General features: G+C 43.3%; 5 protein-coding genes and 1 long non-coding RNA gene across 7 annotated transcripts; 2 read left to right on the top strand and 4 right to left on the bottom strand.

Moving 5' to 3' along the window:
- Window positions 1-4374: 4374 nt before the first annotated feature.
- nkx2.1 (NK2 homeobox 1) lies at window positions 4375-6627 on the bottom strand. The gene is made up of 2 exons (XM_068338957.1): window positions 5539-6627; window positions 4375-5141 (listed from the first exon to the last, which is right to left on the bottom strand). Exons 1-2 carry the CDS (start codon window positions 5903-5905, stop codon window positions 4474-4476), a joined length of 1035 nt encoding a protein of 344 aa, XP_068195058.1. The 5' UTR covers window positions 5906-6627; the 3' UTR covers window positions 4375-4473.
- Window positions 6628-6677: 50 nt separating this feature from the next.
- On the top strand, window positions 6678-14759 carry LOC137611011 (uncharacterized). 2 transcript variants are annotated; one of them, XR_011038580.1, is made up of 5 exons: window positions 6678-6763; window positions 9243-9376; window positions 9658-9802; window positions 10336-10470; window positions 14626-14759. It is a non-coding gene; the product is annotated as an uncharacterized lncRNA (long non-coding RNA). The 2 variants fall into 2 exon arrangements; XR_011038579.1 differs by having other exon boundaries at window positions 6706-6763; window positions 8934-9376.
- On the bottom strand, window positions 13364-14740 carry nkx2.9 (NK2 transcription factor related, locus 9 (Drosophila)). The gene is made up of 2 exons (XM_068338958.1): window positions 14594-14740; window positions 13364-14095 (listed from the first exon to the last, which is right to left on the bottom strand). The coding sequence occupies exons 1-2, from the start codon at window positions 14715-14717 to the stop codon at window positions 13551-13553; spliced, it is 669 nt and encodes a 222-aa protein (XP_068195059.1). The 5' UTR covers window positions 14718-14740; the 3' UTR covers window positions 13364-13550.
- An 11979-nt stretch (window positions 14760-26738) lies between the features above and the next one.
- pax9 (paired box 9) lies at window positions 26739-33017 on the top strand. Its single transcript, XM_068338855.1, has 4 exons — window positions 26739-27095; window positions 27520-28134; window positions 29217-29356; window positions 32321-33017. The coding sequence occupies exons 1-4, from the start codon at window positions 27092-27094 to the stop codon at window positions 32573-32575; spliced, it is 1014 nt and encodes a 337-aa protein (XP_068194956.1). The 5' UTR covers window positions 26739-27091; the 3' UTR covers window positions 32576-33017.
- A 4451-nt stretch (window positions 33018-37468) lies between these two features.
- Window positions 37469-123012, bottom strand: slc25a21 (solute carrier family 25 member 21). Its single transcript, XM_068338791.1, has 11 exons — window positions 122780-123012; window positions 122606-122690; window positions 64712-64760; window positions 53803-53886; window positions 47194-47260; window positions 46746-46805; window positions 43531-43638; window positions 43293-43457; window positions 41165-41346; window positions 39473-39525; window positions 37469-38862 (listed from the first exon to the last, which is right to left on the bottom strand). Exons 2-11 carry the CDS (start codon window positions 122673-122675, stop codon window positions 38801-38803), a joined length of 900 nt encoding a protein of 299 aa, XP_068194892.1. The 5' UTR covers window positions 122676-122690; window positions 122780-123012; the 3' UTR covers window positions 37469-38800.
- A 1165-nt stretch (window positions 123013-124177) lies between these two features.
- plekhh1 (pleckstrin homology domain containing, family H (with MyTH4 domain) member 1) lies at window positions 124178-143687 on the bottom strand. Its single transcript, XM_068339485.1, has 30 exons — window positions 143516-143687; window positions 139712-139891; window positions 138280-138342; window positions 138049-138198; window positions 137861-137944; window positions 137529-137610; window positions 137295-137456; window positions 136527-137224; window positions 136370-136448; window positions 135443-135534; window positions 135225-135372; window positions 135011-135147; window positions 134609-134719; window positions 134435-134521; window positions 134171-134329; window positions 133559-133639; window positions 133229-133408; window positions 133033-133144; window positions 129077-129189; window positions 128770-128946; window positions 128581-128678; window positions 128330-128507; window positions 128104-128259; window positions 127609-127706; window positions 127372-127513; window positions 127159-127301; window positions 126739-126868; window positions 126426-126509; window positions 126032-126178; window positions 124178-125900 (listed from the first exon to the last, which is right to left on the bottom strand). The coding sequence occupies exons 2-30, from the start codon at window positions 139868-139870 to the stop codon at window positions 125745-125747; spliced, it is 4206 nt and encodes a 1401-aa protein (XP_068195586.1). The 5' UTR covers window positions 139871-139891; window positions 143516-143687; the 3' UTR covers window positions 124178-125744.
- Between the last annotated feature and the right edge of the window lie 492 nt (window positions 143688-144179).

Below are 144179 nucleotides of genomic sequence, written 5' to 3'. Positions count from 1 at the left end.
GCAGATAAAGGACGAAATACAGATTTTTGTACCACTTTTTAAGAAAAATAAAATAAAATAAATAATGTGTATATATATATATATATATATATATATATATATATATATATATATTTCATTTGTCGTTTTTTTACACTTTGGCTTCAGATTTCAACCAAATAAAATTAATACGACTTAGTTGCTCCTATATGTTTGTTTTTGTGATTGTAAAAAAGACAAATCGCCATTAAATAAGCAGCTGCCACTGATAAATGATAAGACGTGGGCTGCCTGAGTGTCCTTGAGGAAGAAATCCCGCTGCCTTAACGTCTGACATGTTGAACCGATGAAAACATCTTTTTACAGGTTTTCTGACCTTCCTTTGGGGGCTAAGCATCAAGTTGATTGTTAAGAGCTGAATTGATAAATCCTGTGATTTGTGCCGTTCTCCTGCTCCATGTAGCAGTGTTATTAAAATGAAGATAAATTGCAGTGAAGCCAAATGAACACCAAAGGCGTATAAAATGTGTTTTGTTCGCCAGAGGCAGGAGAGAGAATGGACTCCACTCACTGAGCTCTGAAAGCTGCATTTCATGCCTGCAACAATTACGCTGAAAGGTCAAGTATTACAGCATCTTCTTCTCCGCTTTGCATGTAAAGTATTTCAGTTCACAAATGACCCCTCCTTTGCACTTTTTCTGAACAATGCCTTCAAGAAGCAGATAAATACAGCAAAATTAAAGATTTTTGCTGCTAGCTGGCAATAACATTTACCAAAGCATAATTGCTGTTGCCTTGTAATTGTCCTATTTGTGTATGAATGCTTGGGCCTGCTGCAGCCAAGTGTTCAGGAACTCCAACCTTGGAAAGACGAAGGCTTTAAAAGGTGAAACATTATTATATTATAATAAAGACTAAAAGAATTATTTCGAGGCTGCTTTTTAAGTTCAAGAAACTCAGGTTATTATTCTGTTAACATTCTGCTCCGCCTTTCATTTACAGTCATATTTATAGTCAAATCTTTCTTTTAAAATAACTTAAAGAACCACACAAAAGAAAAGAATGCCAATTATTATATTTCCCTCAAAAATACAATAAAATTCAATGCTAACCCTTTTCTCTGCATAAGATTTGTTGACAAGAGTTTCAATATGACTCGTTTAAGTTTAATAATTTTGTGTTCTTCTTATAGTTTTACTTATTTAAGATTGGAGGACGTCAACCATCAGCAGAATTATTTTCTTTGAAATGTTTGTTTGAAACAATAATGATGTCATCAATTATTGTTCAGTCCTGAGGAGGGATTGCAAAAGCATAATCCCAACTTCAAAAGAAAAGAAAAGAAAAGAAAAGAAAAGCTCTCAGGTGTGTTTACATTTTGTTGATGATGTTAAAATCAAAGAATGATTTAATTATATGTCAAGTGCTAAAAAATACTCCATAATGAAAGAGAACTCCAAATTTACGAAGTTAAACTGTGAATGTTTGACTGAATTCTTGGAAATAGGAATTATTTTTTTGACAATGTATTATTTCAAAATATTTTCTCAGAAACTGTTTAGTTTTACAGCAAAATAAATTTTTTACTTTCTTTAATTTATTATGTTATCATTATTATTATTACTATTATTATTGTTATTATTATTATTATTATTGTCTCATGTAAATTTCATTTGTAATTCCCATAAATTATATTTCGTTCAAGTCAAATTAATAAACATGAGTATTGATAAAGGTCTAGTTCCATTTATGTGTTAAAAGAGAGCATGACGTAATCCATTTCTGTCTTAAACGTGCTTGATTTAAAAATAAAACAAATTTTTATCTCAAAAACAAGCAAAACTTGTTGATGAATATGATCGATTGGGTTGATTGTAAATATTAATTTGACCCTTAGTGACATGATTGAGAAAAATAAACATTTGAATTTATTTTTGCTTCCTTTTTCTTCGTTTTATATAAAAATAGATTTTTAAAAATGCCCAAAACATCGATCATCAACAAAACATGACGGATAAAATGAATCAATTATTTTCTTTCACACAGTTATTTCATAATCTGTATGGAAACAAACCTATAAATTCGATTTATTTTTGTTTTAAAGATAAAAATCTTAATATAGTTAAATTGCATTTTTGTGACGTTTACCGATTAAAACTGTAATTTCATTCTTAAAATTCCGGCTTTCCTTTCCTTGGTGTGTCTAGTGGAATTCATCAGTGGATTCTAGACACATCATTTCCACATTATTCGGATTCATGAAACAGCAAATAATCAGGGAATAAATTCAGCATCCAGCCGCTGACTCCTGCGTGATTACCTGGAGATTAGGGACTAATTGGTTGGTTTGATGGAGACCAGTCCCGCATAAAGCCGGGAAGACCCCGACAAAAGGAAGCGATGAGAGCACACACGCTTCCAACAACTCATTCTCAACAGCTACAAGATGCACACAAAGACCACACACGGCGCCAAAGACATGTTAATGTAATCCCGAACTTCTCACTTCTGGCTCCACAAAACCGGCTCCGAAAAAACACCAAATAGAAGACAGAGTCGCTGGAGGAGCTGGATGGGGGTGGGGTGAGGGGTGGTGGTGGTGGTGGGGGGGGATCATGACATTTCTGCATTGTGTCAGAGCCTAAATCGAGTTTCTCCTGTAATGACTCGACCCCACAGAGACGCCAGTTCACGTGCGTAAAGGTCAAAACCTGCTGCGTCAAAGCCTCCGAAACAGCGCGCAAATTAAGACCCAAGGGTGTAAATCCGAACCGGTCCAGTGGAGACAGGTGTCCAGAGACAAAATGTGAAGTTACACAAACAGCATAACTGGTGGTTCAGACAGAAAACGATTGATAATCCTGTTTAAAGTGAAACAAACCAGCGGAGAGACGCTGACGTGTGTGTGTGTGTGTGTGTGTGTGTGTGTGTGTGTGTGTGTGTGTGTGTGTGTGTGTGTGTGTGTGTGTGTGTGTGTGTGTGTGTGTGTGTGTGTGTGTGTGTGTGTGTGTGTGTGTGTGTGTGTGTGTGTGTATGAGGGGATGATCTCTCGTTTGATGTCATTTAAGGGGGGAGAAAAAAAATGGTTAAAACATTTCATATTTTTCTGTTTTAGTCTCAAACTCGCAAATTATTGGCGACGCGATAATTATTTTTGACCGACAAAAAGCTTCAAAAGAGCGTGGATTGGAACCATTCAACCAATTTAAAACAATATAAAGCCAAATATATTCTTTTCTTTCTTTTTTTAAGTCGCAAAAAATAAGCAGCTGGGTTTTTTTTTTCTTTCTTCCAAATTTGTAATCGGGTAGATGTGATTTATCCATGTCACAGCTGCAGAACACTTTTCCTCATAAAATCACCTGTCTTCACCTCCGTCGCCTAGCAACCAGAGTGTTTACAGTTCCCACTATTAGCTGGCGGGAGAATAGTCCCTAATGATTATTACAGCTCGGATCCACAGCGCTGCGTCCGCGGAGAAATAAATTACTGTGTGTGCGTTTATAGGTGAAACAGGCCGAATGTCAAAGAAAATGTTTGTGTTGGTTTGTTATTGACACCGGACACAAACATGATCTCCTTTCAAATCGATGATTGATTACTGATAGAGCAGCCGATAGCCGTGCGCCGCCGGCAGTGATTGGAGGAGAATCCCGTTGCGCTGTTTGGTCAGGGATTCCATCGATAAGCTGTTCCAAACGCAGAGTTTTTGAAGTTCCACACCTTTGTGACTCACACAGAGTAAAGAAAAGAGCTGCGTTTACTCTGCGGGTCACTCCGAGCCGCAGCCTTCAACGATAAGAATGATATTATTAATAATCTCACAATAAAAGTCGAGAAAGTTTCCAGCCTGTCACGTTGCCAAAGCGGAAAGAGGCAACAATAAAAAAAATCATTAAATAATAATAATTATGATTATTTTAAATAATATTAATGGAGGATTTTTCTTTCCCCCCCCCCATCTTTTTAACGTCTGACATATTTCACAATAAAGCTGAACTGTCTTGTTACATAATTTATTAATAGGACTGTTTGGAGTAAGTCAAATATCTATATAAGTTACAAAGAAATCAAGCGTACAAATAACCAACGGAACGACAACAAACCGGCAAAAAACTTCTTTTTTTTTACAACAAATCGCTAAAAGTTCAAAATCTTTTTACAGAAAAGCACGACCTATAGAGATTCTACGGCTGACAACGTTAGAAAACCAGAGTCAGGTGTTCGGGTTCGACCGCAGCTTCGGCTCCTGGCCCCTCCTGGGGTGGGGGGTGGGGTGGGGGTGGGGGGGCATTCGGCTTCTTTAGTCTCAATATAATTTACATAAATAAATCCAAGACTTTCCACAGATTTTCTGCTCCAAAGAGTTTTTTTTTCCTCCTCTTTCGGCTCCGGTTCCAGCAGGTTTGTTGCGCACATTGACAGTGAGTCTGGACAGAAAAAGATTCGTTTCTTTTTCGTTTCTTTTTTTTTTGTTGTTAATTAAATCTCTTGTCACCACGTCCGGCCGTACAACAGGGCTGAACACTGCAGGGCCGAGCCGTACTCCGCGCCGGGGGAGTTGAGGTGGGACAGGCCGGCCACCTGGCTCTGGAGCGACGGGGGACTGGATGAATGCGGCGCCAGATCCGGAGAATGACCCGTACTGCCCACCTGGTGGCTCTGATGCTGCACCAGACCGGAAGTGTTGTTGGACATGATCATCCCTCCTTGCTGGTGGTGATTCTGGGATGTAGGTGTGTGACCGCTGCCCTGGCACGGCTTCCCGTCCTTCACCAGCACCGGCACGGCCACCCTCCGGGGGGACTGCTGCTGCTGCTGCTGCTGGCAGGAGCCCCCGTCCTGCTGCATCTGCTGCTGAGACACCTTATCCTTCGCCTGCCTCTTCATCTTATAACGATGGTTCTGGAACCAGATCTTCACCTGCGTCGGGGTGAGGTGGATCATGCTGGCCAGGTGCTCCCTCTCCGGCGCGGACAGGTATTTCTGCTGCTTGAAGCGCCGCTCCAGCTCGTAGACCTGCGCCTGGGAGAACAACACCCGCCGCTTCCTCCTCGGGGTGCTGGTTAGAGAACCCATACCCTTCCCCACGTCAGCCAGGGAGCTCAGGCTGCCCATGCTGCCCATGTTCATGCCGGAGGAGGAACCCATGAAGCGAGAGACTGAAGAATAGATTTAAAAAAAATAAAATAAATTATAAAATCGTCACCCGGAAAATTGTCCTTCAGCATAAATATTGTGAATTATGATGTTGATTAATAATAATTAATAATACCAAAATGAGCTGCAGGAGATGAAGATAAATATTTAAGTCGTCACATTTTAAAACTGAAGCTTTTCTTTTGCGCACAAATTGCGCATGACTGACAGATTTATTTAGATTAGAATTAAAATGCTCAACATCAAAACAAATAAGGACGCTGAACTGCATTCATGAGAATTAAATCCATGGGGAATGGGACCGAGCGCGCATTTAGCGCGCACGCAGGTGTCTGGAGCAGAAACGGCGCGTTTTTGATGGAGCGTAAAGCTCCCGCGGAGCAGGTGCGGACTACTTACTGGTGGAGAATCGCGGGTCCGGGTTGGCTCCGTACCAGCCGGTGGCCGTGGTGCTGCCCCTCATGCCATCCTGGTAAGACGACAGGTCGCCCATGTTGCCCAGATTTCCGTTACAGTAGCCCCCCATGGCCGTGTGCGACAGCTGGGAGACACCTGCGGCGGTCATGTGGTAAGCGGCGGACACTGTCCCGTTGTGACCCATGTGGTGCTGCTGCATCGCCGCCTGGGAGACCTGCGGCTGCCGGTAGGAGGTGAGAGGCGCCCCCAGGTTGTTGTTCTCCATACTTACTTTCTTATAGCTCTCCTCAAGGGGACTCAAGATATCGGAAACAGAAAAAGGAGTCGTATGTTTGGGGCTCATCGACATTGTTCTGTGGCTGGATGGAGAGGGAGAAATTAGAAGGCAAGGCAATCTCTCTCTCTTTTTTTTTTTTTTTTTTTTTTTGGTCCAAAGCTACTCTGGATCCTGTTGTCTCGATCCTGCTGGATGAACACGTAGCCTGACCTTAATTGGATCGAGTGGGAGCTCGGTGCTGGCTTTGGTTTGTTTTAGCTGGGTGCCAGGTTTAAGGCTAGCACCAGAGGCGGGGCATCCGCAACAATACAAAAAAATAAGCGTCGAGCCTCCTTTTTTTTTTTTTTTTTTCCTTCCAGCGTAATTTCACTTCCCAAGACATGCGCTCCCCTCCCTCCAACAATGACATGATGAGAAATGTTCGTCCCTTTGCAGCTGCGTGGAGTTTTTGACTTGTTGCTGCGTGATAAACACACGGCTGCTGACCACAATACACTTTATTAACTGTAGCGATGTTTACGAGGGCCTCTTGATGAAAGGAGGCCTGTGTGGACTTGAGAGTTGGAGAACCACTCCTCAGTTGAACTAGTGACTTTTAATGGCCGTGAGGGGCCTGTAGTCTGTGATTGCGCGATTGTTTGTGTTATGCCTTATCGTACTCAGACATGCAAAAGTGCACTTGCGGGGAGGGAAATTGACTGATACTGATAAGTAAATAAATACACATCCGCGTGCTAAGTGGCTGCGTAAATGATTAACCCCCCTCTCGTTCTTTTTTTTTTTTTTTCCTCTTTTTGATATCATTGGACGGAAGCAGCGTGTTACCTAAATTCAGATGCACACACTCGTCTAAAAACCAGAGTCTGGATTAAGAGAGGCTCTCGTGTGGAGTTAACGGCGTTCAAGGACTCTCCTGCAGCACAACGCCAGGTAGCCCTCAGTAACGTCGTGCCTTAATGCTCAAGGAGCCGCAGCAGTTTAACCCAATCATGTCTCATTTCTGAATTTCACACAGGAGCAGTTGTGGCTTCATTCAGCCCCTCTTTTGAAGTTATGAAATGGGTTTCTGTGCCTCCTTTTGGGAGCCAAAAAAAAATCACCTTTTTTACGCGCGTGTTTCACTGGATTTTTGACGCGTTCTGACGCGTTTTTTTCCACACTCACTCTCGAAAATATTTTAGGTTCATTCAAAAGCAGCTCCAGGCAAGTAAATGGATTCTTGTTACTCGATTTAATAGCAAAGGTCGACTTTATAGGTGACCTTTTTATCCACGTTTGCGCGCTGAGACTGAAAGTTACACCAGGAATCTTTTCAGTTTATTCAAACCGGGTTCGAGTATTTTTTTTACTAGTTGGAGTTTTAGGATGGAAATTAATAAATCTATCTTCAAAAGAGTTTTTTCTTAAACCGAACCGCCTTTGAAGCGCTCGGCTTTTTGTGCGTCTTTATGACCCAAATTCCACTTTTACGCACTACGATGAGGAGACGTTTGATCTGAGGACTGCTTTTGTATTTTCCCACCAGCTTTGAAGTGAAAAATGGTTATTCTTAGGGTAAAAATTTTCGAGTTATACCACAAGATATTGAATGAATTCTAAAATGGTTTTAAATCCACGATGTGGAATGAAAGCCCAATTTTACGCACAGCTTTTAGGATACCTTTTATGCATTTTTAACGTGTTTAAAGCCAATATTTAGTAAATCATGCATTTGTGTTTTAATTTTTGTTACTCATATTAGTGGAAGTGTTTTAATATTGTATTCATGTTATCATACAGCTGGATGCTATAAAAGGTTATCACTGATTTGACCAAAGGAAAAAAAATAATATATAATAAAAAGTAATTATATTTTAAGAACCAGAAATGTTATTTTATTTTAGTTCGACTTTACCAATATTAAAGCAAACCAGCAACAAATGAATATATATAATATTACAGTGCAACTAATTATCGATCATTCCCCTGCTGTTTTTCAAGCACAAATTAATGCATCCAACATAAAAAATACTATTTAAAATGAACAAAATTACATCAAGCGTTAAGGGGATGTCAGGACCACAACTAAGAGATAATAATAATAATAATAATAATAATAATAATAATAATAATATTAATAATAATGTTGATCGATCTTCTACAAGAATCACAGCATCTTCTGATGGCATGGAATCTTTTTATCTGAACCTGTGAGGTTTTTTTTTAATATATATATGTATATTTTATTTTTTAGTTGATTTTAGTGTTGCTCCTGATGCTTCTTGAGCCGCAACACGCGTTAGCGGCATCCTGACGCGGAGCGCAGAAGCGTCACCGCCGGTCACCGACGGTTCGTCCCTGCGCTCATCAGCCTCACATCAGCCTCCGGCTCCCGCATCGGAGCAGGATAATCTGCGCGGGAACTGCGTTGGAGGTCTGCGCCACAATTATCTATAATGACGCAAGATCGTCGTAAAGTTCCAGCCTAAATATTACAGCGCGAACAAATTGTTTGGATGGAGCCATATAATCGCTGCAATTAAAATTACAGCATGTTCCTGCACCAAAGGTAAGTCTGGATGCCTTGATTAAGGAAATCCGCAAGACATTCTTAATAATCTAAATCAGCATCTTTTTACTGTTGTGGCGCACGACTGTTAGCGCTAATTAGCGGCAATTAGTTGAACGTTCCGACTAATTCTTCACAATAATGAAGACACTTTAAAGTGGAGGCTATGAGACGACCCAGACTTCAGGTGGCTGATGGTGAACTGATTAGTGAGACGATATAGACGCCAAAACAGAAGCATTTTTGTTTCAGTGGCCGCAAAAGAAGAAAGTTGGTTTAATTCATAAAGAAGCTCAGCGTCACCTTTAACAAATAATAAAAATTAAAATTAAAATAAAATACTGAAAAACTACATTAAAAATATTTAGATTTAATCATGGACCCGGAAGTTGTCCCCGAATAAATTTTCATTATAAAACATGTTATTATTCAAATTTCCTCACAAACTGACTCTTTGAAGTTGTGATAAAATACTTATAAAATATTTAAATATAAAGCCTGCTAATCGAAGCTATTGATAGATACCAGTTCTTTAAATCCATCCCTGCGCAGGTGAGTGGGCGGGGCTTAGAGGCACCTGATCACCAGGAGCCAAAAGCTGTGAACGTCGTCAAGTCGCCAGGGGATGGTGACGTCATCACAGGTCGGGTAATGGTCCCTGAGTCACTGAATGAAGTGATCCTGATGAACCCCCTCCCTACGTGACGCACGGTGGGACTTCAGACCCCCCCTGGGGCAGGAGACGTAGATCTTTAGGGATCAGGAAATCTGAATCATGGACGTCATGATGACCTCAGAGTCCACCAACGGATCATCTAGAAGGTTTTTTTTTTTTACCCCCATGACCCCCCCCCCCCACAGAAAACCTCTGGTGGGATCTGAAGCAGGAAGCTGGACCCGGAAAACCAAGAATATCCAGAGGGATGGGATAAGACTCCTCAGGAACCCGAAGCTGGAGTCTGGATCAGGTTTATCTAGAGCCGCTGCTCATGAAGGTCTGAACCATCAGAACCTGCAGGAGGCTTCACCTGCTGCATTGATCTGCTTGTTACTGATCATTAACATCTGATCAATAATAGATATTACCATGAATAACTTTGCTAACAAATTCACACTTCTAAAACTTCTCCACTTTCTTCATGACAAACTTAGTGTATGAATGACAACCCCCCCCCCCCCTTTACTATGAGTAAACAACCCCAAACGGACACTATTGATTGAACCATCTATATTATATTCTATAAAGTTAATCATTATCTCTGTTATTTTCTTCCAGGAGGAGAAGAAAGAGAAGCTTCCCACAATATTTCCTTCTGTCCTTTGAAAGAGGAGAAAGGACTCCGTCCAGCTAACACGCGCCAAGCAGGAACACGTGACAGCTGCCATCAGCCAATCAGAAACATGGTCCAGAGTAGATGAAGGTGTGTGAGTGTGTGTGCGTGTGTGTGTGTGTGTGTGTCCAGCACCTCTGAGCGTCAGGTGAGCGTCACGCTGTCTCACTGCGCCCTCTGGTGGACACTTTAATGACACCAGGCGCAACAAGTCCACACAGTACTACTGTACTGCATACATACTTGTACTTTATGGTGGACACACACACACACACACACACACACACACACACACACACACACACACACACAGCACCAAACCGGAGAGTAAATTATTAAATTAACTGTATTTATGAAGCGAAATTATTTAAAGACGCGTCATGTATTTTGGGGGGGGGGGGGCTCAATCAATCAAATTTAATGATCTGCAATCGGTGAATTTAATTAGTAACTAGTAACAAGTTATGAGATTTTGGATGGGATTGAATGACACTGATGTGGTGACCCCAGTAAAAACGTCACAGCTGGCTGGATTCAGTTAATAATAAATAATAAATAATAAATACAGGTAGTCCTGATTCGATCACATCCAACTAACATCCTGCAATTCCTCTTTCTACCAGAACCTCCACCGACAGACTTCTGATGACCAGGAAGTGACGTCAGCGCGTCATTCACGTCAGTGTGGTGGAAAATCTCAGCGGATTGAAGTTTGGATTAACCTCTGCGCCCCCCAGGAGAAAATTCATTCAGCACAGGTAGAGATGTTAAAGTTGTATCTTAGGATTTTATTTATTCTGTGTTGTTTTAATGTCCTGTGATTGTTTCTGGTCTGTCTGAGGGAATAGAAATTTAGTATTTATAGTGATGACATTTAAATGACCATAAATGGAGATTAGAGATCGGAATTTACGAACAACCTCTAGGAACTACTTATGTTGGTATGTTGAGGACTAGCTGCAGTACTCACTAGTACCAGCAGTCATACTCAGCTGTAGAATTTACAGTAGCAGCTGTTCGTCTGTAAACTGGGCTAACAGCTAAAGTTCAACAGGGGAAAACAACCTGGTTGGACTCGACGGCTCCACAGCGCCCCCTATGTATCACCCTGCAGCTTCTTGGGACGACAGAAGCTGCACATTTGCACATTAACGCTCACATTTGCTTGGCAAAGTTTTTTACTCTGGATGCCCTCCCTGCCACATCCCTCTGCTTTTCCCCGGGTTGGGACTCCTGTCCAGACTTGTGTACCTGGACAGGAGTGGTCCAACTTTGGGTAGTGAACCAGTGCCCAGTTAACCAGGTGCCCTCTGGCCCCTCCTAGTGGACACTGGACAAAATCACATGTTTCCGTTCCCAGATTTTATTAATCCATATAAAAATATTTGTGATGAAAACCATGACGGGAAATTAAGATGAGATTAGATAAATGAGGTTTTTAAGGACTCTTACTTTAGGTTTGAGTCTCTTTATTTCTGAGTGTTGACATTTCTCACTCTTTGTGTACATTTCCTAATCCTCTTGTGAATCACACACTGAATAGTTTGAAAAGTGGTATTTAAATAAAATTGGGTAACCTTTATATAAGAGCCTTTAACCTGAGGACATATTCTCTTTAAATATCCTTTGAGGATATTTAAAGAGAATAGTTTAGCTTAAGCTATATCTTAACTGACGGGTGACACATAATCATATTGATGACATGATAAATAGACAAACACACAGTGTGAACACGAAGACGTGTTTGACATCTTTTGAGGACAGATAATGATCTCCGTTCCAAAAGGGAACACAAACCGTCTCTTATTGTTTCCAGGCAAAAATGAGTTTAATGCTCCAAAAATGGATGTTTGTTCTAGGTTTTAGGGATATAGATCCAAACTCAATGAAATATTCTTCCCTGTAAACCTGATACCTGATCACTAGGAGCGAATTTAAGGCCAGTTTTGTTTTTTTTAACGTTTGAGCTCCAAGACGAAAAAGATTGTTGGACTCAAAACATGAAAGTCTGAATTTTAAAATTCTTTAAACATTCTGTTTATTCCTGAGGAACTAATATTTCTGTCCTTAAGTAGTCTGAAGTTATGTTATATATTATATATATAATAAATATAATATTAGAATAAAGCAGAATACATCTGTTATGATGAAATACTGCAAATTAATCTGAGGTTGTTTTTTTTAAATTACAATTAAACTCCACAAAGTAAGACACATGAGGAGGAAGAGGAGGAAGACGAGGGGCATGTTGAGCGCTCTTCTTCACTCCTTTCATGATGATGAGGAAGACGAGGGTCTGCAGACAACATTTTAACCACATTTCACACAAAACCTTCACCTAGATAGACGTGGAAAAACCGAAACTCTGACGCCACTAATAAACATTTGAAGTTATTCTCCTGTGACCTGGTTTTCTCTGGAGCTCCTAACTCTCCAACTGCCCCCACCACCCCCCCTCCAAGGGGCCGACCAGTCACTAAAACTATAAGATGGGGCGGCTAATACAGGCCCGTCCTTTCAGACAATTCCTCCGACCAACTTAAAAAACCAATGGCAACCTCTAAAAGCCTGTCTTTGTCACCCGTAAAGCCAGAGATGCTCTAAAACTCCATTGTGCAGTTAAACCTCATAAATTTGTCGCTGGGACTGATTAAACATCGCTGGAATTGAAACACTAAAGATTTTGTCTCGGTCCCTTTGGGTGGTGGGACAATGGTGCATTCACAGGAGACGTGGAGACAAAAAGGGTGTTTAGGGGGAGATGCTGCGGGTTGAGGGGTCCGGACAGTCCCCTCCATATGTGAGGCAAGGTGGCCCCAGCGAGGGGGACAAAGGGCCAGGTGACAGGGACGATGGGCTGCGGGGTCACAGGACGAGCAAACAACATTACAGGGGGCGTGAAAAGCAGAAGAACCCCTCCCCTCCCCTCCCCTCCCTCGTCACGGATGAAATAGTGACATGACTTTAAACACGGGCTCATTTTTTTTTAATGATACTTAAATTAGAAGTGAAATATTTCACCTTCAGAGCGACATAAAGGCCAAAACACAGAAAATTCTGCTAAATTTTTTCCTATTTTCTTGCGTCTTTCTGGCTTTAGAAGCTTTTTTTTCTCCTGTTTTGCTTCAGATTTAAAATATTCTGGAGCTGCAGATGCATGTGAGGAATATTTCCTTTATTTTCCTCTTCTTCTAGGGTCACTATGGGTTGGAAGTCTTGTCTGACAGCAGGGAGCTGCCGCCTCAGAGCCTCCATGATTACCAGCTATTCTCATGCTGAACCACAGCCAGGCCTCTGTTTGCTCAGCTCCTGCTGCATAATTAGCTTTTAAATGAGGAAAAACCTCCAGGCCCTTGTAGGACCTGCTAGATTATACAAGTTAAATATACTTTACATTACATATGATGATTTTTTAAAATTTATTTACTGGAGATAAACTTCTTTTGTAAACTTTTAGGAACAACTTTTCGCTGAGAAACTAAAATATTTGATTTAGGAGGGCGCCTCCCTTGTGGGGGGTGGTGGGGGTGGTGGTGGTGAAGAAATCACAATACAGCTTTTAATTTATCATAGAAAAACATGAGAAACTTTTATTAATAATTTTGTTCACTAAAATCCATGAAAGACAACAAATGACTTCACTTTCCTCCATCTCTGGCTGAAGCTTATTTATTTACACAAATATACATTTTAAAGAGCTTGATTATTACAGCAGAGGTTCCTGCGTGAGAAAAATATCATCAGCATTTTAAAAATAGTCACAAATAAAACACCCAAATGTGCAAAAGAGTCCAAATGTTTAAGTTGCTTGAGGAATTGCGTGCGCTGCGTCTTTGCGTCACTTGAAGGGGATGAAGTCGCTCCAAAAGTCCCTCCAGGCCAGGCTGGAGGGGGGAAAGTGCTGCTGGTACCGCGGGGGGAGAGGACCGGGGAACGGGTGCTGGAGGGGCGGGTAGGCCACCGGGAGCCCGACCGGAGACGGGCCCAAACAGCCCCCTTTCTCCGGGTCAAGTAAGCAGGTGGGGAAAGGTTTCCCGTCCCGCACCAGGATCGGAACCACGACCCGGCGCAGCACCGGGGGGGCCGGCGGGACGACCTCCAGGTCCTGCAACACCCCGTCCACCCGGCCGCGCTTCATCTTGTACCGGTGGTTCTGGAACCAGATCTTCACCTGGGTGGGGGTCAGGCTGAGGAGCCGGGCCAGCTGCTCCCTCTCGGGCCCCGACAGGTAGCGCTGCTGCCGGAAGCGCCGCTCCAGCTCCAGAGTCTGCGCCTTGGAGAACAACACCCGGCGCTTCTTGCTCTTCTTCGGTTCCGAGTCCAGAGACGCGTCGTCCGGCTTGGTGGAGTCCGGAGAGGCCCCCAGGCTGGCTTCATCCGAGGCTGGGGGGGGGGGGGCAGGAATTAATAAGAATTAAATAAAATCTATCTATCTATCTATCTATCTATCTATCTATCTATCTATCTATCTATCTATCTATCTATCTATCAATCTATCTATCTATCTATCTATCTATCTATCTATCTATCTATCTATCTATCTATCTATCTATCTATCTATCTATCTATCTATCTATCTATCTATCTATCTATCTATCTATCTATCTATTAGGTTGCAAAACTTAAAATTACACAGTAGAAATAAATTCTTTAAGTTTAAATGAGTTTAAATGTCTACAGGAATAATCCGATATTTATACTCATTTTTTACAGTTTTTATTTATTTACAGTCTTTTCATCCAACGCGCTGCGAGGAAATTATTTTTAAAAATAAAATCCGATGGTTTACTGACTTTTTAATTTCTAAATAAAATCACACGTTGGTACATTTACAGTGAATTTATATTTTAATAAATGTTTTCCTCCCCATCTTGGACTCACATGTGCTGGGGCTCCTCTCGCACTCCATCCAGGAGGTGTAGGGGGAGCTGGACGAGTCCGCGTCCCGGTCCGGGAGGTCCAGGATGCTCCGGACGGAGAAGCTGAACTTCGTCGGTGTCGCCATCGTGGAAAAGAAAAAATCCGTCCGAGTCCCCACGGAGGAGCAGGTCGTGGTGTGAGTGCGGCTCCGCTCCGTGTTTACACAGAGGCCCTTATAAAGGCTCCTCCTCCGCGCCGCACCTGATGGAGGGAGGATGGAGGTGTGGAGCGGCGGACCGGGGGCAGATAATGGGGATTGTTGGGGCTGAATCACGTCTTGGGTGGCAACTGACAACAGAGGCCGTCCCCATCAACCCCCCCCCCCCCCACACACACACAAGACACCCCCCACCCCAAGACAACACCCCCCCCCCACGGCCCAAACAGCGTGGCCGACATTTACATCCAAAGTGAGCAATTAGTCCGCAGATTGGTTTAACATGAGGCCATTAGAGGCGCGTTAATGAGGCCGTGAGAAACGAGGACGTTTATGACGCGGAGAGTTGGGGTTAAAACGCTATAAACGCAGTTATAAGCGGTCTTATCAAACAACTGTAAGCGGTCATTTATTCGTTATAAAGCAGCCGAAACACATTGAAATATAAAGAGATTATCTGTGGAGGTTATAATGAACCTACGAGTTTATGAGGCGTTATAAACACACAAATATTTATATATATGATAAATTAAATACATTAATTGAAGATTTATGACAGCAGCAAGAACGGCTTTATTAACAAATAATTATATAGAAATGAGTATAAAAACAACATTACAATAAGACTTCCGGAAGTACATGACGCTGACAAACTAATAATAGAAGTTTTACAGCTTCTGATAACAAATACCGTAAATAAAGTAAATAAAAATTAAATAAACAGAATAAATAAATCAAGGAAACTCGTTCTGCTTCTTCCTGACAATCTGGTTCAGAGTTTTCTGATTTATCGATCGCTAATCAGTTAAATCAATGATTCTGCTTCAGGACACGTGGGGGGAGGGGTGGGTGTGTGATTCTGCTCTATCTCTTCCCCCCCCCCCCTCGTATACAAAACGCATTAAATTCATTATTCCCGCTCGGTGCGGACGTTTATTTGATATTGATATCGTCCACTTGAGCGGGGCGGGCCGCGGAGCCCCCTCTTCCTGGGTGGTCGGACGAGGGGGAACACAAATACATGCCAACCAGAGGAGGGGAACAAAGGGGGGAGATGTAGCCCCGCGTCCGAGACCCGTTGGAAGCATTTGTTCCAGTCAAGATTTTGCATTTGTTCAGTTCCGCAATAATGGCTGATTGACGCGCCGGCACAATGTCCTTTAGCTCAGCAGGATAAATCCGAGCTTGTTCCGTGTTGTCATGGTTCTGAATGGAGCTGAATGGGACGCGGACAACATCTCCAGCTCCGTGTCTGATGCCGCCAGCTCCACGGAGCGGAGCGGGACGATTCCACCCGCGTCACCCCGCCGGTGCGCCTCCGGGGAGCGGAGGAGGCGCTGAAGCGACGGGAGCGCGTCGATCCATTTTACGCGTATTACGCACAGCTTTACGCATTTTTTTAAAAGATGAAATATTAAAGAGTGACTTCTCCTGACACCTCCTATTGGACCTGACCCCCCCCCCCTACACACACACACACACACACACACACACTTCCCTGCAGGATGACTCGCTGCGGATTACAGTAGCGCAGGTCGGCTGGAGGGTCTGGTTTACTGAGGACACTCCACTGGAGAGCAAAACACGCGAAAGCAAAGAGAAGTCATGTCCAAAGAGCGGGAATTTCTGAGTCCTCAAAGAGCCAACAGACACTTAATCTATTTAACACCCGCAGGCTTCAGCCCGAGAGGGCCCTCCCGGCCCCCAAGAGCCCTCCACTGCCAAATATTTACTCTGTTGTTCAGCTCTCCATCCTCAGTCCTCAGCTGAATCCCACGGACTCTGAGTGGGTTTAGTTTAACAGAGTAAACAGGTCGGAGGGAGACTCAGTGAACAGCAACTGGTCACTGCAGACAAGAAATAAAATGATCAACAAAATTAAAGCATCTCCTGATCAAATGTGAATGAATGAATGAATGAATGAATGAATGAATCAGCCTCCACTAGTACATTCAGGGAGTTGGAGATACTCTGGCACTGTCTGCGGCTAGCACCGTGCTAACATGCTAAATTATGACGTCACACCTGGGGGGGGGGGTAAACAGAGACCGATAGTCTGACAGCCGAAAGCTCACCTGTTCAGGGCTCCTTGCTCTTAGTCTTGTGTTACTGGTGTATTTGTCTTTAAGCTATTTTTATTTTTATTTTTATTTTTATTTTTATTTTTATTTTTATTTTTATTTTTATTTTTATTTTTATTTTTTATTTTATTTTATTTTATTTTATTTTATTTTATTTTTTTATTTATTTTATTTTTAACTTTTACTTTTACTTTTATTTTTATTTTTATTTTTATTTTTATTTTTATTTTTATTTTTATTTTTATTACACAAATACATCTTCAAGAATAATAAAATAAAACCTAATAACTGCCTGACAATTGAGACGCTAATTTGTAATTTGAGTTTTCTGTGTATATTTAAGAACCGTGTGTGTGTGTGTGTGTGTGTGTGTGTGTGTGTGTGTGTGTGTGTGTGTGTGTGTGTGTGTGTGTGTGTTTATATATATCGAGTGTAACAAACAGTATCCCAACGTGTTGAATAAATTTTGTGAAATTATTGAATAAATAATCAATTGTTGTCTGAAAATAATTTTCCGATTAATTGTTCATAACTTTACAGATTTGTTTGAAATAAAACAAAAGTATTATCTTATTTATTTGAGCCATGATTGGTGAATTTTAACGGAAGCCTGGAGCCGGTCTGACGTCATACTGAAGCTTTTTATTGATCACATATACCCGGAAATAAAACCTGACTGGATGAGGGGCGATGTGATTTCATAAAATAAAGTGTTGCAGGACATAAAAACAACATTTAGATGACTTTAGTGTGAAAACTGAGCTTTTTAAAAGCGATTTTAAATAAAATAAAATAAAATAAATGGTGATTTAATGGTTAAATGTTTTAAAGCGTGTTTTCAGAGAAAGAGATGATCCATCATCTCACAAAGACTCCTCTGTCGCTCCCCAGTGATGCTCCTGCTGCACCTGCTGCTCCTGGATAAACACCATTATATAGGGCGGGGGGCAGTAAGGGGGGTGGGGGTAAGAGGGGGGGGGGCAGCCGAGTGAAAGTGTGTCGGGTTTGTGTGTCCGCGGCTTCAACGCGGTGTGTACCGATGGGATTTAAACCAACGTCGTGACTTCATGTATATGTTCAAGAGCCCAGATCGACCCCTCCCTCAGAGACACGACCCCTCCCTCAAAGAGACGAGTCCATAGATAATCATCAGGATTGATATTTGGAGGAGGATTAGGAAATTAAAAATGACCCAAAGTTCATTAAATCACTTTAAATCGTTTAAAACTGATTTTAGTTGTAATTTCTGATCAGGTAAAAAATCATGATTGAAATATTTAAACGTGAACTACTGATGTTTTATCTGAATGATTAGAAATAGAAAACCTTTTCAGAACCAAACAAATGTTCCTCTGGTTCTACATTAAACTGTTTGATCTCAATTTACCAAAAAGATTACTCCATTACAGAATATTATTTATTTATGAAGTAAATGATTAATTAATTAAATTGTTAAATAAGTAAATTTTATAGCACTAAAAAAAAAAAAAAAAGTTTGGCTATTGCTAAAAAGCTATGCAAAAGCCACAGATAAAACATTTTTAATTTCTCAAAATTCGTTTTTAAATTTACCAGTTTGGGATCAATAAAGTGTTATTTTATCTGAACATCAGGTAAAACATGTTAGCAGAATGCCAACAGAAGATCAGATTATGTTTAGCCTCGGGATTACAGCCTCAGATTACATAGGTGTATTACACGGGGAGGAAAAATATTAGATTTTGAAATTCCACGTGTTTTTATATTGAAAGCGCAACACAGCGTTCTGTCATTGGCCCCGCCCCCTTCCTCACCTGTTCTGAGAGCGATGGGGGGGGGGGGGGGGGCAGCAGCAGACGAACCAATCAGAAACCGTCTTGAACGAGTCGGAACTGTCGGGAGGGGACGTTACCATATGGTTTGTTTATAACGTGTCGTTTCAGTTTATATTCATGTTTAGAAACTATATCAGTTGACTTAAGTCATGTCAAGTCGTCCATTATTTAACTTTTAACTCTATCAGTGCTGAGTCAGCTGTGCGTCGAGTGAAATCCGAGTTTGTGGCGTTTTTACGCAAATCTGCCCCAAAAGCGGAGCCGCCGGCTCCGACTGACGCACAACCAGAACCAGCTGCGTCTTCTCAAAGTAGGCAAACAATAGAATTTATCTGAGTAGGTTTATTTGTATTCATCCATTTTCCAGCTACATTTTCTATTATGTTTGATTTTCAGTCATCGACCTGTGGAGGCTGTTGGACAGGAATGCGGAAGAGGAGGGAGCCTCCAGAAAAGCCAAATAAAAATGCATAAGAACCCCCAGATGACCCAAGTGTATGAAAACGTAAACGTTTACAAGGCAAATGTATAAAAATATAAACATACGCAAACGCATAACGACGGCAAATAAATCAGATTAAAGTCAGATTTCCGACTTTAATCTCACAATATAAACTGTGTTTTCTCCAGTGCTCCTAATCCTCCTGAGTAACTCACGCACACAAACACATATGTTTGTATTTATATTACACAGACATGCATGAACATGTAATCTATATCTCTTATTGGTTTATTGAACCCTGTAAGGATCAAGGATCAGAAATCAATTTCCTATATGTGTAACCACCCTGCTCTGCCGGTTGGATAAGGGATGGTTTAGGGTTAGGGTTAGGGTTAAGATTAGGGTTAGGGGTTAGGGTAGTGTTAGGGTTAGGGTAGGGTTTAGGGGTTAGGGTAGTGTTAGGGTCAGCATTAGGGTTAGGGTTAGGGTTATGGCTCAGGAGTCGAGGTGGATCACTTGTGTATTTATTCAACCACACACAAGAATAAACTGAGTGTTGGTCGGGACACAGGCTCCAACAACACCACAGCATAACAGCTCCTCTCTGCAGGACACTCACAGTGATCGTATAGTGGTTTGTGTGTAATTACAATAACATTATTCGCACACAATAATCACGTTCAACACTCACATTCAGCCTCATGTATCGGTTAATCTCATCCAGCTCAACCTAACTCCGTACTGTGGTGCTCTGCTGCCACCCTCTGGCGGTTATAGAACATAGCAGGTACCCTCTAACACACATGATGAACTAACAACACATCCGATCACAATGACTGACGTTCTAGGATATATTCTACATTCAAGATGAGCTGAAATATATGAAATATAAAATCATGAAATCATCATGAACTATCAAGATGATATGTTTCGACATGGGGGGGGGGCAAACACGTTTTTTCCGTTGATAAATATTATTTTGTTTGTAATAACCGGAAGCTGTTGACAATCTAACAACGTCTGACTTTGTCTCAATGTTGTTGTAGTTACCCACTGTGTCCACCAGAGGGCTTCACGATTACAGATCCTTCAACAACGTAGAATAATATTATCGACACGTCTCCCTAAATTACTTTGTTGTGTAGTTTTCCACGGAGTAGTTTTACACATATAAAGCTAGGAAATTCAACTTCAATATTATATGTGTCTTTAGGCTTTTAGTGATGTTGTACTTAAAGCACATCAGTACTTGTGTTAGATTAATTGCCTACAGCTGTTGTAGTTCCTCACTTTGACCACAAGAGGGTATCAAACGCATTTTAACGTCAAGAGCCTTCTGAATATTTTACCAGCAATTGAGTTTAACATGTCTTACTATTTGAAGTGTTTTCAATCGCAAACCTGCTTGAAATGCTAACTAGCATTAGCCCCCTCTCCCTTCTCGTTAGAGTTTCCTAAAGGTAAAGTAGATGATTGTTCTTCTGGGTTCGGACACGTAGAATGAGTAAAGCTAAAATGTGTAATACGGCCATTGACCACAGGAGGGCGGTGTCACCAAAATGTATTCATTTCCGGTGGTGGTCGATGAAAATAAAAGCATCAAACGAACAGGAAATTTATTTGATTCAATTTCAGTTTTTAATGTTTTTACATCGTTTTACACAATGGTTACCGTCCAGATGAAGACGATAGGGAGGATTAAGGGAGGGGATTCTTTTATAAAAACTTGTGTGTTAAATCTTAGGTCAAGACCAGGAAGAATGTTCAAACATTTTCAAATAAAGCAGAAGTTAGTACAGTCACTTGGTTCTAAACCTAAACATTATGGTCATGTTTCCTCCACCTGTGGTAACTTTAGGACGTGTTCCATTTCTTCCTGAAGATGAAGGAGAGTCTTGTTCTCATGATGTTCTGGTTCCCCCTCAGGGCTGTGAACCCCATAAATACAAGTTCCAAGCCAGGTAACAGTAGCTGAAGGTTTAGCTCAGAGAGATGAGAGGAGGAGGTTATGGGATCAAATCCCACCGTCGGATTTTAGATTTTCTCCAGAGTGTTGTGAATAATAAATACAACATCCAACCACTTTTCTGCATGTGTAGTCCGTTTCCTGAAACTCATGGTGGTGGGAGGAGCTTCTGTGGCGAAGGGGGCGGGGCGCAGGCGTGGGAGGAGCTTCTGTAGCCGCAGCATCTTGTTCCGGTTGGGAAGCTGAGCTGGCTCATCTCCATTGTGGCGGTCAGGCTGCAAGAAACATGACCATCGATCAGTGAATCGATCAGTGAATAATTCAGTGAAGTAATCAGTGGGGCTGTGTTTTCTGGCTCCTGTGGGCAGGACTGGGGTTTCAGTAAGTGATGAAAAGCTAATCAGTAGATTATTGATTTCATATTCGAGACGACAGTAATGATCCGAGCTGATCTGAGACCCGATCGGAACTGAAACTAATCGATCTAAGAGTCACGTGCTGAACATTAGGAATTAAATAGTTCCATTGTAAAGAAAATAAACTTATAATTCACAAAATATTTAGGTTTCAGTTCGCTTCTGCAGAATCACGAGATGCTGTTATTGGTTCAAATGTCCACTAGATGGCGCCACTGTATTTAGGATTAAAACTGGTGGAGCATCAGGGGCCATCTGAGGATGTGTGTTTAATGGACGAATATTTTTAATAAATTAAATAAGTTGGACCTTTTGCTTCATGTAGAACTTAATTTTACGGTTTTATTCACCGGAACCCCTTTTTTAAACTGAGATCAAATCCAAAGAGCTATGGCTATAGCTCGATAATGCTAAACTAATCTGAAGACTTGTTTAACTGTTTACTTTGTAATAAAACAAAATAAAATGCTGTGACATCACAATCCTTTCCTGCGGCCCTCAGGGGCCCCACAGAGCACTTTAATTATATTTTAATCCACTGGAGTTTCCTATGATTGATTCCAACTCTGTTGTTGTTTATTCTCTGTGATAAAAGAAAGTTGTTTACTTGGACTCGGTATTTATTCAACCTTTTATTTACACAATGGTGATTTTTTTAAATTTTTTATTCAAAGGGAATTAAAATGGTAATTAAAGTGTTTTCAGCTGTTTAAAGTAAATATCTGCTGGCTCTTCAGCTTAACTCTGAATATTAAAAGCATAAACTAACATCAAAGATTTTTAACCACGGAAATGCAAACATTACACGTCATAAGGTAAACAAGACAGACATAAATACAAACATGTTTACAGGACCGGAGGAGGCCCCAGACCAGGCCCCGCTTCGGGCCCCTTGTCAGGTTTGAACCTGATCTGGAACCGGTTCTATTAAAACACACATTAGATCATTTTCTCTTAAATTTATTTATGAATTCAAATTTAAATAGTTTATATGGTTCATAATTTGACTTTATTTATCGGTGACGTCACGCATTCGCGTTAAACGGCTTCACCTGCGTCCGGATAATAAATCGCTCTCACGTTCTGCTGCGCGTAAATCTCTCGTCTTCGTCTCTGACGTGATCCGTCTGACCGGCCCTGTTTATTTATGAACGCTCATGACGTCATGCTGTGTAAAAAAAAAAAAAAAAAACTCAAAAAAAACTTGAGCTCGTATTCCCAAAAACTAATTACAAGAATGTTGTTTTTTTTTTTTCTTCTTTTCCTCTCAGATGAGGAAATTTAAAATAAATCCAGTCCAGGTATGACTCACCCATCGGTCCTTTTGGCGCACAACGCGGCGGTGTGGTCTGCATCAACACCCCATTTGCACTTTTCTGCGCAACAAAAACGGTGCGCAAAGGCGCACTAAAGGTGCGTTCCCCCCCAGAGTCCTCGGGTCGGGACACTCCATATTATGGCAGAATGAAATATTTATTACTAATGGAGCCCAGGTGCCAGACGAACAGATGTCAAAGTGATGAATGCGTAAAAGTGTCGTAAATATTGTTGCTTTTGTCCCTCCGCTCGAACCGAGCCTGATGGCCTCCGCGGCGCACGTCGTTAACCCGCGTTCGTCCTCATTAAGGCCGCGCTAAAGTTACCCCGAGAAGCGCGAACCCGCCCCGAGACTTTACTGGTGTCACCCCCGCTCGGGCCGCGAAGGTCAGAGGCGCGTTAAAGGCGGGTTCCGCACAAAAACCGGAGGAACCTCCCGGGAAACGTTCATCAGGTCGACCCGGATCTCTGTCTGTGACACACACACACACACACACACACACACACACACACACACACACACACACACACACACACACACACACACACACACACACACACACACACACACGTGTGTATCTGATTGCACGTGTCAGTCAGCATTGAGGACAGTTAGCTCAGGATGACAGACCTCCAGCCCCTCCGTGAAACGAGGACTCACCCCCCCCCCCACCCCCATTACAGCCGATTAGTGGTGACTTGGATTTCCCACAGGATCTTACTGGGAGCAGAAACTCGGGGACTGGGAGCGTTCTCCCCACAGCTCCTCTGAGCAGCAGATTGGAAAATCCGTTCCACAGATATTTATTTTCGGACCACAAAGAAGTTCCAGTTGACGGATTTCTGTGAACGCGTCTCAGCTCATCTCCCTCCATGGAGATGCGTTCAAGTGTCGCCAAAAGTCACGTTTGATGTCAAATCAATCCGCGTTATTGTAAGAAAACCGGGCTATGACGACAAAGCAGTGCCTGGAAAAAAGACCCTAATAATAATAAATATAATAGTAATATTATTACTAATAATAATATTAATAATAATAATTTCCAGCTGATTTATGTTCAATGATTTAATATCCAATAAAATTGCATCTGATTAAATATTTAATCTATTCAATTTAAACAAAATTCCATGTTAAAATTTTTAATTTTAACACCTGAAATTTCATTTCTAATAATCCTTCTAAACTTCTGACGCGTTCCATGTGTTACAGTAAGTTAAATCTGTGAGATCAGCAGATAATAGTGTAGTGTAGTAACCTGTGATCTGTAGTTTGTACGTCGTTAATAATGAACATGAAAATGCAGAATCATCAATATCAACATCATTATCAATGGATTTTACAGAGAAATAATCGTTTTTTTCCAGATCGACCTGAAACTCGAAACGCTGAACGTTCATGTTTGAGGAGCTAAGAGCCGTTTTATGATGCTCTTCTCCTAGCCTTGGGTCACTTCATCACCTGGGAGCTGAAGGTCGTTTATCATTTGTTTTTCTATTGATCATCGTTCCATCTCGGCTAGAACGGTTTTCCTAGATGGGAGTGGATGGGGTGGGGGGGCTGGATGCTTCAGGTTCCACTGGATCCACCGGTTCAGGTTCTCGTTAATCCGGTTCTTACTATTATTACTACTAATATTAAATTTATTAATTAATAATATTATTACTTTTATTACTACTATCATTATTACTATTATTATTATCATTATTATTATTAATATTGTAGACGTCATCAAACTAGATCCACAGATCACATTAAACTGCTGGCTTTTAAGTTTTTATTCTACGTTTAATTAAGTAGAAAATATTTGTAATTTAATTTATTTTTCTCATTTGAGACAACCCCCCCCATAAAACAGCAAAAAACCAAACGCATCTCTGAATTTTAATTCCGTCTATGTTTTCCTTTGTAATAAAAAGGAGAACATAAATCAGCCAGAACCTTCACTACAAAACGGGCCGCGATCACATCCGGATAGGATGAACAAACAAAGGAGAGAACAAACAAACAAACAAACAAACAAACAAACAAACCTACAAACTTACAAACAAACGAGATATAAATCAAACCAAAGTCCAATAATCACAAAATACATACATGCATGTTTTTTATTTCCTTCTTGGAAGGGGGGGGGTCATTAATATTATTATTTACTAATTATTTACTAATAATAATACTGATCATACTGTAAAACGCATAAACTCTGAAACACGCAGCACCGATATGTGCGTTTACTTACATTATGAGTGTGTGTGTGTGTGTGTGTGTGTGTGTGTGTGTGTGTGTGTGTGTGTGTGTGTGTGTGTGTGTGTGTGTGTGTGTGTGTGTGTGTATGTGTGTGTCTTGAATGTGTCAAGTTGATGCTCCAAGTCTGACGTTAAAAACCGTAAATGCAGAGGAGATGTTTGTCCGTTTGGTAACAGCAAGACACACCTAAAACAGAAACAAACAAACAAACAAACAAACAAACAATAAAGAAGAACTCGGGTGTTTGTTTATTTGCTTGTTTTGGCGCAGATCAAACCCACATTGCGCAGGTGATGTCCAGGAGCGGAAACCTCCTGACAGGTGAGGAAGACCTCGGCCTGTCAGGCGGACTGATGAAGAGTCACCCAGTGCTGCCTTCAGGGCCGGTCTGAACAAATTCGATTTGGAGTCAAATGTCAGATCCCGGAATAATTCCTGAAAACCCGCGCGTCATGACGAACAAAAACAACAACAACAACAACAACAATAACAAGAGTCAAAATCTGTGTCAGAACAGACTTCTAACAATAATTCTTTTCGCCCTGTCGGGATTATTTCCCGCGACCCGGGTTTGACCGCCGGGACGCGCATCTTCATCTCCTCCCGTCAGTGGAGGAACCGACGGAGACCCGTCACCGCTGACCCGGAGGAACCCCAGTGGAAACACGTCCCCCCCCCCCCTCACCGTAAACATTATCCTTGACACATTAGCGGCCTGCGCCGAGCCGGGTGGGCGCAGAACGAGAAGGAGTCCAGGTTTAAGGACGGAACCGTGTCAACAAAGACCCATTCACCCCCCCACCCCCCAGATGGGTTCGAATCAAAGAACCGGAACCCGAGAATCCCCGAAAAACCTAAATTAAACCCGAGATTTTTTAAACCTAAACACGCGCGTTCACGTCAGCAGACACACATCATCACGTCACGGGTCAGCGGAGATGGGGGGTCAGTCACGCGCCGCGGCCTTTTTTTATTTTTTATTTTATTTTTTTTTAAATATGACAGCACGTGTCAGTCCGGAGAGAAGGCGCGCGGCCGCGAAAGACGCGGGTTTGAAGCTCGAGCCTGACGTGACAGCGAGAAATTAAAAATCAACAAGTCTGAATCAATCCCGACTTACTTAATATAAACTAGAGATGAAAGGAGCGGATGTTTGTTTGTTCTGGCGGAATGTTGACAAACACTAAAACGTTTCATGTGTTTTTTTTTTGATGCGCAAAATGAAAAGAGAATTAAAAAATAAAAACAAACGTGTGAAAATCCTCCAGAGGCACGAGACGCGTTTGTAGTCCAAGATGAAAGCCGCCATTCAATTTCCTGATTGGATGTCATCTGAAGGCTGGAAGCGAGGCTCGTGCGGTTGGCGCGTAAAAGCCAAAAGAATCCAAGTACTGTCCTGTCACCGGACTTCATTTTAGGTTGAAAACTTCAATATTTGTAGTGAATTTTTAAAAAAAAAAAAAAGTTAAAAGTAGAATTCCTGAACTGTAATATTTTAAGCAGGAATCTGATTTCACAGATTTTTTTTTTTTTTTTTTTTTGCGCATCTTTTTATTTATTTAACCCACATCCGATCCCAAACTGTTGAAACTCACATCTGTCCCGATAACAGCCGTGGTGGTGTATCCCCAGCTCTCTGATGGGAGAGACCGGGAGGGGGGGGGGTGAGCGAGCTGGGGGTGGAAAGAGCAGAAGTGGGGTGGAGGGGGTGGGGGAAACTTTTCGGACTTGTCATGTCAAACTTTTAGGACCAATAGGAAGGCACCTCCGAGCGACTCAACGCGAGTGGAACCAATGGGAGCAGCGGACGCGCCGCCGGTCCAGCCTCCCGATTCCAGCAGATTGAAATGTAAGCCTGTCTCCGCGCCGTCAGGAAACACACCGACTATTTTGTCCCCCTCGTTCCTCTCAGCTTCAAGGACGCGATTGTTTCTGGACAAGTGGACACGCTGGACGCGGAGCAGGATCCACGCAGGAGGCACAACGCGGACACCGTAGTCTTCATTTGCGGCTTCAACACGATGGGTGAGTGGAAGAGAGTCGGTCTCCTCAGGGGAGCAGCGGAGTGGATCCGGTCTGGGTGGGAGGTTTGAGCCCCAACTAATCCACAGACCAGGAGGATGAATTATTCCATTTACGCGTGAGTTTTGGCACCGGGGGGGGGGGAGGCTGACGCGGAGCCTCCACCGGGACCCGGTCCGATGACAGCCCGGTGCTCCACGGTCACGGTGGATCTTTTTTCGGGACCAAACTTCTAGAGATGACTTCACTGTGACTGGTTTTCTGATTGATAACTGATCGAATGAATCGATTATAGATGCTCCATAATGAAGTGTGGGTCACATATATCAGGCCTCCAGTGTGTGTGTGTGTGTGTGTGTGTGTGTGTGTGTGTCGGGCCTCGGTTCCGTCACTTCTCACCGCTGTGCCCGTTTGTTCCCCCCACCAGAGCCAGCCTTCGGGGAGGTGAACCAACTCGGCGGGGTTTTCGTCAACGGCAGGCCGCTCCCCAACGCCATCCGGCTCCGGATCGTGGAGCTGGCCCAGCTCGGGATTCGACCCTGTGACATCAGCCGGCAGCTGCGCGTCTCCCACGGCTGCGTCAGCAAGATCCTGGCGCGCTACAACGAGACGGGCTCCATCCTCCCGGGGGCCATCGGAGGCAGCAAGCCGCGCGTCACCACACCCACCGTGGTCAAACACATACGGACGTACAAGCAGAGGGACCCGGGGATTTTTGCGTGGGAGATACGGGACAGGCTTCTCGCCGACGGGGTTTGCGACAAATTCAACCTGCCGTCCGTGAGCTCCATCAGCCGGATCCTGCGCAACAAGATCGGGAATCTGTCCCAGCAGAGCCCCTACGAGTCGGGCAAGCAGGCGCCTCACCCGCCGCCGCAGCCCACGTTACCCTACAACCACTTATACTCTTACCCGACGTCCAAAGTGCCCACTCCCCCCGGCATGCCCACCCTCCCCGGACACATGGCCATGCACAGGATATGGCCTTCATCCCACTCGGTCACAGATATTCTGGGGATCCGGTCGATCACGGAGCAACAAAGTAAGAACGGATGCATGGAGGTGTGTGTGTGTGTGTGTGTGTGTGTGTGTGTGTGAGAGAGAGACAGAGAGTGAAAGTTTGGCTCAAGGCCTCCACGGAGAGGAGTGTATGCACGGTAGAATCTCAGCGCGCTCACACACACACACACACACACACACACACACACACACACACACACCAGGTCGGTTTAACCGGTAGTCAGAGCCGCTCCTGCGGCATGCTTTTCCCGGTCGCCCGGAGCCGCTCGCCCGGTCTGGGGAACCGGATCCTGGGCAAGAATCACAGCTTATGGTCGCTGTTTGTTCCGGAAGCTGACGCGCTGTCAGGATTCATGATAGAAAACGAATCCGAAACACTTCCTTTTCTGCGCTCCAGAAAATTATTAGCAGATGTTGGTGGAGCTCATTTAAAGCAGTTTGTTCAAGAAATGAATTGTTAAAAAAAATAAATAAAAAATAACCAGGAGCGATCTAAGGCTTCAGTCACAAAATCAGAGATTTCAGTGGAGGTGATTTGACGCACATGGAGACAGAAAACGACACAACAGCAGGCGGTTCCATCAGCTGATGTTTGAACTAGGATGTCAGAAGAAATAGCTGCTCCAGAAAAAAATAATTAAAAAACAAAAACTGTTCCTGAATGAGAGAAATACGACCCCCCTCCCAAACAGGAGGACGTTTAGTTCAGGCTAAAATGACCTCTGACCCCCAGGAGTCGTCTCATATCTCACAAGTAAAAACAGATTTAAAAAAAAACAACTTTATTCCTTTAGGCTTTAAATATCTTCATCTGATGTTTAAAAGTTTTAATAAAAGTTGGGGGGGGGGGAATTTCGATTTATGGTTGAAGAAAATATCAAAAACACGATAAACTCTTTATTTTAAATTAAGTCACACTTACAGAAATTTTTTTTTAAATTTCAAATTGTGATTTGGTGAATTTTACACGTCAAATGAAGTGAGATTGGACTCTTTACGCACCACGGATGGACTGGTGCTATTTGTGCGTCACATTCAGCGGTCATTGTTTCTGCAGCGGCCTTTCCTGAAAGCTCTTCTCCTCTCTTTCTCTTCTGCCTCCAGTTAGTGACTCTCCATCCTTTCCCAGCGCCAAACTGGAAGAATGGAGCGCCATTAGCAGGACTAGTTTCCCCGCAGCGAGCTCTCCGCTAGTCAATGGTGTGGATAAACCGCATTTAGAAGCTGAAGCAAAATACACACAGGTAACAAACGGACTCATCACACCTCTGCAACCCAGACAGCTCCACCGGCTCTCAGGGGTCACCTTGTATTGATCAAACATAGATTATCTATTTACAGTCACCTCCTCTGCGTCAGCGCGCTGCCTTTTAACTTGATCTCTGTTGGGATTTTGGTCGGACCAAAGAGCGCGTCCTGCGCGGCCGCTGACAGTCCGCGCACCAGTCAAATCACCCGCTATTCACCGGACGGTCAGTCGTGATCCTCACTTCCGCTGGAGTCTAAAAAAAAAATATGGAAAAAAAATGATCGGCCGATAAATTAATTCACTGATCTGTCTGAGGAGCTCAACTCTGTTTTAATATGAAGAAACGCAGAAGCGGATTTTAATCTGAGAGAAATTAAAATTAAAATTTATACGGAAAAATCCTTCATTTAATATAAACGCTTGAAATTAAAAATATTCCCTTAATCAGAAATAATTCAAAGTTGTCTCAGCTGGATTTACTTTAATTTTATAATTTACATCGTAATTCTTTTTTTTTCTATTAAATTATTAAATTACACATTAAATTACTGCAATATGTATTTTGATGCAGTTATTTTTTTATTGACCAATGGAGGGATGGCGCGTCACCGCGTTTGTGCGCGTGCACGCTCTGATTTTGATTTATTTTTTAAAATCAGCCGCTTTAATCAGAAAAATGATGCGTTCAAGGGTGTCAGGAGAACGAGGACGAGAACAGAAGAGAGGTGAAACACTGACAATTTTAAATCTGGAGGTGAAACATAAAAACACTGGAGGCCAAATTAAAACTAGGATTTTAAAAAAATCTATGAGAGAAAATGTAGTTAAATTAAAATCAAGCCTTTAAATCATTTATGTTCATGTGCCGATTTTAATTTTTTTTCTTCCAGATTAAAATCGAATTTAATTCTCAATTTTTTAAAAAAATTTATCCTGTAGAACTTGTTTAAAGACGCGTCAATATTTGTAAGTCAGGACTCAGAGCTCCAACGGCTTCATGAAACTCTAAACAAAAGAAAAATGCTGGAAATATATTTTTTCGCGATTTATCTAGAAACGAAACAAAAGCATCAGCGCGTCACGCAAAACCATTTCAACGAATGACGTCAATAATCCCATCATTCATCTGAGTGTTCGAGATGATAACAGATATGATAAAACCATAGATGTCAGTTATGACGCAATTATTAATTTTCTTTTTATTTTAGGTTTATATTGTTTATAAAAATTAAATGAAAAAAAAAACACACATCCAAATTCTAAAATATATTATAAACTACATATTAAACTACACATGTAGTTCATGCATATATGTAGTTTTACACACACGCATACATTATACATATATATATATACACACACACACACATGCATTATATACATGACATACATATGCATACATGCAGTATACATGTACACTTGTGCACACATATATTATATACACATATATACATATATATAGACATATACACACATATATATCACCAACGTGATATAATCTGACATAAGAACACATTTTAGAAAACTGAATTAACTTTATTAGTCTGCACTCAGTGGTTTTCTAAATGTACTGCATGCCTGTACATGTATGTGTGTAAATGTGTACATGTACTGCATGCATGTCCATCTTTGTGTATATATGTATGCATGTGTACATCACGTATATACTGCACGCGTGTACATGTACTCCATGTATGCGTCATGTATATACTGCACATGCGTACATATACTGCCTACATGCACATCTATGTGTCTGTACATGTACTGTATGTACACGCGTGTGAGTGTGTGTTTGTGGTTCTTTTCACGAGCAGAAGACGTGAGAATCTTTGTGAAAATGTTTGGACTCTTGGATTTAAACATAAAAATTTACAGTCATTTTATGTTACAAGCTAGTTTATGATTTCAACCAGCTCAAAGCCAACAAACACCCCCACACACCCACAGCGTGAGCACACGCAAAACCAGTTTCTCCTTTTAAAAATCACCACAGTCACCGGTTGGAGCCCGGCTCCTCCGGCCCGCCGTCGTGAACGCCGTGAAGACGTGACGGCGGCGGAAAGCGTAGGTTCAGAGTTTCCCTCCGACCACCCAGGGAGAAACTCGGCCTCGCCGTCGAAACGCTTTGGTGAATTCCTCCAGTTAAGTCCTGTCGCCGTGCCAGAACGCCGAGGCCATTCAGGCTTCTCTATCATATTTCTCTCTTCCTGCCCTTTCACTCGCAATCTCTCCTGACATCTGCTGTGTGGCGCCCGACCAGCGTCACCGTCTGACGTCCCACCAAAGAAAGAAAGAAAAAAAAAATCACTCGTTTCACTCACAAGCAGAAAAAAACTCATTAATAGTGAACAAAATGGTGAAAACGGGTTTGAATGTGACTGGAATTTAAAGTTCTGAAGTCTTTGAACGCATCTTTTGACATAAAAATGTTTTTGTTGACTTCTTTTCTCTGTCAAAAAGTAACGTTTGAAGACAAACTTGTGTCACAACACAACTATTAGACCGATGTCTTCTGTTGCTCCCACGGATCGGAGCCTCGTCTTGAGATTATTCTGTAAATCCTGGTTTTAAATATTCATTCAGGTTTAATTTAAAACATTTTCTAAACATGGATTCACGTCTGCGGCGTCTTGAGGTTGAATCGGTGGAAAAATTGGAAGAAAAATTGGAGATAGATGAAGAATAAAATGTTTTTTCCCGATGTCTGTTGGACACGAACTGGATGGAGATGAAGCTTTGATTGTAAAATGAAAAACAAAATCAAACATTATTCTACAATAATAATGTGCCGGTCGGGGTCAGAGGTCGTCCTGACTCTCTCCTCCAAGGTTTGATTTTGTAAGGAGTGAGGATGAGGAAGAGGAGGGTCAGTTTCTGCTGGATTATTCCAGATTTAATCTGTTGTGGGACTCGATCCCGTCCCCTGGTGCTCTAACGCTCTTCTCCCCCCCCCCTGCAGACGCCGAGTGGATTGCCCACAGTGAGCAGCTATGTCACGGCGCCCAGCATCCCTCCCTACCACCCTCCCACCCAAGTGTCACCCTACATGGGGTACAGCGCCACCACCTCGGCCTATGTGACCGGACCCACGTGGCAGCCGGCCAATGGCAGTGCTCTCTCTCACCACAGCTGTGACATCGCCGCCCCGCTGGCCTTCAAAAGCATGACGGCCAACCGGGACGCCGTCCACCCGGTCGCCGCCTCGGCACTGTGAGGCCCCCCCCCCACACACACACCAACCGGTCAGGACTGACCCCCCCCCCACTCTCAGGACCCACATTTGTGTCAACACTCAGACCAAAGAAGGAATAAACAGTTTTCAACCAAAACTTGCGGGACAGGTGTACCGAAGGAATCCGCACACAAATGTCTCTGGGCAAAAACGGGGTAACGTATAAGTTCACCAATCAAAGAGGGAGAAACACGGAGGGAGCTTATCCATGTTTTTATATGTTTGTACTCTTTTGTGTCTCTTCTCTGCAGCGTTAGCGTCTAAAAGCTCCGGAGAAGTTTATTTATTAGATTTAAGGTACGTTGAATGAAGTGCAATCGGCATCTCCAGGCACGTTGACGCAGAATTGGCTTTTTGCTGTTGGAGCATCTAACAAATGACAAATGTTGCACAATGAAATTGAATGTATCTTATTAAATTGTTTTGGCTGTTAAATCGTCGGATCCTCAGCGGGTTTATTTATGTCGCACCACACCTTCCCACACCACTGAAGCCTGTTTTCCATGAAGCTGGAAGCTGCTTCCCATAAAAGAAACGGAGACGTTTCGAGGCTCGGAGCGGGTCGGCGTTCCCCACGACTGATCTTCACACCTCGTTTGAGGAAGCTGATCAGGAGAGCTGTCAGCGAGAATGTGATTGGTTTGTCTCCGCGCGAAGCAATTGGGTTCAATAGTCGACGTTAAGGCAGGCAGAGGTCGAGGAAGAGGAGGAAAAATCTGATGATGGAGACGCACCAAACTGACTTTAACAATCGGAATCAGATTTTAATTCTTTTTATCTTTCTGGTTGTGATGATTCCTCCATCCTTCTTAGAGGCTAATCTCTGTTTACACACAACATAAAACCAAAGTGTTAAAACTCACAGCTTCCTGAACAAAGATGTTCTCGTTTAGAGGAAGGTGGAGGCAGATTCCAGGCTTCAGTTCTAGCTTCCTATGGTTTGAAAATTTGAAGCTGAAGCAGCGGATTGTTAGAATAAAAGAGTTAGAGAATAGATGTCTAAAATGACATTTATATTTCGTTTTCAAATAATTCTGTTTTCAACAGATTCTAAAGATAAATCTGACTTTATGCTCCAGATGAAGAGCATAGGTCCCAAACAAAACACTGGTCCTTTTTGTGCAAAATCAAATATTCTAAATAAAAACCCACGTTAAGAGATGCTATTCAGCGTTCTGTCTGTCAGAGTCACGTTCAGCCTGAGAGTGAGGAAGAGGAAGAGGAGGGTCCACGGCAACTTAACACCATCTGCGCCAAAATCATTAAAATAAATAAATCAGGCTTTAGAGGAAAATCCAATCTGATAATCTGTGATCAATACGTAGTTACGGCAGAGATATTTTTTAACCTGTTACAGTTTTGGATTTTCATTCAAGTCTGAGATATTTTTTAGCGACCATATATTGATCTTTTTAACACGATGTGTTATTAAAGGCGTAAATTTTATTTTATTAATAGTAGCCCTTACTGATATCATTCTGATTACTCATCAATATCAGCTCACAGTCAGGAGGTCGTGGGTTTGATTTGAGTGAAAAAGAGGAATCAGCACGTTTTCAGATTAAATTCAGATCAATCTGATTATTCTACAGGATAACTCAGAAATTTAAAGACGCTTCCAAATCGCTGAGTATTTTATTCTGAATATTTATTCAGAGTGAACATTTCTCCAAATTTATCTTTAAGTCCAAAGCAAAAAAAAAAAAAGAATTCTACTGTTTGTTTTAATATATTTATGAGAGCCTGTAGTCTGTTAGGATAAAAAAATGGATTTCTGCTGATTTCAAAAAGAAAGAAATTAGTTTTGTATGTGTGTGTGTGTGTGTGTGTGTGCGTGTGTGTGTGTGTGTCCCAACACTTGTATTTATTTTAGTTGCAGGAATGGTTGGACTCTTTTCCAATGTTTCTCTATAAAAAATTCTAAAGATTTTTCTCATTAGAAATTCAATTTAAGAGACATCTGTAGTGTGTGTGTGTGTGTGTGTGTGTGTGTGTGTGTTGGGGCTTCTATTGCTGGACCCCATAGACCCTCCTCTCCCTCATCATACCTCACTCTGACACCAATGATGACAGGACGGGAAAGAAATCAGAATTTTGTTCCACATTCATGTTTTTTTGCTGAACCCCGGCTCACAGGAGGAAGTTGTGTTTTCACACAAAATCATAAAAACAACTTTTCAACAAAAAACTTTTCAGATTATATCTAAATAAAAATGAAAAAATGTGGTTTTATATGTTTCTGTCAGTGGATTACAGTGACTTCTACACGCTAGTAGGATGCAGACCGAGGACAAACATGTGACCATCAACCCATGATTGGTTTCACTGGTCTCACAAATATGACGTCATCATCTATGGCGTTCATTAGAAGAGTTTGCTTGAAAACAAGCGTCAACAGGCTAGCAGGTTAGCATTTAGCTGCTTTGAAAACACACACACACACACACACACACACACACACACCTCTAGAGTTCCTGAAGTCACGTGATCAGACGACCATTAAAACGAGCGTCAGGCTGGATTTGCACAAATGTCCCCTCAGAGGGTGGGGGTCAGCTGTTAGCACGTAGCGTCAGCCTGCCTGGGCCCCTGGGCGGCACTGGGGGCCCACTCTGGCCCCTGGCCCGTGGCAGATGTGGGCGTGTGGCTGCAGCTCCTCACCTGCTCCTTTACATACAATCACCTGCCGTGTCGCAGTCCAAACAGCCCCCCCCGCGGACAGAGTCAACAGAGCCTCATTTGACTTGGAAAGCGCGCCTCCCCGCATCCAGTGGTCACGGACCGTTGCTCAGGGATCTTTGACCGTACCTGAACCACATCACAGGGACGTGACGACACGCCGGCTGCACCCCCAGCATCCATCTCTCTCACACTCACACACACACACACACACACACACACACACACGCACGTCATTCTCCTCTGACGCATGCGTCATGACGCACGCTGGCCTCCACCGGCACCGGGAGGAGCGGCTCCTCCAGCCCGACAACGTGATCGGCGTGACGGCGGCTCTGGTTCATCAACAGACGCAGACACGTGTTCGTAATTAGCGCGTCTGACTCCGTGTCGTGTGGTTTATCTTCACGTCTCCACGCGCAATCAGAAACACGCCGGCCGTCTGCGGGGTAACGCAGAGCAGAGCGGCCGGGCGGCGCGTCGTGTGCGCCGGGAGGCGCTGACGACGGCCAGAGTGTTTTCCTAACGTCTGAAGCGGCAGGTGAGGAAAAGCCCTGCGGAAAATCCACACGTGGACCGCGGGTCGGAACACTTTCAATCCTGCGTGGATTCCGTTTAATCAAGAAACAGCAACTCAAAAAAAAAAAAAAAAAAAAAAAAAAAAGGGCACAGAAATGTTTTGGTTCAAACATGAAACTATCCAGAAGCAGGAAGGGAGCTATAATAATATAACACCCCATTATTATTATTATTATTATTATTATTAATAGATCAAATTCATTTTTCTCTGTGGAGACCACCAGATCAATTTTTTCACGTTTTTCAGAATGTTTTAACATTAAATAAATAAAAGGAAGAAATATAAGAACTACAGTATTTTCCTGTTCTGACTTTTAGAGACGTCAACGAGAATAAAACCAGCTTTCTTTTCCTTTTCCAAGTGTTTCTCTTCACACATTAATACCAGAACTGGTCTGGTTTGATCCAGAATCTGATCACCTAAAACCAATAATCTGACTGTGACCAGACATGCTAGACCTCTTGGGTAAGGTCTGCAACGATTGGGCGAAAATGACCCGATGACATCATCTGATCCAGATCCTTCTCTAGATCTGATGATTGATGTCCGATCATCTTCGTCACACACCTGATTTATTTTCCTTGTTACCTAAGATTTTGGATCAATGTAAAAACGGCATTTATTTTTTATTCTAATGTATCACTGGAAGCTAGATTGCTTTCCTGTGATTGGTTAGCAGTACGGCTTCACAAGGGGGGAAAGGTTGTGGGTTTGAACCCTTCTGAGTGTCTCAGACCGATCAGTGACGGCTCTCCTCTTCTTCATCCGACAAGAAGAGATTTAAAATCTGCCTTTAACCTTTGGTGAAAGTGAGGACAAAAACAATCACATCAATAAATGTCATTTTAGACACTATTTGTTCTCATATTCCACTGATTCAACCAGAATTATTGAAGGTTAAATGGATTAGACAGAATTTGCACAATCAGAGTTTTAAATTTAGGTCATGTGGTTTCCTTCTATCGTGCCTGAGGACACAGACTGTGATGTAAATGTCTGCGTTGCATGCAAATAAAAAAAAAGGTCAATTTAACAATATTCAAAAATGGAGAAAACACCTAAGGGTTAAGATCATCATCGTGTTCGGTCCACTTTTTCAGCTGGTTTGGATTTTATTTGACTATAAATTAATATTTGCAGTTGGAGGCTTGTCAGAGAGGAATTGAGACGTTTTCAGGAGAGGATGAAGAACGTGTCAGAAAAAGATTTATGTCGCTGTGAGGAATCCAGCTGAAGGCTGTCCGTGAGACGGATTGAGCGCTCCGTTAGCGAAGACGCTAACGATTCCATCAGTCTGAGCCATTCATCCGTCACCACCACCACCACACACACCCACTCCCACAGTAATGATGAGTGTCGGGTGGCGGCGTGGAGCCACCAGGTGAGAACCGCCGACCCCAAGGCGGAGCGACAGGTGTGTGTGTGTGTGTGTGTGTGTGTGTGTACGTGTAGCAGCATTTGCATTTCGTGAGCCTGTTGGTTTAGCTTCTACTAGAGAAAAGAGACTCGATCAAACAACAACATGCTCTGACAGGAGGAAGAGGAGGAGGAGGAAGAACTAAAGGTGAACCAACACTGAGCTCCAAGAAACAAACACCCAACTCTCAGAGTGAGGAAGTAAATTCTTTTTTTATTTGTTAGTACGCTTCCATAAATGCTAACGTTTAAAAGTGAGATTATACAATAGTGAATTTAGTACAAATTAAATGAGGAACATTTAAATGTTGGTCATGCAAAAAGTAATAATTCTAAAAATAGTTTTTTTCATCGATGCTGAGGCTCAGAGTGGAGCTTTGATCACATGTTCGTGGCGTCTGAATGAAGAAGGAGCGCTGCTCCTCATCATCAGCTGCTCCTCAAGAAACAGCTGAGATTAGAAGAAGAGATGATAGACATGTAATGGTCATGAACACATGACTTCCTTCCAGTCTGGTGTCACTTCCTGTCAAACGCTACGTTCAAGCCTCTGAGCAAACATGAAGTTTCTCTCCATTACAAAAAAAGAAAAGAAAAGAAGTTAAAGATTTATTGAAGCTGATTAAAAGTTTCTGGAGCTTCAGAGAAAAGCAGCTGTTTCACTTTGAACACCTGAAGGAGGAAACTAAAAAACAAATATTACAAGACTCCATGAGATCCATTCAATCTAAGACTGCAAACCAATTTTTAAAAAACAACTTTATTTACACCCTTGTTAAGGTAAAATAAAATAGAGATGCAGCTGAACTAGAAATGTTAGCATGTAGCATGTCTGCTCATAAGCAGCTGCAACAGGAACACTTTCAGGCTAATACTGTTAGCTTAGCAGCTCCATCGGACAGTTGAGTCAGTCAGAAGATGGAGCCTTTTTAAGGTTCCACCTTCATCTTCAGGTGTTCGGCACAAAGTTTTAACGCTGTTTTATCGAAGCTCCAGGAACGTTTAAGGACAAAGAAACTTTGAGGTAACAAGTTAAAGAATTCATTGTATTTTCTGGTGAAATGTTCCTTTAAAGCTCTTTCAGTAAAAACCTTTTTTACTTCCTGTTCCTTCTAAAACATAAAAATTCACATTTTGGTGCCCGTGACGTTGTGGGCAGGGTTTTGGTTCGTCAGACTTAAGTGAGTTCACAATCACATGTTCATTATTTTGTTTCTTCTCTACTAATTAGATAAATCACTGAATAACAAAGTACACTAATACAGATTGTGTTAGTTTTGATTTCAATCCTGTTAAAGTGGAGTTATTTCATAAAACATCTCAGATGTTCACAATCAGACAAACAGATAAAAACCTGTTTTTGGATGTTTTTTTTAGTTCCTGAGAAACAAACTTGTTTTTCTACTGATGGTTTGGTTTTTGCAGTTTTGTTCTTTAAGAACTCTTTGGTCTGACGTGTTGGGTTCTACTACCGGTTCCACTCTGAGGACGGTCCAGAAGGCAAACTGGTGGGGTTTTCTTTCTGGCTGTTTCTACCAGTTCCTCTGCAGCCACTTGGAAACGTATTCATAGACCAGCAGCATCACTGCTCCACCTGCAACCAACCACAGACAGCCGCCGTCAACCGACCAATAGGAACAAACTAAAACACTGATGTAACGCTGTCCAGGATAGAAAGAAATGTGAATTTTACTTTTAAGAATCTTTCATCCAAGGATGATTTAAAAACACAGAATCTATCTTAAAAAAAGTAAAATTACATGGGATTAAAAACAGTAGAAATAAAACCATAAAAGATAAAAATCAGAAGCCAATTAAAGAAACCAGGGTTTAAAAAAATTAAAGGGGAAACAAGGCTGTGTGTTTACTCCAAACGAAACACCAGAAGAAAAAGACATCTATCATTTAGTTTTAAAAATATCCAGAGTTTATTCTAATAGCCATGAAAAGAGAAGAGTTTATGGAAGTAATTTATGGAATAAATAAAAACGCTTAGGAGGAGTTAGCATCAGTCTGGAACATCAAATTACAATAATCTAATCTAGGTCATTAAATGGTTCAAACACAAGCAGAAAACCTTTAAAAGACTTTGTGGACATTTATTTTAAAGTTTGAATAAGGACTCATTTCATTCATGTATAGTTAAGATGGGGCTAAATGCTACACTTTTCAAAACCTAATATTAAAACATTTTTTTTCCTCACCTGGTCCGAGCCTCATGATCTTTGGCACCAAGCCTTTATAGAGCGCCAGGTACCTGTAGAAGCAATAAGATGTTAATGATGAACAGACATAATTAAAGGAAATAAATCTTATTCAGGAATGTTAAAAAAAAGAGTAAAAGTATCTTGGACAACAGCTCCGTTCTGAGGCAGATCTTTATGGTAAATCCAGGGAGCAAATAAGAATTTTTTCCTCCACCGATGACACATTTTTATTATCCATTGTTTTTGAGTTAGAAGATATGGATCCGGATCAAGAAGTGGATCCAGAAAAATTTTCTCTTAACGCTTTGAGATTTCATGACGGAATTAGTTTTTGAAACAATAGCAAGAATGAAAAAAGTAAATAATTTCGGCCCTCTGAACGACATTTCATTCTATTTATTTTATATCTTATTACAGGTTGATATTAAATATGTTTTAACCAACAGAAACACAGCACACAGTGTTTGTCAGGAGGATCAAAGTTTTTCACTAAAATATTGGTGACACATCAGGAAATTCTTGGAACGACCTGCAAATGGTTGTAATAATTTTCCTTGAAATTTTGAAATAAATCTTTTCTGATTTGTCAGGAAATAACCCATAAATTATTTATGCTGTTGTGAGCTATGAGCTTGTATGTTGTGAGGCAGATCCAGATAATCCAGACTCGCTTTAACAAAATAAATATCTGTTTAAGAAAAACATCCAGATTATTAAACTTGTTGACATCTTTGAGGGGATTTAGATCTGATGGATTTACCTGTAAGACGACGAGTTGGGAAAGAAAGCAAAAACAAAAGAACCTTCAGAGACGTTTATCAGGTTCTCCTGTCAATCTAGGCCTTTACGTGTGTGTGTGTGTGTGTGTGTGTGTGTGTGTGTGTGTGTGTGTGTGTGTGTGTGTGTGTGTGTGTGTGTGCGTGTGTGTGTGTGTGTCTGTCTCGTGGGTTGAGGTCTACCGGCCGGCGGAGGCGAGGGTCTGCCCCTTAATGCGTTCAAGGTGATCGGTGGCTGGCTGCCGCCGCTGAACGCTGCCGTCCTGCCCCCTCTGCCCCCCCCCCCTCAGCACTGATGGCGTTAATAAGGCTCGACCCACTTCCTCCCCGGCCCTCTGTCTGATTGGATTGACCCGTGGAGCGCCGCGCGGCTCGTTAGGGTCTGCTTAACAACGTCTCCCATCGGGACCACTAATTAGCTGGGACTGTGTTGTGTTAGAGTTTGGGGGGGGGGGGGGGGCGACTGGATGTGGCGGAGGGGGCGCCCTCCACGCACCCCTGTGACGATGGTGCTGCAGTGAGTCCCCCCCCCCCCCCGAGGGCCCCTGCGTCCTCTAACTACTAACATGTCGCTCTGGCCCTGTGTGGGGAAAGTGTCGGGGGCCTGCGGCGGCTGCTGACATGTCAGCCATCTTTACCCCCCCCCCAAACCCCCCCCCCCCCTCCAATCAGAGCTGTCATCCTCGTCTCCAAAATATGTTAACATTTACAGTCCGACTCCAACTGACAGCCTGCAGGAATGTGTGATCACACGGGGGGGGAATCCGGCCCGGAACGTCTCTATCTGCCCGCCCCCCCCCCGATCAAAACCACTGCAGCTGGAATAATTTGTCTTTTCTGACAGCTGGTTTGGCAGATGACCAACTATCAGCTGCTAACAAAGCAGACGAAGCGCCTCATTAATTCTTCTCACCCCTCCTCCCGGTACACCAGCGCCATGGTCTGGAAGCAGGAGCGGTACTTGATCTCCCCGGCGACGGGCTGGGGGCCCTGGATGCGGCTCTTGGCCACGTCGAAGGGGATGTTGACGCAGGAGGAGATCGTCCCGGAGACCAGGCCGATGGTGAACTTCCTCAGGAACTCCAAGGTGGGGTCCTGGTGAGGAAGAGGAGAGGGGTGAGCGGCGGGTCGTCAAGGAGACCGACCAGAAAAAATGTGGATTCCTGGAGCTTGACGCTAAAACAGCTGCAGGATTCGTCGGAGACGGAGCGAGCGTGAACACTTTTAGCTTAAAATGCTTCTAAAGAATGTTTTTTCAGATCAATCTGGGAGTTTAGACTCAGTTTCAGTCTTCGTCTTCCTCAGATTGTGGATGTAGTGAGGAAGGACACGCAGGCTGGAGTGACAAACAAAGATAACGATGGATCATCTGCCAACGGTGGAGAAAAAACATGGTCGCCTCGTTCTTCTTCAGATGTTTGGGTGAACGTTTGTGTCTCTAGAGTTTTCTGCGGACTCAGGAAACTTCAGCTGATGTTTCCATCGACGTGTTGGTGAGAAGATAATCGAATTTTTTCATGTTCGGATGAGAAGAAAAACCTAAAACCTGACGGCGGAGGAGAGAAAAGCGGTTTTGATGGAGTCGGTTAAAGAAATGACGAGACGAAAACTAAAGTGAAGGAGAACACGACTGGGGTGCGGGTGGGGGGCGGGGGGGGGTGGTTTGTGCGTATGACTGCAAAGCTGGCATGAAAGCCCTGATCATTTTATGGTAGCGGGGGGCAGATTAGTGCTTCCTGACTGCGATGCCGTCTTCTGATTGGCTGAACAGAAGCACATGTTCTTCAGGGAGCCAAAGACGAGAGGATTTATAAACAGGGGGGGCATGAAGGCAGACTGCGGAGGCATATGGGGACAATTTGGGTAATTGGGCTGTGACTCGGCACAGGGGTATTACTGTACCAAAGACGGCCAGACTCAGAGAGCTCTGACAGCTAATTGGCCGGGATATTTTTACAAATGACAGCAGCCTCTCCGGTCCGGGCCTTTCTCAAGCGGCTGGACACCCCGAGAGCCGAGGTAAATCAACAGCTAATCCTGCTTCTTCGGGGGGTTTTTTTCAAATGAGGAAGGCAGGCGGGGCTGGGGGGGTTACCTATGGCCTAAGTACACCCATCAACCCACTTCCTAACAGCCTTAAGCAAACATCCCCTCACACATTCGCTACCTGCCTCCTCCACGCCGCCGTCCGGCTGGAAGGTCGTCGCTAAAGTTTGCCCCAGAGAATTGATGTTTACCCTCTCTGGTTCAACAATAGCACCCCCCCCCCTAAACGTTAGCCCGTCACAAACAAAATTGTTCCCAAAAAAAATGAAAGAGCTATTTGGGTCATCCAGACACATAATTATCCTCGTTGGAGGATGACCGCTCCTCTGCTCCGTGCGTCCCTGGAAAAAACAATCCTGAATATTATATAAAAGAGAAACGCTCCTGTTGAAAATAGCATCCTTGTCTGCTTCCAATTAGTCCACTGGACTTAATCTAATGCTCCCAGTTTGTACATGTGGAAGCGGCGTATGGTAACGTTTCCATTAAACAGAATTAACTTTTGTTTGGGCCGTCAGGGCTGCCGGATGTGTAACGTGAAACGTGGAGGATGTTATGAGGAGCAAACAGATGAGGTATTAGCGGGGCTGATCTTACCGGGTCCGCTCTGATTTTTGCTTCCTCCTTGCTGTGGTGGCTAAGAAGGGGTGGGGGGGTGGGGTGACTAAACGCACTGTCAAACGATGAGGTGGGCAGTCTGAGCTATCGTGAAGCCTGAAGGCAGCACAAACTGGGTTACAGAGTTCTAGGAGCAAAGAATGCTGGGAGAAATGAATGATTTTGTAAATGCCTTTGGCGAAGGACCGCTGGACGCGCCGTGTCAGATTTTAGGGAGGTCAGATAAAGGTCGGGATGTTTCGAAAACTAAATAATATCCCAACTTTACAAGCAAAACATGAATGTGATCAGAAATGTAAAATTCAACAGAAAATACAGATTGAAAACATTTTTTTCCCAGAATAAACCGGATTAGGATGATGTCTCCGTCTCCTTACCGGACTGGTGGGAATCGCATCCTTGACATTGAAGTAGAAGCCGAAGTAGATCATATTGAAGACGCCATGGCGACCCAGGGTGGAGGTCAAACCTTTATTCAGGCCCCTCCCTCCGAAGCCGTCCGTCTTGATGATGCGTCTGGCTTGAGCGAATGAGGACGGTTGCTGTTGGGGGGTGAATTAAACATTAAACGCTGCGGACACGCGTCGCGGTCGCGTCAACGTTCGCTCCAGTCACCTCTTTGAAGGCGTCTCTGTTGGCCTGCAGGCTGACCTTCACCACCTCGAACGGGTTGACAACCACGGCCTCGGTCAAACCAGCACCGAGTCCCGCAACAGACAGCGCCTGGGGGTGGGGTGGGGGGGATACAGTCAAGTTTAAAGTGGAGCAGCAGCACACAAACTCAGCTAGACGACACCCAAAAGGCTGAAGTTGAGTTTCTTTAAGGAACTCGTTCCTCGAGTCTTTTCCTGCGTCTGAAGTGAAATTTGTTTCTGTCACGTCTGTCAGTTTGACAAATGTTTGAGGACACCTGTGTTTGCTATCGTTTGACAAAATGTTGGCTGACAGATGGAGGAAGGAGGAATGCGAGCCGTTCAGAAGGTTAAATATGAGATTCTCAGCGTGAATATAGCAGCAAACAATGAGCTCCTTCTTTGTGACGCACAATAAGCAACTGTTCAGTTTGACACCTTTTTACACAGGTGACAGGAAATGCGCTCACATTAGACATTAGAAATTAGTTGAAAATAGCAGTAAAAATAAACTAAATATGGATGAAAACATGGATAAAATGCATCATGTGAAATTATAGGATGGTACAGCAAAGTTTTGTGCAACTGAGGTGTAATGTTTAATAATTCTTGTGTACTCAAAACATGTCTCAATTCTCCTTAAAAAAAGACTGTTTCTAAAAGTTAGACGTGTAATTTAATATAAAAAATGACCACTGATCACAGCAGTGATCACTTCCATGAGATAACTTACTGTACAAGCAAGGATCTGGGACCCTGGAGGGGCTACCTGAGGCTACCTGAGGCTGACTAGTCTGAGTGGAGGGGGGCAGACAAGTCGATTTGAAGACCCCAGATGAATCAGACGGAGGTGTTGTAGCATCTGGATCTGGACCAGAGAGGGAAGCTGATTGGCTCGCGTCTGATGGGCGGGCCTTGAACTGGCAGGTTCAGCTGGGACAAAACTATGAGGGGCTGTAGCCCCCCCAGGTGAAGGTAATAGTGTGTCCTGCATCCTAGACTGGCTCTACAAACGTAGAACATCACCTCATTCAAAGACCAGGAAAAGTGGTGGGCGTCTCCTGATTTCTCTTGTTGATAAAATAATAAATGGAAAATCTGTTCCTAAGATTTTCCCAAAGTTAATATTTTTATACTTGTTGAAATCAGACCTGTTAAGTTTCAGGCGCCCTGGTGTGACCAATAAAAATGTTTAGTCACACCTGACATATTTCTTTGGAAACCTATGTGATGGAAACCATCGCACCCTGCAGGTCTGCCTGCAGACGTACGTGTGTGTGTGTGTGTGTGTGTGTGTGTGTGTCCTCTCAGGGAAACGTAATGGGAACATGTCGAGATCGTGTCTCTAGCTCATTACTCTTCCTGCCTCTTTATCCTGCTGTCAGCGGCCGGGTCCATCCTCTCAGACTCGCCTCACCATGTTTGCACAGCCAACCAGCCACGACTGCGATCCCTGTGTGTGTGTTATTACTGTATTATTACTGTTTGTGTTATTACTGTGTGTGTCCTCATTAATCAGACTGACGGCATTCAGCTGAGCCCCCGCTGAACGGGACACACTAATAATCACACGTCTAATGATCTGATGTGATTAGTCCTCGATAGGCCAAAGCCTCAGGGGGAAACGGGGTTAGAGGAAGAGGAAGATGAAGAGATGAAGTTGCGTTGGTGGGGGGTGGGGTGGGGGGGTGCAAGGTTGTGATGGATGGGGCAGGTAAACCTTTCTCCACCGATGGCTGTAAAAACACGTCTGCCTTCGCATTGCATTACAGGTGAATCATCCATCATGGCTGACACTTGGCTGCCACCTGAATAGGTGGTGTGTGCTGGCCCCGCCCCCCCGGGGCCAATCCGTCTTCCTCAAACTCCAGAGAGCAGAAGAGTCCGAAAAGAGGATGAGATCAGCAGGAGAACTCAAAACAAACAGACGGGTCGTTTTGTTGGTGCAGGTTTAAAACCAACAAGACAGAAACGCGTTTGGAGGCGGAGTCACAACTTTATTTAGTCATTAAAAGGTTTTAATTTTACGTAGTTCAACCCTTGGAGGTCAGGACTGTTTTTATTACATCTCTGTGATAGAAATGCGGTTTAAATGTCGACTCTCCACTTCCTCACTCTGATGACATCACACATGACTGTCATCAACCAATAGGACGCTGAGAAGAGAGCGCAAAATCTTTATTTTAAATATTTTAAATATTATTTTTTCCTAAGGACAGCGGTTTTTTGTACAGAGTTTGTATGTTCTCCAGCTTCCTCTTACTTTGTGTGGCTCTGCCGTGAACTGGCGACTCATCCGGGGTATACCACAGCTCTCACCTGTAGTCACCTGGGATAGGCTTCAGCATAACCCGTGACTGAATGTCGGATCGGCAGCTGGAGGCGAGACGATTGCGGTCGTTTCATCTTCAAGACGATGAATTAATAAATTTTTGCTAATGCAGAATTTGCACACACACTTCCTGTGTAGCGTGATGTCACAATCAGTTCATCTGTGGCGTATAGTGACAGCAGAGTGAGAACCGACGCGACAGCATTCCTCTGCTTGTGTCGCCTCAAAACATTTCAAACATCCAAAGTATTTATTCGCATGAATAAAGACGAGTTTTCAGAATTCTTATTTTCAGATTTCATTCCGTTTGATCAGCAGGAATCTGGTAATAACCTGAAGCCTTAATGTGTTTATTGACTGACATCACCGCTGGCGTGTGACTGATGGTGTCATCACCGACATTCTCCTGTTTCAGTCTCTTGTTTACTGAAACGCCACAGACCGTAATTGAATAGTGATTACAAGAACAACAGAAGCTCAGATGAACCTCCTGAGGTTTATTTGATCAAATGCGCTTCATGTTTTATAAAACTATCCACTGCTGGCCTGATATTTGTCTCAGGATGCACCTCTGCTGTTAATTCACACTTGAGAACGTTTTATCCCGCACAAACTGAACGTTTCATAGTCTAGTTTTAGCAGAAAATGTGTCTGAAGGTTCCGGTGACCCGAAGAGCTAAGAAACACTCTCAGCTCTACGTCGACAGGGACGCTTCGTGAACCGATTCGGCTGCTAGGATTATTCTTGGCATCCGTTTTCAGCAGCGTCTGAGGGCCAAGGTGTTTTTCTTGCACTGGGTGTGTGTGTGTGTGTTTGTTTTTCAGGTGAGAGTGTATTCAGGTGTTTCTGTGTGTGTCAGACTCACCACACCAGGAGACAAAGGGGTCAGACCCAACAGCTTCTTGTATTGCTCAAAGGTGAAAAACTGCAGAGGAAAGATTGGATGAATGAGCTGTTTGAATCAGTGCATCATCTGCTTTATTAAGTCTTCGCTCCACATTTTTCTTACCATCTGAACGATGATCTCACGTCTTTCTAAAGTTCCTCAACATCTCGTTCCAGTTCCCCTCCCCCTCTAACGTTAGCGTGAGATGCTAACACGTAAATATGAAAAGATGAGGCTCTGGGGACGCCTAGTTTAAATGCTTGTAAGTCAATATTTGGCCGGGCGACAGAACAAACAGGAGCGTTTGAGCAGGGAAAGGAGACGGAGGGCGTCTTGTGTTTAATCAACATGTGCGTGCCACGTTAGCGCCACAGTGGTTGGAATGTTTTCATACGCCGGCGAAGCCAGAAGTCAGGGATGTTTTTACCTTCACTGCTCTCTTTGGCGTCTCGGCCACGATGGGAGGAAGGATTCCCTTGTAGAAGCCGAAGATTCTGCAGAGGCAGAAAATATAAAAGTTACGTAAACTTGGTTTTAGAACAGAGGAACGGATGAGGAAACAAACCAAGCCCCGTTTTTCTACAGGTTTTTGGATCTGGACGTCTAATAACAAGTTTGAAAAATGGAAAAAGAAAGTGTCCTGCTTCTGTTTGGCAAAACGACATCGTAGATAAACTCTGAAACCACAAAGAAGTCCTCCAGGAGTATGAAGAGGAAATGATTTCAGAGTTTATTTCTGCATCTGATGCTCTGGATAGTTTTTAGTTTGCTCAGTCAAACTAATTTAACAAACGTTAGTTATGTATGAAGGGATGAAGGACTACATTTTAATCTGATGATGTTTTAGAAGTAATTCGTCTTCAGATGTATATTTATAGAGTAAATGGAGTGTCTGGTTTTGACTGTTAGCTTTATGCTAATTCCCTTTAAACACACTTGTTTCCAGAAATCCTGGCAGTCACAACCTCAGCTGCAAATGATCCTCAACTCATTCCATCCCATTCCTTCACCCAACATGGACACACCTTACCACATTTTACAACATAATTCACACCTACAGTGACTTTGAGATGTTTTATTAGCTCCACAATGGAAGGTGACATGTTAGTTCTCTCTCCTATTTAAACATTTAGACCTGTCCTACCTGTTTTTGGGGCAGTCTCCTTAAAATAACACCAAAGAATGAGAGCCAGATTAACGGGAGGAGGAGGTTCCAGTGGGTATCTTCATTCACACCAGGGAAAGTGTGAAGATGGATGAGTTCAATTTATTCTACGAGGTTTGAGAGAAGAATTTGTGACAGTCAAACCCTCCAAGAATGTTTTTACTACGATGGAAGGAAAAGTACAAGAAACATCTTCTATGTATGCACCAGAGGCTGGTGAGACTTAGGAGGATATTTCTGTAAAGATGAGGTCTCCCTGTCCCCATGGAAACATGCCTCTGTTTAAAGAGGGAATGGGATGTAGAGAGAGGAAGGAAAGGACTCAATGACAGCTAGCGCAGTCGTAGCTAACACCGACCGCTCCTTGAACATGAGAAGAATTCCACAGTTTAATAAATCACAGAACTTCGTCGACCTTGGCTTAGCCGATGAGTCAGTTGGTTGGCCAATCAATCAATCAATCAATCAATCAATCGGCTTTTATTTGTGAAGCACTTAAATCACATCAGCAGACATTTGAAGCGCTTTACAGGCAGAGAAACCCAACAGAACCCTCGACAGAAAGCACAAGTGACAGCGGCGGGGAAAAACTCTTATCATTGACGAAGAAACTCCAGGCAGGACCAAGACTCTGCAGGGCGGTCATCCGCCTTGACCGAATGGGTGGAAAAGAAATACAATGGAGATGTGGACAGATTAGAGAGAGAGAGAGAGAGAGAATGGCAGATAGGCCAGATAGAGTCAACATTGATTGGTTGATAAACTGCTTGGTTGGTTGATTATCTGACTGACTGGTCAGCAGGACTACTTGAATATTCGATTTATCACCATTTAAGGGCCAAGAAAATACCACATTTTTCTTTAGAATTTTTCATTTCTTCAACATGAAAAGTACTCTTCCAACCATAATGAACATTTTTGGTTTAGGGAGCCTCTTATTGGCTGCAACCATGTGCATGTTAAAACTGTGTAGGAGTGTTTAATGTTCTGGTTCAGGATGCATTCCAGAACTCAGGACCCAATGATTGGTCACCAGAGACTCCTGGTGAACCTTTGTCCATTCATTCATCTGTTAGCTTCCTGTTAGCTGCTAGCTGGCTCCACCAGAGGAGAGTGTATTGATAGTGAACACACGTCTGTGGACAAAGAGGACGACGTGGCGTGTCCGACTACATCCTGTGAACGACGGCACCAGTTCTGTTGTCACAACACTCTCCACAAAACGATGTGGCCTGATTGGGTGTAAAAACGTAAATATTTTGGCTGCAGGCCCCCTAAGAGAACCTGAGACAGAACCCGCAGCAGCCGGGACGTCCAGAAGCAGCCGCGTCCAAACACATCACAACACCTGTAGGTGTACCGGCTGTGCCTCGGGGGGTAGGAGCCACGATAGAGGGATTAATCCCTGCATGAATCCGGGGATTAATCCCTGGCATCACCCGAGTCAACAAGTTATTTCTGTCAGACGGAAGACCCCTCCCTCGGCTCTCTTTGTCCATGCAAATGCCGGCCACAGATTTCCCGGGTGTGGTCAGCCTGGGGAGCCACCAGGTGATGAAGAAGGAGTCAAATTTGTTACAGAACAAATATGGCCTCTGATGAGTGGCTCTAATTTGAATCCTCATTTGATTCTCAATGTAAAATACACACCAAGTCCTTTTTTGGCTTTCCTAAACAAATGGTGTCCCGACACAGAGCGAGTGAGGGGGGGGATGTGATTTGGCTTTCATTTTCATAAACCTTTCCTTTTTTTAACAGCCTACATCCATCTGGAGAGCAGCGCTGACACACACACACACACACACACACACACACACTGACATTAAACAAACAGTACACAAATTAATTTCTTCTTAACAGTAGAAATGTGGGTTGGTGAAAACAATCAGCGGATAGAGGCGCTTCACAGCTCTGCTCAGAGGAAATACGATCCGCCTCCGGGAGCATCTTAACGTGTCAACAACCGCCGTGCTTTATCTGCAAATATTTTCACTTTCCCAGTGACGACTGTCACCCTGATGCTGTCAGCAACACCCCCACCTGATGCAGCGACCCGTGGCAGAAGTTCTTCCATTTACCTTTAAACCAACAATTCCTGATTTTACCCGGTCATGGATTTGTTTTTAATCATAGGAAGAACCTCATAAACGGAGGACAGTCCATCAGACTAAAGGATGAAAACTGTCTTATGTCTCCCTTTAACATTAGGGTTATTAAACCTCACAAAAAATAAGAAGAATGTGTAGAACTTACTTTATAATTTATTAATTTATTGAAAAGGTGAGAGAAACAAGCAAACAACAATGGAAAGAATCCATGAATTGCTAATAATCAATAATTTACTGTATAAAAATAGTGACATATACTAGTACTTGTGTTTTAGGCAAGTTCCCCATCAAGGGATTAATAATGGATTCTAATAAAGGGTTCTGATTATCTATGAGGAAGGTCATTCAGACCTAGTGAATTGAAAACATTTTTAATGTAATAGTTATAAAGACATTCAAGTCTAACAAATAAGTGATTTAAGATTCTGTCACAGTGTGTTAGCTTAGTTTAGCACCAATACTGGTAACAATTGAAACAGCTAACCCTTCAAAAGTAAAGCTGGAAAACTGGAAACTATTAAACTTTTCTTTGTGATGTATAATGTGATCAGAAAAAAGTACAAACACTGTCACTGAATCAATGCAGGGTTTTAAAGTCTGCCCTTTTTCAACAAACACTCTCCCCCTGGTTATGCCCCCCCCCCAGTCATATGTCAGAGTCAGTTTGTGACTCTGACATAACACGGACTGGAGGGAAGCCTGCAGGACATGTTTTCTAATTTCATCAATGCTCTTGTGAGTCACAGTCGTTGTGTTACCGCATGAGATCGACGCTGTGATGCTGAGGCTAAAAGGATGCTGTGGAGAAACGGAATCAAAACGTCAAAACTTCTCTAAAACTCATAGGTGGAGTGAAGAGAAGCTAAGCTGTGTTTTATATTCCCTGTGGGGAAATCTTTCCTGAGTCTGACCAATCCCCGAGGAGCAGTGGGCGGTCCTAACAGCCTCCAGGGAGCCTCTTCCTGAAGGATCCAGAGACACTTAAGACGTGGGAATAAAGGTGGGAATAAGAGGACGACACAACCTGAACTACCACCAATCTAAATACAGTGAAATAATTCACATTAAAATAGAACTGAAACTTCCCAAATAAAAGATAACAATCCATGAAAAACGTTGTCTTTGGTTTGAAACTTCAACGCAACTGTTGCTCCGTTAAAGCAGCCCAACATGTACATCCTCAATTCTTCACATCTGCATGAATGACATTATTTTTTGTGTGGGTGGTCCCAGCTGGAGTCCACCCCCCCCCCCAACTCCTTCCGTAATCCTTGGACCCTTTTAATATTTCTGTGGCCGTGTTTCGGTCCCGGCCCAGAGTGTGGATACCACACCGGTAAAGAATGCTGAAGAATAGCCTTTTTGTTCCCAGCAGACGGAAACACTTAACACATGCTTATGCTGCTGGACCCTCATGAGGAGGAGAGGGAGCCTGAGAGCAGCGCTGCAACATTTCACGCTCCCTCCTCCAGATTTAAGTTATTAATGGGAATAATCTTCATCGTACATTAAAGCATAACTACGAGTGTTCAAAACAGATCCCGCTGCTTCATAACGAGACATGCCAAGGGTTTCTAGATGCATCCAGGATTCAGGCTGCGCCCCCTCTGAGATCACACCTGTTTGATGTTTCTGTCAGGGATCAACATAAAAAAAATTAAAAAAAAGAAGCTTCAAGTTTTGCTGTAATCGTTAGATTCTACTCTTCTTACTCTCACAAGATCCTATCCGACTCACAGCGACAAATAAGACACAAGAAGAGCGCTTGTGATCCGCCTCCTTGTGCACCGACTGCCGGACTGATGCTTTTCTGATTCTTACAAATATTTCAGCAGCAAAACTACAAATAACTTTTTCATTTCCTGACATCTTTGTTTTGTTCATTGCTATTGAAAATTTCTTAAAAGTAACAAACAATACTTCTAAAAATTATAAATAACAAAACATCATTTCAGACAATTATTCTATTTAATATCCAATTTATTAATATCTATTAATTCTTCTAATATCCAAATGCTTCAACCTTTGGTGAAACATGTTTAAGAACCAGAACTGTATTCACACTTCTGGAAGCTGCTCTGCTCTTGATCCACAACACTATTATTTTACATATTACATGTCATTATTTATATTGATATTAGGTTACATGTAAGCACCTTAAACATGCAGAAGACGTGTAAAACACTTGGGAGGATTAGCGACGACATGTCCTGTTTGTTTTTTAGTCTTTCCTGGGTTTAGTGACGGTGTAGTGAGCTCAGGTTTCCTCCCTCCGCACCTCAGAGAGAGAAAGCGCTCCGTCCTGTTTATTTTTAATAATAATTCTAACAGTGGGCCTTGACACTGTATACGCTGCTGCTAAGTGGTTTGGCCTGGAGACAGTCTGCGACGTGCTACTGGGGGAGCGATTACAGCCTCAGCAAAAATACACTGTTAGTGATAATTGGTTGACATGGAAGTGGATCTTCTGTCTGCGGGGACAGCAGGGCTTTGTTATGTGAGCCTGCAGTCAAATAGCTGTCATAGCTGACAGAGTCATTTGGCAACCATTAAAGAGTTCTGTGGAAAGTCATGTGGAACTAGTCCCTGAGGACACACCCGAAGAGCATACAGACACAAAGGCATTGGGTTTCAGCCGGTGTGTGTGTGTGTGTGTGTCGGGGGGGTGGGGTGGGGTGGGGGGGGTGAAGAGGGCACAGCTACTGTAGCAGGATGCCTGTTGATCTGCTTCCAACTGTCGCCGGCCGGCCTCTCGCTCACACCTCGCTGCAGATCGACTTTATATCCGCTGTAAAGCTGTCGACTCGCCGTAAACAGAGCGAGTGGCGACCACCTCCTCTGCACCTGCACTGTCTCACAGTCCTGTCAGAGTGGGGGGGGGGGGTGTAGAACTGTCCCGAGTCAGACGTGAGGATTTTAGAATTAGGTTTCAGGCTGAGGTCAAGGTCGGCATTTGTTTAAGCATTCGGTGGTTAATCGTTTTTGTAACTACATCTAACAGGGAGGTTTAGTTTGTTTCACTCTTTGGTTTTCTGTTTGCAGGATATTTGAAAAAATTCTCCACAGATTTTGGTAAAATCATGAGAAGTGGACCTTGGAATGGAGACAAGGTGAAAAGATTTTGAGTCGGATCCAAAACACTTTTTGCAGCTTTGAGGGAAGTCAGGCAGAATCACTGATTTCTGTTCTCACGCAGAACAAGAAGGCACTTTGGATCTCAGAAACATGGATTGAGTGTGTGTATGTGTGTGTGTCCAACTAGTTCATCATTGCATCAACATCATCATCATCATCATTGTCATCCCTCTGTCAGATCACAGATCATTCATAACCTTAATCCTAACCAGAAACATGTTAAACAAAAAACATTTATGATGCCAGACTGGAATAAAACGATGGAAACTAGTTTGTTTTCTACCAAAATGATTTTTGTATTTCCGTATTGTTTGATTTTCATATTTCATATTTTGTTTACTATATTATGTTTCATATTCCTAAAGAGTGCTGAGACTCTAAAATACACTGATTGTCAATCAGTAGATCTGAAGCTGTACGACTGGATCTGAAAACACCTCAAACTACCAGATAATCTGGACTCGATGTCATGTTCTCGGGTAGATTTCTCCTCCTCCATCAAAAGGGATGAATGGTGGGATCTCACATTTTTAACTTCACCAGCTTTAGTCCACAGAACATTTACAGAACTTCTAAACAAAAGTGCATGCGACTCTGGTAGCTGGAACTAGCTTCATGGATAACCTACCCCTCTCTGCGGAAGATGGTCCGGAAGCAGTCGCCCAGGCTCTTGTAGCTGTTGGGATCGCTGGTGCCCCTCTGGATCTGGAATCTGCAACAACACAGTTCTCATTAAATATCAGCAGCTCTGCATCCAGACTGGTTCCTGTTAGGCCTTAATGATGTACACAGCGACACATGTGCACAAAATACTCAGAGAGCAAATCTGATCTTATCATAAATGAGCTCATTTTCCTCCTCATTTTCCTTCCTTCTCCCTTTCATCTGCTATTTATTCCTGCTCCGCTAACACGAGGGGCTCCTGCCACCACGTCCCCCCGGTGCAACTCAAACATTTATTTAACCCAACCGATCCAATTAGCCACCCGACTCCCCAGGACCAGGCCCTTTGCAGCGAGCATTTTGACTACTAACATGCTAGTAAGCCGATTCTAACAGCTCTTCAGTTACGTGTAAATTTTTAATACGATGGAGCCGGTTGAAGGACTTTTAGTTGTACAGCAAAGCACTGGTACCTCCCTATTAAAGGCTGGTGAGCTGCATGTAAATCTTTTACCAGTCTGGGGCAAAAGAATGAATATAAATGGGGCCTGTTGGAGATAAAGAGTTTCATGTATTGCAATGATAAGAAGGGATCTCATTATGGGTCGCCATGTGGTTGAGAAACACCAACAAAAAGTTGTGTTAAACTGAAAGGTCTGGTGGAACTACAGCAACTTCAGTCATTAATTTAAGCAATTTACAAAATACAAGAAATTAATATTTGGTCAAAGCACAATAAAAAACGTAAAGAATCGTTCTCCTGTAAAGAGTCAAGAACTTGAAGGATTACGAGGGTCTTAACAGAGGAGGAGGCAACAGGACAAGAGAAAGATTCCTCCTCATATGGCTTCAACTGCCGGGTCAGAAGGTCAGCAGTAAGTCGTCCATGCGGGTGCCTGATGGGGCCATAAAGGGACGCTAGGTTCCAGTGGAGGGGGGAGTTTAGAGAGGTGAGCGGCCTTTCATATCGCTAACAGATTAACATCTTTGAGGGGTGTCCCTCAAACCCTATTTGGTGGATTCCCAAATAGCTTGTAACCCGTTCCTGAAAACCAGTTAAAACAGCGTAATAAATAGATGTCTGACACCATATTAAAGGGCAGAAGAAAAAGACGGGCTGGAGGTATGAGGGAACGGTGGTGGGGAGTGGGGAGAGGGGGGAGACCCGGAAGATTTAAGACCACTGGGGCTTGTAAACATATTCAAATCTGTCTTAATTAAAGGCACATGATGCTCGGGTCAAGGATGGAGGAGACCCTATCCCAAGTCTCCCCTGGTTCAACACAAGCCAGCCCTGAGAGGAGTGGGGTTGGGCAGGGCCACGGTACGGACCCAGGCCCCTGACTCCACTGGTGACCCTGGGGTCACCTCATTTCCTCATGGCCCTCTCCTACCCCGCCATAAAAGCCAAGGACCAAACAGCAAGGCCCAGGGAGTGGGAGATAATAGGGAGGACCAGAAGAACTCGAGGCAGCAGGGGAACCGTCAGGCCCCTGGCTAGTAAGCTGCTAATGTTGTTTTCATAGCGACCATTGGTGGAAAATAAGACTGGAAACAAGGCCTGAGCAAAGATATGCTGAGGAAGAAGAGATGGTCTTGACCTTGGAGTCAGTCGTGTGGATCATAAACTCTGCAGACAGAAAACTCAAGGAAAGACCCCCGCGGGCTTCCCAAAGATGCGCTTCTCCGAGAATCTCTTTCAATCATCTGTAAAAACTAAAGGAGGTCCTGGGAGGTGATGAGATCTGTGAGTTCATCATCCTTTCATTTGCCTTTCCAATCTTCTTCTGTGGTTGTGTTTTACAACTCCAGAGCTGCCCAGGTGAGGGTGAATGCAAGGGCAGGTAGCTGCTTCTGTCAATGGGACATCGAGGTAAATAAACCCCAAGGCCCCGTCCACCTGACCTCCACCGCCTATAAAAGTGCAAAACCGTCATTCGCGCAGGAGTCAAAAAGGTAAATGAAGGTGGAGTCACACCTTAGAGACCCTTTCTTTGTATTTTTATAGAAAGGACAGGGTCATGTCCGCTTCCAGACCCTGGTGATAATGGCCTCAAACCAGGGACCAACAAGACAGGCTGTCACCTCAGAGTGGACGGCGAGGTGAGGCTCATTAATGACGGTGTTTAAAAAACGCCGATGGGGGGGAGGAAGGGGGCTTATTGGGTTGATCAAAAGGCAGAAGCTTGATGGTCGTTTCTTTAAAAAGGGGCATGCGGTACTCCTTTGGTGATCTCTTAAAAATATGCCATATAAAACGAAGGGTATTCCCTCAGTGGCACCAGTCTGGATGACCCGCTTTAAAGTTCATGGTTACACAAGACTGCTCGGAGATCATATTTACAGCTTCTCAGACAGATTGGTATAAATTAACACTCGATATTGACAAGTAACGACCGCATTTGCAGCCAGTATGCTGAAATATATTCAGTTTGAACATCGTGATTTATGTTTTTTGTTGTAGGCCTGGTTTCAACTTGTGCTTTTTTCTCTAGGAATGTCACACGTTTTGAGATAAAATATAAATTAAAGAGAAAAACCTGATTTGCAACCATGATAGGAGTCAAACAATTTCACTGGACAAGGAGGCATCTCTAGATTAATGTCATTTAAACAGGATTATTAGACGTAGAAATCCACTCTATGGGTACATGAAGCCGTTCCTTGACCTCAATACGCAGACATGACTCAAGTAGCCAATCAGGTTTCAGGTTAAGAGTGTATTAGAAACAAATGTGTGTTTTTAACAACTGAAAGAGTTGATAAATAAATGTTTTATTCTCTGTTGACTTGGCATGCTCTTCCAGTGTTTCACTTGGTTACAAGCTATATGGAGAGATTGGATCTATATTAAAGTTTTGGAACGTAGCCGGAGGAGGCCAGTAAAGACAGACCTCTGGAGACACGAGTGGGAAAATAAAGATGAGGGGAAGAAGATGCTGCTTGGGAGCAGAGGGGAAGTGATAAACCTTTGGCGCTTGTGACACGGCAGGCTGCCGGAGTTTGATCTGAACCCGTCCAGGTTGGGTTTCACCAGTGTCGCAAACCCACTGGAGCTGCCACGGCCCCGGTTATGGATAGAAGAGTCTCCTTTCTCACTCCGATAAAACTGACTCCTCTCATTCCCCATGGTGACATTGGGACCGGTTTGCCGGCCCAGATGTCTGCTCATATACCGTGACCTCTGTGACCTCAGATCGGGCTGCAGGAGCAGGAAAAGGCCTGCATAAAACAGCACGAGGAGAGGTGAGGCAATGCAAGGCAAGACTCAGATGTTTTGAACATTACTGACGTCTCATTGCCTGTTGGATCTCTCAGTATGTTAGAGTGGACTGGAGGAAATTCAAAAAGCTATTAATACTGCAATGGAGCAGATACATGAAAAAAAACAAGCAGACTTCCTGACATTAGCAGTCAGTGGCTGCAAAACAGAAAAGATTTCTTGGGTGATTAAACTGGGCTCTGACCCTCTGCCAAAAGCTGTTAACTGAAATTATGGTGCTAATGTTGAGCAATAATTTTAATTGCAGCACATATATGATGTATGACATTACAGTAAAAGGAATAAAAATATAATTTTCAGTAGTTTGGTCGTTAAAAAGAAACCAATCTACATTACGCTTGTGCCTCTCATTGGCCGGCAAGTCTGGAATCTCCTCGGATTGGCTGACAAACTCTCAGATCTGTTCCAATGAACAAGTGTAAAACCAGCCTGTCAAGTGAAAAACTACTAGTAAGACCTGCTGAAAAAGTAGAAAAGAAAGCTTACTTTAGATTTGCAGTAACTGCTTCAACGAAGAAATAAAAAGTTTATGAAAAACAATACATAAAAATAAGAAATGCAGAAAACCATTATGAGATGCACACCGTCAGGGGTTCAACAAAGCATTTGCAGAATTCCGTCCAGCGGCGTTGGACGAGACATGGACTATAAAACTTTAAAAATAGTGAATTTACAACCTGGAGAGAACATTGGTTTAAATGTATAGTCAGAGTTTAAAGCCGGACAAAGTGAGTCGATCCAACTGGGCAGACGTGAAGAAAGAGCACATGCTGTAATTAAAAGATGAAATGAAAGCATACAATGCCTCCGCTCTGTAATTAGTGTCCAGGAATGTGAAGCCCTTTGCTGATAATGATTACAGGTGCTTTAACATACAAACATCTGCTCTGTATGTGGGCCTCAATCTCTAATCCGATGAGACCTAACATCTGTCACCGCATTAAACGTCACAGCAGAAGCTTTAACTGTTTCTGTGTATGGATTCTGCTCTTATCAACTGATCAACTTCAACTTTTCGTGTTATATCTCATACAGAACCACCAGAACCAATCCTCATATTATTTATGAGAATGGAAGGTGAACCCTGATTGGTTGGCTTCATGATAAATGGGACAAATAATTGAAAGAATAATTATCAGACCACAATACGACCTGAATGGGTTTGCATCCTGGATTTTGAGTTCTAGATGAATGCCAAGAGTCTTTTCATGTTACTTCCTTATTTTTTTTTCTCTATTTGATTTTGTGATTTTGTATTGATTTGTGTTTTATATTAAAAACGCCACGGATAGCCTGTTTCACACTCAATGATTCATCTGCACACAAAGACAGGGTTCAGTGTAGGTGCAGAGGATGGACAAATAAAATATGGTTATCACCGTTATGCCACGAAGTAGATCTCATATCACTGCCAAAGCTGAATGACAATCCAACACGCCTTGATCCTCGCAAAAAAATAATAATGAAATAATCATCCTCATCTGGACACGTTTCGAAAACTGTAGGACATTTACTTGGTTTCTGTGAAGTCAGAATCACAGACCAACGTGATATTTTTAATTTGTCTTTTTGCAGACTTGTGTGACGGAAACTGACGTTGGTTTTTCCTCCACGTGTTTGGCGTTGCGCTGCGAGTAAAGTCTGGCCCTGCGGTCTCGGAGCGCCGGAGGGATTAGGATCTGGCTTGACCTGCCTGCTCCTTTACAAGGAAAGATCATCCATGGAGCTGCTGCTGCTTTGTGCCCTGCTGTTTGAGGGTTGTGTCAGGGATTCCTTCAGAGGTGCGCCGGGGTTCATCGAGCAGTTGGGGGGCAAAGCGGAGATGGAGTGTGGAGGGAAGCCTTTGGGCCATCCCAGGCGCTGGAGCACATCTTCCAAAAAAGACTGGACGTCATCTGTCAAAACCCTCATCAAAGATCACTTTCAAACCCCACCCCACCACCACCACCATCACCCCCGGCGGGATGCGCTTTTATGCGTGCTGTGACCAAATGGAAGTGGTGTTGCTATGGATACCCCCGCGAGCAAAGGCAGGGACCAGGTTTTTCTAATCAGGCTTGAAACAGGCTACTGGAAGGTTTAGCGGTTTCCAGCGACTCTGACAGCCGTGTCATTCTGCACAACCACTGGATTCAGCTCAGATCCTCTGAAACACATGTTCAACACGGAAAAGTTATGTAATCGCTCAACACACGACAAAGTCAAGAGATTCAACAACGCATTCAACATGTTGTCAATGGTGTCCTATGATATGGTTTATGTCAACTATAATCAGTAGATGATTCCACATAAGGTGGGACATTTGCTGAAAACTACAACTACAGACTAAAAAACCATCAGTCCCCTGATAGGCTGACAGTCATCATGTGACCCTGGACCATGAAAACCTGCCCATTGAATCTGGATCACTGATTTCTATGATTGTGTATATTTCAACATTCTGGATCACCAGTAGTGAGAACATTTTCTCTTGTTCTACATTCGCTTGTGTTTATTCTGATATTCCTGTTCGTGTGTTAACCTCAGACTTTAACTCATTTAAGAATGTTGAATGAGTTTTCAACTGTTCAGGCTGCGGTCAAATTATTCTTCACACACTGCTGTGGGACACATGGCAGTCTCGACATACAGAAAGCTGAGATTTAATTAGAAACTTGGGTGTGATGCATGAAATGCCTTTCAAAGAAGACGTGCAAAATAACGTATAGAATGTCCTCAGACGTGCGAGGGTTAAAAAATGTCGGGTGAGAATGAGAAAAAAAGACAGCGAGCGAACGAGGGAGGAAGTGTGGGTGCGGGGGGGGGGGGGCAGAGGAAGAGGAGTGGGGGCTCTTCATGGCGAACACATCAGAACGCGGCAGGAAGTTTGGAACAGGAAGGTCGACGTGAAGGCGTGGCGTCACTCTTCTGGGCGGAAGCTGTTTTCGAATGCACGTGTACGGGGGCGGGGCTCCGTGAAACAGGATCTGAACATGAAGGGGAACACAGCTCAGTCCGGCTCTCTAATGAGAAGGAGAACCTGATCAGAGTCAGATGGGGCGCCCCCGGCTCATAGCCCCCCGCAGACGCAGCCGCCCGACACCCTTTGTTACCTCCAAGTGAGCTGAGACCAGCCCATGAACCATGTAACTAGGGGGGTTTCCAGGTTAATCAAAAGCTGTAACTCTGGTCCCACTGTCTCTCTGAACCCCCCCCTCCATCGTCACCTCCACATTTCAACCAATGGAGGGGGAGGGGCTTAAAGGTCAGGAGCAATTAATGCTTCACTTTGGGTGAAGAGCACTACAATTATATTTGGGATTATGGTGATGCAAAGAAGAACACAAAGAATAAATTTATTCAACTGTATGTAAGCTGTAACTGGAGTGACTTTCTCTGTATTACTGCTATAATAATAATAATAATTATAATAATAATAATAATAATAATACAACAATAATAATTTAAAAATTTCAGCTTTCAGGATGACAAACTTTTAATTGATGAAAAATTGTCATACAATTAGGATCAGTCTAATCAAACTGATGAATCATCTTCTCATGAAGTTATTTATATGTCTGTGGATAAAAATAACAGATCAGCTGAAGAACCTGCAGCTGTGACTTCCAATTGGTTGCTGGTTGAATACACTTCGTAAAAAATTAAATAATTAAAAAAAAAAAAATTAAAGATAAAACCATGGAACATTTTTACACTTGGTCTTATTCAATCCTGATGTATTACTAATTACCGTACTAATGTTGTAGATATTTGCACTGGAAGCATTCATGTGGGTTTATGCAAAGTCAAGTGAAGCAGATTGACTGGAAAATGTCATGTGATTCTCTGTTTATTTTTTATGGATGTGGTTGGAGGAAGAGGAGGATGATGAGGAGGAGGAGAAGGGGGAAGAATGTGAGGAGAAGTAACTTTTAATAAATCAGAAATAAGGAATCTACAGCAGCCAATGGCTGAGCTGGATTCACTGGCACCGAGGTCAAAATATAGCTCTGAAAAAAGTTAAAGTCCCTCCTACATTGATTAATCTGATTGGTTCCAGACTGATTTGTTAGTAAGAGTGTTTTTTGTGTTGTTGTTGTTTTTGTCTTTTAGGGGTCAGGATCACGGAGATAAAGGGGGTGTACACGGTGAAGTAGTTTTTTTCTGTTCTAAAATGTCTTCATTTCATCGACCTCTGACAAACAATCAGTTGCCCTCCAACGTGTACACAATAACAACCCGCAGGAATACGCTGAAATGACCTGTATTCTCAAATATAGCATGAAAAGTTAGTTTACTTTTGACATACGCTGCATCATTCAGATTATCTAAGCAAGCTAATATTTACTTAATTTGGCCCCCATGGGCATAAATATAATTAGGAGCACATGGATATTTACTACCCTGAGCTTGACGTTTCATGATTTATTATTCTGCTGAGGAGGTTGTGTTTTCATCAGGATTGTTAGCCTGGCTGCCTGCTGGAGGAATTACTGAAGTATGAATTTTCCTGAAATGTGAAGGGAGGGTTGGAAATTCAGATAAAGGGGTGGAGACATTTAATTTCATATCTTTATTTATGTATTGATTGATTTCATGAAGGAAATTGAATTATTCAACTTGACCTGATTTGTTTTGTTGAATTTTGAGTTAAAGGTTAAGATAGAGAGGCTGTGATGTCCCAGGGATTAATTTATTATCCAAGGTTAATAATCATAGTTTCAATAAATAAGTTATGCTCACTACTGAGTGTCACTCTATGCAGTTGTTACTGTATGTAAAATATTCCCTTCTCCAGTTTGTAATTGAACTTAATTTGAGTTTACAACAGCCAGATTAAATGAATCCAAACCATCATTATGTTATCAGGACACGTGAGCATCGTTCATTCTCTTTTAGTGACAGTGACAGCCGCAGTAAGTCTCTGATGGGAGGTGGGGGCTCTGCAGGAGCCCCTCAGATGTAAGATGGATGTACTTGTTAGCAAAGGTGAGTGAAGGAGGTCACGGCTCGACTGGTCAGCGAGCGAAGCAGCAGGGAGTAAGGGCGCAACAACAAAGGAACGGAAAGGAAAGCGTTCGCTTTTACGGAGCGTAGCTAAGGCGACGCGAGTGTGCTCCAGTCAAACGCTTAAATCAGTCCCACGACGTGTTTTCCCAAATATCCTGGCCTAATAATTTTGTCATAATGGGCTTTCCTTCCTGCTCTGCTTTGCAAAAATCTTATAAGTAGTCCAAATTTTGTGCCATCAATCACGTTGATTAAATCTCTGAAATGAGCCTATTCATTAATCTGCCAGTGGAGTCGTTTCAGAGGATGAATTAGTATTTCTAGAAGCATTACTTTGGCTACTGGTGAAGTTTCTGCCGCGACTAATCCCACTCCTCCACCCCCCTGGAGAAAGAGGAAAGATGAAGCCTCATTTGGCAAATAGGTAAACATCGCCCAAAGGCAGGTAGGAATATACCTTACAGGATAAAAAAAAAAAAGAGGGAGAAAGAAAGGGGGAGAAATCCTTTGATTCTGAGTTGGAGGAAAAAAATAAATTTACTCCAGTTGCCGTTGACTTTGGACCGGTGAACATTAAAGCAGGAGCCGGGGCTAATAAGAGCCAGCCTGGGCGACAGGGAGACCCGGTGGAGGTGTGTCTGACTCCCAGCTCCAAGGCTAATAGATTTCAGCTCCCTCAGTGTCCCAATTAGCTGGTATGTAAGCTAGGTTCATGTATTCATGTGTGGCTTTAAGTGTGTGAACACGTGTTTACAGTACATCTGTACATGCATGTTTTTTTGTAAGCAATGTAGGAGTAAAAAATAAGCATCCATGTTTTTGTCAGACATTTCCGTTTGTTAAAATCCAGAGTTTAGCCTGATCCAAGACCAAAAGGAACCAATTTACTCAGCACCGATCAACAGTAACACATGGCGACACAAATGCACAACAAACAGATAAAGCTGTCCACTTTTATAGCAGCTTTTAGCACTTTTTAAGGAAGAGCATTACAAAGAAAATAGAGAGTGCACTTTTAACCCTGACCCTGAGTGAGGACGAACAGGCAGAGACTTACCTGTAATAAACCCCCCCCACAGCTCCTCCACGTGACCATAAATCACGCTGCACGCCTTCAAAGTATCAGATATCGACTCATACGGCAGAACTCTCCCCCAAATTTCCTTCACCCTGTTCTGGTGGTGGCGCGGCCTCCAGAGTGCAACCAGCTCACGTTTTAAACGGCACGCCTCGCAATTTATTTACCAAGAAACTGCCGCCGTAAATGACAGAAGAGGCAGTAGAATTTACTGACAAGCATTGGGCAGGGGGTCTCAGTATGAAGTCAGAGGTCTCGGCTGGGCCTGTGAAGGACTATAAAGCTTTAGTGGAAGCCCACGACCTGTTTATGGCCGGCTGGGATGCTGGGGTGTGAGGCTTCTGATCAGCAAAGGACTGCTGCCGCCGACAGGTAACGCACAACAGGAGAGACGCACAATGCAGCAAAGTGGTGGAAGCTTTGTTCTTAGGTAGAGTAGTAAATTACAAATATAAAAACATGGAGCTGCTCCTTTTACTAGTTGTTACACAAACTGGTTGTTTGATGTAAAGGTAAGTATTTAATAAAATACAGTAATCCCTCGCCTTTTCGCGCTTCAAGATGCACGACTTCACTGCATCGCGGATTTTTAGTAGGTCGTCACATGATACCGTACGCGCATACTATTGGCTGACAGCATCTGGAAGTGCGCTGCGTTCCAAAGACTCATGGAACGCAGCGTACTTCCGTGAAACACAAAAGTGCTTTAAATAGTCGAAGGTAATACAGATCGAAGGTGGTTTAATATCAGTATGGGGAGGATTCATGAACTTTTAAATTACAGTAGATAATAAAATAAATAGTTGTCGCTACATTGCAAAATTTTGTTTTTTGTGGGTGGTCCTGGAACGCATTAACAACAAGTAAAGAGGGATTACTTTAAATAAATATGTAAATCCTTTAATAATCCCTGTAGAGAAATGCATTTATCGATGTTTTCTATCTGTTCTTGACCAATCGCAAGATAGAAAACATCTATCTTGTGATAGGTGTCAGCTCCACCACAGCCCCACCCATTTAAAAAACGTAATTGACGTCTATGGACTTAAATAGCAACTAGTGACATAAAAAGCAGTTTCAATCCTGCAGCAGTGACACCTGAGCTGTTTTTTGTTGGTCAACGGTTCCATCACTTCTCCGCAGCTCCAGATAGCGATGCCAACAATGCTGGCCACGCCCCCTTAACACCAACAGATGAACAGATTAAAACAAGATCATCTGATACTTAAACAACGTTGGCGCTGGATATCACAGTGTCAACCGCTTTGGTTTGAGAAGTACAAGTGACTCACTGCTTTTTGCTGCAGGAATCTGTTAGCATTGTAATGGGATGAGGAATTCATTTCCCAACCCATGTAGACTCGGTCTGACCTGCTGACTTGGTAGAAAAATAGCTGGTATGTGAGAAGAACCCAAGAACCCACCAAGAACATTCCAGGCAGATGTGGACTCTTTCCCGTAAGAATCCAAACTGTAAGAGAAACCTGAATTGTGACTTTTTTTGGGGTCAAACGGGCGACTTACCTCGTCTTCACGACATCGAGGGGGTGCATCAAGCAGATCTCCACCAGACCTAGAAAGTAAAAACAGTCAGCGTGAGTCACAGGCATAACAATCAGGCACAAAGCAGAGGCAGTAAACAGTCACCGGGTCCAGCGTCTCTGATTCTGATTCACTGATTGTTTCTGATTAACATCGTCAGTAAGAGAATATCTTTGTATTTGAAACTGCTGGATGAGTAAAAACAAAAGTGTTCTTTAGGAAATCTGAAGACCAACAACTGATGCTCATTTTACCAACTGTGAAAAGACTGACAATGCTCCTAAATACAGGTCAAAACCACAGTTCACACCCATGAACTTTAACATATTTTTTAAAATACCTGTGGACCAGACAGCGATGTAAATCTTTTTGTCTGTTGTGGCAGCTCACCTTCAAATAATCTGATAGGAAACCTGCCAGACGTCTAACAAGGGCAAAAGTCATCAGATGTCTCTTCACTGGTTTTTCTTCCTTCTGTTTTTCCAGGGTTGAACCAACTGAACTCAAGTCAAGCGACAGGCACTTCAGTCCTCCACCAGAACCTTATCATCACTCCGATTATCACCCCATCTAATTAAAACGCCGACTACACCAGGAGTTGTATGTGTTTTGTGGTTTGTGAATGAGTGACTGTAACACAAGTGCAAACCCAGCATTATCGACAGCTGAAGCATCAATGTAGTAGAGTGTGTTGGTTTCACACACACACGTTAACTATGTGCATCTGTGCTGGAAAGCCGCTGCTTTTGGCTGCGAGGCCTCCTGACTCAGTCTGGATTTTAACTCGTACTACATCCCTCTGCTTCCCTTGCAGACTGTGTACACAGCTGCTGTGCTGCACAGACTCGTTCTAATTTGCTCAATTAAACATATTGTCTATGAATGAATGCATCTTCTGGGGTTTTTTTCGGGGTAAGTAGTTAATAAGGGAAATACCACAGGAAAAATGTCTTTGCATATGAATTCCAGGAGCTAGAGTCCCACAATGGAGGTGACTGCGAAGTTAATGATGCAGCGCTAGAAGGTAAATAGAAACGAGCATTGGATGCATCGTTTTGTGGCCCAGCTATTAATGTGCATGGAAGTGCATGGGATCTTTCAGCAGGTAATCAGATTACAGGATGAAACCAAACCTGCTTGATCAGCCTGTGCAAACACGAAGATGCAGGGAAGTGACCGAACATGCTCCAACAGGATATGAAGTGGTGAGAGAGCAGAGAAATAACACTAACTCCTCCAAACAGAGGCCATCATCGGACACAGAAAGAAAAAACAGGGCATTGACTGATTTAAAAAGGCATAATCCAGTAAACCCGACTGGTGATTAATCTCCCAAAGTGTCCACACTTCCCCATAAACTATATTAGAACCTGAAAATTCAAGGTAGATGAATAAACTTCAGGTTGATTGAGCAGCAAAAAAACAAAAGCAGCTGAATCGGGACAGCGCCAGAAGATCATTAAATGTCATCACCTGGATCTAATCAGCTAAATCTAGATTATGATCCAGATCTGGATCCATGACATGTCATCAGATATAATGTCAAAAATGTCCCATCATAACACACATCCAGATACCAGAACCACCTGGAATTTTATCAACCTTGTTTCTGGGCCAAAAATCTATCAGACAAATAAACAAACACAGATGAGACTCTGACAGCGATCAGTTCAGTTCTCAGGCTGTCAGTTTTGCAGGGCATATGGTATCTCCAAGACGGCAGTTGCAGAAGGATTACATGATGACAAGTGTGAATGCAAAACCTTGTGGTGTTTGTTTAACGCCCTGCACACAAGAAACCACAAGAACAGCTGCTGATAGACGAGACAAGAGGCCGTTCAAGGAAGAATGAATCCTAAACTGACCTCGCTGTGTCTAGCAGGACAGCTCACTTCACAGTAAAGCTCCAAGGTTTTTACACGTTAAATCTTTGCACACTGTAATATAGATGAAATTTTGTTTTCACATCATTCCATCCTTTATATATGCCAGAATTCCTTTTGAAAATTTCCAATCACAAAAGGTCCTTTGTGCAAGATTTTCCGGTCCAGAGAGAATAAATGTGTCTCCTTTCAATCCAGGCGCCCCCCCCCCCCCTAAATAAAAAGCTGCAGAGGAGGGTGGAGCTGCTGACAGACCCACAAAAGGTTCAACCCGCCGCAGCAAAATGTTCTGATGTGCAGCAGGATAATCTGATCCATGTAATTCATTGGAGATAGTTTAGGATTTGCCTTCTGCAGAGGCCGGCAGCCACACACACATTTAACCTCCTCAGCAGCTCCCAGAGCATCACGCTCCTCTGCTCCAGCTGTCAGCACCTACTACTGTTTAATCACAGAGTGAGGCAGTGGTGAACCCACACTCACAGCGTTTCACACCATCGTGATGCACGACCAGAGAGAAGAGTGAATGTGAGCTACTGAGCCTGCAGACACCAGATGGGGTCGGACTGAGACAGAGAATTAGAGGATAAATGATCACTAACAGTTTACAAAGTTCTTAAAAACACAGGAAGTCTCTATCATGCAGCATTCGAAGGTATTTTACTGCGGTTAATCTTAGCTTAGCTTTGTCAAATAAGAGTCAGTACCTAAGAATTACCAAAAGCAAAATTATTCACAGGTCCCCTCCCATCCATACCAAACAGATCTAGTAGTTAAGACTAGTATAAGCTGAATAAATCAGTTAAATATTTAAAATTAATGTGTTTGTGGTGGATGCAAGACATCAAGAGGTTTAAACCGACATTGTTTTGTATTGATGTGGTGCAAGTAAACCCATTAGGATGTACGAATGCTAGCTAAGCATGCAGGATGTGTCTAAGATGCTAGGTAACATATTAGAGTGTGTAGCTGACATGCAGTCAACAAAGAAAATCCATCATCAGTGCCCAGATCATTATCAACAAGTTTCACTGTCGACAGAGTCATCAACAAAACGCCGTGGTCCATTGTGAGGAGGTGGGGTGATGTCACAGCGAGCTGTTGGGATAATGGCTGCATTCCATCACCTGGAGGTTCTTTGTTAATGAGACACAATCGTAGTGACAGAGGTTGTCATTCATCAGACTCACACTGCATCAGACACAAGTGCTAATGGCAGTCTGGAGCTCAGCCATTAAGACCAACAGCAACACCTCCACACTGCTTCAGACTCACATTGCACGACTGGATTGACTTACATGTTCTAATTTTAAACTTTTGTTTTTTACTGCACAATCCTCTCATTATTTAGGTTTAATTTGGTGTCTTTGCTGCAGATGCAATGAGTTTAGTGTTAAAAGCTGCTGAATCAGCCGGTTTGTTTCGAGGATGCGTCTCACTGGCTGTTTAAGCGATTCCACCACTCTGATGGTGAGACATTCCAGCTTGTCGATGAAGGAGAGTAAACGCCTCTCAGATTAGTATCTGAGTTGGTTTTGGCTTGAGTACGCACAAGGTACACTCCCACGCAAAAAAACCAACAAAAAAAAAGGTAGAGAAACAATAGTGCACCAGGAAGCAATTGCACAACGGGTGCAGGTGTCATCCATCATGCCGAGACTCATACTGACTGACTGACTGTAATTCCCAGCAGCCACAGGGAGAAGGTCGCCACCACAGGAAGCGCATTTAAACGGACTAATACATAAGAGACACGGCAACCGCTTGTTTCACACGCTTCCTTGACCCGCTAAATTATTGCTACACGCTACCTTCCTAAAGGAGTATTTCACCCAGAAATGACCAGCCATTATCTACTCCCCCCGCAAAAGTGAAGAATAATATGAAGATGGGAACTCGACTTCCAAAAATCAAAAAAATGCCATCCCAGACTAATTTTAAAAGATGTTATTAATACCATTTTAAAGATGAACTTTTCTCAGTAAGCTCAAAAGTAGAAAAAATTAGCAAACGCCACATCTATGGAGGGGAAGTTGTGCACAAGCTTGAACACATGCTGCTACACAACACCAATGAAAGCGCACAACTTCTCCATACATCACCGTTTAATTGGTAGCTAGCACAGAAAGCACTGCTGAAGCCAAATCCCTTCTAGCGGGACATGTGCTTGTGTAAGACTGTAAAAATGGTGTAAATAACATCTTTCTAAGGCTAAATGAGATCTCGGGGTTTGGGGAAACTGTGATTCTGACAGTCTTTATTATAGATGCATATGAACTTGCAGACAAGGTCAATGAGGTCTCTGCATATTTCAGTGTTTACTGATAGTCATGCACTTCCCTGAGACGGGATAGGGGCTGCTGGCGTTAGCGAAGAACAGTGATGTCCAACTCATTTTTGCCTGCAATAAAAGGGCCAGATGTAACTTACAAATGTAACTAAATGTAACTTAATGTAATGTAAAATAAATGTAACTACTTGATGTTAAATAGCTTTGAATTTCACTCTGACCTTTTATGCTCTCACGGGCCACGTAAAATGATTTGGAGGGCCACATTTGGCGCCCGGGCCTTGAGTTTGACACATGTGGCTTAGAGGCCACAAGAGGGATTCAAACTTTAAAAAGATTGTAAGTCGTTTTCCTAAAATTCAACTCGTCTGGAGACTGTGGTTGCACTGTGCGAGGTGCATGAATGTATATTTTACTGTAAAGCTAAACAAATGTTTGCTGAACTCACCTGATTTTTTTTAAACACGAGTGTCTGGAATAAATGAAAGAGATTGATTACACATGTTTCATCCTCAACAGAAAACTTTTGTGAAGAATGTGTTCCACAAATGAGCATACCACTAACTGTTTTAAAAACATGTTTCTACACACTACTTCTCTCGCTTCACTGGGAGCCAAGGCAGAAAATCGCGGCTCGTTTCGAGGTGTGTGACGAGACATAATGACAGAGCTTCACCTCTGGTTGTGACTTGAGCTCCTCCTGACTGAGCCTGCAATCTCATGCCTCCACGTCTTCCATTAATACTTTTCAAAACACATCAGATGTGGAATGCCAAACAGCCCTTGCCAGCGACCAGCAATATGTCATCGACGTAACGACGTTGACATGATATCCATCAGCAGACTGGCCCTGGCGCTCCGATACCGAGAGTCTGACTAATCTCAAGATCTTTTAACACGCAAAAAATTCAGGTGAAAAGGTGAACACAATGTCAGCCAGAGGCTGAGATTATTGAACCGTACAAACAACCCACAAATATACATTTTCATTGGACTGCCAAGTCCTGTGTCGGTTTCATTCAAAGCCTACGTGCCACTCCTCAAACATTAGCCTGCGTTGATTTAAGACACATTCAACCTCCATGCAAAACAATCAGAGCCTGCCTGACTGCATTTTTTATATAATACGTATTCTGTTAGTTTACTATAACACAAACCTAGAATGACAGATGACAGTAAATTCACGTTGTACCTGTTAGAAAACACTTGTGATTGGTCTAAACAAGACATGTCAGGGAAGTGAAGGGTGAAATAACATGAAGGAAGACGAGTAGCATACCGCCCGTCTGCAAAGGTGAGGCCAATAAACTACAGTTATTACCAGAGGAGACTAACTGTAGCACTGAAATACTGCCTTAGAGTAAAACGTGTTTTTAAAGCACAGATGGGGTAACAATTCAAACTGATCACATTAAAAGTGAAACCAATAGTAAAACATTTTCATACAGGAACATATAATCACCTCAAAGGGGTCTCATATATTACTGCTGAAGCTCAACCTCCCCAATGTGTTCTCAGCAAATACAAGAAAAAAGTATCTCCGAAAACAAACCGGAGGAGCTGATTATGTAGAAATTTACATATTTAACATATTGTCTCCAAACATCTGGAGCCAGAGAGCTATTAATCACAGATATCACCCATCAGGCTTCCTGTTAACTCCCCAAACGCTCCCTAATTCTGCACCAGAAAATCTCAAAGGGTGTTTAGAAAAACAAGTGGGGGTCATCTCCAATGACAGCGGGGGAGGAAGCATCCCAAAATGCAATCGGTGCAGCGGCTACTGCTACATCGGTTCATTTCACCCCAGAGGAGGCTGATTACTTACAAACATCATGTCTCCAGTGAGTTCTGGTCCAACCAAGAGTCTGTTTTTTAACACACACTGTTCTGTTACAATCCTAGATTAAATTTTTACTTCTTGGCTCTCAATAAATTTTTCCAGGAATTTATTTTTTGGATAATCCTGCTGATATGCTTGCTGCCTAACCAACAGGGACCAGGGAACATCACCTCCATGTCTGATCAATCATCAGATATAATCATCTACAAACAGGAAATAATCATCTACAACACATAAGTAAAAGTCTCCAAGAGACCTTTGGATGGAGACTGAACCCAAACTATTCCTGATGCTCTGTTGCATCATTTTATGGAGGTATCTTGTTCTGATGGTTTTTATTGGATATATTCTTTCCAAAACATGTTCCGAGCTGGTTCCTTATAATGAGGATGTACATCCTGTTGACAGGTCAGCGGTTGAGTTGGAATGAATCAAGGAAGAAAAAGAGCGAAGGAGGAGCAGAGTCATTCTTCACCTGATGCTTTTACCTTTTTTTTCCACAGTTGGTCGACACCCTCTGAAATCAAATAGGGCTTTATTTATTTATCTGATTCTCTTCATAACAGAAGACAAAGCTGCATTAATCCTACCATGACTAAATATCCCTGTTGTAAATATTTGATGTGCTACTTCTAGTTTAGATTTATAGCAGAAGTCATGAGTCATGGTGTATTTTTCCTCTGTATCAAGTCCGTCACCGTCTGTCAAACTTCAGATGAACTCGGAGATACTGGCGGTATGTGTGTGTGTGAGGTGAGCATGGTGTGTGTGTGTGTGTGTGTGTGTGTGTGTGTGTGTGTGTGTGTGTGTGTGTGTGTGTGTGTGTGCGCGCGCGCCAGGTGCTGAACTGATAATGACTCCAACAGTATCAATGTCTTCTTGTCACCTGTGGTCACATTTTTCCTCCATCCCGATGCAAATAAACGATTCGCTGCAGCGGAAGCTGGCGACACGAGGAGAAGAAACGAGGACTGAATGGATGCAAAGCCGGGTGTAACTGATATCAGAGGGGAAGTGCTTCATCCCAGCCCGGGAATCGGATTCTAAACAAATGGTATTCTGCGGGGGCTCCTGCCACCGTCTGAGTAAACTGTGATCCTGTAACAGCTGACGGAGACGAACGAGCCGACATGCAGCTACAAACCCTCCAGGACGTTTTAATAAGAGGCTAAGTTGCTTATAAACCACTGGTTTCCAAACTTGGGGCGCATAACTCTAAGAGGCCACAAGAAGAAAATTTGCTGTGTAATTTTCTTTCAGCTTTAAAATCTTCTTCTTCTTCTCCTCCTTTATAAATGTCTTGAAGTGACCTGGTGAGATACATGTTCTCACTTGTCAAATGTAGCTGTAGGTCAGCGGTTCAATGTGCGACTCTTCCTTAGCATTGTGTTAAAAAAACCTGATTATATTAAGTCATTCCAACCTTTCCTAATGCATTAAGCCTATTCTGTGAGAAGTCAAAAGTCACAAACTAAGAGCAGCTCTGCACTAAAGCGGCAGCACTCCAACAAACACAAAAGAACCTAACTGACTATTAAAGGCTTTTGTTATCTGCATTAGTGTACTCATGATACTGTCATTATATTGGGTGTGTGTCTGACAGGACAATAAAACTAATAAACTGACCATAAATCACATAAATCCATTATTCGGCAGCTGAATTTCATTTAATTTCATTTAGTTTAATTAAGAAAATTCTAATAAAAATAAAACAGCAGATGAACTTCCTGTCAGTTGACACCAAAACCCTAATCTGATGAAGATAATAAAGTAAAATATTAATTACTTTTGTTTAAACAGGAGCCTCAGCTTTGGTATCCTCCACAGAGAATTTAGAGAGGAAACACAAACAAAACTGAACTCTTCACCTTTATAATCGCAGATTAAACAGCTTTAAAGTCTTGTTTGCTTTTCTCCACACTTCATTAAAAAATTTATCAAACAGGAGGTGAAAATATGACAAGTCATAAACACTCTATTCATCAAGACAACAATTACATATGGGCTGGGCTGGTGTGTGTGTGTGTGTGTGTGTGTGTGTGTGTGTGTGTGTGTGTGTGTGTGTGTGTGTGTGTGTGTGTGTGTGTGTGTGTGTGTGTGTGTGTGTGTGTGTGTGTGTGTGTGTGTGTGTGTGTGTGTGTGTAAAAGCTATTTCGGTCATAAATATCATCTTGTGGTTATTGTTGGTCCTGTCCCCACACGTTCAGTAATTCCACCACTGTCTGGAATCATCTCCACACTGGAGGCCACAACTTCTGACCTTCTGTTGTTTAAAGTTCACGTAAACTTTAAAAGTATTTGTTTTGATTTCAAATCTATTGTGTAACTGCTGTCTAAATGATCAATGAACTTTCAGCTAAAAGAAGAACACAGATCCTGAAGGCAGGCGGTGACACAAAAAAAGCAAACAGGAGTAGCGAGCTACGGCATTGACGTGTAGCTTGGTAACCATGGTAACAGCTAACAGGCGTCAACATCTGATCCAAGCAGAACTTTATTGTAAATTATCCAGAAGATCCCAAATTTGTATGAAAAAAAATATTATGTCCTGATGTTCCTGTTGGCACAACGCAGCTAACGCTAAGTCGAGTGCACGCTAACACTTTTAGCACCATTGTGCGTCACTGCTGAGTGATATGAAGCAGAATAGTAACTGGGCACTGAGTGGACGTCCCACCACCATCATCACCCTCACCACCATGTCTCCACATCACTAAACCACCACCACCATCCTGACACGCCCACCCGGTCTCCAACCAATGCACCTTGTGCAAACAGAGATTCCCCCCCCTGTCATCCCCACCCCCAGAGGGCAGCGCCGTGTCGTTACTGTCACCTAGTGGACGCAAACAGAGATTGATTAATGCGCTGAGGTGAGGGCGCGATGGAAAGCACATGTGGTAACCACACCGAGGGAGAAGGAAAGCAGCTGCAGCGTTCCATTCAGCACAGCAGAGAAAATGCAAATGAGTCAAGTCAAACAGAAAGAGTCTGAATCAGAGCTGACCACTGAGTCACAGCTCTCTGTGGAAGCTCACCTGAGCCCATAAAAGCTGATAATAGAGCCAATAATTGAGAGGGAACAGCAATAATGGAGCTTTAGTGAGGCAGTAAATTCTTTAATTAGTTGTTAACACCCTGTGTCTATAGCTGGAGCTTCACCCGCTGCTTGGTGCTGTCTAACGGCTGGATGGACATCCAGACTTAAAAAAAAAGAGAAGAGATCACCTTCACTGTTCAGCACCTGCATGTCGTAACAGAGAACCGCTGGGAGGCATTTAGATAAGTCTGCAGTCCCGGGGTTAAAAATACATACAGTCGAGACCTTCTGGAAAGCAATTCCTTTTTGTTGGCTGACATTCGGGGTAGGGATGGTCTCCAAACACACAAGCTCTGCAGCGCTGCAAGGTAGATAAACACAAATGATGCACGGTCTGAAAAACCAGTGGACATTCCTGAGGAGTGAAATCTTCCAGTGGTGGGAATGATGCAGCAGAGGAGAGAGTGAATAATCTGACAGGGTGGTCCGGGGGGGTGGTGGATGACAGGCTGGTGAGCAGCAGCGAGAAGAAAAAGTGCTCTCATGGTTCAGTCCTGTCCTATAAGCCAGGAGGGTTAAAGGCAGGAAGCCATTACCAAATGTGAAAATACACTCAGCCAGCATTGCTTTAACACCAAAAAGTGTTCATACGCCCGAAAAAGTAGGACGAGTGGATGCAAACATAACTCCATCGTCCCCTTTAAGTGAAAGACGGGGGACAAGTTAAGACGTTACGCAGCTTCATGTGTTATTAGGCTGCAGCTCCAGACATTGCATAACACTCGCTCCAAATGCACGGCGGCGGTTTGAGCCTGATGAGCAGCCATGATTACTGGTTGCGTACGACGGCAGTTTGATGTAGTAATTATCCAATCAGCAGCGGAGCTTTGTGTTATGAAGATGATTTATTAGTATGATTTGAATCCTGGTGAATAATCGCAGCAGACAGCTGTCTGTGTTCTCTCACGTCTGCCAAAACAAACATATATCACAATAAATCATAACGTGGCCTCATCTTCCTTCTTCCTGTAATGTCTCTGAAATCTCTAATAAACAAACACTTCAACAAGTGCTGGGATGTCATTCGTACCTCTGCTCCACTGGTTGGATGGAGCCCCACCAGAACAAAATCACTTTCATCTGGAGATGCTTCTAAAACCATTGGAGATGACGCTAAACTCCATTATCTCAGTGGGTAGCGGCATGTTTTCGTCTGCACAGCAACTAAATAATGATTTTGATCTTGCAGATCTGGATTATTATCTGGATCTGCACCACACAGGCATCAACATCAAGAACATATGGGATTAAAACTTCCTACGTATAGATTATTTCAGAAGAACTATTTAGACAATTGGAAAATAACTTTAAGGAATTAACTTGTTAACATCATTAGTTGTTACAGATAAATCTCAGGCTATCAAACTCTACAACTTTTCGGTATATTTAGTCTTTGATCAGGCGTTTCCTCAGGTGAGACATATTTCTAGTCATCTGTGGTTGGTTTTCAAATGAAGTCTCTCTTTCTCTTTTACTGATATTTGCCATAATGAGAAGTTAAAATGGTGAAATGCTGTGGTTGTTGGTCACCATTGATGGTTGGGTTGAGCCTCAAGGAGACCCTTAAAATGATAATGTAAAGACTGAGTGGCCGATGACTAGAATTCACTCCCAACTCTATGGTTTACTAGTTTATAAAGTAATTAAACGGCTTTAAACTCCCCAAAACCCACTCTTTTCATTTACTCATCAGGTGTTTCCAAATGATGTAATGTTGGGGTTTTTGAGCTTTTGCTTTAGGGATGACTTTTCATCTTTTTTCTCTAACTGTAATCCTGTGATGACAGTTTGGAGCCGTTTCAGCTCTTCTGACCGGCAGCAGGATGAAAGCGACCACCGCATCAGCTCACGGTTCACTTGGAGTTTGTCCAGCGAGGAGATCTTGACCCCCTCAATTACAGGATAATGGAGCTGTTTCTTTTGCGTGTCGCTGAATTTCATTAACAATTTTGCATCCCCCACATGTGAAAAGGAATCGTCGTAGCTTTGAATTCCTTTGTGTTCCAGAGCTTCTTATGCATTCAGAGTTCACCTCCTAAGTGCAGATGAGTGTGTCTGTATTTGAAGTTTGCTTCCTTCCGCGCCACAAAAAAGCAAGAAACTGGAGAAGCAAGGCCATAATCTGACGCCATCAGGAGACAAAACGTGGATCCGCTCCATTGACGGTGAATCGAAGACTTATGGACGCAAAGAATGCTTGCTTGACCTTTCATTGGAAACTGAGTCAGACCAGAAAGTCGGCCTGTCTTTCAGCCTCAGTGGAGCATCTCCAGGGTTTGTCTCCTAAATGACGGCAGTGAGAGAGACTTTCTTTCATTTCCAGCCAGAGACACATGTGGTCATGTGTCTAAACTGTCTAAAACTGCAAGAAAAACAACGTATTTACTCCTGGACTTCCTTCCTTCTTTACCACATTTGTGTCTAGTCTTTAATACTAAGAATTAACATCCACAAATGAGGACAGCGCTCCAGCCAATACCTCAATTATTCACATCAACCGTTAAGAATGTGGGAACAAATCAAATCACGACAAAATAGAAGAAACAATGAGAAAACAAATCAATGCAGCTCATACCCTCATTTCAACCAACACTTTTCAACTTAGTTGGAACCCAACCGTACAGCAGATGGTAAAGGAGGCCCTCGTTTCTCTAAACTCTATTTTTGTTTGAGTTTTGGATGAAAATGCATCTTATTTAAAAGGGAACCAACAGAGAACAAAACATTACAAAGAGAACAGAAACTTATAAGTCAGACCAAATGATGTCGTTTTTCACTTTTCAACAGGAATTATTTTCAGTCCAGTTCTATGTTGCTCGTTCTATAAATCTGATACAAACAAATATGCTTTCTGTGGTCAACTTCATCTGTCAATTCAGCTGACATCACCAGATTCTTGTGGAAAGGTGTTGAAATGTTGAGTCATAAATTTAAAGGAACATTTCTACATTCACATCAAATGGAAATCAAGTATTTTCATTTGGATTTTGTTAGGTAAAGGTTCATAAAAATAACAGATGACACCCTGGCTGCGAATGAGCGCCACGTGTGAGGGCTTGGGACGGGTTCTAACGGGTTCTGAAAGGACTTGTCGGTCTGCTTACGTTGGGCGTCGGAACGGGAGCGAGGCGCTGAGCTTTGCTATGACAGATGCAGACGTTGAACTCTTGACATCGGCTCGACCAAGGCTATGTTATGTTCAACATGTGTGTGTCCGTTACCATCTCTGGTTTCCAGGGCCGGACCGAGCCATGTGTGTGTGTGTGTGTGTGTGTGAGATGAGAGGAGCAGCAGGATCTGCAGCTATCTGGGAGGTTGAACGTAACAACACACTGGGGACGCATTAGCTTCCTGTCCGTCAGGAAGACTCTGATTTACAGCCGTGCTGACCAGCGAGCCAACCTCCACCCAAAGCAAACACGCAGGAAAACACCACCATCTCTGTGTGGCGGCAGCTGGCAGCTAACGCACACACACACACACACACACACACACACACACACACACACACACACACACACACATACAAAACCTCCGTTTTACCTCACGAAGGAAGCATGGAGAGACAAGCTTGAAATTACGATTAAGTCCGTTTTGGTGGGACTTGTTTCGGGCCACCGACCCAGAGTCCAGGACAGAAGCCTGAAACAAGATGTCACCCCCAAACACAACAACGATTAATCACACTGCAAATTATAAGCACCTGTATGAACGCTGAGGCAGCGTCTGATTCATCCAGACAGCCCCCCCACTCCACCCTCATCGCCACCCCCCAAAAGAAAGAAATAACTCCGACACAAAAGGCTGTTTTGACTTAGACCTCTCACCAAATGATCGATTGAGTAGTTCTGCAGGAGACGTGACACAGATCAATTATAAACCTGGTGATTCATCCACTCAGGTGAGATGTCTATATTTATGGAAAAACAAAAATGTGTTTTTCCTCATCCGTCATCAGACCATGAAGGATGAGTAGGAAGTGAAAGATTTAAATTATTCTACATTTATCAGATAATTTATCTGGTTAATTCAGATATAGGTATAATATTACCGTGATGAAATATTCAACCTCATTGAGAGACCAGAACATTTTATCCACATGAGGAATGAAGTGAATTAAAAGTTTAAAGGTCAAATCATCCAGATTAACTCCTCATGTGTTGCTTTAGTCATAAGAGGCTTTTTCGATTAGAAGGTTGTAAACGACTAAAATACACAATCTGATTGAACACAGCCAGTGTGTGTGTCTGTGTGTGTGTCTGTTGGGTCACACTCTTTTGCAGAGTCTGTAAATGTGACATTATTAAATCATTTTAACTGCATGTTTTTTTGTTTTTGTTGTTTATTTTATTTCAGCTATCTGACTGGTTGCTACAGAGCTGTGTTGTGTTCTGTTGTGGGCGGGGCTTGAGGTTTCCCACTCTATATATATATATATACACACACACACACACACACACACTGTATACTGTATATATACATGAAACTTTAAAAACCGTCTGGCTTTAAAGGGTTTAATGTAAATGCAGTTTTCAAACTAAATATAACAGCATAAAGTCAAGTTCTTGTTTCACTCATCTCCAGCCTGAAGTGACTTTTGGGGTGGGGGACTGTGGCCCCTCTGTGGAAAATCACCTGAATTCATTATGCTAACGAGCTAGCCCTGCTGATAGGCACGCAGGCTGATGTGAGGAAATGTGAGTTTGATTAATGTGGGCAAAATTGAGCTGTGCAGACCGCTCCCCAGCCCCAGTTAAAGGAGTCGCCTGCCATCAGGCTCAAACGGCTGCAGAGCGACTTCTCCAACCCGCCGACACCTCACAGCAACCCCACTGCAGACAGAACCGGAGCGGCCCCCGCCTGGAACTGCATAAATATTGCTGGCACACACACGGCAAATGAAAACCATATTCCTGATAGCTCAAACAAAGAGGGGAGATGTGCTTTGTGTTTGTGCATAAACTCCAAATAGGCCTGGTCGCTGTCTGCGAGTTCCTTTAAAGCAGCCAGACCACAGCAGGACCAGCTGGGCCTCTCGCTCCAGCGCCGGCCCCCGGGAGACGGGACATCCCACGCTTCCATCCAAAAGAAGCAAAACCGCCCAAACCCAGGGGAGTGTGGCCCACCGGTGCACATGAAGAAGGCATAGAGGTAACAGGGGAGAGGTAACAGGGGAGGAAGCGGAGAGCTAACAGAACCCCCCCCAGGTACCTGCCTTACAGTCGCCTCTCTCCAAATGTTTACTTTGGACCAGACTGGCAGCCAACTGGTTGCAATTGACCCTCGAGCAGGACGAGTTAGAGAGCGAACATGAGACTTTTCCTTCTGGGAAAAAAGATGGAGGGAAGCCACACACACACACACACACACACACACACACACACACACACACACACACGGAAAACAAACACAAAGACACTCAAATAAAAATAGACGCACTTAGAGAAGAATCTGTCGTGTTTTTGGACTGAAGTGAAAATCTGACCGACTCTGGAGACAAGCCAGAAGTCAAACCTCCACCAGCACACCTGCTGCAGGTGGGACGACTCAGACACGCCCACTCCCTCCTACCTGGACTCGGAACTTTCATCTGCCATCCTGAGAGGCTGCTCATCTTCCCCACTGTGAGTTCTGCCATCCTTTAGCCAACAAATATTACCTCCTGCATCTTTTTCTTTTTCGTCAAACCTCAATGGAAAATTTACATCATGGAAAGATGTAAAGGAGAATTCATGAAAAGACAAAAGTATCCTGATGCACTGAGATGACTGCTGTAAGAAATGCTGAGATGGCATTATCTCCTTGCTCAAAGATCAAGGTTGCTTTGGATTTGGATGCGCTGGAGGATGGGGGGGCAGGCAAGACACCCGCTGGCCTCACAGACTAAATAAAACCTCTTAATCCTCATAAACTGCTCCATGTGAGTGTTGCGTCCCTAACTCACCAAAGGGAATGGAACTCATTTTGAGGGTAAAACATTACCAGGATTCTGCTCCCATAATGGGCCCCGTGTTCTGCTGAGGCCCCCGCTCCGAAGCGAACCCTCAATCTCCTCAAAAATATTGATGACAGAATGATGAAAAATGCTCCGGAAAATGCAAATGAAGATGGAGGAGGGGAGGGGGTGGCTGGATGAAATGATGGCAGTGTGTGGGTGAGTGTGTGTGTGTGTGTGTGTGTGTGTGTGTGTGTGTGTGTGGGTGAGTGTGTGTGTGTGTGTGTGTGTGTTTGGAGAGGGGACGATGAAAAGAGTGTGTAAAAATACAGCACAGCTGATGTGATTCGTCGATACACACCTCCCGTCAGCGGCTGTGTTGCTGCTCTCACCTGAGCGGTGTTAGCGGTGTTAGCTTAGCGCCAGGAAACAAGGAGGGGGAGGGGAGGGAGAAGTTTTCACTCCAGGCCACTCATTTGTCACAATTGCCACAGAATGCACAAACACAAATTACTGAATTAGAACTGCGGATGTGTGTGTGTGCTGCCTCGGCTGCGCTGGGACCTGTCATAACAGCGGCGGGTGTCTGGTGGTGGTCTGACTGGGACCCCTGTGTGAGCCCTCAGAGGTGTGTGTGTTTCTGTCGACACGCCCAGCAGAAACGGACTTCATGTGGTGATTCTATAACCATCGAAAGCTGTCGACGTCTCGATGCAAATGAAAGAAGCTGATTTAACATGATTTAAATACTTCATTGTCGGCTAAATGTGACCAAAGAAACGTCTGTAGTGGTAAAAATGATACACATCCTGCAGGTCTACAGCTGAAAACAGCATTATTTCAGCATTGATAGATGAAATTGATCCGTTCCACATTTGTTAATTCCTCTAAGTTTCATTTAATTATTTTAATATTACAGTAAAGATCTTCCTTTTTTGTGTCTGAACCTCACCAGAATTAAAGAACGGTATTCTCATTCAAGCGTGGCTTCCTTTTGAGTGTGCAGTACATGTGTAATGGTTTTAGTGTAGAATACAGCTTATAAAGCCTGTAAATAATTCATTTTCAAATTTATATCAATTTGGGAAATGAGCTTTTGGAGACTTGATAAAATCAAACGAGCTGTTAGAAGATTTTTTTAATGGCTAATAATAACTTTAGTCGTTCAGTTGACTCCAACAGGAGGTGAAAATATTGAGTGACTGATCATATTTAGATTTATTGATGGTAAGGTGAGGTGCAGCAGTAATTTCAGTATCACTAAAATTTATTTCTGACAGCAATCGTCTCCATAGCAGCCACATTAAGGCCTGGCATCCTAAAGACTAATGCTGACTTACGCTACTCAGGACAAATGGCATCTGCAATCGAGCACAAACATGCTCACAGCTGTGTGTGTGTGTGTGTGTGTGTGTGTGTGTGTGTGTGTGTGTGTGTGTGTGTGTGTGTGTGCGTGTGTTTGTCTGACTCACTCTGTGTGTGTTGAGGTGAACCACACAGGTACGGTGGGCCAGACATAGGAAACGTATTAACCTGGACCGCCGTTTACTCTCCTGACCACACTGCATCCCACAGGGACAGGAGAAAAAGCTCCAGCCACACACATACTCACACACAGACACACACACAGACACACACACAGACCCGCCAGCATATGCACACACATAAAAATCAGATATATCATAAACTGGAAGTATGCACAACAGGCTCACAAAATGTTGACAGTCACATTCAGACATGTCGTTCTCTCTCTCTCTCTCTCTCTCTCTCTCTCACAGACACACACACACGCACGCACATACAGACACTCTCACAGACACAGAGGAATCGGTGTGTGTGTGCGACTACACACTATCCATTAACACCTACATAAAACACCTACAGGCACCCGTACTCCATTAGAGGTCAGCACCCGCTCCTCAATTTCATGGCCCATGTATGAGGGCAGCAAAGGTGAGTGTGATGACAGGATATATACACACACACACACACACACACACACACACACACACACACACACACACACACACACACACACACACACACACACACACACACACACACACACACACACACTGGATCAAGAATATTAAAAAAATCACAGAAAAAAAGAATATATTTTAATTGTGACAATGATAAGCAACAACATAAATTATATAAATACGTATATATATTTATATATTTATTTATAAAAATAACATTTTATATTATGGGTATATAAGATGTGTTACAATACAAATAGTTTATAATTGGCATCTATATTTTGGCATCATAATTAATAATTCATAATATATATATTACATTTATAATCTATAACACATATTATACATGAATTACAATATATTATACATTAATTACACAACACACATAAAATGTATCATATCAATTTAAAAATCATCTTAAGATATCTGATATTTAAAACTGTCATTCAATTTTTACAAAATATTATTTTCCACTTTCAAATAGTATGAATTTCATAACTTTCCATAAATATTAAAAATTATTTTAATGTTAACCCTTTAGATGCCTATTTAATTAAAATCCTTTTTATGAATAAAACCTATTTACTGTATTAAATACATGCAGTAAATAACAAATGAATATTTTTTTTATCAACACTCTAAGATGAGTTTTACAACAGTTTTATAGATATTGTGCTTTATAAATAAAGTGGACTGAATGTTTACAGATTTTAGATAAAAATAGGATGAGTTGTGAATTTAATTCTATGTTAATGATGCACGTCGTTCTAAATGTACTGATTGTTATTCTATTCTTTTCCACTCTGCTCTGTATTTTCTCCTTTCAATCCAGCCCCTCTCAGAGGTATTGAGTTATTCTGGTCTATCAGACCCCCCCGCCCCCCCCGTCGCCTCTCCGACAGGAACTACGTCTCTTCCATGGCTGGGAGGTTGTAATTTGTTACAGGCGGAGGGAAAGCAGAGAGGTCTCCCTCTTATCTGGACTGGGGATCGCCAGCACAATCATATCAGAGGGAAGGCAACGTGTTTAAATATAGCCGTAATTACAGCAATCATTTCTTGCTGTCTCTTCGACCCCCCCCACCCCACCAGCCCCACTCCAGCTTCAGCCCCACCCTGGCTTCCCCCTAACTTTCCCTGGACACCCACTCCCCCCCCCCGGCTTTTGGGAACGGCCTCCCTCTTCCCTGCGTTTCCTCCTGCAGTATCCAGTTAATCCGGGCTGGGGGGGTGGGCTCGGGGGCTGACAGTTGCATGACAAGGAATGTTTCCCTTTGTAAGAGCCTACTTCCCCCTCGCTCAGTTTTAGTCTAATTGAAATGTTTCCTATTGAGCTCAATCAAGGGGCCAATTACCTAATTATTCGCTTATGCCTGACTCGACCCGGTGGGGAGACGGAGACCAGGAGGAGGAGGAGGAGGAGAAGAAGGAACACTGAGGTGAGGAGGAAGGAGAGTTTATGCTGCAACAAAACAATCATAAAAATATAACAAATAGAAATAAAAGTTCTGCTTTCTCAGGGTAGAAACTTCTGCTTGTGTATGGATTTTAGAGCTTTTGTTGTTCATTAGATTTAGTTGAACTTTTGTGGCCAAACACACAACATTACAAGGTTTTATTGCATTTAAATATTAATTGCATTTCATGATTGTAGAATTTTATTTATTTTGGCTTTATTTCATCTGATGACCTTTTTCATATGTTGTAATGTTGTAATGTAATGCTATAATGTTAAATTACAGCAAAGAAATGCCAATAATCCAGTTTCACTTACCAAAAATATGATTTTTGGTAAATCAAAACACACACACGCATGAATGCACACGCACACACACATAAAATCTTGAGTTCAGAGGTTTCCTGATTTAAAATGACGTTATTTTGATATATTGCTGCCTATATGAGAAACTACTCGGGCTAATTTGGACCAGAGACAAGTAAAACTTCATGAAAAATTTGATTTTTAGACTGAATAAGTTCATTTTTGCAGCTGACAGAGGAACCAACTGGTTCTCTGAGAAAGCACCAGGTTTTATGAGCTCATATTATCAAAGAGAGGAGCGAGAGAGGGGGTAGAGGTGGTGGTGGTGGGGGGGACGAGAGGGAGACATTAAAGGAGCTGGAATGTTTTGTCCCGGCTCAGCCGGCCTCCAACACATTTAATAATGAGACAGGTAATAAAACACACTGGCCCACGCACACACACACACACACACACACACACACACACACACACACACACACACACACACACACACACACACACACACACAAACACACACACACACACTCATACACACACATGTACAGTATATATCTACGTTATAAATATATATCACAGCTAATGGGAGGACATGTTTTCATACATTTTCTTCCAGGCCTTCCTGACATTAAAACAGATTGCCTATGTCACGTCCTGGACCATAATAAACAACATTTTATAGCTCATTTGAAAATGGAGTAGGTTAAAAAGCAATCAGTACATCGTTAAAAGAATCCATCTTCTGCAAAGCAAAGCTTTGCTCCTGAATCATTTACTTCAGCTCTGTGAATGATGGCGTAAATATCACTACCTGCGTGCCCTCTCTGTCCTCCTCCTCTCTCATCTCTGGAGGCCCGCCTCCGTCCGCGGGTTCAACAAGTGTTGGCCGGGCGCGCTCTTAAATCAATCATTTAAATATATGGATAAATCAGCGAGCCGTCTGGGTTTAAGCACACATGCCGTAGCTTAATTCACCCGAGCAAACCGGCGCTGCGGCCATATTTCAGCCAACATGTGCAGCGCTGTTGTCTAAACAAGCGCTGCGAGGCCGGCCGCAGAGGAGGGTCCTGGCTGCAGGTCGTGGAAAGCAGCTAGAATACACACACACGCACACACACACACAAACACACACACACAAACACATGTAGGAGCGAAGGCCCCGGTTTGAGGTCATGGAAAGCCGTTATAATGCCGCCTTTCACCAGGAGAAAATGAGAGGAGCAGCGGATCAGACAGAAGCTGCTTCCCTCTGACATATGAGCACAAGTTAAAACCTGGAGCGCAGATCTCGTAATGAGCCGGGGTGGGGTGGAGGGGGTAACCCTATACACTGAGAGTTGGGGGTGTCAACGATCAGCAGAATGGTTATATAGAAAAATTAAGAGTGTCCTCAGGAGCCTCACATTTTAATGTGTATCCAGATAAAGAGAGACAGGACTGCGTTCACCGTTTCCATCTATTAAGGAAGGATTATCTCATGGATGCTGATCAAACCATGTGGAAGTGTTTATAAGACGTACGGTAATACATTTAGATTTAATACAGAAGGACTGCTGGGTTCTGGCGGAGGTATGAATTCACTTTCCTTCTCATTAAACAATTTTAATCCTAACCCCAATTCCAAGGAAAAGAAATCATTCCACATCCCTTTATCAAGAGCTATTCCAGGATTGGACGTTACCTCTTTGGCACAAGCCCCACCCCTCAACCCAGTTCCAGACCAATCAGTGAAGTAGTTCATGTGTAATTAACTACTATGGTTAAAAATCATTCCTTTAGTCTAGATGCAATCCAGAATTTTTTATACGCCACTGCAAAAAAACAAACCAACAGCTGTTGACCTGTGATGATGTCATCAACGTTTACATTTGTGTCTGTGATGTCATCGCTTCTTCTTCTCTTTTTATTGTTTGGTCATGAAGAAAATCTAAGTGGTGACGAAACGTTTAGATCCCGAAGAATTACACACACACACACACACACACACACACACACACACACACACACACACACACATACACACACACACTGGCCTTGAAGACACATGACGTCCTGAAGCTCACATACACACACGCACACACAGTTACGTTGACCTGCAACTCAAGAGAAGAAAAATGGAAGCCCCCCTCCTCCCTCCCCAGCTGGGTGGGCTGGTCAGCTGGACGTATAGCGGGGGCAGCGCATCTGGGAATTCTGCTAAAACGCTTTACACACACAAAAACACACACTTCACTGTTTTCACAATTTCACAGAAACTGGTTTCCACTCGTTCTGCGCTGAAAAGCAAAGCGCCGAGCATCGACGGCGTCTTCAAGCAGGAAAGAGTCTGATCGTCCAGGTGGTCCAACCCCCGGAGCCTGCACAAAACTCACTTAAAGGGCAAAAACCTGAAACCCATGCAAATGTGATCAGCCTTGATTGGACCGGCCGCATATGATTAAATATAATTGCAAAGAGGCTTTTCCAAAGTGCCTCGGTGGTTTGGAGAAAGTCGGAAGGAAGGATTTAAAACCAGATTGTTCAGAAGAACGACAGAAAGAGGAGGTGTGGAGAATGATAACTCCTTTCAGAGCGGGGCTGGTTTTTACATGCATATAAGTGGGCGTGGGGGGGGGGGCAGATAGAGCAGTCTAGGGGCAGAGCTGTCACACTTGGATGATTGATGGCTCTGTCTGAATGCTTATGTCAACAGAGCGTGAGCACGTCTCAGCAGCGCGGCCGAGCCCTCCACTCAGCACCTATTTAAGGGTCAGGTGCTTCAGAACACACTCGCCGTGCAACACACTCACCGTGCAAACGCGCCCATTATCGTCTGAAAGCTTCCAGTGAGACATCAACAAGACCTGGAAATCAGCTCAGGTTTAAAATACAGCGTGAGACAGACGTTTCTCCGCAATATGTAGAAATAAAAACAGACAAAACCTGATAATGTTTCCTTCAACTCGTTTAATTTGAAGTTCACTTTCTAAATATTGTACTAGTATGTTTGGTTACGCCTGCAGGCCACGGATATTTTCAGTTTCGGTTGATATGTCAACAACTAATTCAACAAATTTGGTTTTCCTGTTGTCAAAGCTCTTATTTTAGCTCAAAAACTGAAAAAGCGGAAGAGAAAGAAATCATTCTGCATGATAACTAACAAATTATTTGTTAATTACTTCCTTGCTGTCCAGAGTTTGTTTTGTTTATTTTAAAAGGTCAATAAAACAGGATAATATTTCCAGCCAATATTGGAACAGTCTGACTCCTTCCAGCTGAGAATGTGTGTGTTTGTGGCTGTGATGTCACACATCTCTGCACCAATGACGGCTCAGCAATGTTTGAAATACAATGTGATGACAGTTGTGTTTTAGTTGCTGTGACACCTTGTCACCAACCCCCCCCCCAAAAAAAAAGCCTCCTCCTAACCCTCAACCCTCCTTCCACTCCAGGTAGAAAGCGTTTTCCTGTGGATTTAACACTTCAACTCCCACTTCAGCTCCCCCCCAGACAGACGAGGAAAGGTTTTGGAGTTTCAGTCACCTTCATCACACTCACAACTTATTTCTTCACTCCTTTCGTCATGACAACAGGTGACCTAATGACAAACATGGTCAACCTGGAATAAAATAACCAACTACTTTGAGTTTGGGTCTCCTCTAGGTCTGAATCTGTTGCTCCGCTGTCATCTTCTCTCGGAGATCGATGAGTTTGATCGTTGTTGGATTAATAAAATAATGGAAGTACACAACTCAACAAATCATATGAGAAAAAGTGGATTCATTCAATCATTTGATAGCAGACATGCTACGTCATCGTCTACCTCTAGAAACCTGGGGACGGGAGGGGATTTCTACCAAACCTGGTTAAATACCACATTAGATCTGCATAAAGAGATTAATCCAGTCACTTTGCTCTATGTGGGATATTTTACATTTCCCCCAGATTATGTAAAAGTTACTGGTATATTTTATGGAGGGGTTGATGATGGGACTGAAAGCTAAACGGCGTGGGATTGCTCTGCCTCGGCTGCGTCCCGTTCTGGTTGCATCTTGAACCATCGGCCCACCCTGTGGGAAGCGCAGCGTGCCAAATACATATCGAACATTTTTCAACAACAAATGAGTTCTGGAAAGCCACCGATAAATGTCTCAAAGTCGCATTATATGATCTCTACCCCTTAAGTCTCCAAAGCAGCACAATCAAACACAGATGGACTACAAACACACTCTGCCTTCAGTGGGATCGACATCACCCAGGCGGCACAAAGAGTGTATTTAAACAAAGTAAAATTCAATTGTGGAGATGTAGCTGGGGTTTGAAATTTACTCCATGTGCTCAGCAAACACATGTTTAAAAATGCTGCAGATATGGACATATACAAAAGACTGGAAATGCATGTTTGCTACTCTTGAAACCCCCCCCCCCTCTCTGAGAAAGAGCTGGAGCAGGAGAAGAAGAAATAGAGTCCGGATGTAAAGAGACAGGAATTATTCTGTGGTCTGAGTCATTTTAATCAGTGTTTGTCTTCCACTCCAAATGAATGACAGATGCTACAAGGTGGGCTACCGCTACGACAGCTAGCATACGTCTATCTGCGATACGGCGTGGCGGCGATCTCCGTCTGATTGGGCGTAGATGAGCTCCGAGGGCGGAAGCCCAACAAACAGCCTGGAGTTCAGGCTCTGTCATGGTTCCACTCGGCTCTGCCTGTGTGTGTGTCTGTATGTGTGTGTGTGTGGGGCCAGCAGCTGTGACGGGACCTACATCACAACACAAACAGCTCACAACACAATCACTGGATCACACAGGATCAGATTCGGTGACTCAGCAGGGGCCTGGGGAGCACTAACCAAACAATCACATGTGGACAGAACACAGGAAAATCATTTAACCTTCACTCGGTGGGGTGTGTGGGGGGGGTGGGACTCATCTCTGATTTCCCCCCATCGTTTCTCTCCCTGCTGGAGCCGGATGAGCGTGGCACAACAAAGGCTGCCGCTCTTCATCTTCCTCCTGGTCATCAGTGTCCACACAGTCATTCCCAACCAACCACCCACTACCACCGCCGCCACACCCCCATCCGCTGCCACCCCTCGCCCCACGGGGTGGGTGCCTCCCAGCTGCGGCCCGGCTTGTCCTGATTGCGTCTGATTTAGGTTAAGTGATTATTACCCTGCTGCGGTTTGGGTAGGGACTCGCCCACAGGCTGGGAACAAGGAAGGAGGGAGACGGGTCTGCAACACACATACACACACACACACACACACACACACACACACACACACACAGTTTGTTTAGGTGTGTATCTAAGGACGCACACAAAGAGGGAGGCTGTGTGAGGAGAAAAGATGACTGCAAGCACGAACAATAAAAAGAGGAAGTGAAAAAGTGAATCAATCACTAAAAGAATCCAGAAAAACAGGTAAAGAGACAACAAATATAAGTATTTAAGTTAAACAGGCCCCGAACAAGCAGCAGTCTACACTATTGACCCCACCTGTCAATCAACATGTCCACTATGTGGCGCTACTGAACACTGACAGGCTCCTCTGACACCTGGAAAACATTTTTGAGTTATTTGTAATGTTCAGCCTCTTAAAAATGTGATGCATTTACAGTTTTACACTAAAACTAAATCTAAAACTGAAGTTGATCTGTGGGAATTTATAAAGTTACAATAAAAAAAAAACCCTGTAAAAAGCTGCCTGTGAATTATAAGAAAGGTTTAAAAAAACAAACACTATGTTTTCTATGTTAAGATTTGTGTGCTTAACAAAATTTGTCAGTGAAATATACAGAGAGACTACATTCAAAGATTGGAGATATTAATCAATAGATGATCAATGGATGATGAAAGCTCAAATGAGAAGTTGGCTGGATGCAAGGAGTTGAAAAAAAAGTACAATCAGCAGAATTGTCAGAACATATCTTTCAAAAGAACAAACAGCTGCCGGTGTGAACGGTCCAGCTATCAAAACCCACAGATCCAAACATTACAAATCATGAGGAAACGTGTAATGTGAGACCTTTCTGTCCATGATGAACACAAGGCAATGATGACTTGGAACTGACACTACTAAACAATGAGAAAAAATCTTTGATAAGAAACAACAGGACTACGATGTAGTTCATAAAATATCCCAAAATCTCTGCTTTCAATCAAATTTTCTAATCATTGAAGCTCTGGTAGCCGTTTCCCTCCTAATGGAACCATCTAGTAGTTGATTGTCTCCTAGTGGAACCATCTAGTAGTTGATTGTCTCCTAATGGAACCATCTAGTATCTGGTTCTTCTGAAAGTTCCTCAGGATCGCTGCGCCCAGAGTCTCAGTTGTTTCTGGGGAACCAATAATCAGAGGTCTTGGGGCTGAAAACGTCTCAACCTATCCTCAACCTATCCTCAAACGTTTAATGGATCCGAACTGGGATCACTGATTGGTCCAACATCAACCAGCCAATCAGATTGTGTTCCATGTCCAGATGAGTTCCTTCTGCCAAGTTGCATCATCAATGATTCAACCTATTTTTATCAGATAACGATCAGATCAGTGTTACGCGGAATCAGTAACATTAAATATTGATCGAAATGTTAATAATAACCTGATGTCTGTAATCTAATTACACTTTTAATAAAAGTCCAGATTGAGTTAAAAAAATTAATGATTTCTTTGATACAATAAGAACAAAATGTTCAGACTTTTAAGTCTAAAAACTGGACTAAAAACAGGATCATGTCACAAAATGATAGATTTTAGATAGAGTTGTCTTCATACAGTTTTATCAATAAAGTTAGGACACACAGCATGACACACACAGATAAACGCCGTTTCTAAGTGGGCGGCAATAACAAAACACGTAGCAACCCCCCCTTAGAGAGAGACAGAGACAAACTGACTCAGTGGTAAACATGCATATTAGACAAACACACTAAAGGCACGCAGCCGTTCTATGGAGGGATGTTTCAGGAGGGAGGAAGAAAAGGGAAAATGTTCCAAACACGTATTTACGAGCCGGAGTTAAACTGTCTCTCACTCTGTAATTCTCAGAGCGTTTTTACTGCAGGCTGGGGGTGAACAAAGTGCACGTTGTGTTATTCTACCATCCGTCTCGTCTTACATCCTCCCATCATATTCTGGGCCTTTGGCTGCTATGGGGAAACCCTGAGAGTTGACTCCAGGATGAGTTTTCATCCTCCTCCCCTTGGATTCACTGCGCTACGCCTGTGCTGCAGCTAAAATCCTATTTTCTTGTTGAAATTACAGATTTAAATTTGCAACCCTTGTGAGAATAAAGGACGTTTTTTTGGCCGACTGATTTCCCTTTTTTTTTTACTTTTACAGGCAAATCAAAGTCTTGAATGAAACCCACTGAGCCAGTAGGATAACAGGACAACTGGATGCTTTGATCCAACATTTCTGTCCAGCAGCATGAAGCATATCCCTTTCTGATGCCGTGATTTCTGACTCATTTCCTGCTTTGAATCCACAGCAGAATATTTTGCAGATTTGTCTATCGCATGTTCCCATCATTATGAATTCAACTTGTCCTGAGTTCACGTTGAAGATAACGAATGAACAGCTGCAGTCCAGGTCCGGCATCCACGAACATGACCGACCGGCTCCCTGCAACTCGGCCCAGAAGGAAAAAGGAAACAGCAGCTCCAAACGAATCCACACAGAACGGCGTGCAGCCAAAAAACACAGCGTAATCTAAAACACGCCAATTTAATCACGGTGGGAAACATTCAACAAGCCGCGCACACCTGTTCAACCGAGCACGTCCACACGGGAGTGATGTTTCACAAGTCCGACAACAAATTCCAATCATGTGGCCAGAATGCAAAGTAACTGTCAGAGCCAAAAACAGCTTGATGTATGGAAAAACTAAATATGAAAATTATCTCAAACAGCAGCAGAGCAGATGGTTTATTTCAGTAAAGACCTGCAGAACTAAACTCTGTATGTTCAGGTTTGTTGCTACAGTCTGCCGCAAGCAGGAGGTTTGCATGAAGGCAACACAAACGTACGGATGACAGTGAACGTGACAGGGAACAGGCTCATTAAGGCAGTGCCTAATAAAGGGGCCACTTCTGCTGCACGGATGTAGTTTGATTGTGTTTGACACTGAACAGAAAAAACATGAGAATTACGCTACAGACCAGAACAGACTCCAGCACCGCTAACCTTTAGCAAGAATCACTGCAATCATGTTAAAAAGTCCAGAAACCATCAGCTACAGAGTATAATATTAAACATATTATATATTTATAGCTTCATTGAATGTATAAATAAATTTGCTAACGCAAAGATATTATGTAACCCAGCAGAACTAGAAAAAAACCACACAATAGAGTTGTTTTAAATAAAAATAAAGGGATTTTTCGCAACCTTGTCAGGCAGTCTCTCATTTCTCCTGTTGGAAGTAATCTGCTATATTATGGGGATTTTAAACATGATAGAGAAGAATTGTAATTTTGGTGCAGATCTGGATCAAAGGTCAAAATCCTGATTTTTTTTTACCCCCACTTTTTATTTCTTCACTGTTCCACAATGAAAAATGTTAAACTCAAGAAACCTCTTCTGGATGCAGATCATCCAGATAACTGGGTCTGACTAAAAGAAGTTTAAATGTAATTTTGAAGATCACTCTATTGAAAATTCAAAACATATTTAAATTTCAATTATTATTCTAGTAGTAGTAGTAGTAGTAGTAGTAATAGTATTTGTCTTCTAGTCATTATCCTTCCAGTTTTACTTCAATGGTGCTTTTTCATAATTTCTAATAAATTATTTAGATGTTTACATCACAGAGGAAACAATTTCGATTATTTGGATCATGTATAAATTTAAAAGACATTTAACAGAACAAATTCAGTATGTTGTCACTAAATTGAAAGATGTTTGCAAGACTCAAACACTCATTTTTATTGGTGTCATGCAGGTAACTGATCCTCCTGATCAGATCGTCATCCTCATCATCACTGCTCCACCTTCAGCAGCTTGAAGCCACACAGTCCAGGTGGGAGACCATGTCACTCGTGGAAATCGATTTGAACGGCTTTGCTAATTATCAAATGAGACACATCAATACACCAACAGATGAGAAGAGAAGCTGCTTAATGAAATACCTGTGATTAGCACTAATGAGCAGGATGGGGATGATTCTCATGGCTCATGAATCTCGGCGTGGATCCGAGACCTAATTACACTAATCTGTCTGCTTTTAATTAAAGCCGTCGGTCATTAAGGCTGGAATGCAGATTCTCCAGCAGCAACTAATTTCAGATGTTCTCCACGCATGAGAGGGCTTTAAAAGGAGAGAAACGGTGGAAAACATGACGACCAAGATTATCTTTCATACAGGAGAGAAGACAGAAAGGATTTCTGTTTGATCCAATGTGTTGATGTGTGACTCATCTGTCTCAGGGAGGATCTCTGATCACAGACCTGTGACAGTCAGACTTCATAGTCGACTCTCATTCACATCAAACTGAGGAAACACCACACACTGTCCAAACAGGGCCGGGGGCGAGAGAAAACGTCAGCTGAGGAGGGGGGAGCCCAGACCACCAGGGTTACCCCCCCAACACACACACACACACACACACAACCACACATTATTTATTTAAACTTTCATGGTTTGGCTCGTGTCCTACAAGGCCATCTTTCACCCCATGTTTTCCCCTCCTTCACACCCAAAAACAGCATGCAGGCACACACACACACACACACACACACACACACACACACACACACACACACACACACACACACACACACACACACACACACACACAGTTCCACTTTTTTACTGATAATCTGACTGAATAAAAGTTTTACACTTCAACACAACACTAATATGACATAAACTATGTGGAGGAAAAATAAGGACCACCACCTCCACACAGTCTAATCCATTAGATCAGGATTATTATTCTAATCTGAACCATATTCCCATTTTTAATGTCACAGGTAATGAATTATAATGAAAATCAGGCAGTTCTTGACCAACCAATGCTGTGTGTCCAGTAGTATAGCATGCCCCTCCCAGGTGACATGAGACCAGGACCGCAGTTTGTTTTTCTAGAGCCCTCCCCCCTGCACCGAAACAACCAAAATCACTGACGAATATTCAGATGGCATCACGTCACCAGCAGGCTGTGTGTGGTTGAAGCGCACATCTTCTCTCTCTCACACACACACACACACACACACACACACACACACACACACACACACACACACACACACACACACACACACACACACACACACACACACACACACACACACACCTCCCCACAGGTCTTCTGCTTTGACAGGGAAGGGTGAGGGTGGTGTTTGGGGGGGGGGGGATTTTTTTTCTAGTTGTGGAAAATGGAGGTGAGTTTTATGACCCATGTTCCCTGTCCTCCTGTAAAAATCGCACCAGTCGTTTTGCAGCGTTTGCAGCATCATCGGCCCGGCAGCCAATGAAAACACAGGAGAATGTGGAGAAGAACAAGGCAAACAAAGAGTGGAAAAAAAAGGATTGTTGGATGGAAATACCTGCAGGTTTACTCTATACATATACTGTACATCATCCTTTCCCTCTGAGGTAGACCCCTTCACCTACTCAAAGAAATCTTCAGGACTCGCAGCCATGGAAAAGTTCTCATGGTTTTTCAGGGTGTAATCCAACCTGGCAATCTTCCAAAGGCACTTTGTTTTGAGGGGGGGGGGTCGAGCCCATCAAGGATGCATCACGGACCCACCACATGTGGGTGGATAACTGGGCACAGATTTGTAATTCCATATTACAAGAGGGAAAGCTGCCAGGCTGCCTTCGCACTAATTTGGATTGTCAAACTTTCTATTGAATTATGCAAAGAGACGGAGGGATCATGTCACTGCTAAGCCTTGAAGATGAGAGAGCAGAGAGTGGATGTCCTGTGAGGTCGGATGAAGACACGCATTGTGTGCACGATTCATGTGCCACACTGCATTAGTGCACAACAAGGGCTGAGAGGAGGCAGATTGGCTCCAGCGCTAGAGGAGAGGGACAAGGCATTTGTATTCTCCTGTGCTGCTAATACATGCTAACAAGGGTGATTTGCACAGCCAAATCAAAACCAAGTGATGGTGACATTGAAGTCTAAAGCATCTCGGAGACGATGAAGCTCCTCGGTTCTTCATTTAGACCGACTGTGATCCGTTTGCTTCTCGGGAGACTCAGTCACTCGAGGTAACATGAAGAGCCGGTTAACCTGTGGGAGCGTGCTACGACGCTAATGCGACGCAGATGTAGGCATCTCACAACTCACACGTTTTATTAAAAACTCCTTGCACCGCTGCGTCTCTGTGCCCTTAAAGGGAATGTTCCAAGTTAATTCATTTGCCAAAACTTAAAACATGTTTGACAAACGGGCTTTAGCATCGCTCACAAAATACAAAAACACTGTAATGCATTTTGTTCCACAAATCAAAACACAAACATTTTCTAAAATATGATTTAAAATCACACTTATGAAGCAAAACTCCCACTAAGACATAAATAAATAATCACCTGATTTTTGGCACAAAAATAATCTGTCAATAATTTCTCATGTACATCCCGAGTACGTCACCCTCCGTACATCAGGGGGTGCTGTGAGTCAAAATAAACTATTTTACTGCTCCTTTGTTGGATTTCAATGATCACTGACGAAAAAAAAGTAATAATTTAATTAAAATATTTAATTAATATATTTAATTATTCACATAAGGGGTGTCTTTTCTTAATGAGATTTTTACATTTTGGTTTTTCTAAGTCTGAGGAAAAATATGTAACTTTTTTAAAATATTAAACTATTTAAAATATTAATTAAATATTGATCCTTTTATATAATCATTATTATTATATTATTAAGCTGTACATAACTCTCAAGCATATGCTTCTAGAAATTACGTTTTTTATTATTTTAATAACTTCTACCTAGAATCCAGCATAGATTTTTATTTGAAATGAAAACTGTAATCCGTAACTTTCTCTACAGGAAGGCCCTCCTTCATTCATCTCATTTTATGATGGTTTAATCCTCCTGTGCAGGACGGCTGGGCTCAGGTCGGGTGAATGGAGAACTAATACATCTCCCACTAAAACATCAGCAGCAGCTTGACCTCATGCCGTTCACTCACGTCTAAAAACGAGTCATTAAAAACCTTCGCAGTGTTTCGGCCAGCGGCTCAGACGTCTTGCCTCTTTTTCCTGACGTTACATCACAGCCTCTGAGGCAAATAAATGGTAATCAATTCATTATCGATGTTTTCTCCCCATAACTCCTCATAACTCATAACATTATAGGGTCCTAATGTGGGCCCCTGGGGGTCCTGCCTGCTTGCGGTGAGGATATCTAACAGAGGGGTTTATCTGCTGTTATGATCAGACCCTCAGCAGACCTGCCCAAACACATCTAATCTCTCCTCGGTCCTGGGTCGTATCCAGCCTGGCTTTTAAGGCTGATGTGCGAAGTCCCAGTCAGACAATTCATCCTGAAATCACAGGAGAACCCAAACCTGACAGCCAACGCTCCATCAAACCCTCACCCGCCGCTTTGAGGCTCCTCCTCATCCCCCCCTACCTCGGTCAGACCGCCCACCACCACCGCCGCCACCACCTCCCTGGCTCCATTGCTCCAGGAGATCCTATCATTTCTCCCGCAGACTAGATTTCTTGGGTGACTTCAAAGCTTGTTCGCTAAGTGTTTAGAAGAATGCAATGGAAACAGGAAAATAATGTTCTGATTTCTGTAAACTTTATAACATCTGCTTTTGCTTAGTGCCGGTGCTTAGTGTGAAGCAGGGGCTCCATACTTTTTCTTCCCACAGTTTAAATCTCGCACACTGTGCACAGAGAGCGTCTTTAAGCCCGAGGAACGTATCATTACCGCTAACAAAAAATGACATCAATGACGGTTTGGTGAGAGCTGCTTTTTAAGGAGGCCAGCTTGATTCCTCGCTGTGTCACACACCATTTGTAAAGCAGGTGAGGATGAATCCCACAAGAAAGGTAATAGTTTAACCCTCTAAGACCTAATTTCCATCGCTGTTTATATAACCTCCATCTTCTGAGAATTGGGAGGATGCAGTGAGTATGTTTCCACTGAGAGGGAAAGGAACCAGGCGAGGCTTTGCTTGTGTCCCAGAAGGCCGGTGAGTAATGTTACTGGCACCGTGCAAGCGTACACACAGACTAACGCTACCTCTCTGTGTATACACAAGATGACAAGTCGTTTTTAGGGCCAGGCCAGATAACTCCATCACAATCTCCCCCCATGCTAACAGGGCAGCATGACGAGAGCGCCGTTTACACACACACACACACACACACACACACACACACACACACACACACACACACACACACACACACACACACACACACAGCATCCAACCGGCAGCCTCGGGGCTCCTGTCTCCTTTCCCATAACTCAATCATGCTCAGGTTTCACTCTCGCCCATCCGAGGCTAACTGGCTTCCTCTCTCATACCCCCAATCCTTAAAATCCTCAGCCCACATCCCACCCATAAAGCATCGCTCCAATATAAATGTACAGCCGCCGCCATTTTCATCGCTGATTCATCTTAAAGTTGTTTTTACGATTAATATATTAGTCTAAAACACCAAAATGTTCAAATTCTGGAGCTCAAATTAAAATCTGAAAACCCAAAGACTCTTCAACTGTCAAGAAAAAGCATCAAATGCTCCAGTTAAGAAGCTGGAAGCAGAACATATTTGACATTTTTTGAATGAAAAACTGGAACGGCTCCCGGCTGAGGGTTTACCTCCACCAACACATCTGTTTGGAGGATATAATAAAGATCTCAATAAAAACAGACCTCTGTGAATATTTATTTTGGTCAGACAGACTTGGATTATTATCCGAACACACTCACATACATAAACACCATAAATATGTAATTTATCATGTGTTTTCTGGATTATTTCCTGAGAAATTATAGGATTATTATGCAAAAAGCACACAGGCTGCTGGTTAATGATGGATTATTTTATTACCTGAATCTATTTTTATAGTTTCACATATTTATTACGTCATTACACATAGCTGCTTATATCTGTTTACTGTTTGTGTTGGATTTTTACTTTTTTTGTGTACTGTATATTAAATCTGTTTCTTTTTGCTCTTTGCACTCTGCCTTACATTTTTGTGCACCAATCCTGTCTTTTGCACCAACACTGCTGCTTTATGTGATATCAGTTGCCCCCTGGGGACAAATAAAGTTTTTTGAATTGAATTGAATCAACTGCTAACCAGAATCATCATTTTCCTGATGGAACAGACTTTGATTGGCTCACTGGTGGACCACAGGCATGTACAGCAGCCCGGCTCCTCTTCCTCCTCCTCATCACCTCAAACAGTTAAATTAGTTCATTATAATTGTCTCAAACTTTCACAGTGATTTCACTTGGTTCATATTTTGGGGACAAAGAGCCGGTGATTATTCTTTTTCCTCTAACAGAGGAATTCTTTTTGGCAGGATGACACCAGGACACGGCTTCGGAGACACCAAATTCTCCATGATCACATTTTAAGGAAAAAAATCCACCTTAAATCATTCTGACACCGTCGAAGAAAAACAAGAAGCACACTGGAAGCACACCTTGCTCTTCTCTATTTCATCATCTAATGTGTACTATTTGTAATATTCCATTCAATGCGCCAAAACACCACAAACATGAAGTCATATGAAGCCATTTCCTGTGTGGCTAAACATCTGTTTGCCAAGTTTGAAAGGATAAACCACAATGCATTGCAGCCAGTGGTTTCTGATGAATTGTCCTCTTGGTGAACGTTCATCAAATTCGCTGGACATTTATTGAATCATAATATTCAATGACAAAATAAATGATGTCTACAAGTTATTTCTGTTTCATCAGGAGGACATTTCAGGTGCGCGGGTGAATTGCAAACTGAAAGGTTCTTTTTTATGCTTCCTCACCCAGAACCAGCCCAAGTGGCGGCTGATACTGGTCCTTCCAGTCCGGACTGCTGGAGGTACTCAGCGGCTAACTCAAGCTGAACTAGGCTACATGCAGGGGAGCCCAAATCCATGTCAGGCCCCCATGTGAGGCTGAACATGCACCGCTCCGCCCGGCTCTGGTCTCTGTTAGCGAAGGCTTCACACGTTCGCTGGGAGAAACGGTGACAATGCCATTTTTGTTTACAGCATTGTCGTAATACACATGTTTCGGGGGTTAATGATTTGCAGCTGCGGCGTCAGGTTTGTTTCCAGGATGAGGAACTAACAGGGTGTTCAGCGCCGGACACGTTTCTGAGGGTCGAATCAGGACCAGGAGTTTACGTGTTCACATGTTTCTGATGGAGAAGTAATCTGGTTTTCTTCCTGGTCGTCATGTAAACTGTCAGTGTGTGCAGTGGTAATACTGGGAGGCCCTACGGACCCTACTGGCTTTTTAGTTTCAGCAATTTTTCAGGCCTTAAAGTCAAATACTTGCTTCGTCCAAGTCCTAAAAGGTAAACATTTGTTGCTTTCCTTTGTCGTGGATGTGATGGTAAATAACAATGTTTGGTTTCTGGAGGCGTGGTTGTACAACTGAGAATGAAAAAAGAAAAAGTCATTTTGGACATTTACCTCCAGTTTTGTTATATTTTAAGCTGTGTCCTCTGTCTCACCTACATTCAATTGAACAAAGAGAAAGAATTAGTGAAACTATAATATATGAATACATTTTTTTCTCTATACGTATGTTTGTGTGATATTTGATTCTTCAATTAAGAGTTTTCTACTTTAACATTTAAAAAAAAAATTATATAAAATTTAAGACAGCACAGTCTAGTATCTTCGTTTATATATATACACACACACACACACACACACACACACACACACACACACACACACACACACACACCATATATGTTTATATGTACTGTACAGTATATTAGTGTGTAAAGGTCCCTGTAATACACACAAACACACACAAGGGGGCCTGTAAGCATGCAACGGGAGGTAGAGTGGCAGGCAGCCCCTTTGTGGAGCGCCCCAAATTTGAAGGAATAAATTATTTCTTATGAAACTAATGTTCAAATTAACAAAAAATGAAAATAAAAATCTGATCCACTGTTTTGCATAATGACATACTGTATATATTAAATACTGAAGTTTTATTTTGGCACATAAATGGAGTCAATCCAGGACATCATGTCTCACCTGAGGAAACATCTGACCACACATTAAATTCATGAAGATGAAGAGTGTTTGATAGCCTCTATTGCAGCTGCAGCTAATGCTAACACCTCTGCAGCTAATACTGAGATTGTTCATGTTAATCTTAATCTGCCATGAAAATTTGAAATGACATCTTGGTGACCACGAGGTGGTTTCTAGAGGTAATCACACCTCGTTCACAGATGACCATGTCGGTCAGGATGGAGGAGCCACTAATCTTCCTGGTCAGGTCTCACTGGGTAAACTGCATTTCATGGCCAGTTGGACTCCTGGTCTGGTGTCATCTTTCCTCTCCCCCCATGTCACCATTAGCCCTTCAGTGTCCGGCCCTGGACGCCCACCGCTATGATGAATGAGCCCAAGCTCCATTCGATTACGCCCAAAGTGCGAAGACGCAGGGCCAATGGAACCTGGCCTCGGCGGTGTGGTGCAGACCCTCAGAATTCTTCTGAACAATTTGGTCTAATTAGCATCAACTCTGCCCCATCCATCATACTCCTCAAGAAACACAAACAAACTGTCAGCTCTAGCGTAACAAACAGATCGCCCAGCTACTTAGCACAAATTATTCTTACATGAAACGCAGCTTCTCAAGCAACCCCCCCTCCCCACCCTCCTCTAGGCCATCTGGGGGAGTGGAGAGGGATTAAAATTGAAGACATATGTTGGAGTCAAGTTCAGCTCTCCAGAGTGCTGCAGTGGACACAGTGACAGTTCCCTCTGTTGGGACCGAATGTGAGTGTGTAGAGGAGTGTGTCGAGACTCAAAGGACCAGGTTGGTCTTTATCTACCGATGTCAGCATCCAGGTTGAACTCAGAGGTTCTCCATCTTCTTTATTTTTGTGCACACAGCTTGATCTTGAACATCTTTCTTAAATTTACCTGCAAACAAAATGCTCACCACCGCCATGCTATCTCAAGGTACGCATGGGAGCAGCGCTATGCTAACAAATGTTTGTTCAGTAATCCCTCGCTTATTTGCGCTTCAAGATGCACTACATCGCGGATTTTTAGTAGGTAGTCTGTACGCGCATGCTATTGGCTGACAGTATCCAAAAGAAACACTTTTCTTTAATACAAAAGTGCTTTAAACAGTCTATAAGAGTGTAGGAAAAGGTAATACAGATAGAAGGTGGTTTAATATCAGTATGGGGAGGGTTCATAACATTTAAATTACCTTAAATAATAAAATAGTTTGTTGCTATATCGCAGAATTTCATTTTTTGCGGGTGGTCCTGGAACGCGTTAACCGCAAGTAACGTGGGATTACTGTATCAATAAAAATAGATTTACGATCATTTTTAAGGACAAATCCAGTGAGATCAATCACTGATGATGGTTATGTTGGTTAATTAATTTGTGCTGAGCAACAGCAAACACTTGGGGTTACATTTAAGACGAGTTTGATCTTGTTGAACTGAGTCACGATAATCAAATTTTAAACGTCTTTGTAAACAGTCCAATCCTGCATCCAATCAGTCGAGAGACGTCTATGATAAATAAATTACCTAATCAATTTCGGCTGAAGATGTTTCCTGTAGGAATGACAACAGGGCTTTAAAAACCCATCACGCTGCTGATTGGTGTAAACTGGACAGCTGGCTTTTTTGGGTGACCATATGTTGTGTTGGACAACAAACCAGCCTCAATCTGCTTCCTCTCTGATGTTTTCCAGAGTGTGAAACGCTTCACTAATTATCTGGGATGTTTGGCAGGCCGTGCTTGTTGTTAGCCTCGCTCATCCCTGAGAGGGAAGAACTGTGCAAACTCACAAATAAACCAGACCCCCTGCTCTGTGAGCGAAAAAATCAACTCAACACAACCTGAGCAGCAGCATTTCCTCCTCCACATGAAACACACCACAGCGAGAGGAAAGTCTCCAGAGGAGCCGGGGGAGGCTTTGACAGGCCGACTCTCTGCGCCAAGGTGAGAGTGGAGGCTTATTCTAATCAAGCTAATTCCCTCCAAACCTCAGGATGATGTCATCCAGTGTTTGCTCATTAGAGATTCTTGTCAGCAGGCCAAGACTAATTCTCACTCAGTCGTGAATGCAAATACTCCTCCTCCTTCTTCTTCTCTCTTTTCACAAGACTAATTTAAACATCGTACATCGTATGAAATTATAAAAAGGGAGGGGAGGTTTCACTGGAAGGTCCATCGAAAGAATTACATTTGTCATATCATCAGCCCACACTCAAAAACGCCCGGTTTTCCTTCTCGCTTTCCCACAAAGCTCAACTTTTTCACATGGAGTTTCTGCCCCGTTTCCTTCCTGATGGGCGTCACTCATGATGCGTTAAGCTTCTGACCCGATCATCCACCAATCAGCTCAGGGATTCGATGAACACACACGTCAGTCCAGAACCGCTCTACCCTTCGCTCATCTCTTACAGCGTTGACAGGCAAAGAAACCTCATCCTGACGTTCTTTAAATCCAGCCTGCGTTCATGTTTGTGAGCTCAGTGACGTCTTAACAACGCCAGCTAGGATACAACAACAGATTACTTTCATCATTGTTTAGTCTGCAGTGATTTTTTTTTATTCAATGTTTGTTTAGAAAGAACGAATGGTTAATTTTGCGATCATTGAGGTCATATTTCACTGCTGGAAAGATGGTCCTGTCATTAAAGTGGGGCTACAGAAAGATGCACTCACAGCACCACTAATGAAGATTCAAACAAAAGACCTTCTATTCATGATGTAAAATATGCTCAAAAACAATTAATCGTGATTCATATTTTTACAGTTTTACAGTTTGATCGTTTCACAAACAGCAGACAAAATATCAGAAAATTAGGAATTTCTGCAATTTTTAAAGCTAAATTGCTCAGATGTAATTCTGAAAACACTTCAAGTGGTCCAGTAACAGAAGGGCAGTGAATATCTAATCAGCGCTGCTTCGCTCCAGTCTGAACCATCTCTAAATCTGACCTCTGACCTCTAGGCTGAGGTAGACATGCAACACCCAGTCCTAGAGGATGACCTGGATTTGTGGTTGCAGGCAATCTAGAGTGATTAATATTATATATTCATACAACCAATGCTGCAAGGATATAAACTGGCTGAAAATTTCCCATCTTTCCATTAAATCCAGTCACCATCAGATTAATCCCTTGATTGATTCGGCTTTAATCCCATTAATTAGAGCAGAAAAATCCTCTACCCACAAAGAAATGGGTCTCGGTTCCAATTTGACAAATACAATATGTTTATGGTTAGCACTGAGTTCTGTTTTTATTTCGTATATGGTCCTGAACCATTATTTTCATTAGATATGAATTATTTTTCAGTTAGCATGACTGAACATTTGGTTTACAAAAATATTCATAATTTTATAGAACTTCTTTTTATAGAATTCCTAACAGATGTGTTTCCTAAAAAAAAGTCAAAAACAAATAAAAACAGCTCTTTCTTTACTCATAAGGAAAGAAATGTTTCATGTATTTGATGGAAAAATGATTGAACATTAGAATGTTTATTAATTTACTGTTGGATGAGTACAGAACTCTTTTTGTATGTCTGCACTGGGAGCTACTTTTACTGGTAGGGATTCAATGTGCTGCTAATTTAGCATTTGACGTTTTCACCTCATGGACTCATTAGAGATGAAATATATTCATCCGCCAGCTGAACTGAAGTTTTTCCTTTCTCTCTGAGCCTGGCGCTGCATACTTCCTCGTGTATTTAAACTGATAGAACTTTAGCGGTAGCTCTATGCAGCTTTAAGTCTCTTATACATTATTTTTCATGTTAACGATTCAGTGAAATAAAATCAACCGCAGGAACCACGTTTGTGTTTCACATTCACGTCCTCATTAGGCTGCTTTTCTTTCTGCAGTGAGTAACGAGCTGCAGCGTTACGACGTCGTCTGAAGGAGTCTGCAGGAGAACAACAAACTCCCTCCTTCCTGATTTGCTGCAGAGCTTCCAGCGTGATGAAACCCCGACTGCAGGATTTCATGCAAAGCAGGCACGCCTAAGTGAGGATGGTGGATCATCCCTCCCTCTGCTGACAGAGGCTGCAGAGCTTTTTTCAGGTGCTGCTCATCTGGCAGAAGTTTCAGAGTCCTGCCTCCAGAGAGGGGAAAAAAAATATGCTTCCCCGACATTGGCTCCCCACGAGCCAGCCAGCGGCCTCCGGGAGGCCGTCCAGCCGCTCCGGCCCCTCGGACCAGGATGTTTGGGTTAGAAAATGACTTTCCTACTCCCCTCAACCCCTTTCTCTAATTGCCCAAAGGGTAATTACCTTGTCTCCTTTCCACTTAGGAAAAACCAAGAGCTACGGTGTTATTGTATAGAAAGCAAAGTTGGCTAAAAATTAGCACAAGTCATATTTTCATAGCGATTATTCCAGTTATAATAATAAATGCAGTAAGACAAATAGAGAAGGTGATATGAATATCAAGGAATGGTTAAAATAAGGTGGAGTGGCTGCTTCATAACGTGCGTTCTGTGTTTATCCAGCCGTTCACAAGAATTAAATAATCCTTAATTTCACTAACAAAACATTTCCTCAAGTAATCACAATAAAAACAACATCTGCAAAACCGCAAAGGTCTGCGTATGATCACTCAGGACGGTTCCTTCATGGGGAAAACACACACCATCAATTTAACATGAATTCGAACTATGCTGGGGGGCTGAGTGTGTCGCGCTGCCTTCCTCTTCCTCCCCCGGCCGGGGACTGATAGATTGGTGCAGAGTGTATGATCTCCCATGGGTGCGATACATCAGGCTGCAACGCTCCAAGTACCATTATGAAACACACCCGAGAGGAAGAAGCAGAACACCAATGTAGACCGCTTCTTGTGCGGTACAGGAAACTTTTTGCTCCACGAGTTAAAAAAAAGAAAAAGAAACTAAAAAAGATGTGCTTCCAAAAAATCTTCCACAGCTTCTGATGGCAAAAGCATCAGTCAGGCCTCCTGATTGGCCACTGATAACCTCCCTCCTCCATCTACCTGCTGCAGAGCCGCTGGGCCGCCGCCATGTGTGGTCTACGTCCCACTAAAACCATCTCAGTGTGAACTAAACTCACACACGCCATAGAAAATACAGTCGCAGCTGAGTCATGATTTGGACCCGAACGTCAAAGATTCAAAGAGCTGAAGGAAAGCTGGACACCGTTCAGAATAAATAAAAAGGGATGGACTGATACAGTTTAACAGCCAATAGCAAATCAAACAAAAAAAAAAATCCTCTCAGTGTCAAAATTTAGAACAAAGTGGAAAAGCATATAGATGTAGTCCTCAACCTACAAACACAATTGGTTCCGAGTCATTGTTTGAATTGTTCATAAATTATTATTTATTTTTCAATCTAAAATCACCATTTGAGGTCATTTAAATGTCATTGCTGCTCTAAATGCTGAAGCACTATTCCCTAAAACTTACCAGAAACAATTACAGGACATAAAAACAACACATAATAATATAATATACAGGTGCAGGTTTGTTTTGAGTTAAGTCGTTCTGGATTATATGTTGTTTTTCACAAAATACATGGAAAAATAAAAATCAAGTTTATGTCTTGACTGTCGGCCACAAATATTGGAAACATTAAATCACTAGAAAACCATTAAAAGCATACAGTGTAATGCAATGTTAATTTATAATAAGAATAAAAACATAATGTCATTTGAAAATGCGTATGGATAGTTCCAATATCTACTGTTAAGCGTCACACGTGATCGTTTTGAATTCACATTATTTTAAGGTACGTTTTTGCTCCTTATAATTTAATCCTTGAAGAGAAGAATAAAACACTTCAAGGAACTCTCGACCAGTTTTATACACTCATCCAACAACAACAGCCAGAGTCAGCTGTTGACGATCCACTCTACGGTACTCTAGCATATAGGATGTAGCATGTAGAGTTATTGGCGGTGAGCGCAGCGTTGTCATCAGAGAGATGACAACAGACAACAACAAGAGGGGGAGTTGAGTGTTGGAGGTGCGCGAATGCAGTAATGCTGCTCGGCAGGAGTTGTGGCCGAAAGGGGGAACTGCAGTAGTCAGATATGGAAGCGAGCATTTGTAAGTAGAATGTTGTTATCTTAAGGACCACCTGTAATTAATAATTTCACACTCCTATAGATTTGTGTACCATAAAGACTCCGGTCATAGAAAACACACCACAGTGTACGGTTATGTTTTCGATATACAGCGATATTTTTTCTAATTGAAGGAAATTTTTATATATAGCCATAATATAGGATCAGCTTCGTATTTGTCATTATTCAGCACGACTGTCAGTGAATTTCACGTCTCCTTAAAGAAGCAAGAGATGTCCGGGAAGGGGAGTTTCCTTCCTCTACTAGAGTCCATTTAAATTACATTACACCAGAAATCAAATCACAACCAGACATGGACGCCATCAAATGGCTGCCGGTAGCGTTTTGTTCAAGTAGGTGAAAAATAAAATCATGGATCCACCTTTTCATCCAGATCAACTCCAGAGTTCAGCTACTCCGTTTGTGGCCCACGCTCCGCTCTTTCACCACAGTAATCACTGCGTTGACAAAAAGGTTCAGCATGTTACCATTTCCTCTCAATGAGATGCATAAAATACTAGTTTGTGCACATTTGTGCTACTTTGTGAGGCTGTATGAGTGTTATCTATTAAAGCTAACGTTCGCACTTAATGCAGTACCTCTAGCATGATAAATAATATTAATGAAGCAGGTGTGTTGTAATAAAAAAGGGGTGTCCCCTGATCAAATGCAGCCTTTCTGCACTCTGAGGGGTGAAAACGGAGTTAGTGATGAATGACAGGTTGTTTCTTTCATGGAAAATACGAACTAATTATTCAATAATTCTCCTTCATGTTTCATGAGGAATAAATTACTGGCTGCAGGGTGTTCAGCCAGTAATCAAAGTAACCCCTCATTTAATATGGAAAAAATACACTAACATTCCTTCAATAAAAGATTTATAATCTCTGTCAAATAATTACAATCCTCTGCAAGAAATTAGCTAAATGTGAACATGCATGAAGTCTACTGGCAGTCGGTTTAATGCACTACAATCTCTGGCATCCCGAAATAGACTGTAGGAATCCAAAACTAGCAGTGACCAATAGCGGACTTACAAAGGTCAATAAAACAAGGATAGCTTGGAGCAGGAAGACGCTGATAAATCATCTGAAACCGCCTCCCTGCTCATGTGGAGTAAAGTCCACACTGTTGGACATTAACAAGACTCTCATCAAAAGCTAACGTCTGAGTCACAGCAGTAAAAGGTTGGATAAACAAACACTTCTAATAAATACGACCAATCAAACTGATCGTTAAAATATAGGAAAGAGATGCGTTGGTTTCTCCAAAAGTCAGGAATTCCAGCTGAGAGATGAACGCTGCACAGTGATTCGGAAGTGATCAATCAGTGCCGACTGATCGGCTGAACCAGTGGGAATCAACCAGTAGCCTGTCCTGGATTATCAATACTTCTAATCAATCAGAGGAGTGAATACCTCCAGTTCAGCCAGATGACAAGGGTGCAAACGTTCCCATTGCTGTTAAAGAGATAACAGCTTTATGTCTATGTGGACTGAATATTATTTTTTCTTTTTTTTTATTGAGTATTATTGAATATTTCTCTAAACTCCATGAGAACAGTAAAACTCTTCAGTCACTACTTTCCTGGCCCTCTCCTGCCCTCTAGTCTCAGTCGTCTAAGGCTCGGCTCAGATTCTTCTATACGAGAACGGTTAATTCTTTATAAAGAGCTGTGCGGAAAATTCATGACAGCTTTTGAGAAACCTGGATTTTTTTCCTCCTATTTTAAAAGAAAAGGAAACCAGGTAAACTAACAAGCCGTCTTCATCACATGACTGCCTCATTCTAATGTCAAACAGACAAACAGACTGACAACCAGCTAGAAGCTCTTCTTGCTCCTCAGAACTTCTTTCCAGCCCGTGACATTTACGTCCACTTTGATTTCAAAAAAAGATAATGAAACTGTAAACAAATTCCATCACTTCCTCATTAGAGATTTTTTCCTGGTTGTCCTGCCAGTGACCGTCTTTGAGCGTGTCACCCTCTGACCGCTCTGGATCAGGAATAATATAAAGTGTCTATAAATCTGAGCGTCCCTAATTAAAGCCTTGCTCTGAGACACGGCCACCAGGCACGGGAAGTTTCCTCTATCCGACGACACAAATTGGCTCATGAGCACAACAAATTACATTATGATTACCGCACCGGCCCAAACGTCGTTCATCTTGATAGAGCTAACCCGGGGAGGGCGGGCCCGTCGTCTCCAGAGCTAAAAAGGGGAGAAAGAATTACAGTTTTTGGCTGGGTCTTACTGCGAGAACCTGTGTTATAAATTTCCAGCTCATCCAGAGAATCACAGGCCAGACGCACACAATGCACACACATGCATGCACACAGCCATGTAATTCAGGGTTTTAATTTGCCTGCTTTTTTGTTTTTTCACAGTACTTATTATGTTTATTTATATTTCGGCGCTTACGGCAGGAGCACGCAGGGGTTTGTAATTACTGTATCTGAATCGTGTATCAAGTTCGGTTGGAATAACATGAGGTTTGTTTTGGCCTCGGCTTCTTCTTCCTGAAACAAAACAAAAACTATTAAACAAGAGATCGAGAAGCGGTGAGCCTGAAAAATAAGCATTAGGATTCGCACAGGCCGCCGTGTAGCGGCCCACATGTCCGCCCCATGAGGCTGCGAGCTACAGGGCACCAGGTTAAACGCAAAATTCACCACTTTTCAACACACGTGTCAGAGCTCATGAGGAACACGATGGTAGAGGATAAACAGAGGGCATGCTGGGAGCAGGAGGAGCGTTTTAAGTCAATCTTTGCCTTTCTCTGCTATGGGTACGGACTGGTGCATAAATAAAAACAGAAAATGCAACATTCTGTCAAAGATTAAAATCAGAGACAGTTTGCTGCTGTCATCACTAATCTAATCCAAAGGATTAAAAACAACCTGCTTTCACTTAAACCCCTAACTAAAGTGATGCAATTACATTTTTTAGACTCCAATTTCTTTTTTTGGAGTGAGGAAACAAACTGTGATGTGAAAATTTGTGTTCATTTTTTAGAGGTCAGAGATTTGTTTAATCAGGAAACAGTCTCCATTAATGCGCTGTCATGTTTGTTTTCTCTACTAGATTAGAGGTTTATCAGTGTTACCTCCATCAGTGACGGGTGGAGGTGATGTCAGGTGAACCGCTCTGTAGTTTGTGTTTGAGAATATCCTGGGAAAATTGTAAAGATCTGAGGTGGATCCCTGTACGTATGTAGTCTGGATGTCGTTCAACATTTTAAGAAAGAGCTATGTTGAATCCGATTATATTATAACAGCCAATAATGTAATAACAGCCTATACTATAATAAATTTGCAATTTTTGAAATGTACTAAGCCAATAAAGTAATAACTGGCCAATAACGTAATAAAAGTCCTGAACCGATAACGTAATAATTTTTGGCTGAGGGTTAGGTTTTTTTTTGCAAGGCCAAAAACCGGCCAGAAATTATTACATTATCAGGTCAGGAGATTTATTAGTGGCCAGTTATTACGTTATTGGTTTATTACATTTCAAAACAGGACATCAGCTTTTATTACATTATTGGCTTCAACAAGCCCTAATGTCACCAAAAATAATAAAACAAACAAAAACAAAAAACATTGCGAATGAATAAGTGTAAAATCTAGGCGTGAATAAATCCTGATGTTCCACCACCAGATCTCCCTCTTTCATATATAGGAACGTGTCTTAAATAATAAAGGTGTAAAAATTAAAACACTGCCCCCTACAGGTAGCAGTGATAAAGCAGGCTCAGAGTTCTAAAAGGATTAATGTATCTGAAGGTAAGAAGTTCTGTCTAGACTGGAAACAGATCCAAATCCAGATCGAGATCCTCCGTTGTGGAAAATCTGATCTATATTGATGATTAATAAACAACTGATGACAAACACATGAGTACAGATCTAAGCGGAGTTTTACAGGGTCAAACAATCAGGTAGTGCCACTTCATTTAGTATGAATGCACATCATTGAAGGGAATCAATAATGTGTTCAAAGCAGAAATTTATTCTTGATCCCTGTTCATGAAACTACTGAATATTAGTCTTCTCCCATTCTATGAAGAATTAATCCAGGCATAATGTTGATAAAAAATAATGAACAACAAAATAGTCAAAAACTAAAGGTGAAGAAAAAATAAAACCTCTTATTACAGTAGAACAGGAGGTCTGGGAGTATGCACTGCACGGATACAGATGTGGAGTGTACAGTATTTGTTTCACCGTCAATCACTAGTGCACATATTCTCAATGTCTTACTGTGTGTTTGTGGTTTTCATGGTGTGTACATGATTTTGTAACTGCCCCTCAGACGACATTTCCACCCTGGTGGCGTGCGGCCCACATGGAAATAAAAAACAAGTATTTCACTTCTTCTAAAGTTTGGGTCGCTTTTGGAAAAAGTCATAAAATTTCAAGTTGAAACAGATTGTCATAGGTTTCCTCTGTTGTTAAACATAGTGGAGGGTCATTTTTTGACCCTTAAGGCAAGACAAGGGTTAATTAGAAGGTTCAGGGCAGAACCAGGATCAGAAATAGACAAAAAATATTGCACGACACACACACTTTCATTTATTTCCTTGCATGCATGTCCCGCACAAACAAACGCAATTATGTCCAATTTCCTGACATATATTTCTTGCTTGGATGCGTACAAACAAACAAACACTTTACCATTTTGTGGTACGAAAGTGAAGCACGCACAGGAGACCATTTTCTGTTACACAACTACACAACGAAAATGAATTCAAAAATTACGAGGTTGACCAGTACAAGATTTTAAAATCAAAAAAGGACAGTTTGGAGCATCTGGGGTAGAGAAACACACACCAGCTATCCAACGGCTGAAGAATAAACCTGGTTTGCATGAACGCAAAGACTTATGTCGCTCAACCATTGGCCGCCATTCGAGCTGGACTCATATTAATAATCAGTGCCAATTAAAATATTAAAACCTTTGACAGGGTCCAGTCCCACAACTGTACACTTGCATTCTCTTCAGGGTCACTCTCTCTTTGCCCCTTGACTACTTAGTCTAAGTGCTCCATTAAGCCAAGCTTTTTTAGCTGATTTCCCTCCTGGTCTGGTTATTGCTGCCATGTGCTGGACGATGCATGCCTTCACTTTCCACTTTTGCGGCTACGTTTGGATTTGAGTGACCTCAGGTGTACTGTACATCTGTCCTTTTTCCTCTTTCGCGTACTATTTTGCGTTAAATACACCCCTTGGTGCACGAGGAATAATGACTTGTGCTATTGCAATGTTTCCTGGTGAAGTGTCATGTGGTGAAAAGTGTTTGCTGTATAAAATCATGCGATGTGATGAAATATTTTGTGCTTCCTGCAGTGCTGCGTTCCTGCTTTTAATAATCGGTGCCTTTAAATAAGAGGCAATGATGCAGAGCGAGCCTCCCATACTGAGCAATCATAATTATCTGACTGAATCCACTCTTACCATAACAGCATAATTATTATTACTATTCTAGGAACACGCACATATGATAAATGTCCCGTGTGTTGCCGTGCCTGACGCTAATATTCCTGTACCGCTAAGCTCCGTTAGCACACCATAGCATCATCAACTCATCATTCTAACTGGATAAAACTGGACAGAAATCACCCGATGAAAGCAGAACCTTCTACTTCATTACAGCACCATTTTTGTTGGTAATTATTTAACTCAATTGGGTTTAAATCATCATTCTTATATGATGTGTCATTTTGTGACATCACTCCAGGAGAAAATTACATTCACTACTCATTTTAAACCCATTACGCTCTTTCTCTCCATCAGCAGGGAGTGTCCAGGATGGGGTGGCACTGGTTTATTCCCTACTGCTGGATATTTATTGTGTGTTTATGTTATGTACTCAAGGTAAAAAAGGAATACTTATGTATACTTCTTATGAGTGTCCCCACAACCAGCGTATTTAAAAAAGCAGCCAGTATCACTTAACAGCTAACTCTAAGAAAAAGCAACTCACTGAGAATGCAGGCGATAAAACCCAGGAGTTCTTTCCTCCTGAGATAAAACTCACCACACATAACCATGTTATATCATAGACTGATATGTGTAAAAAAAAGTCACACATACAGGTCTACACCAGTAATTACATTTTCAAAGGTGACTGACTGAGGCTACGTAGCCATCGAATACTAACCCACCTGAAACCCATTCATGGGTCCTCATCTACAGACCACACAACAGCAGTGCGGGATTTTTTTTCACTGTTTCCGATTACATTGGATTCTGTGGCTTCCTCCCGCCACCAAAAACATCTAATATTTGAATCTTAATTACACCGAAATATGAATGCGAGTGTGATTGGTTTTTTGTCTTTCATGTAGTTCTGTGACAAACTGCCAACTTGTGCAGGATGCACCGTTCCCCATGCTCAATGTCAGCTGGGAGATTCTCACATGACCTGAGAGAATTAGCTTTAAATATGTTACCAATAATGTATAATGAGGTCATGTGAATAATGATGTCACCCAAAACCCATTGGACCCCCTCACTGTAGAAGAGCTGACTCAGAGCCTCCAGTGGGTTCAGTGGCTACCAGGTGAGACAGTGCATTTAAAGATTTAATTTACTGTCATTAATGTTGGAGCCACTTCATACGTCCTCATCTTCACATGTGAAACTTTTTCATAAATCACATCATATAAATTAGGGTGGGGGGGCTCACACGACACATAAGACACTAAACTTGAACACGTCTGTAACTCTGTCAATTTATGAGACAAATCACACATTTACATAAAATATCAGTACGGAACTACAAACAGGCGTTAATGATGAGCACAAGCTACATTTTTCCTCTACATCCTGGAAAATAATCAAATGCATCTCAGTCCACGCTCAGAAAACTACTAGTAGTGATGCTAATGCAGACTAGAGGCTTTCAGGCCCCACCTGACTGACTGGAGGTGAGTCACATGAAGAGTGTCATACATATTCTTGATTCTTACAGACATTTACAGAAAACTAGATTTAATGGATAAATCAAGGCAGTCATGACATAATACAGAGTCTTGGTGTTTGCTGTAATGTTTTTAATAAAGAAAATCGCCCAGATTTCTTTAGCGTAGGCCTGGAGTAGTGTTCTCAGCCAGAGGCTGTTGGTTTAACAGTCATTAGGAAGCCACAGTCGGCCATTAGAGACTTCTTGTTTGACTCTATCCGACCTGGATGACTGAGAATCTTCGCCGGTGCGTTTCTGTCAAACGCGGTCATTAGCTACGCTGACTGGAGCGCAGGAAGTCGGCCAAATGGCACGATCGCTAGTCTTTAAGGGAGAAAGCATGAGCTGAGGTTAGTAACTTCACTCCCCAACAAAGAAATAACAGAGAGTCCTGTCCTTGGTGTTAATGTGTGTTTATTAGCAGTGACCAGCGGCTGGTGGGGATTTATTTTAGGAAGAATTTTAGACCGACTGAGAAAATAAATGGTTGAAAGAATACAAATGCTACGTGGAAGATTTTTTTTTACAGTTAATCTGATCAGTTCCAGATTTTTTAGTAAATTATTTCCACGTTAGATACTCAGTTCCCTATATTTATATATAAATTATACATAAATACAAGATTTTTGTGATAAAAAAGGTTTCTTTACGATTAGGAACAGCCGGCAGATTTTTTTTCACTAACATAAGAGAACAAATAATGAGAGAGACAGAACTGATATGAACTGATATTGTGATTTTAACTCTATTAAATTACATTTAAATGTCTTGCACAAGTGATGTTGAAAAGTTTTTGGTATATTAGTGCAAATCACGCAAAAATGCACGCTGAAAATTTAAGGTCAGTTACCTGAATGATACAGTAGTTTTCTTGTCTCTAAGGATGATGTTCTCCTTACTTTTTTTTAAAGGCCACTAAAAATTTGGATTTAGCACATTTGAAAAGATTTAATAATCAATGAGACCTTAAAGCAACCAGAGATCAATCTGCTCTTTCAGTCTCTGATAAATGAGATTTTTTTTTTTATCTCCCACACTTTCCATCTCATTCTTATATGAAATTCTACTATCAGCCCAGCTACTCCATGGAAACCCTGATTCTGGAGGAAGCATCAAGAACAAAAGACAGATGTCTGTTTCAGTAGCCATCCATCAGCACCCTCATGGCTCATTTTATCCGAGCCATCCAGGACCCCTGAGCTGGACGCCCGTCTGTCAGGGATGAACACAAAGAAAAGCGAGCGCATGCAGCCAAAGCACACACTAAATATGAAGGACGTGAGGCTGATCAAGGCCTCCTATAGCCAGAGACTCAGGAGATGGAAAGGAGGAGGGAGAGGCTGAATTACTTCAAACATGAGGTCATCTAAACATCTGTCTACAACATGTCCTCTGGGACTTCAATCAAAACCCCACAGAAACAGACAATTGTTTCTGGAAATAAATATTAGGCCTAATTCGGCTGTGATTTGCTGCAGTCTCTGTCATTGGATAACATGCCCAAACGCGCGCACACTTTATTTATTTAATTTCCTCCACTCCGCCTTTCTTCCTCTCCTCACTTGTTCTTTCCCGACTGGTTTGAAACCAGTTAAATCAAGCTCCAGGTCTGTGCCGGTCTAAAGGGAGAGCAGCACTAATCACACGTCCGTCTCATGTCGTCACAGTCCATTTGCTGGAGACGGATCGATTTACTCACAGAGTTTAAAGAAGGCTTCGACGGAGGAAATAACAAAGATCTGAGAGGAAACTTTTCAGCAGTGGGAACATAACTAGACAGATTTACGTTTTAATCTGGTTATTTAATCATAATGAAATTATTTTAATGACTCTGCTCAGCCACATCATCTATTAGTGGAGGTTCTTACTGAAGGTGAATTTATTTTTTTTGTGAGCTGACCTGCAGGGCAGCCATGCATCACCTCTGTCTCCATGCATCCAAATGTTAGTTTTAATGCACGACCACTACATGTTGGAACGCCCCTTTACAGAGAGAGCGATTCCGTGTGCAGCTACTGCCCCCTGGTGGACAAGTATTATAGCACACCATCGCCACAAGCAGCTTAATACAAGATCTAAAGAAGATTAAAATTATCAAACAGCAAAACTATTTGTCAAGGTCAATATGTACATTTTGTGAGGCTGTTATGTTTAGTTTGTGAAGTACAAATGGAAATACTGTTGACTTCAACCTTTATTATTTTGTCATTTTTAAGTTTATGAACAACACGTTGTTGACTCCCCAAACTGACAAGACAAATCATCATCAGGGCAAATACTATGTATTATAACTTAAATAATACGTACAAGACTATAGTATTTTCTTATAAGCCATAAATAGAGGTAGACATAATAGATCCACTGCAGTAAGGATATAAAAAGTATTGATAAACCGACATTCAAGGATGCACGGATATTTAAATTATTAGTTTTTTGCTGTTTTATTTATTTATCTTTACATTAAATAATGGAGGCCTTTTTGAAGGCCGGTTGCTATGACAATGGAGGGGAGGCGGAGCTTGTGCCAAAGGAAAAGATCACATTTTGTAGTAGATTCTGATAAAGGGGTGAATTTAGGACTTTATTAGTAAAATAACCGAAACTTTAGTAAGTATTTAGGCCCTGGTGATGGTACAGTATGAGTTCTGCTGAAAACTCATCTATATTTAAACATACCAAACTGTGTTCAGTGTTTATCCTTACTGTTGTAAGCTTGTTAATAAAAGAAAGGTTAAATATTCCTTGCTTTTTTTTTCTTTGACTATGTTATCAAAAGAGATTCATGACAACCTTCCACTGCAGGACGTCAAACTGAGCTTAGGTTTCTTTACAGAGGAATAAACAGATTTTTCTGTGGTTAATTCACGTTTAACTTCGACTCAGTGACCTTCCTACACATAAATTCACACCGGTCTGCCTCCATCCTCGTGAACGCTTACCCAGACGGGAACAAAGAGCTGGAGATGAAACTCTGAAGTCATTCTGCTCACAAGTTAATGCCGCCTCATCTCCCCTGGTGAAGACAGATGGATGTCCCTCAGCCTCCGGATGGAGGAGGAGGACAGGTTGTTTCATAAGCCCGGGGGGCTTATGAGACGTGAACAGGGAAGGAAACAAACAACACCAGAGTACATGTGGTACCCCATTTCTCATCAAGACATCCCAGAGTTAGCATTAAAACACATGTTCACATTACAATTTAAAGTTAACTCAAGTTCACAGAACCAAGATAACGTTCTATAGCTGACTGGAGACTTCACTGTTTACCACTCCTGGTGAGGCAGCTATGCATTGAAGTTAACACCAGTAAAAATATTAAAGCCCTCTAACAACAACATGTTAAAACACTTCATAAATTGTATGATGGTGTGGGGAAGTTGTTGACGCCTCCGTTCAAGTTTTCATGGAGTGCTGAACTTGATGATCAAGAGCGGAGCTGGCTACAGACACGGTAACATCAGCTGCAGAGCTGGTTGCAAAAGCGCTCAAGTCAGCTGTGGTTCTAGCCGTTAGCTGCTGCAGGACGAGTCATTTGAAATTTAATATCATCACTAATCTGTCTGGATCCACTCCAAACATTCATTCAGTGAAAATAATCTCCTCCTCAGGGCACCAATAACAATTTGGGTAGTCTGATTTTGTTACACCACAGACAACAACAACAAAATCTTTAAAAATATGTCAATAGCATCTTATTTCATCAGTTTAGGAATTTTTGGAGATGTGGATTGCAATATATGAGCTTTAAGTTGTCATTTTATGTGTTTAAAATATAACGTAATATTTGCTAGTGGAAAAATATTCAAATAACTTTTACTATTTATGGTGAAATACAAATACTTAATCCAAATGAAACTATACCACTAAGAGAACCCTTATGACATAGAGGCCAGGATGAACACTGTGTTCTCAGGCAGATAAAAGCAGCATCGACACACAGACATAAGGAAATAGTCTGTTTTACTGTTTGCAGCTGTGGATTTGTTCAGCTGACAAAAACAAATTTTCATGAAGAGAACCCCCCCCCCCACTATTCAACAATCTGCATGTTGCACAACTACACAGTAAGTCAAGTATTTGTTCAAGGAGCAGAAAGAAACATCACATTTTCTTCTCTGCACTTTTATTGCTTCACTGGAAAACAAGAAGAAACAAAAGAAGTTAAACGTCGATGAATGAAGAGGATGAATGAAGAGATCTTATGAATTTTTTTTTACTATTTAACTCAAATATTCCATTGCTTCTGTCAATCTAAGACCGTCATCAACCCATGTCGGCTAAATACTGGTGTGTGTCTTCATCTTCATCCTTCATTCTCCAGAACGAAAAAAGAAACACTCCAGAAACCAGGCGTTAAATTATAAGTTGATTTGAACACATGCACGTACTTTAAAAAGGGTTGATTTAATAAGATATGTAAGAATAAAAAGAAATTTAAAAGGAAAGCTCACACACTACATGTCATTTGGCAATCAGCCTGTTATTACATCAACTTTGAGACTGGTGACGCTCATGTCTAAAAAGAAACAAGAGGCAGCAGAACTGCTGTCATCAGTTAAACACACAGATCCACAGTCATGACCTCCAGAGCAACACCCGACTGTAAATGTTTTACAGTAACAGTGGAGGGTAAATCATTACACAGCGGTTCTTTTAAAGGACTACCTGCTGGAGGATTTCACCAGGTTCCTGAATGTCTCCAGTCCCACCAAAGCAAAAAGAGTAGATTTTTCTCAGCCACATTCTTCGGAGTTAAATGACATGATTAACTGCCTGCTTTCACCTCCACATATGGTGCACAGCGAGCTTCTATCTGTTATACAATCATGGAAAAACCCTCCTCTCCTCGTCTTAATCAAATACCTCTATAATAAGGGACTGACAAGGAGAAGACTAAATAAAGCACTCTCAAGGCTATTTACCTTCAACACTTCACAAAATGACCTGGGTGTGAATTGCTCACCAACAATTTTTTGGTTTTTCAAAAAGACCTGGGGGTATCCTCTAGAGCGAGTTGGACTGACATTCTTTCTTAGGGTGGGCTGATTTTATTAAACCGGTTTGAGACAATGAATATAACAATGACATGGTTGTTTTAACTTTCTTTGCTTCAGGAGTTCCTTAAAAGCTGAAAGTCATCCTTCATTTAAGAGAAACATTCAATCGCAATGCAAAGCTGTCAAAAAATTAGAAGAATTACTATAAATACAGAATATTGACCTGCAAGAAACACACAGCAATCATGGGACTCAGAATCATTCATTCCACTTCATTTTAGATAGATAGATAGATAGATAGATAGATAGATAGATAGATAGATAGATAGATAGATAGATAGATAGATAGATAGATAGATAGATAGATAGATAGATAGATAGATAGATAGATAGATACTTTAATGATCCCAAGGGAAATTCAGGAAAAAACTTAGATTAAGACAAAGAAAAACAATAGAAAAAGAAGACATACAACGGAGCAGATGAAAACCTGCGGCTAGCTCGCGCATGCGCAGTTCAGGTAATTTTTGCGTTGACCTTGGCAGGAACTTATCGAGCAGCAGACAAGATGAGGAGAATGGTCCTTCACCATAATCTGCTGATATCTCTATTAACCCCAAACCAGTACTGCTGGTGCGCCACCATTCACGCACTGGTCCATGCATCATTCACGTGCTGCAGCTACTGGGAGTCTGAAGCACACCTACTGGAGATGATGGCATCTTCCTGAAGGCCTTTAAATCCACCCTCTTCCCCTCATCAGGGATTAACCAACAGTTACGACCTTGTTAAAACTACTACTAACAACAGTTTTTGGCATACTTCATCTTTAACAATAATGCATTTTTGAACAATTATGTCTGATAAGATGCTTTGGTAAAGATAGAAATTGTTATAATCCAATGCAAAAATACAGGTAGTTATTTCTCCAGGATACACATGAAAATAAAGTCCAATAAACTCTTTGTGTCTAAAACGGCAAAGCAAATAAATTCTTTTCAGTCTATAAAAACAGAAAACCTTCAAAGGAGGCCATGTAAAGTCTCCTCGGGCTAACCTGAGACTAACAATCACTTTAAATAAAAGAACATGCCAACCTGCAACCAAGTCACACACATATTGTACTTTTGAAACGAAATTATTTAAGTGTGATGTCATGAAAACCAGGAAGCTAGTTGATCCACATTCTTCTGTCTGCACCCTGCCTTCACTCAGCTGATGTTAACCTGCAGCAGGAAATTGTTTGAATCTCAGTTTTATCACTATTTGTAGCCTCTTCTAAACCTCTATGTCTCTGCATAGTTGGATTCCTTTTTGTCAAATAATTAGAAAATCATTCCTATTGATTATCACAACTTTATAAAGTGAGATCTGCTTCTCTGTTATAAACCTTCCACCCCTCAGGCGGGCCTGTTCTGAATATTAACATGTTGGAGCAACGTTCATTTGCTAAGCCAAACATAACTGGAACAAACCCCCCACAATTACTATCAGTTCTGTAGATCACTTTGAACTATGGTTGACATGTGCAATTTGAGTAAAGTACAAATGGAAAAACACACATCTCAGAGAAATAATTTCACCATTGACATCATCATGTGCGTATGCTGTAGTCAAATTGCAAGATGTGCAATGGAGTTATACTTTAGGTAGATTCATACTACGTTGAAGACAAATATGAAGTCATGCTAACCTTGCAGCCTCAGGTCTTTTATGTCACGCTACAAGTTTTTGCCATGCAAACCCTCGTAACTCTTATCACGACTGATCTACAAGAGCAGTTGATCTGAGCATGACCCAGTTTTAATATAAATTATATTTATACAGGATTCTTTTTGTGCAAAAATTGCCAGATATTTGAACTAGCTCTCTATTGTCATGAAAAAATAATACAAGGTCTCACTATTTAGACCATTTCCTCTAAAGCTCCTGATCAAGATCCTGAAGAAACCCTCCACTAGTGAAATGTACTTTTGGGGAAGAACTATCACACTAATAATTAATCAGTGTGAACCAGATTCTAGGGGCAGGTTTTCATGTTCCAGGAGTCACGTGATGAGGGACAGATTATTATGGGACTACTGGTTTTGGGGCAAATAATGAACAGTGAGGGGTTTGTTATTCCATCCAAACCTATAAAAACAGAGTGTCCTTGTGAGATTTGAGCCACATCTGGCGTTACACGGCCGGATGTTCCCGTCCCGTCTCCGTCCTGCTCCGACGCCCCAGCACGTGCTTCCAACACTCCGGACACATTACGTAACAGCGTTGATAGATGACGGAGAAGTTTCAGGTAACGCGCAGCGGAGCATCGAGACGGTTCACCGCCGCTCACTTCCGGGTTGGACGCAGAATCTTTACGTCTCGTTATTTGAGTCGTCAGGTCTCAGAAACGCTAAAATATATTCACAAAGTCCGCTCAATAACCGATCGCCTGAAGTCGCCTTAATAACTGAAAAACTTGAAGACGACATCCGCTTAAGTCGCGTTTACTTAAGTACGTCACTTCCGCTCCGGGTATCGTCCGCTCTCCCGTTGACTACATAGATAACATTACGGCATACCGGAAGCTAAATCACGGCATCAAAAATGCGGAAAATGTTCATTAAGTAACACAACACAGCAGCTTGCCAATAAAAAGTTGTTTTACAACGAGACGATACAACAAAAGGAGTTAATTAATAAGATAATTCCCCGTAAATCCCGATCTCTTTAAGCTAATTGTTAGCAGAGGTGCCGATTAGCGTAACTATGACGTTAGCGTCACCCGACCTTTAAAACTATTTATTATAAAATAAAGTCTTTAAAGTAAGAAGTTTTTTGTCACTCGTAAGACTTAATAAAAGTTTATAAAAGAGGGAATACATCATTAATCCGATAACAGATGATGTGACTGAAGTAATCAGTAGTGATTCCACACAACCAATAAAAGGTGACGTCATTGAGCTAATTTTTTAGCATTCAGGTTGATTAGCATATTCACGTATTAACACTCAGGCTTTCAAGCTATTCACAAGAGATAAAAGGGGTAAAAGTGAAAACTTACCCCTGGTGAGGGAAGCTTTCGTGATTCACAAGGATGAATAATGGACTACTAATGATGGGTTTTCAAAACTGATGATGTAACATTCAATTAAAACTAAGACAACAATCAAATATGGCCGCCGCCCTCTGGCAACACAACCTGTTACTGAGTTCTAACGAGTGGCTGCAGTTCACCTAGGGGGCGCTCTAGAGGAGCCCCAATGAATGGGAGTGAATGGAGGTCAAAGGATAAAATCATTATTCTCATCTGTTTCTCGACAATATAACTTATTTTTATAACAATTCCTAACAAGATAGAACTGTTTTTACATCAGAAGTGAAATGGCAGAAAAATAATCATGTGAAATGATTTTCCTTACAATGGTTTTGTCCACGAATAGCTAGCATTCTGCTAACATGTGCTGACAGGTAAGTTAATTTACGCCTACTTTTAGCTTTCTTTGAGCATCTTTTAGCCTAAAGGATTTTTTAAAAAAGTGTTTCTTTGTTTGTCCGCAGTAAGGCAAAAAAATCTGCCTGGGCAGGAAGTGTTTTGGAAGGATGGAGAGTGGTTTGGGAAAGAAACTAATTGTCATTGCAGATCTGGATAGAGACACAGATTATTTTTCCACGTTTTCCAGGATTACAGAAATGACACAACCTGTGTTTAAATTGGTTACCTGCGACTGCCATGTTTTCTACAGGGCACAGATCTCCAAGAAACATGGAAGCATTTTTATCAACACAACCAGATTTTATCTGCTGTGGTGGAACAGAAAGTGAACTGGTTGTGTTTGAGACAGCAGTGCTAAACAGTTCACCCAAACAGAAAAATTCATCAGTCCTTATCTACACACTGAATTCTGTTTCTGTTCCTTAGTTATCAATCATTTCTGAAAAAAAAAGAAAAGGAATTTGTACATTGTTGCAAAAGTTGAAATCTTTATTGTGGAAGCGACTAGTAAAAATACCAATAAAAAAACATTTTGTCAATCTCTTCTTGCACAAGCTTAAACTTGTACCTTAGAGGTTTGAGCTTGTGCATCTCCTTCACGCAGGCTACACGCTAATCCATCTGATTTACAGGAGAAAACAGCCTAAAAAATGCTCTTAATTTGACCTTTGCTTCAACTGATGAACAGCTGCTAAGGGATTTTAATGTGATATAGTCAGGAAACATTTTTAGGATTCTTCAGATATCACCGTCAATGACTGTGATTGACGGCAAACTCTTTTTTTTTAAAGTCTGAGTAAAAAACAGTCAGAAGTTCAGCTGCTTGAAAAACTAGAAATGCAAGAACAGGTAATTGAAATATCCCCTGAACATGTGTGTGTGTGTGGTGTGTGTGTGTCTCCAACTCATCCTTATAGCTGTAATTATTCATAACAGTAATGACACCTCCACCCCCACATGTTCTCTAACCAGGTCAGGATATAATGTGTTCTTAAATCATTAAGAACAAATTCAAACTTCACTGGATGCACCTAAACCATCCACATGGGTCTCTTACATGCTAGAGTTGAGCGCATGCGCACTCCACACACGCTGCTTCCGCGGTCAGAGCAGAGAATCATCTTGGTTCGTTTCTAATCTTCCGCTCAGTGTTCCCAAAACGGTCTGCTGGGAATTTAAAGTAATCGATAGTCGGTTAACGCCTGTAAACATAGTTTTTTTTAATTAATTACTGAGATGATTATTGATGGTGACGTCACTGCAGATGAGATGTAATGGTGAATACCTGATGACCGTCTTCATATGGAGCAGCGTGCGTCTTCGCCAAACTGTTGCATAACCGCGTAAAATCGTTTGAAGGGAAACGTAAACGGGACTCACCGGCGGATCCACCGGCGATAATCTGATGGGAGGCTTCCCGTAACATGCTCCGCGGCTTTCCGCTGGTCATCTTAAAAGTTTCTCACTAAAAGTAAAAACACGAGAGGAAACGCGTTAAAAAGCCGCGGTTTCGGTGTCGGCGTTGTCGGGTCTTCCCGGTGGTGACCCACCCACCTGCCCGTCCCGGTGCTGCTTCTCTTGCGTCTCTGGAGGTTCGCCTTTATCCCGGCTGGAGGACGAGCAGCAGCAGCGGAGATGTCTCAGCCAGAACAGAGCCGCACAATGTGGAATCAATTACCAGCAGCTCCACACGCTGCCCCACGCTCACCCCCCCACCGCCATCAGATGCTCCCAGAGACTGTAAATAAAAACCGACAAAACCCTGACCCCTGATCGATGTGAGCACGAAGGTCGCTTTTTTAATTGTACCACCTTTAATTTGGATGAGTTGCGTAATCTCTTGACTGACGCAAGTTTTTGAAATATGAACAAACACCTGGAAGCAAAAATGATCACAAAATCTACGTAATTATCGGCTGTTGGAAATAAAAACACGCAAGAGCAGTTTGACTAGATCAATACGGTTATTAAAGGGTTTTTACCCGAACATGACAGAATTCAAGTTTTTGTTTTCCTAGAATGTCTTGATCCTTCATGGAATCCAGAGCATCACTGAGTCCCCTCCATGCTTCACTGCGGGGGTGGGGGTGGGGATTGACTTCTGTCATGTTAATTTAAGTCAAAGGTTATGGGATAAAAGGCATTAAAGGAGAGGTGACACTGAAGTCTGCTTCTAGGGAAATATCTGACCCTCAGAGCTTCAGAACATTGATGAAGCTGAAGCTGGACCGTTTGAGCGCCGGTGGGATAATGAGAGGATGCTGCTTCAGGACCAGGACACAAACATGAATCCTGGTCTCTCTCATAAAGTCCTAAAGGAGGATGTCAGCCTGTGAATCTGAGCGCTGAAGGTCAACTGGGTCATAACATTATGGAATGTCTAGACCGGGTTTGGATTGAACAGATCAGTTCCTGCAAACAAACCCTGAAGCAGGTGTGTAAAGAAGCCAGAAGGGAATGGTTCAGTCAGAACTAGGTAGATGGATGCACCAGATAACCTTGGACTTTATTAGATATAATTATCACTGGAAAGTTTTATTAATTGTTTAAAAAGTTTGTCTTTATACACGCTTCTAGAGCAAACCTCGTCACACAGGAGCTCACAAGATTCATGAAGTTCCAGCTTCGACTGGTTCAGTATCCAAATGTGGTTAGAATTTTAATTTGCTGCTCTCACACACACACCCACACACACACACACACAGGAGGAACAGGTAAGTCTGGTCTCAGCTTCATCGAGTGACTTTCTGGTTTGAGGGCAGTTTATCTTATACTTTTTATCATCTGATCTAAGCCCCGCCCCTCCGTAAAGTAATAGAAATCGTTCTAGTTGTTGTGGAATTAAAAATGTCAAAATGTGCAATAAAAGTTGTAAGAATAAATTATTGGATCTGCTAAAAATATTTTCAAAGTTTGCTGTCAGCAAAATCAGGCAGTAAAAATAAACACACACTTGTTGTACCGTTTATTTTGTCATCGCACACGACATAAAGACAACATCTCTCAAACACACCAGCTAAAAAATTAAATTAAAAGATAAGATGTTTCAGCAAAATCCCCCAAAATGCTGGAAGTAAAATAAATATGGACACAAAGAAAGTGGTTTGATCCAAAACAGTTCAAGTCATTCTCCGTCTGATGGAGCTCCTCCTCCTGCGGCTGCTCATTGGCTGCTAAACTGTGATGTCATCATGAACAAGTTGAACAGATTGATTCGGAGGACCATCAGAATAAATGATGCTAAAGGTTCACAGACGCATCGTTCATACAGTAACCAGGTGTCACACCAGTTCCATTATGTTAATTAACACCTGAGGCCACGCCCCTTTTATTTGACCTGATTAGTAAATGAGCTAAAAATTAACATCCGATCAAAACAAAAGAAAAGGATTAAAAAGGGTCCTGAAATACAACCTAAATGTAAGAGAAAAACAACTGTTAATCGCAGTCGAGCTAAAATGAAAATATTGTGTTTGAATTGTTTCCAATTGAGCTTAAAGTTGGTTTTTTGTTTTTTTGTTTTTTTCAGAAAATATTCAATAGTTTACTTTCTTAGCTCTAAAATTCTTCGTACTGGAAGCAAGTGACAAAAATTAGTTTCTATTTTATGGACAAAATAATAGATGAATCAATAAAGAGCATCACTGTTATTGTAGGTCGACATTTGAGTTCTATTAAATGGAGTTATTAAAAACTAAATTAAATCATTCCTCCATAAATAATGTTCCTGATGGGGCCTGGTGTTCATCCAATCACAGGCCAGACCTCAGGCGTGGACACGCCCACCAACGTGAGACCACATTCAGAGGTTTTCTGGGCCACATAAAATCGCATCCTGTTAGCGGCCTGGAAGCTAACCCGTCCTGGGGCCACAAATGAACATCTGACTCTTACCTGCACAGGTAAGCAGCTAATGTTTGAGGACACGCTCGACCTTCACAGAGAGGTGATGACCTTCATCCACGCCTCGCTGGTTTATTTACCCTGAACAAACCGACGGCAGCAGAACGGCACCGTTCTGCAAGCAATGAGGCGTGACGCCAAGGTGATGGCGTGACGAAGCAACAGCCGTCTGATGTCACGTGACCCATGATGTCATAGTCTGACTGAAGGTGAAATGCACCTGGACATAATTTCAAGATATTTTCCTCTTCTTTGAGTTAGCTGCTAACGGCTAACAGCTGCTAGGTGCTAGGGACGTTAGCGTTCCATTCATGGTAAGCTAATCCTGGCCCCCTCCAGCTCTAACCGTAACCCTAACCCCCCCACCACCATCAGACATCTCTGAGGACGCCTCAGATTTCTACTGTATTACAAATAATCCTAATTTTAAAAAAGAAATTAGAAGACAGCAACAAAATAACGCAGTTTAAAGCCGTCTAAGCTGGTCCCGTCACGACTAAAACTAAATATTGGCTTAAAAATAAAACAGTTAAAATATTCAGTACCTGTTGTGTAAAAAATGTAAGAGTGTGACCCGCTGGCTCCACCTGAACACAGCTCAGTGGCCCTTCGGGGTTCACAGTAGCGTGGGGCCCTTGGTGGTGTAGTTCATGGAGGGGAAGTGTCGGCCGTCTACGTCCCAGAGGGCCGGGGGCTGGTGGGGGGCAGGCGGGACGCCGGGGGGGTTCCAGTGGTTCATGTAGCTGGCCATGAGGAGAGTCAGCTCCAGGATCTGAGGACGGATCGGATCAGATGGACCATGAAACCTCTAATGCTAACGCCGTTAGCTTCAGATGGAAACGTTTGCGGACTCCTTCGACCAATCAGTTTGCTTCTACAACGCGATGCGTTCATGACACCTACTTTTGGCTTGGTCATTGCAAAGAGCAGCTTCTCCACGCTCTTCTTCCCGACTCCGGGCTCCCTCTGCTGTCTGGAGACCACCATGAAATCGTCACGGCAACCACCGAAGGTAATCACAGACTGGTAGGAGTAGGTGACCAGCGTGTGCTGGGAGTCAGAGCGACAAGAAACACAAATGTGAAGAAGAAGAAGAAGAAGAAGTTGGTTTCATTTCAGAGACTTCTTGTGATTTCTGAGGAAGGACACAGGAGGGGTCAACAGGGTCACCGTGGGGGCGGGGTTGTGGATTTCTGAGATGCCACAAGATAAAAATGACCCATAGAGCTATGCTGTGGTGGGACGCTGGTCTTATTTTAGCTCTAGATCGTCTCATAAGAACAGATGAGAACCTCACCATGGAACAGTCCAGCACACACAGTCCGTCTTCATTGACCGCCAGCCACACCTGGCTCTGCTCCACAGGTGAGGGGGGGACAGGCTGTGGAGGACACACACAGGTCATGTGACAGGCCTGATGTGTCATAGTAAACATCAGAATGTCCTCTTTGGTTCGTCTACCAGGAACTGGTCTAACCTGTGCTTTAAACAGACACACTTCGTCCCCAAAGGAACATTTGTTTTTATTTGGGATAAGACTCAGGAGGTCGTGTTTGTTTTCATTAACACTGACGTGATTGGTCGGTACAGAAACATCAAACAACCTTCACCTTGGCGCAGAAGAGCTTGGCTCCGAACAGCGGCCATTTCCGAGCCACGGTGAGATAAATCCTGACGCACTCGGACGCGCTGCAGCCGCGCAGCATCAACCACTTCATGGCCAGACGCTCAGCGAGATCTCTGGGAGGAGGAAATAACAGGTAACAGTCCAGGTTCACACAGTGAAACAGTCCAGGTTCACACAGTGAAACAGTCCAGGTTCATACGGTGAAACAGTTCAGGTTCTGATCGATCAGTGTTCTATGTTGATGCAGCAGTGACTTTCGAACAGGTGTTTTGGCCAAACGACGCTGCTGATCACACCTCATCACCTCAAGACTCTAAAATTTTCTCTGAAACCTTGGGAAGGGGCGGGGCATTGGTCAGGACTGTGTGTGATTGGTTGTTGGGATCCACTCAGCGACTTCTACCTGAGCTGCTCTGGGCTACATTCCTGTTTGTAGCGTTTGGGGTAGAAACGCTCCAAAGCCTGCAGCAGAATCAGCTGAGATTTAGGCTGGGGGGCGACGGTGGGGGAGGCGGCGGCCGTTCTGTCCAGATCTCCATGTTCAACCTGAAAGACGACAAGAACAGTCAGAAACAGAAAACACACCAACTGTTTAAAAGTGAAGCGGGCGACAGACCTGCGCCATGAGGGCGGCCACCTCCAGAGCCAGCTCTTTGTTCACAGGGAAGTGACCCTGCTGGACTTCACCGTTCACCTGGTGCACCAGCAGGAGGCGCTCTCGCTCTGTCTCCCCTTTCACCTGCGCTTTGAAGGTCAACCTGAGAACGAACGACACAAAGCTGCCAATGAAAACACACAATAAAAAGTGGTGTGTGTGTGTGTGGGGGGGGGGGGGGGGGATTAAAATATCCACCTGTTCTTATATGTGAGGCGGACAATCCGTGTCCCCTCATTTTTCCCAGGATGCAACTCCTTGAGCGCCTGTTCCCACTTGGAAATGACGTCACAGATCTGGAAGAAGAGACAGTTTCCCGTCAGACATGAAGGACAGTTTTTGTTTCTTCCAGTAGGTGGCAGCAGAGAGGACACTTGTGGTGTGTTCACTATCTTCGTTAGGATTTTGGTGCATAAAACACCCAAAATGACCAAATTAACATAACTGCAGCTTCTGAACTTCATGCATGGATAAAGTTATATTTGATATAAAACACCCCAAAGTCTCAAAAACACTTAAGAAGCTCAGAATCTCCCTGAAGTGACACGCTTTTAAACTTTTACATGTAAATTCAAGCAACTATGCCCAAGTTTACATTCCAAAGTGATTCGAATGAAGCTAACACACTCGCCTGTTGAAGGCAACCGCTTTAAAAGGCATTAAACTATCGTTCTGGTGGTTCCCCGGTCTCACCTTGGCCGTTGGATGCAGGCAGTGCTCCAGGGCTTTCCCTGACGGGTCGTCGGTAAACAGGGCGAACCCGGACAGCTGAGGCCTCCTCATGTCGATCCTCTGGTTCAGTGTGTGGAGGAACTCGTCCACCGTGGTGGAACCATCAAAACCCACCACCTAGGAGAGAAAGAACAACGGATCCAGATCCTGAACTCCAGATTGAGTATCCACCTCCACAACGCCTCACCTGGTAGGTGTTGTTCATGAAGTGGACCGGGATGCTGAAGGGCAGTGAGTGGTGGTAGGGGTTCCTCAGCAGGATGGAGACGATCTCCATGCGGGACGGTTTGGCCTCCCGCTCCCCGTTCTGCAGCGTTCGCTCCACGGACCGCTGACAGTACACGGCGTACTTCCCCACTTCGCTCCTAAAAATAAACCACCGATGCTTCAGCGAGCTCACTCTGGAGTCTGGGATGAAGGATCAGACTCAGGCCTCACCTGGGGTCGGCGTTCCGCTGCAGGTACTGCCTCAGGTACCACAGGAGGTGCTGCTGGGGGAGGAACAGCGCCACGCAGAGGGACAGCAGCTGCCAGCACTGCATGGGCAGGAGAGGGTTAATGTCCAGCAGCGACGCCACTCCCCTAGCAGTGACGCCACGCCCCTCACCCGAGTCTTCTGAGGCTCACCTGTGTGAGGGAGTAGCTGTGTGGCGTCCGCCGGTTGGTCTGCTTGATGAGCTGACAGTAGATCTCATTCTGCAGCTCTGGGTGAGTCAAGCAGACCTGCAAAGCATTCTGGGCCAGCGAGGTGTGGTAATCCACCGACGGAGACTCGACCAGCACGTTGATGAAGAGTTGGCAGGACTGCAAAAAAACAAAAACCAGATTGAAATGTTCTACCTGTGATTCTACATCAGCGCCAGCAGGTGGCGCCAAACACACAGTAGATAAAGGAGGAGGAGGAGACAGACGGACAGCTGGGAGACAAACTGACCTTGAAGAGCTTGAGAGCTTCCGTCTGCAGAGCTTCAGAAGGCAGAGTGGTGAGAGGAGAACGCAGACCCTCCTTACAGAAGCTCAGGGCGTCGCTCCTCCACAAGGAGGATTCTGGGTAAACAAAGAAGTTTTCAAATGTTTTTCAGCTCTTTCACTTTCATCATCTTCATCCTGCACTCATTAAAAAATTCACAAACCAGTCCCTAAATCTAAAGTGGGATTTCAACAGTCTAAATATCACAGTAACCATTTTTCCCAGTTAAAGTGGGCGGGGCTTAATCTGCGTTATTACAGTACATCACTCTGATCCTCACTGTGAGCATCAGTTGGTTGGTTTGTTGGCTTTCAGGAGAATTACACACAGAATTATTCACTAACACCCATCCAACTGTTTTTGAAATCTGTAACTGATAAACATTTTTTCTCTTTTTATTTATTCTTACTTTTTCATTTAATTTTCTATCTAACTTTATTTTTTATTTTATTTTCAAATAATTTTATTTTTATTTTGTTTTTGAAATCTGTAACTGCTCAACATTTTTGTTGTCTTTTTTTTAATGTTCTTTTTTTTTATTTCAAAGCATTTTATTTTTTTTACTTTTACTTTCTCATTTCACCCGCAATGTAGCCGCAATGTAGCCGCAAGAGGACACAAGCCAGTGTCTTATTGTGCCGGTCCCAAGCCCGGATAAATACAGAGGGTTGCGTCAGGAAGGGCATCCGGCGTAAAACTTTTGCCAAATCAAAGATGCGAATCAAACCTATGACTTCCATACCGGATCGGTCGAGGCCCGGGTTAACAACGACCGCCATCGGCGCTGTTGACCTACAGGGCGCCGGTGGAAATTGGATTACTGTTGGTCGAAGAAGGAGAGGAGGAAAGCGCGTTCGCTCGAAGAAAGAGAAGAGGAACACCAAGAGTATAGGACTAAGAGTAGGGACGTTGAATGTTGGAACTATGACAGGAAAAGGTAGAGAGTTGGTTGACATGATGCAGAGGAGGAAGGTAGACATACTGTGTGTACAGGAGACCAGGTGGAAAGGTAGCAAGGCTAGAAGTTTAGGAGCAGGGTTCAAGTTGTTCTATCATGGTATAGATGGGAAGAGAAATGGAGTAGGAGTTATCTTGAAGGAGGAGTTTGTTAGGAATGTCCTGGAGGTAAAAAGAGTGTCGGATAGAGTGATGAGTCTGAAGCTAGAAATAGAAGGTGTGATGTTCAATGTTGTTAGTGGGTATGCTCCACAGGTAGGATGTGAGCTGGAGGAGAAGGAGAAATTCTGGTCGGACTTTGACGAAGTGATGCAGAGCTTGCCTAGAAGTGAGAGAGTTGTCATTGGAGCAGACTTCAATGGACATGTTGGTGCAGGAAACAGAGGGGATGAGGATGTGATGGGCAGGTTTGGTATCCAGGAGAGGAACGCAGAAGGACAGATGGTAGTTGACTTTGCAAAAAGGATGGAAATGGCTGTAGTGAATACTTTCTTCCAGAAGAGGCAGGAACATAGAGTGACCTATAAGAGTGGCGGTAGGAGCACACAGGTAGACTACATCTTGTGTAGACGGTGTAACCTGAAGGAGATCAGTGACTGTAAAGTAGTGGTAGGCGAGAGCGTAGCCAAACAGCATAGGATGGTGGTGTGTAGGATGACTCTGGTGGTGAGGAAGATCAAGAGGGCAAAGGCAGAGCAGAAGACGAAATGGTGGAAGCTGAAAAAGGAAGAGTGTTGCATGACTTTTAGGAGGGAGTTAAGACAGGCTCTGGGTGGTCAGGAGGTGCTTCCAGATGACTGGACAACTACAGCTAATGTGATCAGGGAGACAGGTAGGAGAGTACTTGGTGTGTCATCTGGAAGGAAAGTAGACAAGGAGACTTGGTGGTGGAATGAGGAGGTACAGGAGTGTATACAGAGAAAGAGGTTAGCTAAGAAGAAGTGGGACACTGAGAGGACCGAGGAGAGTAGACAGGAGTACAGGGAGATGCAGCGTAAGGTGAAGGTAGAGGTAGCAAAGGCCAAACAAGAAGCTTATGATGACTTGTATGCTAGGTTGGACAGTAAGGAGGGAGAGACTGATCTATACCGGTTGGCAAGACAGAGAGACAGAGATGGGAAGGACGTGCAGCAGGTTAGGGTGATTAAGGATAGGGATGGAAGTCTATTGACAGGTGCCAGTAGTGTGATGGGAAGATGGAAAGAGTACTTTGAAGAGTTGATGAACGTGGAAAATGAGAGAGAACAAAGACTAGAAGAGGTGACTGTTGTGGACCAGGATGTAGCAAAGATTAGTCAGGATGAAGTGAGGAGGGCATTGAAGAGGATGAAGAGTGGAAAGGCAGTTGGTCCTGATGATATACCTGTAGAGGTATGGAAGTGTCTAGGAGAGGTGGCAGTAGAGTTTCTGACTGGGTTGTTCAACAGGATCTTAGATAGTGAGAAGATGCCTGAGGAATGGAGGAGAAGTGTGCTGGTGCCCATTTTTAAGAACAAGGGAGATGTGCAGAGTTGTGGCAACTACAGAGGAATAAAGCTGATGAGCCATACAATGAAGTTATGGGAGAGAGTAGTGGAAGCTAGACTAAGGGCAGAAGTGAGCATTTGTGAGCAGCAGTATGGTTTCATGCCAAAAAAGAGTACCACAGATGCAGTATTTGCTCTGAGGATGTTGATAGAGAAGTACAGAGAAGGCCAGAGGGAGCTGCATTGTGTTTTTGTAGATCTAGAGAAAGCTTATGACAGGGTGCCCAGAGAGGAACTGTGGTATTGTATGAGGAAGTCTGGAGTGGCAGAGAAGTATGTTAGAGCAGTGCAGGACATGTATGAGGACTGTAAGACAGTGGTGAGGTGTGCTGTAGGTGTGACAGAGGAGTTCAAGGTGGAGGTGGGACTACATCAGGGATCAGCTCTGAGCCCCTTCTTGTTCGCTATGGTGATGGACAGGCTGACAGACGAGGTTAGACAGGAATCACCATGGACTATGATGTTTGCAGATGACATTGTGATCTGCGGTGAGAGCAGGGAACAGGTGGAGGAGAAGCTAGAGAGGTGGAGGTTTGTCCTGGAAAGGAGAGGAATGAAGGTTAGCCGCAGTAAGACAGAGTACATGTGTGTGAATGAGAGGGACCCAAGTGGAAGAGTGAGGTTACAGGGAGAAGAGATCAAGAAGGCGGAGGATTTTAAGTACTTAGGGTCAACAGTCCAGAGCAATGGAGAGTGTGGAAAAGAGGTGAAGAAGCGTATACAGGCAGGATGGTACGGGTGGAGGAAAGTGTCAGGTGTGATGTGTGATAGAAGAGTATTAGCTAAAATGAAAGGAAAGGTGTACAAAACTGTGGTGAGACCAGCGATGTTGTTTGGTCTAGAGACAGTGTCACTGAAGAAAAGACAGGAGAAAGAGCTGGAGGTAGCAGAGATGAAGATGCTGAGGTTCTCTCTGGGAGTGACCAGGAAGGATAGGATCAGGAATGAGTACATCAGAGGGACAGCACATGTTAGAGGTTTTGGAGATAAAGTCAGAGAGGCCAGACTGAGATGGTTTGGACATGTCCAGAGGAGAGATAGTGAATATATTGGTAGAAGGATGCTGAGTTTTGAACCGCCAGGCAGGAGGCCTAGAGGAAGACCAAAGAGGAGGTTTATGGATGTAATGAGGGAAGACATGAAGATAGTTGGTGTGAGTGAAGAGGATTCAAAGGACAGGGCTAGATGGAGGAAATTGATTCGCTGTGGCGACCCCTGAAGGGAAAAGCCGAAAGGAAAAGAAGAAGACTTTCTCATTTCACCCAACAATACCTATAAGTGTCCACTAGGTGACAGTAGTAACAAAAAACCCAGCAGAAACCTTGAAGCTAACTCCGCCTCCTGCTGGGCGGAGCTCTGCCCTCCACAGTCAGACGTGTGACACATAAATCTTGACCCGCTGTGTTTCTGTAGATAAACACTGGGCGAGATTCTCACCCAGGTCCCCATCGGCGTCCAGGAGTTTCCCAATGAGCTGCTCGTACTCGGTGCCCACTTTAAAGGTAGCGCTGCTGCCCGCCGCCACCGTCAGGTGGTACAACCAGGTGTCCTGTATGGAAATACATCAAATCACTGTATATAAATTACATTTCCCAGGATGACTCAACATCTAATGATCCCCCCCACAGCCCACCTTCTCCTGCTTGGTGCCGATCAGCAGGTACGTAGGACTCTGGTCTCGTGGTTGGATCACTAAGGTGAAGTGTGACGACAGGAAGCCTCGACCGGCCGCCTCGTAGTCCTCGTCCGAGTCGCACGAACGATCCACTTCCTGAACCGAGGTGTCCCGCATCCGAAGGTGACCCAGAGGCAACTGAGGCCGAAGACAGAGAAACAACGTTCCACCTTCGTCTTGTTGAAACATTTTTATTTATTAAAGATGAAATGTTCCTCTAATGAGACAAAATAGAGGTAGGTGAGCAGTGGGTGGAGACTGGTGTGAGTAGACTAATGGTTTGTGAACCTTGTCTTCCTGGTTCCGGTAGTAGGAGAAGACTTTCCCCACCAGAGAACACCACACCAGCTTGGAGTGTCCATGTTTGACCTGAAAGAGGAAACAGAAAAACTACAAACATCAAGACAGTCTTCTAAGAGTTAACCGATCACAATGATGATGTCATAGGAAGCCAGGAAGGTCACATGACTCTCTGTCTCTCTCATCCGTCTCCCGTCTGAACAAAGTTACTTCACATCCCAACATTCCAGCAGCTCAGGCCTCCGGCCGTGTCCCAACCTGCTCGTCCCACCCCGACGCCCAAAACCAGTCATTCCTGACTTCCTGTTCGCTTCAGCTGCATCAAATCCAGACGCAACAGAAACTTTTGAGGAATCAGTAAAAAAGAACTGTTTTGTAATAATCAATTCCACCTTAAATCTCCTTAAATTGTTCAGATAAAACACATTTTTATTATTTTCTGACGTTTTGAAGGATACAGCTCTATTCCTGCTCCTTGTCCTTCTGTATAAGAAGGTTCCTCCTTCTGTTGGTGTCGTTGGTGTCAATGCTTTCTTTACCTGATGGGGGCGCTGCTGTCAACACACCTTCATCCCTCACGCTGACATCACCACTCCTCACCTTTGTCAGCCAGCCTCTAACAGTTGGCTTGGCACCGTTCTCCATGGTAACCGCGCTGCTGGCCTGGACCTTAAGGATGTTCTGAAGGACGCGGACCCACTCCTCCAGGATGTTGGGCGAGTCGGCCGTCAGGATGAAGGTCTTCTTCTCTGTGATCAGCTGTTGGGGGGACAAACGGGGGGGAGACAGCGTCAGCATGGAGGACATCAGAACCCGGATCTTAGGGTGAACGTTCCTGGGATTCCAGGTATGGGCTCCTCCCACCTGGAATGTCTGCGCTCCTTCTCCTCGTACGATTCTGCAGGACGAGTTGAGCTCAATCTGCCCCTGAGGTTTCCGGATCACGTCGCTCTGGACACACCAAAGGTCACGTGTGTAAACAATAAAATGGGTCATGGCTCGACGGGTGGGGGGAAATTCAGGGGGGGAGAAACTCACTGGGGATTTGTAGTAGAGGATCTCTCCGTTCCTCAGGATGAACCAGCGGCGTTTCCAGGCCTTGACTTGACTCCCCATCTTCAGGAGGTACCCAGACTTCTCCAGCATTTCCTGACAGAGATATTTCATCATCATCAGGTCACGGGGGTGTCTGTGTAGGTTCTCAGTTATCCAGGTTATCCAAAGTTGTTTAAGTCAATCCACTGGAAGAAGTTTCGCTTCTCATCCAAGAGGCTTCTTCAGTTCTTGTGGTGGGACGAGACCAGCCACCGCAAGAACTGAAAGAGCCTCTTGGATGAGAGGCGAAACGTCTTCAAGAAACTTTCTTAAAGTCCGTGGGGGTCAGAGCGAATCTAAAGGCGTCTTTACAATTCCATCTCTACAACCAGAATCTCCACTCACCGGCCCGTTGCTCTCGCAGGAGTACGAGGAGGTCCTCTGGACTTTATGCTCCGGTTCAGAGTGGTCGCTGTCCAGAGAGTAGGCGTCAGGAGGAATGGCGTAATCACTCTCTGAACTGATGGACGACATGGACACACCTGGACCAACAGGAGGAGGTTCACAAGAACATTCCTTCAGAGTCTTTGAGTTTTACGTCCTGATGTCCAGGTCTCACCTCTCTTGACAGCTCGCGGGCTGCCGGGAACGCCGCTCTTCCTGTCCAGATTCAGGATGGAGGTGCGGAGACTGGCCAACGAGCTGCTGTCGTCCTCGGAGCCGGAGTCGTCATCCGGCAGAGGAACGCTGCTGATCTGAGTGGCTTTCTGGAGGTAGAGGAGGGATGAGTACGGAGGAGGATGCACCAGAGGGAAGGAGAAGAGAAGCTCCACTCACCCCTTTCAGTGTGGTGTAAACAGGAACGTTAATGTTCTTGCAGATCAGCTGGGAGAACGGACCCGCCGCCGAGTACTGAGGTAAGTTAGACCCTAGGAAGAAACATTGGTCAGAACTCATCGAGGTTTTTACGGACATCGATGAACAAAATACGAAGAGAAAAATGTCCGTCAGTAGCAGTTAGCCTTTAGCTTCGAGTACATAAGTCAAACACAAGGCCCAGGGGCCAAATGTGGCCCGCCACATCACTTTATGTGGCCCGCAAGAGCATAAAAGGTCAGAGTGTCTGAAAATAAAGAGGTCAAAAGCCCATTTTAACTTTAAAAAAATGTTTTGAACAAAGTTAATGTCCTAACTTGTGTTTGATGTTATTTTTCTTTATTCTCTTGGATAGTTTGATGCTTGATTGTCGTTTTGTGCTTTTAAAAACTCGTCTCCTTCTTCTTCAGGTGTTTAGCTGAATGCTAAAGGAGCACGAAACGTATAAATATAAAAATACACTAAATAAAAATCATCTGTCACTTCAAACAAATATGAAAGCACCAAAATATCAGATTTGCCGGCAATCAAAATATCCCGATGACAGAAGCACCTTAAGGCACGAACATGAGAGGAAGTCAGGCAATGACCTCATCCTCAGCAGCCAATCGGCTGCGAGCTGAGGTGGCTGCTGTCAGAGCGGCTGTGGATGGTGTCGGGTCTGTAATTACAGCCTGAACACAGCTTTTCATCACAGCTGATTACAAAGCTGCCCCTCTAACCCCCCCCCCAATCCAAAGAAAAGGGAGGAGGGGTTGAGAACCCACACCTGTGCAGGTGTGTGGAGCCTCAGGCCAGAAGAAGTGACATCAAAGACTGAAATGACAGACGCACACCGACCACGACATGTCGCTTCCCGTCTCCGCAGACTGGCGATGGCGGACTCACCTCGGCCGGGGCCTCTGGCTCCGGGTCCCGCCTCCGACACCCTCATCCCCGCCTTCGCCACGGCGTAGATCCGACTCTCCTGGAGAGATCAACAACATCAGGACCGTTTGGGCACATGACGATAAACACTCGCTTCTGGACGTCAAACCGGTCGTACCCACGAAGGGAAGCGGTGTAACGGCGGCGTCGGCGGCTTCAGAAGCTCTGGATCCCGTCTCTCTGGCTCCGGTCCCGCCAAGGAGCCCCCGTTCCGGGAGGGCTCCTCGGACCCCGACCCCTCCACCACCCCGTCCATGCCGTTGGGGAAACCGTCGTCGATGTCCGTTTCTTCCACCACCTGAGAGAAGGGCGAGATGGCGGCGGCGGTTCCGGCACTCTTGAGGGTGGAGCAGGTGGAGGAGGGGGCGGTGCCAGCGATGCTCACGCTCAGGCGCTGCAGCCCCTCCAGGCTGGGCTGTGGTTGGCTGTAGTGCTTCTTCACCAGCTGGATACTGTCTCTGGGGGTCAGCGGCGTCCGCACCTTGGGTAACGTCATGCTGGCACCGGACTGGTGAACGGGGGGGTTGGGGAAGGGGTTGCTGGTGGAGGGGGAACGGGACAAGAGCAGGCTCTCCCCCGACTCCGGGGAGCTTGGCCCGGGGGCCATCTCGTAGGCTGAGGAGGAGGAGGAGGAGGAGGAAGAGGAGGAGTGGAGGCACTGAGAGCGGAACTTGCTGTTGAGCTCGTCGGAGGAGTTGTCTCTGTCGGAACGCCCCCCAGTTTGACCCTCTGGGACCGCTGGGAGCTCGGGTCCGCTGGCGGAAACAGGCCTGCTGGGGCCCTTTCTGCTCCAGCCCTGAGGGGGGGCATCCAGATCTGGGAGGGGTAGAAACAGCGGTTAGCTTCTGGACCCTGGAGCTAACAGCTACAAGCGTCTCAAGCTAACCTGCTGTCTTGCCGTGAGGACCCGTCTGTCTCCAGCCGTCATCCTGGGCAGGTGGAGTGCCGGGGCAGCTGGGAGGAAACAGGGGGCTGCTGGGTACCAGGTGGGCATCCATCACCGGGGAGGTGGCAGGAGATCCGAGGGACGCTGGTTTCTCTAAGAGAGCTGGAGAGGAAACATCGTGAACGATGGCGGACGGATTTTGAAGATCTGAAGATCTTCTCCTCCAGGAGTCACCTTGAAGTTTGTCCTGCAGCAACAGGATCTGTTCCGTCTGCTTCAGGTTGGACATCTTCAGCTGCTGGTTCTCTGCCTCCATCTGCAAAAAAAAAAAACCTTGATGACATCACTCGTCCAGAAGATAAACATTCACCACCGTCCTGATGGAAAGTCAGGAGACGTTTCTTTGTCTCTGGAGCGTCCAAGCGCACCGTCGGTTTTTGAAAATTAAAGGCTTTAAAGTGCGCCTTATCGTGTGGAAAATACTGTAGTTTCCTTCCGTAGTCTTCTCTGATTGGCTGAAGTGTGTACCCAGCTGGGATCGGAGGGTTTCCCAGCGGAGCGCTCACCTCTCGAAGCTTAAAGGTGACCCAGTCTTTAATCTTGGCCGCCTTCTCCTCGATGACTTTGGCCTCCTGGGCTCTGACTAATATCTGGGGTGAGAGGAAACAGACTCGGGGGGATTATTTCCGCGTTTCATGAACATACATGGACGTCTCTCTCCCTCCTTCTCCGTCTGATTCGGGATCAGCCGTACCTGTTTTTCCAGCTGCGTCTCTAGTCTCTTTATCGTAGCATCTTTGGCTTGAACCTGACCGGTCAGGTCTTGATACTTCCTGTATAACAAGCTCTCTGATTCGCTGGTTTGCACGTTTGCAGACTTCATCTTCTCCTCCATGACGTGAATCTGAAACGCAGCGTTAGAGGAGTGAAGCTCTGATGTTCAGGTTTTAAAGGGTCGTCCCAAACAGAGGAGGAGAACATTTACCTGCTTCTCGGCGCTTTCGGCGCGCTGGTCGGCCTCCATCACCCGCTGCTCCAGCTCCTGCATCTGGAACACAAGCAGAAGATACCAGGATGTCAGACCTTCAGGTTGGATTAAAGTCAAGGTTCTGGATTTTAATCCAACCTCTCCAAACAACAAACGTTTCAAAAAAGTAGCTCTTCTTTTAAAAAGAGCTAAATACAGCGGGAAAATAACACCGATTTATCTGATTTAGTTTAGTAATCCCAGGTTTCGTGCAGGATTACAACAATCCTGGATTAGAATCCCAATCTTTAACATGTTAGATCATAGAAACAGGTTCCAGTCATATTAATCTGTATTCCAGTTGCCTTCAGATGATCTTTCTAAGCAGCTAAAAAGCTAATAAATTCATGAATGCTACCTAAAAGGCGGGAAAACTCCTGATTCATCCCGTTATGGACGGTGGGACAAATTCCCTAACCCCCCCCCCCCCCCCCACATTGGTGGAGGATTAAAATCCATCGGTTTCTCATAAAGAACCAGAAACAGCAGAAGTCTGAGTGACAAACGTTCTGTTTTATAAAACCATGGCAGCTGATGTTTACCAGAGGCTTCGCTGACTCAGCCCTTCTGTAAAGCCTTTAAATGAATAACACACTGGGTTTAAGTGCAGGCCTGTGCTGGGGGGTGTGTGTGTGTGTGGGGGGGGGGGGGTACTACCACTCTGTTATGTTATTGCACTTTGGAAAGTCTGCTTCACGCTCTTCGCCTCCTCTCTCGCCAAGTTGGGAGTGTTTTACCCATTGACCCACTTTGGTCTGGAAAAAAGAAAAGAAAAGAAAGAGCTGACGTCGCCGGTGACACGGCGTTTCTCCCCCCCCCAGAGGTGAGGGAGATGGGGGAGGGGGGGGGAGGAAGAGAAGCTCCGTTGGCCTTGTGAGGAGTGTAACAGGATGAGTGCTCCATTTTAAGAGCTTTTTCCTGTGGATTAGGAAAGTGGAATCAACGGCTGTCAGCTGGAAGTGGAGGAGGAATATTTGAAGTCGGCGGGGCCGCGGGGTTCAGGATTACGAGGGAAAAAACACCAAAAAAGGCCGTCGGGATTAAACATCTGAAGGATCGGCTGCGCAGAGAGGAAGGAGGGATGTAAACACTAAAAAGAGCATCGCAGTCGGATTTAAAGATCTGCTGCTGAAACAAAAGGAAGCAGCTTCCCTGATTTCCTCCTCGGGGGTTCAACCTCTGGGGACACAGAACCAGTGGTCCAGTCTCATCGGCCTTCACTTAGACTCATCCACACCTGTTTCTGACTGATGAGGTTTAATCTGCACGCCGCCAGAGGGGCGGAGCCTGCAGAGCATCATGAGTCAGCGACGGGTTTCAAGGAACGATTCTCGCAGAAACGACACCTCCCCCAAAAAAACCCCCCTGAATTATAGAATATATTTCAAACCTTCTCGGCCAGCAGCTCCCGGATCTTCCCCGCCTGCAGCCGGAACCTCAGCAGCTGCATCTCCAGGGCGACACAGCGTTTCTGCCAATCCACGCCGGACACCCGGACACCTCCAGGGCCGCTGCCGCCGCCACCGGCGCCCTCCAGCACGTCGGCCATGACGGGGACTCAGAGCTCAGACTGCAGCCAAAGACACAAACACACACACACACACACAGTCTTGTTTTCATTGTTGGTGTCAGATGAGTCACAGTTACCCACAATCCACCAGTCATGAGGCGCCGGATCAAACAGGAAGCGCTGGTGATGACATTTCATTCTGTTTTCACTTAAAACATGAGAGCGGATGACGTGACTTCACCTCCACAGACACCCCAACACCCCCCGCCCCCACCTCATTGACCCCCACTTCCCATGATTCACTCTGACTAAAGCAAACACTCACGATGAGTCCACAGAGAGCTTCACCAACGCTTCCTGCTGCAGGTCATGTGACCACACAGCCGGGACAGATCCGAAGCCGGACCCCCCCCCCCCCTTCTCACATACCCTGAACAAAACCTCAACGGGAGCAGGGGGGTCAAGGATCAGCACCAACAAAGCAGGTCAGCCAAGTTACCTACTGCCCCCCTCCCTCACCCACAACCCCCCTCGCCCCCCCCCGGCCAGCCAATCCCTTCTTAATTACAAAGTAGGGCTGAAAAAGGATCCGCTCAACACAAAAGTGATTTTCTGACGTCCTGTCACAGCTGGTGTGTGTGTGTGTGTGTGTGTGTGTGTGTGGAGGGGGGGGGGTCTTAGCAAAGAAAAGAGAGTAGAATCAGAGAGTGAATGAGTGAATGAATGAGTCACGACCCCCACCCCCCCCCCCACCCCCAGACGTGACCTCAGTCCGTTCTGCAGATAAGAAGGAGTCAAGCTGAAACCAAAAGGAGACGAAGGCTTTGTGAGCGCGGAGCAGAAGCAGCCAGCCAGCGTCAGCAGAGCAGCAGTCGTTCAGCGTCCAGCCACCACAGCGGCAGCGGCACTCCCTGCAATTAGCGTGATGGTAAATACAGGCCTCGCAAACAAATTACAGACGTCATGCGTGTGGAGGCCTCGCCAGCCGACCGCTGGACCCGGGACCGGCTGGCCGGGTCCGGCTGCAGAGCTCTGCCTGTCCCCGAGGGAGCGGGGCAAGGTCAGCTGAGGTGGGAACGCCAGGAAACCAGACCAGGAGGCCACGCCCTCATCCAGGTGGTCTGATGGCTCCCCAAAAACACCTGTGACTTAGATGCTAACTGCTACTAGCGGCACTGTGGGTCAGGTCAACGTGTTTTTGGTTTTAGTTCACCAAACATCATCGTTTTTTTGGGTAGAGCGTTCTGTCCAGCAGAGGGTCAGATGTCAGCATGTGGAGACACATTGTGGAACCAGATGTGAACCGACCGTCGTGATTGGCTGACGCAGGACGGATGTTAACGCCTGAACAGGCGCTAACAGCCGGGTGCAAACAAGTCATTAGAGGGTTAAAGAGACTCGACACGGCTCTGTAAACCCTACAGTCAACAACCGGACTGGATCTTCCTGCTGGCTGGACGCAGGTGGGGGGGGGGTAGGGTCAGGGCTGGGGGGCGCGTAGTTAGCATCCAAGACAACCGATGCTAACAAGGTTCTGAAAGGAGGATGAGGAGAGCTATTTTTACATGTCCCAGATCACTCCTCAAGTAATATGTACCCCCTCCCTCCATCTCCATACCCCCACCACCCAAAGGCCAGTCTGAACACACATTCAGAGCGAAACTCTGCTGAGTCTGCAGCTCTGCTGATGGAAGTGATTAGGTGGTTCGGTGATATCACCCCCAACAGATGAATCAAGTCTCTGCTGAGGTCCAACTCCTATGCCCCCCCCCCACCCCCACCCCACCCCTCAAAGAGACGGCACGGGAGCGGGTGTTGAAATCTGGGTCAGATGCTGCAGACTCGTGTCGGCGGCGGCAGAAATGTGTACAAAAGACGACAAAGACAAACGACCTGAGAGGACGAGGAGTCAAGTGTTGGGTGTCACCTTATCTACTCCTCCGAGACCCCCAATGTTCAACAAAGGGCCCCTGTTGGCCCCCACCCAGAGGACCAAGCCACGCTTTGGTTTAACCTCTTCAACCCTGGTAGTTCCTCCACCCCTCGCCTCCCTGGATCACATCCCTTCAGTAAACATGGACTCCTGCTACGTATTTTAATTTGGACTTCGACGTGTCAACAGTTTGGTGTCAAATACGATTTATTTCTATTTATTACCCTCTAATAAGTCAGATTTTAACTGAACAGTTGGTCAAACTAGACGTTTAAAGGCCTCCAGAGGCCCGCATTTAGATCCTCCTGCTAACATTCATCACCTCTCAGGCTCCTCTTCATCCTCCTCCTCCTCCTCCAGGTTAATAACAGGCCTCAGAGTAGTGAGCACACTCATTACCAGCGTCAGTCGTGAAGACTGGCCTGACATTCCTCCCAGCTGAGCTGGAGACGTCCTCCTCTTTTCTTCTGCTCACTTTTAACACTTGTGGGTTCTTAACTCACCAACGTGTTCACGGGTCACAAGAACCCGACATTATTGGGTGTTTAAAGAACATCGTTTCAACCGCAGCTGATAAAACGGTCCTGATGTTGACTTCACCTGAACTACAAGCTAAATAGATCCATACTGGGTTAATATTTAATATTAACATCTGTTATTTGTTTCATGATAAAAGGCTAGGCTAACATATAAGTAACTTATATATATATATATATATATATATATATATATATATATATATATATAACTTTTTCGACGATAGAATTTACTACTAGCCATAATCTATACCATTACTGACATTAAGCATGACAAAAATGATGATATTAGCTAATTAGTAGTTAGTCAAAGCCCAACAAGCAGAATATTCATGAATGCTAATCATGCTAACATGATGTTTCGCTAATTGGAGAAACTGAAATTTGAGGTATGTAAAAATAAAATTTTAAATAATGCTATGTTAACACATTAAGAATGACAATGCTAACATTCTGTATATTAAAATATTTGATTATCTAGATATTACATAGTAATGTAGCATAACCAGTAGGAATATGGTCATGTTATTATGCTAAAAATAAAACTAATAAAGTAACTAAATAAATAAATAATGCTAGATTACATTTTCATGCCAGACATGAAAACAAAAATTTAAAAAACAATGTTTAAAATGTCATTCATCTTAGCATAGCAAGTTAGCATGCTAACGCCTCAGAGTGCCAGGAATTTCAAAGAACTTCTCGCAGTTTAATTCTTTACACATGAAATCTTTAAATCTGTAACGTTTGATCTAAAAAAAAAATTTTGGTTTCATGTAAACTTGAAAAAAAAAAAAAAAAAAACCTTCAGAAAGTTAATTTAAGAATTGAAGCAGAATCGCCTCCAGATGGTGAAACTTCTCCAGCAGACAGAGAGGCTGCTGGGAATAAATACACTTCTTCATCATCATCATCATCATCATCATCATCATCATCATCATCATGTCCTCAGATCTTCACACATTTTCTTTTTAACTCCAACTTTCCAGGACAAACTTTTTGTCCAAAAATGGCCACAAACCAACAGGTGTGCGGAGGAACCGCCAAACCGTCCGTCACCCCCCCACCCCACCCACCCCCACCCACTCAGCTCCAGCACCGTCCCCCAGCCCCGAACCGCCACCCGGTCTAGGTCCTGATCGCGTTCATCCGCTCACCGGAGTGGACCCAAACACCCCCGCCGGGTCTCAGAAGGAACCCTCCGGGCTTCTTTACCTTGTGACGCGTGGTCTCCGTCCCCACCCCCCCTGCTCGGATTCCTCACGGACACCGTCCCCGGTAAAACACCGCCACCCGTCTCATAACGAGCCCCCTCCGCTCATTCATTCGGTGCTCGGTGTCCGTCCTCCGGTGTCTGTCTTCCCCGGAGCTCCATTCAGACTCATCCCTTCTTCCTTTAAAGGGCCCACAGCGGGATCAGGTTTCTCCGGGTCCGTCCTCCCCCCTCTCCGGTCAGGACCGTCCAGGAAGGCTGCTCTTATTCTGGGATGTAAACACAGACTCTGTCGGTGACGCGTTTATCACAAAAACGTGGGGTTAGAATTTAAAACCGGTTTCTGTCTCATGTTGATGTGGAAGCATCTGAAGCAGAAACCGGTTTGTAATAAATCAGATGTGAATTCAGGAATCGGATTATGGTGCAGTACCACCAGGATCCACTGGGGGCAGTGGAGACACGATCCAAGCGCAAACAAGGCAAACATTTACGGCATAGAAGAAGATAAAAAAAATACCTTACAGACCACCGTACTTTATCGCCTTCGCTTTTTAAACTTCTTATTTACGAGGTTTATTTTTTACAACACTTCTACTTTACTTTGCTAAACTATCTGTACTATAATTTCACGTCATAATGGTGTAACAAAAAAAAACAAAAGAA

The sequence above is a fragment of the Antennarius striatus genome, chromosome 17, assembly GCF_040054535.1.
Source record: "Antennarius striatus isolate MH-2024 chromosome 17, ASM4005453v1, whole genome shotgun sequence".
NCBI classification, from domain to species: Eukaryota; Metazoa; Chordata; class Actinopteri; order Lophiiformes; family Antennariidae; genus Antennarius; species Antennarius striatus.
The sequence above is the reverse complement of the archived record's forward strand: the minus strand, read 5'-3'. Positions and strand labels throughout refer to the sequence as shown.

What these genes read in the sequence shown, in the direction of transcription:
- nkx2.1 (XM_068338957.1), bottom strand. Translation starts at nt 5,905, where the DNA reads ATGTCGATGAGCCCCAAACATACGACTCCTTTTTCTGTTTCCGATATC. An exon ending in GGACCCGCGATTCTCCACCA is followed by an intron (nt 5,142 to 5,538) that starts GTAAGTAGTCCG and finishes TCTATTCTTCAG; the next exon opens with TCTCTCGCTTCATGGGTTCC.
- nkx2.9 (XM_068338958.1), bottom strand. Translation starts at nt 14,717, where the DNA reads ATGGCGACACCGACGAAGTTCAGCTTCTCCGTCCGGAGCATCCTGGAC. An exon ending in CGAGAGGAGCCCCAGCACAT is followed by an intron (nt 14,096 to 14,593) that starts GTGAGTCCAAGA and finishes CCCCCCCCCCAG; the next exon opens with CCTCGGATGAAGCCAGCCTG.
- pax9 (XM_068338855.1), top strand. An exon ending in GTCGATCACGGAGCAACAAA is followed by an intron (nt 28,135 to 29,216) that starts GTAAGAACGGAT and finishes TTCTGCCTCCAG; the next exon opens with TTAGTGACTCTCCATCCTTT. An exon ending in CTGAAGCAAAATACACACAG is followed by an intron (nt 29,357 to 32,320) that starts GTAACAAACGGA and finishes CCCCCCCTGCAG; the next exon opens with ACGCCGAGTGGATTGCCCAC.
- slc25a21 (XM_068338791.1), bottom strand. Translation starts at nt 122,675, where the DNA reads ATGACCAGCGGAAAGCCGCGGAGCATGTTACGGGAAGCCTCCCATCAG. An exon ending in ACCATCTTCCGCAGAGAGGG is followed by an intron (nt 47,261 to 53,802) that starts GTAGGTTATCCA and finishes CTGCCTCTGCAG; the next exon opens with AATCTTCGGCTTCTACAAGG. An exon ending in GATCATGAGGCTCGGACCAG is followed by an intron (nt 38,863 to 39,472) that starts GTGAGGAAAAAA and finishes GGTTGGTTGCAG; the next exon opens with GTGGAGCAGTGATGCTGCTG.
- plekhh1 (XM_068339485.1), bottom strand. Translation starts at nt 139,870, where the DNA reads ATGGCCGACGTGCTGGAGGGCGCCGGTGGCGGCGGCAGCGGCCCTGGA. An exon ending in GCTGCAGGACAAACTTCAAG is followed by an intron (nt 137,457 to 137,528) that starts GTGACTCCTGGA and finishes TTTCCTCTCCAG; the next exon opens with CTCTCTTAGAGAAACCAGCG. An exon ending in CCCGCGAGCTGTCAAGAGAG is followed by an intron (nt 135,148 to 135,224) that starts GTGAGACCTGGA and finishes CTGTTGGTCCAG; the next exon opens with GTGTGTCCATGTCGTCCATC.